Source organism: Salmo trutta, chromosome 29, assembly GCF_901001165.1.
Source record: "Salmo trutta chromosome 29, fSalTru1.1, whole genome shotgun sequence".
NCBI lineage: Eukaryota > Metazoa > Chordata > Actinopteri > Salmoniformes > Salmonidae > Salmo > Salmo trutta.
The window spans coordinates 45,717,469-45,861,647 of NC_042985.1; the positions used below are offsets into that span (position 1 = coordinate 45,717,469).

Sequence of the window (144,179 nt, forward strand, 5' to 3'; positions counted from 1 at the left end):
TAACTATATACATTAGCTTAAATAGCACAATATAACCCTCCAACAGTAACTTTCGAACTGTTCAAGCTACTTGCAACAAACAAACTCACATTTTCAGGCAATCCTAACTTCAAATTATTTAAAACTTTTATCAAATATAACTATATAAATGTGCAGAAAATAGCTCACCAAAATTAATTATTGAACAGTTCAAGCTAAAGACACCAAACCAACATGCTCATGTATCCTAACTTCAAATTATTATGTAAAAAAAATCAACTAGAAATGTATGAATTAGCATCCGAACGGTTTGGCCTACAAACTATTATGAACAAACCCTATATGGAAAGATGAGACGAACACGATGGTGTTCTCCGTTTTGCTCTACAGCCCCCACAAGCGTCTTGGGACTTGTATGAGGTTGGTACAGCCGATCTGCCAACTTCTGTCTTTAGCGTTCGAACAGTTTGTGCTACACACAGTTTGTCATGTGCCTTTTACTGAGGAGTGGCTTGGCCACTCAACCATAAAAGCCTGATTGGTGGAGTGCTGAAGAGATGGTTGTCCTTCTGGAAGGTTCTGCCATCTCTACAGAGGAACTCTGGAGCTCTGTCAGTGACCATTGGGTTCTTGGTCACCCGATTGCTCAGTCTTGGTGGTTCCAAACTTCTTCCATTTAAGAATGCTGGAGGCCACTGTGTTCTTGGGGACGTTCAATGTTGCAGACAATTTTTGGTATCCTTCCCCAGATCTGTGCTTCAACACAATCCTGTCTCGGAGCTCTACGGAGAATTTCTTTGACCTCATGGCTTGTTTTTGCTCTGGCATGCACTGTCAACAGTGGGACTTTATATAGACAGGTGTGTGCCTTTCCAAATGATGTCCAATCAATTGAATTTACCACAGGTGTACTCCAATAAAGTTGTAGAAACATCTCAAGGATGTTTGGGGTGGCAGGTATTCTAGTGGTTAGATGGTTGGGCCAATAACCAAAAGTTTGCTGGATCGAATCCCCGAGCTGACAATGTAAAACTCTGTTGTTCTGCCCCTGAACAAGGCAGTGTTCCCCGGTAGGCCATCATTGTAAATAAGAATTTGTTCTTTACTGACTTGACTAGTTAAATTCTAAATGATCAATGGAAACAGGATTCCCCTGAACTCAAGTTTGAGTCTCATAGTAAAGTGTCTGAATACTTATGTAAATAAGGTATTTCAAAAAACCAGTTTTCGCTTTGTCATTATAGGATATTGTGAGTAGATTGATGAGGGTAAAATATACATTTAATACTTTTTAGAATAAGGCTGAAATGTAACAAACTGTGTAAAAAGAGAATGGGTCCGAATACTTTCCGAATGCACTGTGTATGGAGACTGTTTAGTGATAAAAAAAAAATACTTCTCTCAGATATAGGACAAACGCTTCAGAACAAACTTCCTTTAGATTTTTGGGGGGACTACCTATTGTTCGATGCAGTGAATCCGTTATTCAATGCGTTTGTATGGGCTTATAGCAGTAAGGCCAAATAGAAATGTTCATCAAATAATTTTAGATATATTTTTTTGATACTTCAAGGGGTCTTAAAATTCTAAATCAAATAGCAAAAGGATCCTTGGTATTACCTTAAAATAATTCCATATAGCTTAGTAGAACCTCTCCCCCCTTCACCGCCTTAGACAGGGCTTAGACTCTTATGGACACACGAATTAGAGGAAACGGGCACAGTGGGCTAAGTTACATAATCATGTTTTGTACGAAAAAAAAAAAATTATGAAATGAAATGTATGAAATGTAAGTCGCTCTGGATAAGAGCGTCTGCTAAATGACTAAAATGTAAATGTAAATGTAAAATGTTTTGTCTCTCATTCCCGTCCTATGTTTCATCCTGTTTTATGTTCCCTTTCTTTTGCTCAGTAACGTAAGGTAAATTATTAAACTGATAATAGTGTTGACTAAACACCAACAGGTTGGGCAAGTTTTGACATTAACTTTTAATTTGTACTTTTTTGTATAAATAATTGTCCTATTATTAAGATAAATGGCTAATATAGTGTTATAAATATGCTTTCATCAGGTGCTTCCGATCTGTCCATGCATCATAAGAGAATATTATTTTGTTCGCTCTGAAGTGGAGGGAAGGATCAGGATCATGTGAGTTTTTCCTCTCTACATTTCTGCTTCATATCAAGAAGTCTATGTATTTTCTACCATAGTTTTTCATTCCCTATCAACACTTACTTTGCAGCAATACATTGTAAGTTAAAGCCTAAACCAAGGTCCTCCAACACTGGTCCTGGAGAGTTACTGTGTGCAGGCTTTTGCTCCAGCTCATCACTAATACACATTCAAAGAATAACGGTCTTAAGTCTTGTCTATGTTCAGCTGAATCAAGTGCACTGCAGGGCTGGGGGGAAAAAAACCTACACATCGAGTTTGTATTTGTATTAATTATGGATCCCCATTAGTTACTCTTCCTGGGGTCTGGCAAAATTAAGGCAGTTATACAATTTTAAAAACATTATAATACATTTGTAACAGAATTCACAAAACACTAAGTAGGTTCCCTCAGGCCCATACTCCACTACCACATATCTACAACGCAAAATCCATGTGTACGTGAGTGTATATTACGTATGTTATCATGTGTGTGTGTATGTACAGTGCCTTGCAAAAGTATTCATCCCCTTGGCGTTTTTCCTATTTTGTTGCATTACAACCTGTAATTTGAATGGATTTTTATTTGGATTTCATGTAATGGACATACACAAAATAGTCCGAATTGGTGAAGTGAAAAAAATAACTTGTTTCAATAAATAAAAAATAAAAATTAACGGAAAAGTGGCGCATGCATATGTATTCACCCCCTTTGCAATGATGCCCCTAATGTCACGTCCTGACCAGTATAAGGGGTTATTGTAGTTTGGTCAGGACGTGGCAGGGGGTATTTGTTTTATGTGGTTCGGGGTTTAATAGGATACGTATTTATGTAAGAGGGGTGTTTGATTTATGTGTTCCGGGGTTTTTGGGTAAAGTTCTTGTTTTGTATTTCTATGGTTTTCTATGTTGTGTATTTCTTTGTTGGCCTGGTATGGCTCTCAATCAGGAACAGCTGTACATCGTTGTTTCTGATTTGGAGTCATACTTAGGTAGCCCTTTTTTTCACCTGTGGTTTGTGGGAAGTTGTGGTTGCATAGTTGTGTGTTTTAGCCTGCAATCCTGTTCTTTCGATAATTTTCTTGTTTTGTTTGTGTTCAATAAAAGTTATTATGAGCACTCAACCAGCTGCGCCTTCGTCCACTACGTACGACGACCGTTACACCTAAATAAGATCTGGTGCAACCAATCACCTTCAGAAGTCAAAAAATGTGTTAGATTGCACACAGGTGGACATTATTTAAGTGTCACATAATCTGTCACATGAGCTCAGTATATATACACCTGTTCTGAAAGTCCCCGGATTCTGCAACACCACTAAGCAAGGGGCACCACCAAGCAAGCGGCACCATAAAGACCAAGGAGCTCTCCAAACAGGTCAGGGACAAAGTTGTGGAGAAACACAGATCAGGGTTGGGTTATAAAAAAATATCCATAACTTTGAACATCCCACGGAGCACCATTAAATCCATTATTAAAAAATGGTGTCACCCGTTTTCCTCATTAGTCTCTGGGTATTTATTCAGGTGTTCCCTGTTTGTCTGTTGCCAGTTTGTCTTGTCAAGTCAACCAGCGTGTTTTTCCATGCTCCTGATTTTTGTTATCTCTCTTTTAATGGTCCTCCCGGTTTTGACCCTTGCCTGTCTTGACTCTGAACCCACCTGCCTGACCATACTGCCTGCCACTCTGCACCTCCTGGACTCTGACCTTGTTTATGACCATTCTCTTGCCTGCCCCTTGGATTATAATAAATATCAGAAACTCTTCTTTGTGGGGAAGAAGGACAAGACCCTGAGTCCATGCATTGATTACCAGGGCCTCAATGACATTACGATCAAAATCGGTACCCTCTACCACTCCTCCCCTCGGCTTTCAAACCTCTCCAGGGGGCTACCATCTTTTCCAAACTGGACCTTCGGAATGCCTACCACCTTGTGTGAATACACGAAGGAGATGAGTGGAAGGCAGGTTTCCACACTGCCAGTGGACACTATGAGTACCTGGTCATGCCGTTTGGACTCACCAACGCGCCCACTGTCTTCCAGGCCCTGGTCAACGATGTGCTCCAGGACATGCTGAATCATTTTGTTTTTGTCTACCACGACGACATCCTGGATTTACATTTAAGTCATTTAGCAGACGCTCTTATCCAGAGCGACTTACAAATTGGTGCATTCACCTTATGATATCCAGTGGAACAACCACTTTACAATAGTGCATCTAAATCTTTTAACCTGTTAGGGTATAGGGGGCAGTATTTTCACGGCTGGATAAAAAAATTTACCCGATTTAATCTGGTTACTAATCCTACCCAGTAACTACAATATGCATATACTTATTATATATGGATAGAAAACACCCTAAAGTTTCAAAAACTGTTTGAATGGTGTCTGAGTATAACAGAACTCATTTGGCAGGCAAAACCCTGAGACAGATTCTGACAGGAAGTGGATACCTGATGTGTTGAATTGACTTTAAGCCTATACCATTGAAAAACAAAGGGGGTGAGGAATGTTTTGGCACTTCCTATTGCTTCCACAAGATGTCCCCAGCCTTTACAAAGTGTTTTGAGTCTTCTACAGTGAGATCTGACTGAAGAAGAGCTTTGGAACGGCGATGCCCCTTAGACACCTGGCGCGCGAGTTGATGGTGGGTACTCTCATTCCGAAACGTTTTAAAAGAGAACCCAATGGTCCGCCTTGAATTTTACTCATGTTCTGGTTAAAAAAGGCCCTAATGATTTATGCGATACAACGTTTGACATGTTTGAACGAACGTAAATATATTGTTTCCGGTCGTGAAGTGAAGTGAAGTCCGGCTGGCTTAGATCATGTGCTAACAACACGGAGCTTTTTGGACATAAATGATGAGCTTTTTTGAACAAAACTACATTCGTTATGGACCTGGGATTCTTTGGAAGTGACATCTGATGAAGAGAATCAAAGGTAATGGATTATTTACATAGAATTTTCGATTTTAGATCTCTCCAACATGGCGGTTAGTCTGTATCGCAATGCGTATTTTTCTGGCGCAGTGCTCAGATTATTGCAAAGTGTGATTTCCCAGTAAGGTTAATTTTAAATCTGGCAAGTCCATTGCGTTCAAGAGATGTAAATCTATAATTCTTTGAATGACAATATAATATTTTACCAATGTTTTCTAATATTAATTAATTATTTTGTTGTCATGACTTGACTGCCGGTATTGGAGGGAAACGATTTCCTGAACATCAACGCCATAGTAAAACGCTGTTTTTATATATAAATATGAACTTGATAGAACTAAAAATGCATGCATTGTCTAACATAATGTCCTAGGAGTGTCATCTGATTGAGATTGTAAAAGGTTAGTGCATAATTTTAGCTGATTTTATGGTTTTGGTGACGCCTGTCTTTGAATCGACAATGCATTACACACAGCTATTATCAATGTACTCTCCTAACATAACCTAACTTTATGCTTTCCCCGTAAAACCTTTTTGAAATCGGACAACGTGGTTAGATTAAGGAGATGTTTATCTTTCAAAGGCTGTAAGTTAGTTGTATGTTTGAGAAATTTGAATTTTGACATTTATTTGGTTTCAAATTTGCCGCTCTTGAAATGGACCTGCTGTTGATAGGGTGCGCCACGGGTGGCACGCTAACGTCCCACATAGCCCCAAGAAGTTAAGGGGGGGGGTTAGAAGGATTACTTTATCCTATCCAAGGTATTCCTTAAAGAGGTGGGGTTTCAGGTGTCTCCGGAAGGTGGTGATTGACTCCGCTGTCCTGGCGTCGTGAGGGAGCTTGTTCCACCATTGGGGTGCCAGAGCAGCGAACAGTTTGGACTGGGCTGAGCGGGAACCGTGCTTCCTCAGAGGTAGGGGGGCCAGCAGGCCAGAGGTGGATGAACGCAGTGCCCTTGTTTGGGTGTAGGGCCTGATCAGAGCCTGAAGGTATGGAGGTGCCGTTCCCCTCACAGCTCCGTAGGCAAGCACCATGGTCTTGTAGCGGATGCGAGCTTCAACTGGAAGCCAGTGGAGAGAGCGGAGGAGCGGGGTGACGTGCAGTAATCCAGACGGGAGATGACAAGTGCCTGGATTAGGACCTGTGTCGCTTCCTGTGTGAGGCAGGGTCGTACTCTGCGAATGTTGTAGAGCATGAACCTACAGGATCGGGTCACCGCCTTGATGTTAGTGGAGAACGACAGGGTGTTGTCCAGGATCACGCCAAGGTTCTTAGCACTCTGGGAGGAGGACACAAGTGAGTTGTCAACCGTGATGGCGAGATCATGGACCGGGCAGTCCTTCCCCTGGAGGAAGAGCAGCTCCGTCTTGCCGAGGTTCAGCTTGAGGTGGTGATCCGTCATCCACACTGATATGTCTGCCAGACATGCAGAGATGCGATTCGCCGCCTGGTTATCAGAAGGGGGAAAGGAGAAGATTAATTGTGTGTCGTCTGCATAGCAATGATAGGAGAGACCATGTGAGGATATGACAGAGCCAAGTGACTTGGTGTATAGCGAGAATAGGAGAGGGCCTAGAACAGAGCCCTGGGGGACACCAGTGGTGAGAGCGCGTGGTGCGGAGACAGATTCTCGCCACGCCACCTGGTAGGAGCGACCTGTCAGGTAGGACGCAATCCAAGCGTGGGCCGCGCCGGAGATGCCCAACTCGGAGAGGGTGGAGAGGAGGATCTGATGGTTCACAGTATCAAAGGCAGCAGATAGGTCTAGAAGGATGAGAGCAGAGGAGAGAGAGTTAGCTTTAGCAGTGCGGAAAGCCTCCGTGACACAGAGAAGAGTAGTCTCAGTTGAATGCCCAGTCTTGAAACCTGACTGATTAGGATCAAGAAGGTCATTCTGAGAGAGATAGCAGGAGAGCTGGCCAAGGACGGCACGTTCAAGAGTTTTGGAGAGAAAAGAAAGAGGGATACTGGTCTGTAGTTGTTGACATGGGAGGGATCGAGTGTAGGTTTTTTCAGAAGGGGTGCAACTCTCGCTCTCTTGAAGACGGAAGGGACGTAGCCAGCGGTCAAGGATGAGTTGATGAGCGAGGTGAGGTAGGGGAGAAGGTCTCCGGAAATGGTCTGGAGAAGAGAGGAGGGGAGGGGATAGGGTCAAGTGGGCAGGTTGTTGGGCGGCCGGCCGTCACAAGACGCGAGATTTCATCTGGAGAGAGAGGGGAGAAAGAGGTCAAAGCACAGGGTAGGGCAGTGTGAGCAGGACCAGCGGTGTCGTTTGACTTAGCAAACGAGGATCGGATATCGTCAACCTTCTTTTCAAAATGGTTGACGAAGTCATCCACAGAGAGGGAGGGGGGAGGGGGAGGAGGATTCAGGAGGGAGGAGAAGGAAGCAAAGAGCTTCCTAGGGTTAGAGGCAGATGCTTGGAATTTAGAGTGGTAGAAAGTGGCTTTAGCAGCAGAGACAGAAGAGGAGAATGTAGAGAGGATGGAGTGAAAGGATGCCAGGTCCGCAGGGAGGCGAGTTTTCCTCCATTTCCGCTCGGCTGCCCGGAGCCCTGTTCTGTGAGCTCGCAGTGAGTCGTCGAGCCACGGAGCAGGAGGGCAGGACCGAGCCGGCCTGGAGGATAGGGGACAGAGAAAATCAAAGGATGCAGAAAGGGAGGAGAGGAGGGTTGAGGAGGCAGAATCAGGAGATAGGTTGGAGAAGGTTTGAGCAGAGGGAAGAGATGATAGGATGGAAGAAGAGAGAGTAGCGGGAGAGAGAGAGCGAAGGTTGGGACGGCGCAATACCATCCGAGTAGGGGCAGAGTGAGAAGTGTTGGATGAGAGCGAGAGGGAAAAGGATACAAGGTAGTGGTCGGAGATTTGGAGGGGAGTTGCAATGAGATTAGTGGAAGAACAGCATCTAGTAAAGATGAGGTCAAGCGTATTACCTGCCTTGTGAGTAGGGGGGGAAGGTGAGAGGGTGAGGTCAAAAGAGGAGAGGAGTGGAAAGAAGGAGGCAGAGAGGAATTAGTCAAAGGTAGACGTGGGGAGGTTAAAGTCACCCAGAACTGTGAGAGGTGAGCCATCCTCAGGAAAGGAACATATCAAGGCGTCAAGCTTATTGATGAACTCTCCAAGGGAACCTGGAGGGCGATAAATGATAAGGATGTTAAGCTTGAAAGGGCTGGTAACTGTGACAGCATGGAATTCAAATGAGGAGATAGACAGATGGGTCAGGGGAGAAAGAGAGAATGTCCACTTGGGAGAGATGAGGATTCCAGTGCCACCACCCCGCTGGCTCGATGCTCTAGGGGTATGCGAGAATACGTGGGCAGACGAGGAGAGAGCAGTAGGAGTAGCAGTGTTATCTGTGGTAATCCATGTTTCCGTCAGCGCCAGGAAGTCTAGGGACTGGAGGGTAGCATAGGCTGAGATGAACTCAGCCTTGTTGGCCGCTGCCGGAGACCTGGAACTCCACTTGGGTCGTGCGCGCTGGGACCACCAGGTTAGAGTGGCAGTGGCCACGCGGTGTGAAGCGTTTGTATGGCCTGTGCAGAGGGGAGAGAACAGGGATAGACAGACACATAGTTGACAAGCTACAGAAGTGTTGTTTCTTGTATTATTGTCTCTTGTGTCTTTAGAGAACTGTTTCACTTTGATATCCTTTTTCTTCTGTCCTGATTTTCTCTTTCTTTTCTTCTGTTAACTAGATATTCTTTGTTATTCTTCGTTAGCTAGCTAGCTTCTTCCAAAAGAGTCCCTAGCAACTGCTTAGCAACCCCTCTACGCACTCACCTCTCCCAAGGTACCATTCACATGGTCTCCAGCAGCGGACAAGGCTTTTGGGGATCTAAAGCAGCGATTCACTACTGCCCTCATCCATCCGGACCCGACTTGTCAGTTTGTGGTTGAGGTTGACGCTTCCGACGTGGGAGTAGGGGCCATCCTTTTCCCAGCGATCTGTCCAGGACAAAAAGCTTAATTCCTGTGCCTTCATGTCCCATCGTCTCAACCCTGCAGAGAGGAACTATGACGTTGGGAACTGGGAACTCCTAGTGGTTAAGATGGCTCTGGAGGAGTGTAGGCACTGGCTGGAAGGGGCCGAACATCCATTTTTTGTATGGACAGACCATAAGAATTTAGAATACCTCCTCACTGCCAAGCGCCTCTACCCAAGGCAAGCTCGTTGGGCCCTGTTGTTTACCAGGTTCAATTTCACCATCTCCTACCGCCCAAGGTCCCAAAACGTAAAGCCGGACGCTCTCTCCCGTCTGTACAGTTCCACTGCCACTCCCTCTGAATCTGATACCATCCTCCCTGCCTCAAGTTTGGTGGCTTCGGTTGTTTGGGGTATTGAGGCTCTGGTCCGCAAGGCACATAGTTTCCACCCTGAGGGGGGCCCGGCAAACCGAATGTTTGCTCCTGATTCGCCCCGGCCTCATGTCCTGGAATGGGCTCACTCCTCCAGGCTTACCTGTCATCCTGGGGCTCGTCGTACCCTGGCTTTCCTCCAACAACGCTTCTGGTGGCCCACCATGGCTCCTGATGTCTCGACCTTCGTCGCCGCATGTAAGTTATTTTTTTCATTTCACTTCACCAATTCGGACTATTTTGTGTATGTCCATTACATGAAATCCAAATAATAATCCATTCAAATATAGAGTTGAAATGTATTGAATTTTGAGTTTGCATCCCAATATTACACATCACAGAAGACTGAAATATAACAAAACCTTTTGCCATAGAAACAGAGGTCTTTTAAAAAAAAGAAAACGTTTATAAAATTATGAAAAATATTAATAACATTCCACCAATGTCTAACCTTTATATAACTAGGCAAGTCAGTTAATTAAGAACAAAATCTTATTTACAATGACAGCCTACTCCGGGCCAAACCCCGATGACGCTGGGCCAATTGTGCGCTGCCTTATGGGACTCATTAATTAGCATAACAACCCACCAACAGTAACTCTTAAACCGCTACAACTGCATACACCAAACCAACTTTCAAATGTTCAGGCTATGCTAACTTTAAATTATTAAAACATGTATCAACTGTAACTATATAAATGTGCACATATTGCCATAAAATAACCCACCAACAGTAACTCTTGAACCATTCAAGCGAGAGACACCAAACCAACTCAAACCAATAAACCAAATTCAAATTCTTAAAAAATGTATTGACTATAACTATTTACATTTGCATAATACAACTCACTTGAACCGCTCAAGGTAGAGACAAGAAATTTTAAAAAATCCAACATTTGTAAAGTTGCATTTTTTAAAATATAATAATATACATAATCTTGATTACATACGTATTCAACCCCCTGACTCAATATATGTTAAAATCAACTTTGTCAGTGATTACAGCTGTGAGTCTTTTTGGGTAAGTCTCTAAGAGCTTTCTACACCTGGATTGTGTGACATTTGTCCATTATTCTTTTCAAAATTCTTCCAGATCTGTCAAATTGTTTGTTGATCATTTCTAGACCACTATTTTCAAGTCTTGCCATAGATTTTCAAGCAGATTTAAGTCAAAACTGTAATTTGGCCACTCAGGAATGTTCCTTGTTTTATTGGTAAGTAACTCCTGTCACGCCCTAATCTGTTTCACCTGTTCTTGTGCTTGTCTCCACTCCCCCTCCAGGTGTCGCCCATCTTCCCCATTATCCCCTGTGTATTTATACCTGTGTTTTCTGTCTGCCTGTTTCTAGTTCATCTTGTTTGTTCAAGCCTACCAGTTGTTTGTCTCAGCTCCTGGTTTTCCCTAGTCTCGCTTTTTCTCGTCCTCCTGGTTTTTGACCTTTGCCTGTCAGGATCAGGATCAGGATCCTACCTGCCTGCCTGACCTCTCCCTGTCTTTGACCCTGATCCTGCCTACCGTCCTGTACCTTTGCTCCACCTCTGAATTACTGACCTATGCCTGCCTGCCGTCCTGTACCTTGGCCTCTGCTCTGGATTATCGACCCCTGCCTGCATTGACCTGTCGTTTGCCTGCCCCTATGGTTACAATAAACATTGTTACTTCACACAGTCTACACTTACCTTTATTCCTGATAACTCCAGTGTAGATTTGGCCTTGTGTTTATGGTTATTGTCCTGCTGAAAGGTTAAATAATCTCCCAGTATCTGGTGGAAAGCAGACTGAACCACATATCCCTCTAGAATTTTGCCTGTGCTCAGCTCCATTCTCTTAATTGTTTTAACCTGAAAAACTCCCGAGTCCTTAACTATTGCAACCATGCCCATAACTTGATGCAGCCACTACTATGCTTGAAAATATGAAGAGTAGTACTCCGTAATGTGTGGTATTGGATTTGCCCCAAATATAACACTTTGTAATCAGGACAAAAAGTTAAACAAATTTGGGAGTATTACTTTAGTGCCTTGTAAACCGGATGCATGTTTTGGAATATTTGTAATATCTATAGACTTACTTATTTCACTATGTCAATTAGATTAGTATTGTGGAGTAACTACAAGGTTGTTGATCCATCCTCAGTTTTCTCCTATCACAACCATTAAACGGTGTAACTGTTTTCAAGTCACTATTGGCCTCATGGTGAAATCCCTGAGCTGTCAACTTCCTCTCCGGCAACTGAGTTAGGAAGAACACCAATATCTTTGTAGTGACTGGGTGCATTGATACACCATTCAAAGTGTAATTAATTACGTCACCATGCTGAAACGGATATTCAATGTTTCCTTTTCTTTTTTCTTTTATTTACCCATCTACCAATAGGTGCCCTTCTAAGAGAGGCATTGGAAAACCTATTTTTGGTTGAATGTCTGAAATTCATTGCAAGAATGAGGACCTTGCAGGTAATTGTAGGTGTGGGGTACAGGGATGAGGTAGTAATTCAAAAATCATGTGAAACAATATCAATGCCCACAGAGTGAGTCCATACAACATTTTGTGTATCTTGTTAAGCAAATGTTTACTCCTGAACTTATTTAGGCATGCCATAACAAAGGGGTTGAATACTTATTGACTCAAGACATTTCAGCTTTTCATTTTGTATTAATTTGTACAAATCTATAAAAACATAATTCCACTTAGATATTATGGGGTTTTGTGTGTAGGCCATTGACACAAGATCCCAAGTGAATCCATTTTAACTTCAGGCTGTAACACAACAAAATGTGGAAAAAGTCAAGGATGTAAATACTTTCTGAAGGCAACTTTGACATGTTCAGGCTATCCTAGCTTTAAATTCTTGAGAACTATAACTATACTGAACCAAAATATAAACGCAAATTGTAAAGTGTTGGTCCCATATTTCATGAGCTGAAATAAAAGACCCCAGAAATGTTCCATACGCACAAAAAGAGCATATCAAGAGCTGATTAAACAGCATGATCATTACACAGGTGCACCTTGTGCTGGGAACAATAAAACACCACTCTAAAATGTGCAGTTTTGTCACACAACACAATAAAGATGTCTCAAGTTTTGAGGGAGCGTGCAATTGACATTCTAACTGCAGGAATGGCCCCCAGGGCAGTTGCCAGAGAACTGAATGTTCATTTCTTTACCATAAGCAACCTCCAACGTCATTGTAGAGAATTTGGCAGTATGTCTAACCGGCCTCATAACTGAAGACCATGTGCAACCATACAAGTCCAGGACCATCACATCCACAATCTTCACCTGTGGGATCGTCTGAGACCAGCTATCCAGACAGCTGATGAAACTGAAGGTTTGCCCAATCAAAGAATTTCTATCAGATACCGTCTCAGGGAAGCTCATCTGCATGCTCCTCATCCTCACCAAGGTCTTGACCTGACTGCAGTTCGGCGTCGTAACCAACTTCCGTGGGAAAATGCTCACCTTCGATGGCCACTAGCACACTGGAAAAGTGTGCTCTCCATGGATGAATCCCGGTTTCAACTGTACTTGGCAGATGCGGTTTTCTGATATCAACGTTGTGAACAGAGTGCCCTATGGTGGTGGTGGAGTTATGGGATGGACAGGCATAAGCTATGGACAACAATGTTGTTGTCCATGGCTTATGCCATCACCTAACGTTTCAGCATGAAACTCCCCCAATGAGCAATGCTCCCCCATTGAGCAAGTTTGGGATGCTCTAGATTGACGTTTATGACAGAGTGTTCCTCCCAATATCCAGCAACTTCGCACAGCCATTGAAGAGGAGTGGGATAACATTCCACAGGTCACAATCAACAGCCTGATCAGCTGTATGTGAAATCCATAGATTATGTAAAATGGAGCCAGAGAAGAAGGCAGACGTTTTACGGAGAAAGAAGGGCCTAAGGTCAGGCTACCTGAGAATTTGTAGGCGATCAAATAAACCCCCACTTCCCTCCATTCTGCAAGCAAACGTTCAATCTTTGTAGACTAAAATCGACGAGTTAAGCAGAAGATTAAACTACCAATGGGACATTAAAAACTGTAACATTTTATGCTTCACGGAGTCATGGCTGAACGACGACAATATCAACATACAGCTGGCTGGTTATACAATGTACCGGAAGAATAGAACAGTGGCGTCTGGTAAGACAAGGGACACGGTCTATGTATTTTTGTAAACAACAGCTGGTGCACGATATCTAAGGCAGTCTCGAGCTATTGCTCGCCTGAGGTAGAGTATCTCATGATAAGCTGTAGACCACACTACCTACCGAGATAGTTTTCATCTGTATTTGTAGATGTTTACATACCACCACAGTCAGAGGCTGGCACTAAGACAGCATTGAATGAGCTGTATTCCTCCATAAGCAAGCAAGAAAACACTCACCCAGAGCCGGCGCTCCTAGTAGCTGGGGACTTTAACCTGTCTGGGAACCTAGTCAACAGCCAGTGGAATCGCATCGCGCGAAATACAAATACCTCATAAATGCTATACCTTCAATTTCTCAAACATATGACTATTTTACACCATTTTATAGATACACCTCTCCTGAATCGAACCACGTTGTCCGATTTCAAAAAGGATTTATAGCAAAAGCAAAACATTACATTATGTTAGGAGAGTACCCAGCCCAAAATAATCACACTGCCATTTTCAAAGCAACTAGCATGCATCACAAATACCCAAAACACAGCTAAATGCAGCACTAACCTTTGACAATCTTCATCAGATGACACTCCTAGGACATCATGTTACACAATACATGCATTTTTTGTTCGATAAAGTTCATATTTATATATAAAAACAGCATTTTACATCGGCGCGTGACGTTCAGAAAATATTTTCCCTCAAATGTTTCCGGGGATCAGCGCTACAATTTACAAAATTACTATTCGAAAACATTGTTAAAATGTAATATTGTCATTCAAAGAACTTTAAATTAATGCAGGGAAACTTAAATCCGTTTTACAAAATTTCTATCAGCAAGTTAAATGTGCAACCAGAGGAAAAATAACTCTGGACCACCTATACTCCACAAACAGAGATTCATACAAAGCTCTCCCTCGCCCTCCATTTGGCAATTCTGACCATAATTCTATCCTCTTGATTCCTGCTTACAAGCAAAAATTAAAGCATGAAGCACCAGTGACTATATCAATAAAAACGTGGTCAGAGGAAGCCGATGCTAAGCTACAGGACTATTTTTCTAGCACAGACCGGAATATGTATTCCTCTGATGGCATTGAGGAGTACACCACATCAGTCATTGGCTTCATCAATAAGTGCATCAATGACGTCGTCCCCACAGTGACCGTACGTACCCCAACCAGCAGCCAGGGATTACAGGCAGCGTCCGCACTGAGCTAAAGGCTAGAGCTTCCGCTTTCAAGGTTCGGGACTCTAACCTGGAAGCTTATAAGACATCCCGCTATGCCCTCCGACGAACCATCAAACAGTCAAAGCGTCAATACAGGACTAACATCGAGTCGTACTACACCGGCGCTGATGCTCGTCGGATGTGGCAGGGCTTGCACACCATTACAGACTACAAAGGGATGCACAGCCAAGAGCTGCCCAGTGACATGAGCCTAAAGGACGAGCTAAATAACTTCTATGCTCGCTTCAAGGCAAATAACACTGAAACATGCGTGAGAGCACCAGCTGTTCCAGAAGACTGTGTGATCACGCTCTCCGCAGCCAATGCGAGTAAGACCTTTAAACAGGTCAGCATTCACAAGGCCACAGGGCTAGACGGATTACCAGGATGTATCCTGCAAGCATGCGTTGACCAACTGGAAAGTGTCTTCACTGACATTTTCAACCTCTCCCTGTCCGAATCTGTAATACCAACATGTTTTAAGCAGACCACCATAGTCCCTGTGCCCAAGAACACTAAGGTAACCTGCCTAAATGACTACCGACCCGTAGCACTCACGTCTGTAGCCATGAAGTGCTTTGAAAGGCTGGTCATAGTTCACATCAACACCATCATCCCAGAAACCCTAGACCCACTCCAATTTGCATACCGCCCCAACAGATCCACAGATGATGCAATCTCTATTGCACTCCATACTGCCCTTTCCCACCTGGACAAAAGGAACACCTATGTGAGAATGCTATTCATTGACTACAGTTCAGCGTTCAACACCACAGTGCCCTCAAAGCTCATCAATTAGCTAAGGACCCTGGGACTAAACACCCCCCTCTGCAACTGGGTCCTGGACTTCCTGACGGGCCACCTACAGGTGGTAAGGTTAGGTAACAACACATCCGCCACACTGATCCTCAACACAGGGGCCCCTCCGGGATGCGTGCTCAGTCCCCTCCTGTACTCCCTGTTCACTCATGACTGCACAGCCAGGCACGCATCCTGACTGGTTGCATCACTGCCTGGTATGGCAACTGCTCGCCCTCTGACCGAAAAGCACTACAGAGGGTCGTGCAAACGGCCCAGTACATCACTGGGGCCAAGCTTCCTGCCGTCCAGGAACTCTATGCCAGGCGGTGTCAGAGGAAGGCCCCAAAAAATTGTCAAAGACTCCAGCCACCCTAGTCATAGACTGTTCTCTCTGCTACCTCATGGCTAGCGGTACCGGAGTGCCAAGTCTAGGTCCAAGAGGCTTCCAAACAGCTTCTACCCCCAAGCCAGGAGACTCCTGAACATCTAGTCAAATGGCTACCCAGATTATTTGCAGTGCCCCCCATCCCCTCAGCGATTCTGTATCGGCACCCCCCTGTATATAGTCTCGCTATTGTTATTTTACTGCTGCTCTGTAATTACAGTTACTTTTATCTCTTATACTAATCCGTATTTTTTTTAACTGCATTGTTGGTTAGGGGCTCATAAGTAAGCATTTCACTGTAAGGTCCACACCTGTTGTATTTGGCGCATGTGACTGATAACATTTGATTTGATATGATTTAATGAATTTATTTCAATTGACTTATATGAACTGTAAGTCAGAATTTGTTTGGAAAGTTTTGCATTTTGCCAACAGTTTTAGACAGAAAGTTAGAGTGTATGTGTCAACGAATATGTAGGGCAGGAGGAAGGAGCAGAGTCAAAAGCAGGATACGATTGTTCGGTAGGCCGAAGTTTATTGATACCCAACACACTAGGTGTATCAAAAGCACATGGATCGCACAAAACCCCAAAAGGGAAAACAGGTAATACAATGAAGAGGGAAAAAATCCGCACGGGGCGCAGCCCGGCTAGAATCAATACTCCGAATATAAAAACGCTGGAGCAAAAACACAACGTACAACCCCACTGCCCGCTGACAAACAAACAATCCCGCACAATACACAACCCCAAAGGAACAAACTAAATACCCCCCCACTAATGACAGGAACGAAAACAGGTGCGGACCTAGACAGACAAAACACAATGAACACAGAAACACAGATCGGCGGCAGCTAGTAGACCGGCGACGACGACCGGCGACGACGACCGCCGAGCGCCGCCCGGCTGAGGAGGGGCACCATTTTCTGTGGATACTGTAACAGTATGACATCTTCCTCTATTTCACTGTTATTCAATCTGAAATGGTGATCACTGTTAGCCTAAATAATGTATTTATTAGACATAACTAAAGCTAGCTATCAGTAGGTCTACATACAAACCTATTCAATCAATCAAGCAAATTCCTTTATAAAGCTCTTTTTACATCAGCAGATGTCACAAAGTGCTATACAGAAACCCAGCCTAAAGCCCCAAACAGCAAGCAATGCAGATGTAGAAAGGCATGAACCTGGGAAGAAACCTAGAGAGGAACCAGGTTGTGAAGGATGGCCAGTCCACTTCTGGCTGTGCCCGGTTGGAGATTATAAGAGTACATGGCCATTAATACGTTTTTACATATTTTGCATTACTCATCTCATATTATATTCTACTGTATCTTATTCTATGCCGCACTGACATTGCTCATCCATCTATTTATATATCCTTCCATTCCTTTACTTAGATTTGTATGTATTGGATATATGTTGTGAAATTGTTAGATATTACGTGTTAGATATTACTGCACTGTCGGAGCTAGAAAAACAAGCATTTCGCTACACCCACAATAACCTCTGCTAAAAAACGGGTGTGTGACCAATAAAATTTGACTTGATAAGATTGATTTGATTTTACATACAGTTTGTGAAAACTGTGCGTTTCTATGACCTGTGGTATAAAAAAATAATAATTAAAGCTTCTCTGACAGAGGGTAGGATTTAAAGTAAGAAAAAAAGTTATTTTCTAACACTGCAACAAGTTTCTATCAGAGGGAGGGTATTTTTTTGTTCCTCACGTCAACCAAGAATCTCATAGTGTTTGAAAATCACTGTTTTTAATGTGAGATTATTTTCTACAAAATGGAGAAATGCACAATTCTCACATACAGTACCAGTCAAAAGTTTGGACTCACCTCCTTATTCCAGGGTTTTTCATTATTTTTACTATTTTCTACGTTGTAGAATAATAGTGAAGATCTCAAAACTATGAAATAACACATATGGAATCATGTAGTAACCAAAAAGGTGTTAACAGTCTTATGGCCTTGAGATAGAAGCTATGTAAGGGAAAGGAAAGGGTCAGTTGTCCAACTGAATGTGTCTTACGCATTTAACCCAACCCCCCTGAATCAGAGAGGTGCGGGGTTATTGAGAATTTTCAAGACCATGTGTGTTAATTATTAATTACAGAAGCGCTAGTAAGATGGGTGCACTCTATATGTGCTCTGGGTCATTAGACACCATTAGCTATGCACCTGTCTGGGGGTTGGACACGACTGGTTATTCCTTTAACTGTGTTATGGCCTACTATGTACTGTTGCTATGGTTAAACCTCTTGGGTCTTTTCCAGAACATGGGTGTCCCTTTCAGAGGAGTTAGCAGGATGACATGTCTGGTTATTTCTATAAAGTGCCAAGGACTGTTGCTAGGGTCTGTGCCAGTCTTAGTCGAGAACAGGTCTGTCTTGTTGAACTTTTGCTGTGGCTCTACGTGTTCCATGCCTTAACCTCTCTGGCGCATGTGGGACGATTTCGTCCCACCTACGTAACAGCCACTTCAATCCAGTGGCGCGATTTTTGAATTGTTTGAAATACTATTACTTCAATTTCTCAAACATATGAATATTTTACAGCTATTTAAAGACAAGAATCTCGTTAATCTAACCACACTATCCGATTTCAAAAAGGCTTTACAACGAAAGCAAAACATTAGATTATGTCAGGAGAGTGCCCAGCCAGAAATAATCAGACACCCATTTTTCAAGCTAGCATATCATGTCACATAAACCCAAACCACAGCTAAATGCAGCACTAACCTTTTATGATCTTCATCAGATGACACACCTAGGACATTATGTTATACAATACATGCATGTCTGTTCAATCAAGTTCATATTTATATCAAAAACCAGCTTTTTACATTAGCATGTGACGTTCAGAAAAAGCATTCCCACCGAAAACTTCCGGGGAATTTACTAACAGTTTGCTAAATTACTCACGATAAACGTTCACAAAAAGCATAACAATTATTTTAAGAATTATAGATACAGAACTCCTCTATGCACTCGATATGTCCGATTTTAAAATAGCTTTTCGGATGAAGCACATTTTGCAATATTCTAAGTACATAGCCCGGCATCACGGGCTAGCTATTTAGACACCCACCCAGTTCAGCCTTCACCAAAATCACATTTCCTATAAGAAAAATGTTCTTACCTTTCTTGTTCTTCGTCAGAATGCACTGCCAGGACTTCTACTTCAATAACAAATGTAGGTTTGGTCCCAAATAATCCATCGTTATATCCAAACAGCGACGTTTTGTTCGTGAGTTCTAGACACTATCAGAATGCTACATCACGGTCACGAGCATGGCGCATGGCGTGACAAAAAATGTCTAAATATTCCATTACCGTACTTCGAAGCATGTCAACCGCTGTTTAAAACCAATTTTTATGCCATTTATCTCGTAGAACAGCGATAATATTCTGATCGGGAATCTGCAATGAGCCTAAACAGCCGAATAAAATTTCTCCACGGGGGCGAATCGTGCACAAGCCTCATTCAATGGTCCTCTGATCGGCCACTTACCAAAGGCGATAATCTGTTTCAGCCAGAGGCCGCCTCGTCAACCTTCAGGTATTTCCCGGGTTCTGAGAGCCTATTGGAGCCCTGGGAATTGTCACGTTACAGCTAAGATCCTTACTTTTCAATAAACAGATGCAAGATGCACGACTCCTTGTCAGACAGGCCACTTCCTGCATGAAACCTTGTCAGGTTTTTGCCTGCCATAGGAGTTCTGTTATACTCACAGACACCATTCAAACAGTTTTAGAAACTTTAGGGTGTTTTCTATCCAAACCTGAACAATAATATGCATATTCTAGCTTCTGAGTTGGTGTAGGACGCAGTTAAAAATGGGCACATATTTTTTCCAAAATTCTCAATACTGCCCCCTAGCCCAAACAGGTTAATATTAAACAAAACTAAACTTACTACAAGGCAATAAGATAACAGTAGCTAAATGCCAGAAGGGATGAGTCATTAAGAGGAGTTACTATTGGGTGTGACGTAAAAGTAGGAAAAACGTATAAGAATTCTGTGCCAAGATTGGAAAGTTAGTTGTACTCATGAACCAGCTCGACTTGTATTATGTTGTAATAAAAGTCTATTTGAACTCACAGGCTCCGGTTTTTGTGAAATATGATTGACTGAATATTTCCACGACATAAATGGCGAGCTTGCCAGGAATGGCGAAAAGGGACCAGAGATGGTGAAAATCGGCAGCTATGGATGGGCTTCCTGGACGGACTGCACAAAACACAAGTGGCCACTTGTAAGAGGGTAAGTCGAGTGCTTACCTATAGTACTAGAGTTCTTGTGTGGTCCACTCTAGGAACCTGTTTCAGCAGTAGGTCACTGAGTGGATCTCTCCAAATTTGATGAACCAAAGAAATATTGGGAGCTTTTGAGTTAAATGAAATGCATGCAAAATATTAGGGGAATACTAAAGCTTTTGAGGGTTGCATTTGTGAATATATAGTATAGTAATTGGTGTGTGACCAATTGCAGAGGGAGAGGTATGTGCTTCATCTGTCTTGGATGACTCAGTTGAGTGAGGTTAATCATTTGATTTGTTCGGGCGGTTCATCTGACCAGTTTGTTCAGTCTGTCTGAGTTGTGACTGTGTCGTCTGATTTTGTTTGGCCGGATATGTTTGATTAGATTTGTGTGAGTTGCGTGCGAACGCAGCCCATTTGTCTGTTTCAATCAGTCCGTGTCGGCGGGTCATTCAATTTGTCCGGTTCACTCAGTCGCTCAGCCGGGGTTGGTGGCCTCATTCACGTTATCTGTCTGCCCTGTTGACTGTTCTGTTTAATCTAGTTTGAGGTGGTAACTGTCCATCTGCATGGTCAAATAAAATTAAATAGAAATCCTGAAATCGATAAGGCCCGCTTGGATGGGTAAACATCCTGTGTAATATTGCCTTTTCTGTGTCAAGTAGGAGAATCAGGAAAGTGCTGTATAATCAGGTGTTTGATAAAGGGACTGCTTAGACGGATAGTCCTATCCATGAAAACCACCATATAAATTGATTGATAGAGGTCTACTCGGACAGGAAATTAAATCTGTAGTTACCGCTCTATAAATAGATGAATAGAGGACTGTTCAGACAGGAAAAGAAATCTGTGGATAGTGCTCTGAAATAAATGTACCCATTGAAGGAATATGACACGAGAAGTTTGAACAGTTAAGATAAATTGCTAAATACATGAACATTATAGTAACTTAGTAATAAATGCCAAGACGACATCAGCGATTGCCCGGTAAGGCCATTGAAAATTGCATACTGTATTGAAAGGTGGAAGAATATACAGTATATTGAAATTGGAACAATTGAAGTAAGAATATACTCAAAAATAGAGAACAATTAGAAAAACATAGAAACAGGGGCAATAACCAATAGACCGAGTACAATAATCAGAGAAAGAAAAATAATGTGGATAGAAATAGGAGAGAATAGGGTGTGGTCAAAATCTTTAGGGCTTGAACAGACCATTAAAGATTTTTAGCCGTGGACCTGTAGGGAGTAATATAAGAATAAGATAAAGTGGTTTAAATAAAGGGAATCACACAATAAAACAAAAATAGGGAGCAAAGAATAAATACAAATATTACAGGAAAATAGGGAGAGGCTTAAAATAGTTATTTTAATAAAACCATGGAGTCGCTGAAAGAAGTGCACGAAATTCTACCAATTCGGCTCGAATATGAAAGAGTAAACTGGATAATGTTGGGCAACATTACCCTGTTAACGGAGAATTCAAATCAAATAAATAATTCAGGGAGGCAATTATGAATTGCCACAATCACATAAAACCAGAATCAGAAGCTTAATATACTAGCGTATTGAAGTTAGCGTTCTATCAACGTAATTGCACTAACCGGACTATTTTGAGAATGGATAGTGTAAAATGGGGTACTTGGTAAAGTTGTTCAGGCTATTTTGTTTGGATGTCAAATCACTAGTTTAGATATACCGGAGTGCAGAATAACTGATGAGTTAATAAATGCTCAAAGTTGGGAACAAATATTAGTTATTATGATTCAGGAAGTTTGGATCAACCCTGTTCATTAGCGGATTTTGAGGTTGAGTAATCCTTGTGAGAATCAAGGACAGTGGATATTAGATAACATATTAAAATGGGCAGAATATATGGGCAAGAGCACGAATAATGTTTACGAATAGTCTAACTTTGTTTCATGCCACATTCAAACAATCGCTAAAGGGTTTAGATTTGGGGGTTCTACGTTGATACAATATGTCAACTATGTGGTAGATCAGGGACACAAGGATTTGTAGCTATGGTAAGGTACTACTGGCGAAACGAGAACATATTTGAGGATTTTGAGAACCATGCGACTCAAGAAGGAAATCCTAGTAGTTTGAAACTCGTGAGTCTTTGTTACGTTTTATTGTAAAATAGATTTATTGAATTGACATAAGGGAGGAAGAGATAATAGTAATTAAAGTGGCCTCCCTGTAAAAGTAGAATTAGGTTTGTTTTGACTGTAATTGAAATACAAATTCACCTGGTGACATAAACGTTAGCGAAAAGAGAGGTGTTATGGTTGAAATTGTAGAGAGCTTTCTGAGTTTAAGCGAAGAGATGTGGACTAAGGAAGGTAACAAAAATTAGTTAATCAATTGGAAAGTATGAATTTCGAATTTGAATTGTTTGGATTGATTAAAAATTGGCTGATGTATTTTCTACATTTGGCGCATTACAGGTTAACCTCTCTAGGGTCGGCGGGACGAAATCGTCCCACCTACGTAACAGCCAGTGGAATCCTGTGGCACGTTATTCAAATACCTTAGAAATGCTATTACTTCAATTTCTCAAACATATGACTATTTTACAGCATTTTAAAGACAAGACTCTCGTTAATCTAACCACACTGTCTGATTTCAAAAAGGCTTTACAACGAAAGCAAAACATTATATTATGTCAGCAGAGTACCCAGCCAGAAATAATCAGACACCCATTTTTCAAGCTAGCATATAATGTCACAAAAACCCAGAAGACAGCTAAATGCAGCACTAACCTTTGATGATCTTCATCAGATGACACACCTAGGACATTATGTTATACAATACATGCATGTTTTGTTCAATCAAGTTCATATTTATATCAAAAACCAGCCTTTTACATTAGCATGTGACGTTCAGAACTAGCATACCCCCCGCAAACTTCCGGTGAATTTACAAAAAATTTACTAAATTACTCACGATAAACGTTCACAAAAAGCATAACAATTATTTTAAGAATTATAGATACAGAACTCCTTTATGCACTCGATATGTCCGATTTTAAAATAGCTTTTTGGTGAAAGCACATTTTGCAATAATCTAAGTAGATATCCCGGCATCACAGGGCTAGCTATTTAGACACCCAGCAAGTTTAGCCTTCACCAAACTCCGATTTACTATTAGAAAAGTTTGATTACCTTTGGTGTTCTTCGTCAGAATGCACTCCCAGGACTTCTACTTCAATAACAAATGTTGGTTTGGTCCCAAATAATCCATAGTTATATCCAAACAGCGGCGTTTTGTTCGTGCGTTCAAGACACTATCCAAAAGGGATAGGGTGACGAGCACGACGCATTTCGTGACAAAACAATTCTAAATATTCCATTACCGTACTTCGAAGCATGTCAACCGCTGTTTAAAATCAATTTTTATGCCATTTTTCTCGTAAAAAAGCGATAATATTCCGACCGGGAATCTGCGATTAGGTAAAAAGACGAAAGAAAATAAAGCATGGGGTCGTCTCGTGCACGCGCCTAAGCCCATTGTCCTCTGATCGGCCACTTGCCAAAAGCGCAAATGTGTTTCAGCCTGGGGCTGGAATGACATCATTCAGCTTTTTCCCGCCTTCTGAGAGCCTATGGGAGCCGTAGGAAGTGTCACGTTACAGCAAAGATCCTCAGTCTTCAATAAACAGAGGCAAGAAGCTCAAGGAATGGTCAGACAGGCCACTTCCTGTAAGGAATCTTCTCAGGTTTTTGCCTGCCATATGAGTTCTGTTATACTCACAGACACCATTCAAACAGTTTTAAAAACTTTAGGGTGTTTTCTATCCAAAGCCAATAATGATATGCATATTCTAGTTTCTGGGCAGTAGTAATAACCAGATTAAATCGGGTACGTTTTTTATCCGTCGGTGTAAATACTGCCCCCTACCCCCAACAGGTTAATAAACTATAGTTTTGGCAAGTCGGTTAGGACATCTACTTTGTGCATGACAAGACATTTTTCCAACAATTGTTTACAGACAGATTATTTCACTTATAATTCACTGTATCACAATTCCAGTGGGTCAGAAGTTTACATACACTAAGTTGACTGTGCCTTTAAACAGCTTGGAAAATTCCAGAAAATGATGTCATGGCTTTAGAAGCTTCTGATAGGCTAATTGACATCATTTGAGTCAATTGGAGGTGTACCTGTGGATGTATTGCAAGGCCTACCTTCAAACTCAGTGCCTCTTTGCTTGACATCATGGGAAAATCAAAAGAAATCAGCCAACACCTCAGAAAAAGAATTGGAGACCTTCACAAGTCTGGTTCATCCTTGGGAGCAATTTCCAAAAACCTGACGGTACCACGTTCATCTGTACAAACACCATGGGACCACGCAGCCATCATACCGCTCAGGAGGGAGACGTTCTGTCTACTAGAGATGAACGTAGTTTGGTGAGGAAATTGTAAATCAATCCCAGAACAACAGCAAAGGACCTTGTGATGATGCTGGAGGAAACAGGTACAAAAGTATCTATATCCACATTAAAAAGAGTCCTATATTGATATAACCTGAAAGGAAGGAAGAAGCCACTGCTCCAAAACCTCCATAAAAAAGCCAGACTATGGTCTGCAACAGCACATGGGGACAAAGATCGTACTTTTTGGCGAAATGTCCTCTGGTCTGATGAAACAAAAACAGAACTGTTTGGCCATAATGACCATCAATATGTTTGGAGGAAAAAGGGGGAGGCTTGCAAGCCGAAGAACACCATCCCAACCGTGAAGCATGGGGGTGGCAGCATCATGTTGTGGGGGTGCTTTGCTGCAGGAGGGACTGGTGCACTTCACAAAATAGATGGCTTCATGAGGAAGAAAAATTTTGTGGATATATTGAAGCAACATCTCAAGACATCAGTCAGGAAGTTAAAGCTTGGTCACAAATGAGTCTTCCAAATGGACAATGACCCCAAACATACTTCCAAAGTTGTGGCAAAATGGCTTAAGGACAACAAAGTCAAGGTATTGGAATGGCCATCACAAAGCCCTGACCTCAATCCTATAGAACATTTGTGAGCACAACTGTAAAAGCATGTGCAAGCAAGGAGGCCTACAAACCTGATTCAGTTACACCAGCTCTGTCAGGAGGAATGGGCCAAAATTCACCCAACTTACTGTGGGAAACTTGTGGAAGGCTACTCGAAATGTTTGACCCAAGTGAAACAATTTAAAGGCAATGCTACCAAATACTAATAGAGTGTATGTAAACTTCTGACCCACTGGGAATGTGATGAAAGAAATAAAAGCTGAAATAAATCATTCTCTCTACTATTATTCTGACAATTCACATTCTTAAAATAAAGCTATGATCCTAAATGAACCTAAGACAGGGAATCTTTACTAGGATTAAATGTCAGTAATTGTGAAAAACTGAGTTAAATGTATTTGGCTAAGGTGAATGTAAACTTCCGACTTCAACTGTAGGTGACCATGTCTCAAACAACTTCTTATTAGATTCCTGGGATCAAATATCACTGATTTCTTCAGCTGAGAAATTGACTACATTTGCGACAGGAAAAAGTATTACATTTAGAATGGTTAACTTCTTTGGGATAGGGGGCAGTATTTTCACGGCCGGATGAAAAAAGGTATCCGATTTAATCTGGTTACTACTCCTGCCCAGAAACTAGAATATGCATATAATTAGTAGATTTGGATAGAAAACACTCTAAAGTTTCTAACACTGTTTGAATGGTGTCTGTGAGTATAACAGAACTCATATGGCAGGCCAAAGCCTGAGAAGATTCCATACAGGAAGTGCCCTGTCTGACAATTTGTTGTCCTTCTGTTGCATCTCTTTCGACATTACAGCATCTGTGCTGTAACGTGACACTTTCTAAGGCTCCCATTGGCTCTCTAAAGCCGCCAGAAAGTGGAATGGGGTGTCTGCTGTCTCTGGGCAAAGTACAACAGCTCTGTTTGTGAGTGGTCAGCCTGGGGACAGTGAGACTGGAGATGCGCAGTCACGAGACTTCTCAATTTTTTTCTTTCAGCCTTTGAATGAATACAAAGTTGCACGGTTGGAATATTATCGCTATTTTACAAGAAAAATTGCATAAAAATTGATTTTAAACAGCGTTTCACATGCTTCTAAGTACGGTAATGGAATATTTTGACATTTTTTGTCACGAAATGTGCTCGCGCGTCACCCTTCGGATAGTGACCTGAACGCATGAACAAAACGGCGGTATTTGGATATAACTATGGATTATTTGGAACCAAAACAACATTTGTTGTTGAAGTAGAAGTCCTGGGAGTGCATTCTGACGAAGAACAGCAAAGGTAATCCAATTTTTCTAATAGTAATTCTCAGTTTAGTAAGCCCCAAACTTGGTGGGTGTCAAATTAGCTAGCCTGTGATGGCCGAGCTATGTACTCAGAATATTGCAAAATGTGCTTTCGCCGAAAAGCTATTTTAACATCGGACATAGCGATTGCATAAAGGAGTTCTGTATCTATAATTATTAAAATAATTGTTATGTATTTCGTGAACGTTTATCATGAGTAATGTAGTAAATTCACCGGAAGTTTTCGGTGGGTATGCTAGTTCTGAACATCACATGCTAATGTAAAAAGCAGTTTTTTGATATAAATATGAACTTGATTGAACAAAACATGCATGTATTGTATAACATAATGTCCTAGGAGGGTCATCTGATGAAGATCATCAAAGGTTAGTGCTGCATTTAGCTGTGGTTTTGTTTTTTGTGACATTATATGCTAGCTTGAAAAATGTGTGTCTGATTATTTCTGGCTGGGTACTCTGCTGACATAATCTAATGTTTTGCTTTCGTTGTAAGGCCTTTTTGAAATCGGACAGTGTGGTTAGATTGCGTCCCACCTACTCAACAGCCAGTGTAATCCCGTGGCGCGATATTCAAATACCTTAGAAATGCTATTCAATTTCTCAAACATATGACTATTTTACACCATTTTAAAGACAAGACTCTCGTTAATCTAACCACACTGTCCGATTTCAAAAAAGCTTTACAACGAAAGCAAAACATTAGATTATGTCAGCAGAGATCCTCAGTTTTCAATAAAGAGAGTGTAAATACTGCCCCCTAGCCCCAACAGGTTAAAAAAAATAATTAGAAAGGCTTGCTCGCTGAAGTGTTTCAGGGAGCGTTTGACAATGATGAGTGGAGGTCGTTTGACTGCTGACCCATTACGGATGCAGGCAATGAGGCAGTGATCGCTGAGATCTTGATTGAAAACAGCAGAGGTGTATTTAGAGGGCAAGTTGGTTAGGATGATATCTATGAGGGTGCCCGTGTTTACGGCTTTGGGGTGGTACCTGATAGGTTCATTGATAATTTGTGTGAGATTGAGGGCATCAAGCTTAGATTGTAGGATGGCTGGGGTGTTAAGCATGTCCTAGTTTAGGTCACCTAGCAGCACGAGCTCTGAAGATAGATGGGGGCAATCAGTTCACATATGGTGTCCAGAGCACAGCTGGGGGCAGAGGGTGGTCTATAGCAGGCGACAATGGTCAGAGACTTGTTTTTAGAGAGATGGATTTTTAAAAGTAGAAGTTCAAATTGTTTGGGTACAGACCTGGATAATAGGACAGAACTCTGTAGACTATCTCTGCAGTAGGTTGCAACACCGCCCCCTTTGGCCATTCTATCTTGTCTGAAAATGTTGTAGATAGGGATGAAGATTTCAGAGTTTTTGTTGGACTTCCTAAGCCAGGATTCAGACACGGCTAGGACATCCGGGTTGGCAGGGTGTGCTAAAGCAGTGAATAAAACAAACTTAGGGAGGAGGCTTCTAATGTTAACATGTATGAAACCAAGGCTGTTACGGTTACAGAAGTCATCAAAAGAGAGCACCTTGGGGAATAGGAGTGGAGCTAGGCACTGCAGGGCCTGGATTCACCTCTACATCACCAGAGGCACAGAGGAGGAGTAGGATAAGGGTACAGCTAAAAGCTATGAGAATTGGTCGTCTATGACTTCCGGAATAGAGAGTAAAAGGAGCAGGTTTCTGGGGGCGATAAATTAGCTTCAAGGTATAATGTACAGACAAAGGTATGGTAGGATGTGAATACAGTGGAGGTAAACCTAGGCATTGAGTGATGATGAGAGAGATATTGTCTCTAGAAACATCATTGAAACCAGGTGATGTCATAGCATGTGTGGGTGGAGGAACTGAAAGGTTAGATAAGGTATAATGAGCAGGGCTGCAGTGAAATAAGCCAATAAACACTAGCCAGAACAGCAATGGACAAGGCATATTGACATTAAGGAGAGGCATGCTTAGCCGAGTGATCATAAGCGTCCAGTGAGATTCAGACAGGTAGCAAGCTGGCAGAAGATGGAGGGAGGTCTGTTTTTAGCCACCTTGTGCATTTCCGTCTGTAGATTAGTGGGGTTCCGTGTGGTAGGGGGGACCAATCCAATTTGCAAAATAGTTATAGTTATAGTGGACCAAGAAAATTGTCCGATAGACCTATTCAGATAGCAGCCAATAAGACAGCTAACGATTAGTAGGCCGCAGATGGGCGTTCAGGTTACGTTGCGATGGAGGGGCCAGTTGGATAACTCCCTCGGGCAGATAACGTTGGTAGTCCAGTCGTGAAGGCCCGATGGGGCTCCGCATCGGCAGTAAAACGGGTCCGGATAGGTGATTGTAGCCCAGGAGTGGCTCATGGAACTCTTCAGCTGGCTAGCTCTGGAATAATTGATGTTAACTCCGGGACCGACGTTAGCCAATAGTCACTCGGATAGCAGCTAGCTAGCTGCAAGATCCAGGTGTAAATGTCCAGAACTTGCTGTAGAAATCCGGGGATATGGAGAGAAAATAGGTCCGGTATGCTCTGGTCTGAGTCGCAATAGCTTTTCGAGCTAAGGGATAGCTGATGACCGCCAACCGTGGTTAGCTGAATTCTAACGTTAGCTAGTGAACTGGCTAACTTCTGGCTAGCTTCTGTTGTGGATTTCAGATGATTTCAGATGAGGTAAATAATACTATTTTAGCTCACAGGCTCCGGTATTTGTGAAATATGATTGACCGAAAATTTCCATCAACATCCACGTCTTAGTCGTGCAGGGAACAGTGGGTTAATTGCCTTGCTCAGGGGCAGAACAACATATTTTTACCTTGTCAGCTCGGGGATTCGATCCAGCATCCTTCCGGTTACTGGCCCAATGCTCGAACCACAAGTAGACACTGGTTTGGTGCTGGAGATAATGAATATGAGGTTGAAAAGTGGTGGAGTTGCCCTTCAAGTAAAACATTTTAATCTTCTTCCATTGCCACAAAAATACTTTTAAAGAGTCAAAGCAAGTCGCACAATTTCATGGACAATTACCATCTAGTTTATTTATTTGTATTTATCCTTTATTTACCCAGGTAAATCAGATTGGTATTAACATCTCTTACTCAAGTGAGTCCTGGACACCTGAAGCAAACAATAACGTGCCTTTTCAATTGAGTGAAATAAACACTGTGTCCCAAATGGCACCCTATCCCCTATATAGTGCATTAGGTCCTGGTCAAAAGTAGTGCACTATATAGAGAATAGGGTGGTATTTGTGTAAGTCTACCAGCTGAAACACTTCTGTAGCCAGCATCCAAATAGGTTAATGATGATAACCACAACAATTACTGAGATGGATGACGAACTATAGCCTCCACTGTCTTTCACTAAGAGCAGAATGTCTTCTTTGCAATTTCATTTAGTGTGTGTGTTTGAGAGAGAGAGAAAGAGAGAGAGTGAGAGAGAGAGAGAGCGTGCATGTCATACAGTACCTTTTGGTAAATTAGCTGGCATTAGCATCCTCTGAAAGACACAGATAGCTTGGGAGAAGAAGGAGAGCAGGTGAAAAAGCTCCCTTTAAATCATTTTGCCTCCATTGTTGCCATTTTCACCCCCGGCGGCAGAGAGAGAGAAAAGATCCCATTATCCCAGCCCAAGCCTGTTCTCTCCATTTAGCGTTTAAAGAAGGGGGAAACGAAGGGGTAATATTCTGATGGAAAGCAGGGCCTCTCTGTGGCAGCCTAGCGGTTTTGTGCCCACTGAAAGGAGTCTGCAGGCTAAAGATTCGTGGCGGTGCCCACCACCTGCTGAGCCTTTTCTCTCCCTCCTCTCTTTCTCTCCCTTTCACCGTCAAGCGCCGTGAGTCAGCAGACTCTGGGTTCAATTCAGCCAGAGGCCTCAGGCAACAACAGAAAACAAGTGTATGACAAAAGAAGAAAGAGGAGAGAGGGAGAGAGAGAGAGATGGAGACATAGGTACTGTATTTTATTTTGCATTGAATGAAAGGGGCTACGAGGGGGGGGGTTAAGCTGCACCTGGTTGTGTCTTAGAGGGGGTGCTTTGGGGGTTCAGTAAACATATACCCCGTTGAAAGTGTTGTGTAAAGTGTCACATTTCATCTAACTTCTATGTGTAACACAAGGCCTTATTTGTGTGTTGTGTAAAGCCAGAAGAGGCATGTTGGTAATTAATGTGTGTGCCTGTGTGTGTAAAATAAGTGTATTTAAATATGTTTTGTGTAGAGGGAGTATGTTTCGACCTTGTTTGTGGTGTGTAGAGAGAAAAGTGACGTTGGCCAAGATGGGTATGTGTGTGTCGGCCTTGTAGCCCCCTCTGCCTGAAGAAAGACCTTGAGCCATCATCCGCCCTCAGCTCCGGACTGAGAACCCAGTGAATGTTTGTGACCGCCCATCCATGCCTCTGGTTTATTGATGAGGGACTCAACTTTTATATAATAATCTCACAAGATCAGGCCTGTATGAGGAGACTCAACTGCTACATAATTAACACTGTGCAATGCCACAACAGACACACACACACAATCAATGAAATATCATCCAGCTGGAGATAAACACACCGCCTGCAGTGCTTCATCTTTGTGCCGCAATCAATAATTGATGAAGAGTACAACATAAAAGATGTACTCGAGCAGAATATCAAACATCTACTTGCAAATGACTGGTGCTGTCGAGCAGTTTTCCTTCAGTTATAAAGGCAACTGGCTCTAACTGACTCAGCCTTAGTTAACCAATAGTGAACCATCTTACTGACAGCTCAGTCTGTTAACCAATAGTGAACCATCTTACTGACCACTCAGCCTGTGTTGACCATAGAGATGTACAGAGGACTCTAGTGCCCGAAAGCCCGTTTTAGCATGGGCAGCGCCATTGAGCACCTTCACCATTTTGAAGTAGTCATCCGGGTGGGACTTCCAATGGTTTAAGGAATGATCACATAATTCCATCCGCGTCATCAGGAGGAATAAGCCAATGAATGGTAGTCTACTCGTGAGCAAACATTCCATAACGGCAAGTGGCAGAAAACAACCTTGGCTTTTTACCTGTTCAAACAACATACTACAGGTGGCAGTATGCACCCTTTCAGTTTGTTTACAAACTCGTAGTAGAAGAACTACTTCAAAATGGAAATGTCCTCAATGGCGCAGTCAATGTGGTCACAGACGCCATAATGGGATAGATAAAACCTTGCGATCTCTATACACTGAGTGTACAAAACATTATATGCTCTTTGCATGACTTAGATTAATCCAGGTGAAAGCCATGATCCCTTATTGATGGCACTTGTTAAATCTACTTCCATCAGTGAAGATGAAGGGGAGGAGACAGGTTAAAGAAGGATTTTTAAGCCTTGAGACAATTGAGACATGGATTGTGTATGTAAGCCATTCAGTGGGTGAATGGGCAAGACATAAGATTTAAGTGCCCTTGAACAGCGTATGGTAGTAGGTGCCAGGTGCACCGGTTTGTGTCAAGAACTGCAACCCTGCTGGGTTTTTCACGCTCAATAGTTTCCTGTGTGTATCAAGAATGGTTCACCACTCAAAGGACATCCAGCCAACTTGACACAACTGTGGGAAGCATTGGAGTCAACATGGGCCAGCATCCTGTGGAACGCTTTCGCCACCTTGTAGAGTCCATGCCCCAACGAATTGAGGCTGTTCTTGTCCACAAAAACAAACTGTACTTGGGAAAATGTAAGGGATTTAAATATTATCAGACACTTCTATACAAAGCCTACAGTTACACTACCCTACATACGTATATATAGTACCAGTCAAAAGTTTGGACACACCTACTCACTCGAGTGTTTCTTTACTTTTACTATTTTATACATTGTAGAATAATAGTGAAGACATCAAAACTATAAAATAACACCTAAGGAATTACGTAGTAACCAAAAAAGTGCTTAACAAATCAAAATCTATTTTATATTTGAGGTTCTTCAAAGTAGCCACCCTTTGCCTTGATGACAGCTTTGCACATTCTTGGCACCAGATGGGATGGCGTATCGCTGCAGAATGCCGTGGTAGCCATGCTGGTTAAGTGCGGCTTGAATTTTAAATAAATCACAGACAGTGTCACCAGCAAAGCACACCATCACAAATCATCCTCCTGGGAACCACACATGCGGAGATTATCCATTCACCTACTCTGCATCTCACAAAGACACGAGGGATGGAACCAGAAATCTCAAATTTGGACTCATCAGGCCAAAGGACAGATTTTCACCGGTCTAATATCCATTGCTCGTGTTTCTGTGCCAAGCAAGTGTCTTTTTCTTATTGGTGTTCTTTAGTAGTGGTTTCTTTGCAACAATTTGACCATGAAGGCCTTATTAATGTAGTCTCCTCTGAACAGTTGATGTTGAAATGTGTCTGTTACTTGAACTCTGTGAAGCATTTATTTGGGCTGCAATTTCTAAGGCAGGTAACTCTAATGAACAGTAGAAGAAGGAAAGTCTGGGTCTTCCTTTCCTGTGGCGGTTTCATCATAGCGTTTGGTGGTTTTTGCAACTGCACTTGAAAAAACTATCAAAGTTCTTGAAATTTTCCGGATTGACTGACCTTCATGTCTTAAAGTAATGATAATGTCATTTCTCTTTGCTTATTTGAGCTGTTCTTGCCATAATATGGACTTGGACTTTTACCAAATAGGGCTATATTCTGTATACCACCCCTACCTTGTCACAACACAACTGATTGGCTCAAACGCATTAAGAAGGAAATTAACTTTTAATGCATTCTAGGTGGCTACCTCATGAAGCTGGTTGAGAGAATGCCAAGAAGGTGATATCGCCCCACAGGATGCTCTCAACGGTGCATCTCTAAAAATGTGTGAGGGTCTTAGGTGCCAAGCCAAATTTCTTCAGCCTCTTGAGGTTGAAGAGGCATTGTTGCACCTTCTTCACCACACTGTGGATATGGGGTGTGCTCCCTCTGCTGTCTCCTGAAGTCCACAATCAGCTCCTTCATTTTGTTGATGCTCAGGGAGAGGTTATTTTCCTGGCACCACTCTGCCAGAGCCCTCACCTCCTCCCTATAGGCTGTCTCGTCATTGTTGATAGTCAGGCCTACCACTGTTGTGCCATCTGCTAACTTGATGATTGAGTTGGAGGGGTGTGTGGCCATGTAGTCATGGGTGAGCAGCGAGTACAGGAGGGGGCTGAGTAAACACTCCAGTCAGCTGGTTTGCGCATGCTCTGAGGGTGAGGCTAAGGATGCCATATGGGCTGGCAGCCTTGAGAGGGTTAACACTCTTAAATGTCTCACTCACGTCGGCCACAGAGAACAAGAGTAGTCCTCGGGAGCGGCCCACGTCGGCGGCACTGTGTCATCCTCAAAGCGGGTGAAGAAGGTGTTTAGCTTGTCCGGGAACAAGATATTGGTGTGGCTGGTTTTCCCTTTGAAATCCGTTATTGTCTGGAGTCCCTGCCACATACGTCTCGCATCTGAGCCATTGAATTGTGACTCCACTTCTTCTCTGTACTGATGATTTGCCTGTTTGATTGCCTTACAGAGGGCATAAATGGACTGTTTGTATTCAACCATATTCTCAGTCACCTTACCGTGGTTAAATGCCGTGGCTGAATTGAGGCTGTTCTGAGGCAGGGACGCCACCAGAGTTTCATAACATTTGAGTCTCAGCCCTGAAGACCAGAAATGCCTTTTCTAACATAATTTCCTGCAATTCTAAGTCATTTTACATGGCTGGAGACATTACAAGAATATTTTTCAATACCACACAAATTCCCCAAATGTAGGAGGCAGTTAAAAATGGGCACATATTTATTTCAAAATTCTCAATACTGCCCCCTAGCCCCAACAGGTTAAGCCATGAATCAACCTAGATGGTCTATTTGTCATGTATGATGAGGGAGAAGTGGGACTCTTGTTTTTTAACGATTTCTTGAAAAACATCCAAAATGACCATTACATCACAAATTTGACATGCTCAAAAATACTGCAGAAATGCAAAATTGACTGGCCCGATGAACTCGAGATGCTAATGCTGTGGTTCCTCTCCATCGCTCGATGGTTGCATGAGAGAAGTGGGACTCCATCAGTCAATTTGATATCACTCTGACACCAAACTGATACCATCTGACACCAAACCCACTTTTTCCAACTCGTTTAGAAGCCAACTATCACATATATCAGAGCAGGCCCATAATTCACAGCGCCTTCAGATTAAACCATAATAAAAATGTAAAACATGTAGTTACGTTCTAGCTGCGGGTCCAGCTCTGACTTTATGTGTAGGCCTAGCTTAGGCGACCCCGAATCCCAAGTTTCAGCTCGATAGGTCATTTGGAGCCCGAGCAGCAACCTTAATTGGTGCTGAAAATCCTCTTTTTCAGGGCGTTGCTACGGGGTCCTTGAATGAGCTATTGGACAGAAACATTGGAGTCCGTCTCTACGGGCCGAGGTGGTTTCAATGTACCTAGCCTTGCGACTCTGGGACATTTCTAAATGTCGTCATTTTCGTGATGGTCAAAATGAATTGAAAATATTGCAAATGTATGAGGCTGTTTCTCGGTCTGAGAACCTTCTAGAGCCACATAACTCACCGTGCACTATCGACTTGAGCTCTAGAATAGGTTTCTAAAGAATCAGAGCTGACGGTTCTTTGATAGTTTGAACAAAGGTAACTATTGCGCACTCTGTGTGTCTATAAGCCCCACACTGTGTCACTCCGTCCTAGCTGTGTGTGTGTGTGTGAGTTTTTCTTGGAAATCTGATGGGATAAATGACTGATTTACAGTTCATGAGGGTTACCTAGTCACACATATGAAGTTTTGGAAAGATGTGACTTTTTTAACCCTTCAAAACAGCCGCTGTGACCCCAATTTAAGGCACTTCCGGTTGGCATAGGAAGCTTAGAATCAACACATGTTGTCATTGGGGTAGGCTTTTACAGAATCCTAAGTTTTATCCTCCCTGGTCAACAGCCAGTGGAATCGCGTGGCGCAAAATACAAATACCTCAAAAATTCTATAACTTCAATTTCTCAAACATATGACTATTTTACACCATTTTAAAGACATGACTCTCGTTAATGTAACCACATTGTCTGATTTCAAAAAGGCTTTACAGCGAAAGCAAAACATTAGATTATGTCAGGAGAGTACCCTGCAAAAAATAATCACACAGCCATTTTTAAAGCAAGCATATATGTCACAAAAACCAAAGACACAGCTAAATGCAGCAGTAACCTTTGATGATCTTCATCAGATGACACTCCTAGGACATTATGTTATACAATACATGTATGTTTTGTTCAATGAAGTTCATATTTATATCAAAAATCAGCTTTTTACATTAGCATGTGATGTTCAGAACTAGCATACACACCGCAAACTTCCGGTGAATTTACTAAATTACTCACGATTAACGTTCACAAAATACATAACAATTATTTTAAGAATTATAGATACAGAACTCATTTATGCAATCGCGGTGTCAGATTTTAAAATAGCTTTTCGGTGAAAGCACATTTTGCAATATTCTGAGTACATAGCTCGGCCATCACGGCTAGCTAATTTGACACCCATCAAGTTTTGGACAACCTAAACTCAGAATTACTATTAGAAAAATTTGATTATCTTTGCTGTTTTTCATCAGAATGTACTCCCAGGACTTCTACTTCAACAAAAAATGTTGTTTTGGTTCCAAATAATCCATAGTTATATTCAAATACCTCCGTTTTGTTCGTGCGTTCAGGTCAGTATCTGAAGGGTGACGCGTGAGCGCATTTCGTGGCAAAAATATTTCATTACCGTACTTCGAAGCATGTCAAACGCTGTTTAAAATCAATTTTTATGCTATTTTTCTCGTAAAATAGCGATAATATTCCAACCGGGCGACGTTGTATTCATTCAAAGGCTGAAAAAAAAATGTATTCTCATGAATGTGCATCTCCAGTGTCACTGTTCTCAGCCTGACCACTCACAAAATCTCCTGCTGTTTTTCGCCCAGAGACTGGAGAGACGTCATTCCACTTTCTGGCGCCTTCTGCGAGCCAATGGAAGCCTTAGAAAATTTGATGTTACAGCACAGATGCTGTATTTTCGATAGAGATGCAACAGAAGGACAGCAAATTGTCAGACAGGGTACTTCCTGTATGGAATGTTCTCAGGTTTTGGCCTTCCATATGAGTTCTGTTATACTCACAGACACCATTCAAACAGTTTTAGAAACTTTAGAGTGTTTCCATCCAAATATACTAATTATATGCATATTATACACAGGGTTGAATTGAGGGATTTTCACAATCTGCAGGTTGGTTATATCAAAACACCTTCCGGTTGCTCCAGGAAGCTTAGAATCGACACAGGTAGACCTCACAGTAACCTGATGGATTGTCATTGAAGACAGGTTCATAAGGCATTCATAACCCACATAGGCTTCAGGTTGAATTAACCTGTTAGGGTATAGGGGCAGTATTTTCATGGCTGGATAAAAAAATGTACCCGATTTAATCTGGTTACTAATCCTACCCAGTAACTACAATATGCATATACTTATTATATATGGATAGAAAACACCCTAAAGTTTCAAAAACTGTTTGAATGGTGTCTGTGAGTATAACAGAACTCATTTGGCAGGCAAAACCCTGAGACAGATTCTGACAGGAAGTGGATACCTGATGTGTTGAATTGACTTTAAGCCTATACCATTGAAAAACAAAGGGGGTGAGGAATGTTTTGGCACTTCCTATTGCTTCCACAAGATGTCCCCAGCCTGTACAGAGTGTTTTGAGTCTTCTACAGTGAGATCTGACCGAATAACAGCCTTGGAACTGTGATGGCCCATTAGACACCTTGCGCGCGAGTTGATGGTGGGTACTCTCATTCCGAAACGTTTTAAAAGAGAACCCAATGGTCCGCCTTGAATTTTATTCATGTTCTGGTTAAAAAAGGCCCTAATGATTTATGCGATACAACGTTTGACATGTTTGAACGAACGTAAATATATTTTTTCTGTTCGTGAAGTGAAGTCCGGCTGGCTTAGATCATGTGCTAACAACACGGAGGTTTTTGGACATAAATGATGAGCTTTTTTGAACAAAACTACATTCGTTATGGACCTGGGATTCTTTGGAAGTGACATCTGATGAAGAGAATCAAAGGTAATGGATTATTTACATAGTATTTTCGATTTTAGATCTGTCCAACATGGCGGTTAGTCTGTATCGCAATGCGTATTTTTCTGGCGCAGTGCTCAGATTATTGCAAAGTGTGATTTCCCAGTAAGGTTAATTTTAAATCTGGCAAGTCCATTGCGTTCAAGAGATGTAAATCTATAATTCTTTGAATGACAATATAATATTTTACCAATGTTTTCTAATATTAATTAATTATTTTGTTGTCATGACTTGACTGCCGGTATTGGAGGGAAACGATTTCCTGAACATCAACGCCATAGTAAAACGCTGTTTTTAGATATAAATATGAACTTGATAGAACTAAAAATGCATGCATTGTCTAACATAATGTCCTAGGAGTGTCATCTGATGGAGATTGTAAAAGGTTAGTGCATAATTTTAGCTGATTTTATGGTTTTGGTGACGCCTGTCTTTGAATCGACAATGCATTACACACAGCTATTATCAATGTACTCTCCTAACATAACCTAACTTTATGCTTTCCCCGTAAAACCTTTTTGAAATCGGACAACGTGGTTAGATTAAGGAGATGTTTATCTTTCAAAGGCTGTAAGTTAGTTGTATGTTTGAGAAATTTGAATTTTGACATTTATTTGGTTTCAAATTTGCCGCTCTTGAAATGCACCTGCTGTTAATAGGGTGCGCCACGGCTGGCACGCTAACGTCCCACATAGCCCCAAGAAGTTAAGGGGAATAGGCAATGTATTCCTATGGGGAACTGTTTGCAAACTGTTTGATGTAAACACCTTATTTTCACTGTTAAGGGTTAATGCCACATGGTCAATGTTAGGCTTGCACAGATCGGGAGGACCTCAGGAACGTTCCTGAGGTCGAATTGTGCTTCTAACGGTTCTCTCGCTGTCACCCAAAAGCACTTGAAATTTAGGTCCAGGCTTCATTTTGGGCCTACTTTTTATCAAGGTCGCTGCGCTCAGACCGAGTGAGCTACGGTCAAGCGGGGCATCTCGTTGAACTCAGCACAGCCTAGAGATAATGGTAATGCCATTGCAGGCTCTGTGTGTCTTTAAGCACTGCACTGTTTCACTCCATCCTTGCTGTGTGTGTGTGTGTGTGTGTGTGTGTGTGTGTGTGAGAGAGAGAGCTTTTCTTTGACATCTGATGGGATAAATGACTGATTTACAGTTCATGAGGGTTGCCTAGTCACACATATGAAGATGTGAAAAGATCTGACCTTTTTAACCCTTCAAAACAGCCCCTGACACCATTTTAACTTCTTGGGGCTATGTGGGACGTTAGCGTGCCACCCGTGGCGCACCCTATCAACAGCAGGTGCATTTCAAGAGCGGCAAATTTGAAACCAAATAAATGTCAAAATTCAAATTTCTCAAACATACAACTAACTTACAGCCTTTGAAAGATAAACATCTTCTTAATCTACCCACGTTTACCGATTTCAAAAAGGTTTTACGGGGAAAGCATGAAGTTAGGTTATGTTAGGAGAGTACATTGACAATAGCTGTGTGTAGTGTATTGTCGATTCAAAGACAGGCATCACCAAAACCATAAAATCAGCTAAAATTATGCACTAACCTTTTACAATCTCCATCAGATGACACTCCTAGGACATTATGTTAGACAATACATGCATTTTTAGTTCTATCAAGTTCATATTTATATCTAAAAACAGCGTTTTACTATGGCGTTGATGTTCAGGAAATCGTTTCCCTCCAATACCGGCAGTCAAGTCATGACAACAAAATAATTAATTAATATTAGAAAACATTGGTAAAATATTATATTGTCATTCAAAGAATTATAGATTTACATCTCTTGAACGCAATGGACTTGCCAGATTTAAAATTAACCTTACTGGGAAATCACACTTTGCAATAATCTGAGCACTGCGCCAGAAAAATACGCATTGCGATACAGACTAACCGCCATGTTGGAGAGATCTAAAATCGAAAATACTATGTAAATAATCCATTACCTTTGATTCTCTTCATCAGATGTCACTTCCAAAGAATCCCAGGTCCATAACGAATGTAGTTTTGTTCAAAAAAGCTCATCATTTATGTCCAAAAACCTCCGTGTTGTAGCACATGATCTAAGCCAGCCGGACTTCACTTCACTTCAAGAACGGAAAAAATATATTTTCGTTCGTTCAAACATGTCAAACGTTGTATCGCATAAATCATTAGGGCCTTTTTTAACCAGAACATGAATAAAATTCAAGGCGGACCATTGGGTTCTCTTTTAAAACGTTTCGGAATGAGAATACCCACCATCAAATCGCACGCCAGGTGTCTAATGGGCCATCGCCGTTCCAAGGGTCTTCTTCAGTCAGATCTCACTGTAGAAGACTCAAAACACTTTGTAAAGGCTGGGGACATCTTGTGGAAGCAATAGGAAGTGCCAAAATATTCCTCACTCCCTTTGTTTTTCAATGGTATAGGCTTAAAGTCAATTCAACACATCAGGTATCCACTTCCTGTCAGAATCTGTCTCAGGGTTTTGCCTGCCAAATGAGTTCTGTTATACTCACAGACACCATTCAAACAGTTTTTGAAACTTTAGGGTGTTTTCTATCCAAACCTGAACAATAATATGCATATTCTAGCTTCTGAGTTGGTGTAATAGGCAGTGAAAAATGGGCACATATTTTTTCAAAAAATTCTCGATACTGCCCCTTAGCCCAAACAGGTTAAGGCACTTTTGGTTGACACAGGAAGCTGAAAGTGAACACATATCCTCCTTAGGTTAGGCTCTTATAGAATATTGAGGTTTAAGTTTTTACGTTAAGAACTGACTTATTTACAGAGGGTTGAATGAGTTTGTGTTATTTCAGAAAATCACAGAAAATCACAGAAATCTCGCAGGGCTCCAAATCCCGCCTTAACGGATTCATCTGAACACGCTGCAACTGGATCTGTAACTTTTCTGAAAAAAAAACTCATTTTGTTGAACATCACCAAATGTACATTGTACGATTTCTCTTAAATGACGATAGATAAATCTATTTTAGTTTTACCCTACTGATGATGTGTTGTTGCAATAGTAATTACTATTGAATTACTATTAATATTGAACAGAATTACTATTGCAACAACACATCATCAGTAGAGTAAAACTAACCTGTCTCACGACGGTCTAAACCCAGCTCACGTTCCCTATTAGTGGGTGAACAATCCAACGCAAAACATCACGATTCACGACGTGGCCTTTTTTCCTGACACCGTAGGCTCATGTACTTTGACGTGAAGCGGTCAAATTAGTGCTTTATTTTCATCTTTGACCTTTAATTCCAGAAAAATGGTCTTAACTCAAAAAGTGTTGAGGCCTCAACTCCATCTTGTTCGGGGCCAACTGCCCATTATGCAAAACCTATGCTCGCCAAGTTTCGTCATCGAAGTCTTTTCTGTTTAGTAGAAAAGGCCACGTCGTGAATCGTGATGTTTTGTACATTTGCAATATGATCCATTTGCCCTCCATTCGCCCTCTGCTGTTATTTTCCGGGACAGGTGAAAAATGACCAAAATGTGAACATTTTATTAAACGGAAACCGAACGTTCGAGAGACTTTGTTAGATTACTTCCCGGAAGATCCGGCCCCGGTGCATGGCCCGCCACCATCCGCCGATTTTACAAACGTTCGCGGACGTCTAGTAAGGGACCGTACATTTGCAATATGGACTTCCTCACCAGTAATACAGCCAGTGCCGTAATGTGCGCTTCATGTATGGAAAGCTGCCGCGGTCATCCCCCTCTTCAAAGGGGGAGACACTCTAGACCCAAACTGTTACAGACCTATATCTATCCTATTCTGCCTTTCTAAGGTCTTCGAAAGCCAAGTTAACAAACAGATCACGGACCATTATGAATCCCACTGTACCTTATCCGCTATGCAATCTGGTTTCTGAGCTGGTCATGGGTGCACCTCAGCCACGCTCAAGGTCCTATACGATATCATAACCGCCATAAATTAACCTGTTGGGGCTAGGGGGCAGTATTTGCACGGCCGGATAAAAAACGTACCCGATTTAAACTGGTTACTACTCTTGCCCAGAAACGAGAATATGCATATAATTAGTAGATTTGGATAGAAAACACTCTAAAGTTTCTAAAACTGTTTGCATGGTGTCTGTGAGTATAACAGAACTCATATGGCAGGCCAAAACCTGAGATGATTCCATACAGGAAGTGCCCTGTCTGACAATTTGTTGTCCTTCAGTTGCATCTCTATCAAAAATACAGCATCTCTGCTGTAACGTGACATTTTCTAAGGCTTCCATTGGCTCTCAGAAGGCGCCAGAAAGTGTAATGGGGTGTCTGCTGTCTCTGGGCGAAGAACAGCAGGAGAATTTGTGAGTGGTCAGCCTGGGGACAGTGACACTGGAGATGCGAGTTGATGAGAATTCTCAATTTTGTTCTTCCAGCCTATGAATGAATACAACATCGCCTGGTTGGAATATTATCGCTATTTTACGAGAAAAATCGCATAAAAATTGATTTTAAACAGCGTTTGACATGCTTCATAGTACGGTAATGGAATATTTTGAATTTTTTTGTCACGAAATGCGCTCGTGTGTCACCCTTCGGATAGTGACCTGAACGCACGAACAAAACGGAGGTATTTGGATATAACTATGGATTATTTGGAACCAAAGCAACATTTGTTGTTGAAGTAGAAGTCCTGGGAGTGCATTCTGACGAAGAACAGCAAAGGTAATCCAATTTTTCTAATAGTAATTCTGAGTTTGGTGAGGGCCAAACTTGGTGGGTGTCAAAATAGCTAGCCGTGATGGCCGGGCTATGTACTCAGAATATTGCAAAATGTGCTTTCGCCAAAAAGCTATTTTAAAATCTGACACCGCGATTGCATAAAGGAGGTCTGTATCTATAATTCTTAAAATAATTGTTATGTATTTTGTGAACGTTAATCATGACTAATTTAGTAAATTCACCGGAAGTTTGTGGTGGGTATGCTAGTTCTGAACATCACATGCTAATTTAAAAAGCTGTTTTTTGATATAAATATGAACTTGATTGAACAAAACATGCATGTATTGTATAACATAATGTCCTAGGAGTGTCATCTGATGAAGATCATCAAAGGTTAGTGCTGCATTCAGCTGTGGCTTTGGTTTTTGTGACATATTTGCTTGCTTTGAAAATGGCTGTGTGATTATTTTTGGCAGGGTACTCTCCTGACATAATCTAATGTTTTGCTTTCGCTGTAATGCCTTTTTGAAATCGGACAGTGTGGTTAGATTAACCCCTGTGCGGTCTCCGTCCCGTATGCGGACGGACATCCTGCGAAAAATCCTATCGCCATCAGCATAACAAAATTTAATAAAAAAAAATTTTAAATTTTTTTTTCTAATTATATCGTTTTATAGATACACCTCTCCTGAATCGAACCACGTGGTCCGATTTCAAAAAGGCTTTACAGCAAAAGCAAAACATTAGATTATGTTAGAGGAGTATATCGTAAAAGTAGCCACATAGCCATTTTCCGACCAACCACATGCATCACAAATAACCAAAAAACAGCTAAATGCAGCACTAACCTTTTACAAAATTCATCAGATGACATCATGTTACACAATGCATGCATTCTTTTGTAAGATAAAGTTCATATTTATATATAAAAACAGCATTTTACATCGGCACGTAACGTTGACTAACTATTTTCCCTCAAATGCATCCGGTGAAACAGTGCTACAATTTACTCAATTACTATTCGAAAACATTTTTAAAATGTAATATTGTCATTCTAAGATTTATAGATGAATATCTCTTGAAAGCACCTGTAATGCCAGATTTAAAAATAACTTTACTGGGTAATCACACTTTGCGATAAAAGGGGATGCGATACTCAGAACAATAGGCTAGCAATAGCAATAGGCTAGCCATCTTGGAACAATCGCATATCAAATCTAGTCTTGTATACTATTGTCAATAATCCCTTACCTTTGATTATCTTCATCCTTAGGCACTTCCAGGAATCCCAGGTCCACAACAAATGTATTTTCGTTCGAAAAAGTTCATCCTTTATGTTCCATTAGCTTGTTGTTGTTAGCGCGTTCTGAAGGCTGAATCAAAAGTTCCGACGTGCGCAGGGCAGTGGTGGTTTTCGTTCAAAGAGAGAGAAAGTAAACATGGAGTCGACTCGGGCACGCGCACCCCGACCCATTGTCCTCAGATCGACCACTTACAAAATGCGCTACTGTTTTTCAGCCATGGGCTGCAAAGCCACAATTCAGCTTTCTGGCGCCTTATGGGAGCGTTAGAAAATGACACGTCATGCCAGAGATCCCCTGTTTTTGTTAGAGATGATCAATAAGGCCATGAAATGGTCAGAGAGAGCGCTTCCTGTTTGGAATCTTCTCAGGTTTTGGCCTGCCAAATGAGTTCTGTTATACTCACAGACACCATTCAAACAGTTTTAGACACTTTAGGGTGTTTTCTATCCAAATCAAATAATTATATGCATATTCTAGTTACTGGGCAGGAGTAGTAACCAGATTAAATCGGGTACGGTTTTTATCCGGCCGTGCAAATACTGCCCCCTAGCCCCAACAGGTTAAAGACAATACTGTGCAGCCGTCTTCATCGACCTGGCCAAGGCTTTCAACTCTGTCAATCACCGCATTCTTATCGGCAGACTCAACAGCCTTGGTTTCTCAAATGACTGCCTCGCCTGGTTCACCAACTACTTTTCAGATAGAGTTCAGTGTGTCAAATCGGAGGGCCTGTTGTGCGGATCTCTGGCAGTCTCTATAGGGGTGCCACAGGGTTCATTTCTCGGGCCGCCTTTTTTCTCTGTATACATCAATGATGTCGCTCTTGCTGCTGTTGATTCTCTGATCCACCTCTATGCAGACGACACCATTCTGTATAATTCTGGACCTTCTAAGGACACTGTGTTAACAAACCTCCAGACGAGCTTCAATGCCATACAACACTTCTTCCGTGGCCTCTTACAGTGGGGGAAAAAAGTATTTGATCCCCTGCTGATTTTGTGCGTTTGCCCACTGACAAAGAAAGGATCAGTCTATCATTTTAGTGGTAGGTTTATTTGAACAGTGAGAGACAGAATAACAACAAAAATATCCAGAAAAACGCATGTCAAAAATGTTATAAAATGATTTGCATTTTAATGAGGGAAATAAGTATTTGACCCCCTCTCAATCAGAAAGATTTCTGGCTCCCAAGGGGGCTTTTATACAAAGCGAGTGCTCCTAACCGCAGCTTGTTACCTCAAAAAAGACACCTGTCCACAGAAGCAATCAATCAATCAATCAGATTCCACCATGGCCAAGACCAAAGAGCTCTCCAAGGATGTCAGGGACAAGATTGTAGACCTACACAAGGCTGGAATGGGCTACAAGACCATTGCCAAGCACCATGGTGAGAAGGTGACAACAGTTGGTGCGATTATTCAAGAAACACAAAAGAACTGTCAATCTCCCTCGGCCTGGGGCTCCATGCAAGATCTCACCTCGTGGAGTTGCAATGATCATGAGAACTGTGAGGAATCAGCCCAGAACTGCACGGGAGGATCTTGTCAATGATCTCAAGGCAGCTGGGACCATAGTCACCAAGAAAACAATTGGTAACACACTACGCCGTGATGGACTGAAATCCTGCAGCGCCCGCAAGGTCCCCCTGCTCAAGAATACATATACAGGCCCGTCTGAAGTCTGCCAATGAACATCTGAATGACTCAGAGGACAACTGGGTGAAAGTGTTGTGGTCAGATGAGACCAAAATGGAGCTCTTTGACATCAACTCAACTCGCCGTGTTTGGAGGAGGAGGAATGCTGCCTATGACCCCAAGAACACCATCAAATATGGAGGTGGAAACATTATGCTTTGGGGGTGTTTTTCTGCTAAGGGGACAGGACAACTTCACCGCATCAACGGGACGATGGACGGGGCCATGTACTGTCAAATCTTGTGTGAAAACCTCCTTCCCTCAGCCAGGGCATTGAAATTGGGTCGTGGGTGGGTATTCCAGCATGACAATGACCCAAAACACACGGCCAAGGCAACAAAGGAGTGGCTCAAGAAGAAGCACATTAAGGTCCCGGAGTGGCCTAGCCAGTCTCCAGACCTTAATCCCAAAGAAAATCTGTGGAGGGAGTTGAAGGTTCTAGTTGCCAATCGTCAGCCTCGAAACCTTAATGACTTGGAGAAGATCTGCAAAGAGGAGTGGGACAAAATCCCTCCTGAGATGTGTGCAAACCTGGTGGCCAACTACAAGAAACGTCTGACCTCTGTGATTGCCAACAAGGGTTTTGCCACCAAGTACTAAGTCATGTTTTGCAGAGGGGTCAAATACTTATTTCCCTCATTAAAATGCAAATCATTTTATAACATTTTTGACATGTGTTTTCTGGATGTTTTTGTTGTTATTCTATCTCTCACTGTTCAAATAAACCTACTGTTAAAATTATAGACTGATCATTTCTTTGAAAGTGGGCAAATGTACAAAATCAGCAGGGGATCAAATACTTTTTCCCCCCACTGTAAATGCAAGTAAAACTAAATGCATGCTCTTCAACCGATCGTTGCCCGCACCCCGCCCGCCCGTCCAGCATCACTACTCTGGATGGTTCTGACTTAGTATATGTGGACAACTACAAATACCTAGGTGTCTGGTTAGACTGTAAACCCTCCTTTCAGACTCACATTAAGCATATCCAATCCAAAATTAAATCTAGAATTGGCTTCCTATTTCGAAACAAAACATCCTTCACTCATCCTGCCAAACATACCCTAAAACTGACTATCCAACCGATCCTTGACTTCGGCAATGTCATTTACAAAATAGCCTCAAACACTCTACTCAGCAAATTGGATGTAGTCTATCACAGTGCCATCCGTTTTGTCACTAAGCCCATATACTACCCACCACTGCGACCTGTATGCTCTCGTTGCATGGCCCTAGCTTCATATTCATCGCCAAACCCACTGGCTCCAGGTCATCTATAAGTTTTGCTAGGTAAAGCCCTGCCTTATGTAAGCTCACTGGTCACCATAGAAGCACCCACCCATAGCACCCGCTCCAGCAGGTATATTTCACTGGTCATCCCCAAAGCCAACTCCTCGTTTGGCCGCCTTTCCTTCCAGTTCGCTACTGCCAGTGGCTGGAACGAATTAAACAAATTACTGAAGCTAGAGTCTTATATCTCCCTCACTAAACTTAAGCATCAGCTGTCATAGCAGCTTACCGATCAATGCATCTGTACACAGCCCATCTGTAAATAGCCCACCCAACTACCTCCTCCCCATATTGTTATTTATTTTTTGCTCCTTTGCACCCCAGTATCTCTACTTGCACATTCATCTTCTGGACATCTATCACTCCAGTGTTAATTGCTAAATTGTAATTTTTCGCCACTATGGCCTATTTATTACCTTACCTCCCTAATCTTACTACATTTGCACACACTGTATATAGTCTTTTCCAATGTGTTATTTACTGTATGTTTGTTTATCCCATGTGTAACTCTGTGTTGTTTGTGTCGCACTGCTTTGCTTTATCTTGACCAGGTCGCAGTTGTAAATGAGAACTTGTTCTCAACTGGCCTACCTGGTTAAATAAAGGTGAATTTTTTTTTATCTATCAATTTCACATGACTGGCCAGGGGTGCAGCCAATTTCCTGCTCCTGAGACGATCCCGCAGGTGAAGAAGCCGGATGTGGACTGGGCTGGCGTGGCTACACGTGGTCTGCAGTTGTGAGGCCCGTTGGATGTACTGTCAAATTCTCTAAAACGACGTTGGAGGTGGCTTATGGTAGGGAAATTAACATTCAATTATCTGGCAACAGCTCTGTTGGTCATTCCTGCAGTCAGCATGCCAACTGCATGCTCCCTCAAAACTTCAGACATCTGTGGCATTGCGTTGTGTGACAAAACAGCACATTTTAGAGTGGCCTTTTGTAGTCCCCAGCACAAGGTGCTGTTTAATCAGCGTATTGATATGTCACACCTGTCAGGTGGATGGATTATCTTGGCAAAGGAGAAATGCTCACTAACAGGGATGTAAACAAATTTGTGCCCCAAAAAATTTAGAAATACGCATTTTGTGCATATGGAACATTTCTGGGATCTTTTATTTCAGGAAGTCAGCAGATGCAGGTTGCATACAAAAGACACCTATTGACTAACTTTAATGTTATCCCAGCCTGAATTATGCTTGGGATGCTCCAGTAGTGGAATGGTTGTTTGTCTGGTCGTGAAGGAGAGTCTGTGAAAGGGCTATCACAAACAGACCTGCCTTTAGATCCTTCCAGACTGCATTTTGGATGTTAATTGGCCTCCTGACATGTGGCAGTCCAGTTCCATGGTGTCTCTGTCTCTAGTAACTGCCTGAGGGGAGGACTGACAGCTGAGTGGGCTTATCAAGGACAGTTCTGGGATATTCAGGGTGGCATTGACATTGGAGAGGTACAATTCCTCTGACATGTGAAGGCCCACTAAGTTGATGGCACATGAAGGCCCACTAAGTTATGCACATGACAAGTGCATAAGGCAGGTGTTCACTACAATGATCCAACACAACTTGTCAATGAGTGTCAAGTTGTGTTGGATCATTGTAGTGAACACCTGCCTTATGCACTTGTCATGTGTGGTTGCATCCTACCCATACACCATAACTGTCACCAAGTCAATATATACAGCAACTTCAGGGCAGACAGCCAGGATAGTGGACATTGTCTGGAAGAAGCAATGTGCCAGCTCAACCCGAACAGGATAAGAATGTTCATCACAAATGAAGGTCATGTTGGATTCAGGCAGACATATTGTACTAGCAATGAATCAAAGCTCACTTCTAAATGATAAGGAGGTTACTTAAGAGCTCAACCCTAGAGAAGCAAGTTGTAGAGCTATGGAGAAGGTGTCAGAGCCCAGGATTGGATTCTTTTTCCTTTCTTTGGAGCCTCCCAGTTGCCTCATTGAGACTCAAAAAGGCTTGTGACTTGGAATACTTGGTGTTTCCATGCCAAGCAGTCTGTTGAGTTTTTATACGGGCTATACAAAGGTGTTTCAGTGTATATGGTCGGCATATTGGATTCCAGAAATCTGAAAAAAATGTCTAATTTAAAACCTGTACATATACAGGTGAATAAACCACCATGTAATGGTAATGTGGCAGCCATATTAGATGCCATATTGGATTTGGAGTCAAACCTGAGGGAGGGTCAAACATAATTGCAAAGGGGGCTAAACATATAAAATCCACTGGAGAAAATAAGTTTTAGTGCCGATTACAATAGCCACAACATCATCAACAACAAAACATGTGTAACTGTATGCAGGACCAATGAGAGCTTATTTGACTTGGGAAGTTGTCTATTGAACAGCTACCAAAAAGTGAAGTTTACTTAACAGTGAACTTTAACACTTTTTCTCAAAGCAACTGTTTTGAGTATGCAAAGGTTGTTGATTCTGCTCTTCACAGGTCCTCACTATCAGCCCTAGCTATGGAAACACAATTTCCCTAGTATAACACAAGGGTGTATACACTAGTGTAGCACTGGTGTTATAGTCAAAAAGCAGCATAAGTGTAGTGTTGAACAGCCATCCATCTCCTTACCCACCCAGGCCAGCCATCTCTCTCACATTCCCCAGTCTGGCAGCTCCTCTGTAGGCCTTCCCAGACGAGCACAGGCAAGCCCTGACCCACCTGGGCAGGGCATGGAAATTCCACTAATTCCCACAGCTTCCTCCTAATGGGAACATTGGTGAGACACGTTGAAGATTAGGTTGCCCCTGTTGCCCCCAAACACTGATACTGAGTCAGTTGTTTTTAGATGCCTCTATTGGTCATGTTCGGAATTGTAGGTAGGGCAATCTGATCCTAGACCTGCACTTCAGCCAAACTCAATGAAAAACATTTAGAGTTTGGTCCTTTTCGCGGTTTTCGGAAATCGTCTTGAAAATTGGGAACATGACTCAAAATGAAAAGCCTGGAATCCAAACGTGCGCACACTTGCCATGCAGAGGATAATTTGTGTATAAGCCTTGAGTGCCCGACCACCCCCTCCCCACACCCATTCCACTTCACACACATTGTGTTAGCTTGGCGCTGGTGCTGGGGGGGGGGTCAAAATAGAGGGCTGGAGGCTGGGAGGACAGTGCAGGGGTATTGACAGAGTCATTGTTCCTCCCTGACCCCATTCAGGGTTATTTAGCATATGACACCTCCAGGGGCACCACATTACAAATGGCACATATACAACAGCCGTAAAAGTGCCAGCTCCCTCCTCTCCTCTTTTATTAAAAGAGGGAAGAAAAAAAATAAAGAGGATGAAGGAGAGATGAAAAAAGAAAGAGCTGAAAAAATTAAGGTAGGAGAACAAGGGGGAGGAAGAAGGGAAAGTGGGATCGAGAGAGTGAAACAGAAGACATGAGAGCCAAAGCCAGAAAGGAAGACATGAAAGTCAGGAAGGGACAGAAAGAGTAGAAGAGAAGAGAGTATTTGACTTCAGTGAATGGCCTGAGATACATACGCGTACACATATATACACATTATTTTTCACCATGCAGGCAGTCAAGAGCATGTGCCACACCTTTTCCATCAACCTACCACTGGCTTTATCTGATAGACCAGCCAATAGCCCTCAGCTATGACAGCCACACCCTGCCTGGGAAGTATAATGTGTGTGTGTGTACGGAGATAGGCCAGGTATACATACTGCAGCAGCTTCCATTGCAAACTAGGTCTTTATGTGCCACATATTCTTAACTGACATGGAGAGGTCATAACTGTCATAGATGTAGGTCATTTCAACATTCTCTCCATGTCAGATAGACAAAAGCAATAATGGGGCTTTCAGAAATGGCTCCTAGTGAACACACACATACACACAGGTTCTTCGACTGCACACAAACCTCAAACCCTGAGGCAACGATCATTTTCAAGGTAAACAGAAAGATTTACATATACTGTATAGGACATATCCATCACTTGTTTAGTCCATACTTCACAGACATGTGCGTGCATACACGTGCACAAAAATACATACACACACTTTTAAATAGACAAGCCCACAGACAACAACAGTTAAAGACAGACGACAACAACAGGGTTGGCTTTTCGATCAAGCTTTTAATGAAAAGATCATAAAATAACAGTTTATTTTTCTCACCACTGTATATTAAGACTGCAAGGTTGTGAGTGCTGAGGTCAGCTGTATTACACTTTTATGACACTGAGTTAGCGAGCCCCATCGCCGTAGCGACAGCTCTGACCTGAATACGAGCTCTCAGAGGAGTGGAGAGAAGGGCTCAGCCTGGGTGCTGCCGCTAGCAAGAGGAGGTCATGGCATTAGGCCGTGTGTGTGTGTGTGTGTGTGTGTGTGTGTGTGTGTGTGTGTGTGTGTGTGTGTGTGTGTGTGTGTGTGTGTGTGTGTGTGTGTGTGTGTGTGTGTGTGTGTGTAAACAAGTGTAGAAGAGTGTGTGTAAGGGGGGAGGGAATGTTAGCCCTCAATTATTCATAGTCAAAGACCCTACATGTCCATTCCAGAACCTGTGAGCCCCTGGATCCTGATACATTATTGAACAGCGGCTGTTCATGGATCCGAGAGAAGCTTGATATACCTGCTTCACAGACAACTTCTTTAATCAAGTTTTCAAGTACTAGTTTAGCAGCTAATAATGTCTTTCCATCAACATGGAGTCATTTGACAAGACTAACAAACACTATTTCAAAAATAAGTGATATTTTGGTTACAACTGGACGGTAAAAAAAAAAAAAAACGAGTAAAAAATACATTTGCATCAGCAGAAATGCTGAGATGTAAATGGCAAGTAAACACAGAGTTGAGGTAATACTTTTTTTGTCCCTGGAGGTAAATACTGATGTCGAATATGTGGAACACACTGGAGTCACAGATATATGGGGAGAAATCACGATCACTAGCTTCGTTAGCCGCAGAGTCATGGAAGCTAAGGATGGGGTCAAAGGGTGGTTGGTGTAGGGTGAGCTACATTGTGGGTTTAGCGAGTGGTAGTAAAGCTTAGCGGTTAAAGATACACCTTGGCTTTAGAACACACTGTGGTGTGCCAGACGCCATTTCAAAACTAGCTTTGGTTGAGTTTGATTAGGTAAATTGGAGCTACTCCGTAGACACAGCACAGACCAGACCTGGTGAATAGACAGGGGACAACAACAACAGGGAGAAAAAAGGTGAAACTAGACAATCGCATGGGTGTAACTACAGTAATACAAAGAGAGGTAACTCGGACAAGCTTTGAGTAGGGAAAACATCATGGTTTGAATTCCCAGAACTTTGTATAATTTTTCTTAAAGCTTTGTAACACTGCATAATGATATAATATTTTTGAAACGCACAGAAACACTACAATGATGAGGTAAGAGAAAGAGTAAACTGCAATTAATGTGAACCGATATGAGCGCGCCTGGACCTTCCGAGAGGCTTTAAAAAAGCAGCCCTAATACCCCCTCACTCTACAGAATTGTCAGAGACACAAACAAATAAAAAAGTCCAAGAGAAATGAGTGGCGAGTGGTTTAAGACAAAAAAATGTACATCATTGAGACGACTCTATCGTTTGGAGAAAGAAAGGGGTGAGGTTGATGAGGAGGAATAGGTTTTCTAAATGGCAGTGGCTTGGCAACACCCAGGCAGAGGATGTTTGTGAAGAGATACAATATATGGCCCACAGATGAGCCATGATGCCCGACAGACATCGACAGAGGTACACAGAGGGTTAAAGTTAATCGTTTAGACCCCTATGTCCAGACAAACAGTGAGTAACTCCTCTTGACACCCAAAACATGTTGTTTGTTTTAGCTGAGAGAGAAGATACAAAAATGCCATAGAACGTCGTCGTCATTTTGACATAAAAATGAATCTGTTCACCCCAAAAAAGTCTACAACTTCACAGATTGTGGTTGATGGCTATGTTTTGTGTCTCATTTTTGTTTCTCCTCTTGAAATCCTCAAAATAAAATACAACCAAAAAGGGTCCTGCCTGAACCCCAGTCTCACACACACTGAGAAAAGTCTTAGTGGAGGCAAATGCAGGACCAGAGAAATAAATACATTCATCACTGACAACAATAGACATTTGATTAAAAAAAGAACACTGTCAATAAGTGTTTGCACCAACTTTGTATGAGGCAAGGCCAGCCACAGGATTGTGTTGCTTTTACAAATAGGCAGAACACAGGCAGCTAAGAAATCATCATCATCCTTTCCAAACATCAAATAAGCAGAAGCATCAAGAACATTCACAGTTAAAGGAAAGATTCACTCATTTTGAATGTTATATCATATTTGTGCATCTCTGAGAAATGTTCTATGTATTTACAGGGTCATTTCATGTGTATCGGACCTATTCGCCGTTCAAGTTTTGCATCATATGATGAAAAACGATTCATACCGGCAGTATTTCTACCTGCTTGAACAGTGAATAGCTCAGATACACATTAAACATGAAATGACCTCGGGAATCCATAGAATATCGGTCAGAGGTACACAAATACAATATAACATTGAAAATGGATTCATCTTTCCTTTAAGACCCGAGCAAATAGACCTGCTCACATGCAATTAACAAATCCCAGTCACTATCGTTTTCAATAATGTTTTTAAAGTCCCGAGGTACAGTAAAGCTGCATTTACACAGGCACCCCAATTCTAATAATTTTCCCACTAATTTGTCTTTTGACCAATCAGATCAGCTCTTTTGCCAATAATTGGGCCAAATAAACTGAATTGGGCTCCCTGTGTAAACGCAGCCTAAGAGAGTTGTAACGTCATCCCAGCCCTTCGCGCAACAGCAACACCCCCGTCCCATCCCATCACCCCAGTCCCATCTTCTGAAGATGGTTCATAGGGCAGGGGGACAAGGTCACCCCAAAGCCAGATGGCAGAGGGGGGCGATGCACCCCTAAAACTGCAACCCCCTCCCCAATTTAAATATGAAGTAGTCTGCCGCAGGGTTGACGCTGATGCTGAAGCTTTTGTTTTGGCAGCAAAACCTCTGTGGAAAAAGCAAAAAACACATACAACCACACCTCTGACTGGCCGAGCCTCAACTGAGGTCTGTAAAACTGTAAAAGTTTATGTAAACAATGAGATAAATACATATGTATCATTTTTTTGCCACACACTGTTCCATAATCATTCAAATGTGCTTTGGTTTAAAAAATAGTTTGTGGATTTGGGTATGAGCTTTTTTTAGGTCTTAGTTCTTTGTACAACTTTGCGACTATTTCGAAACATATTATGATACTAACTAAAAAGTCGACTTTTGTATTGAGCTGCCCTGCCTTTTGTTAAGGCTCTTTGTGTTAGTTGAAAAAGTACCCCCCATTTTTTTAAATCTTTTAAATATGAAACTAGTGTTTTGGTTTTCCCATGAGTAAAATACAGAGAAATTGATACAATACTATGTCTTACAAATGTAGCTGAGAGTCCTACATTCATAGATGCAGAACAATCCCTGAAGTATTTGAGTAGTAGTAGTAATAGTAGTAGTAGTATCGCAGTTTAAGTTAATACTTTTTTGTTTTCGCCAAACTAATAAACGCTAGTTCGGCTGCAGCTGCAAAGAATTTGCAGAGATGGCTAGAGATCTTGCTGTACAAAAAGACCTTTTCAGCGTCACAAACATTATGCTGTACTGCTTAAGTGCTGACAAGAACAATAGCGTCTGAAGGCAATGCATCGTGGACTCCCGAAAAGTAAGAAGAGGTCACAGGAAAAAAATTAATTACATGATGGATTTCAGGTCGGAGGGTGGGTGGTGGTGGTGGTGGGGGGGGGGGGGGTTAAAAATACACACGTACCATGCAATCACTCAGCAGTAACTGCTTTTACCTCGGCTTGAACAGCAAAACATTTTTTTTAAAGTAACATCTCAGAGTCCAAGACGCAGTTACCTTGAAACGCTAACGATGCTTGTATGACTGCAGCAGCATCCCTGTATGATGACAAAACATTTCACAGACCAACCATGAGGATGAAGGAGGAATATAAATAAAAAAGATAGGTAAAACCAAAATAATAGAGGAATGCCTATACCAAAAACTTGCACTGAAGGTTTCTCTCCCCCATAATTTACCATAAGAGTCGGGACACACCGGACAAGCTAAGACAGACAGCTTGGGTTTCAGTGGAGAATGATTACAGTAGAGGGACATGCATCCCTCTTGTAGAGTGTTTGTAATTTGTAGTACTATGCTAATAAATAAATATTCAATAAGAATGGGCCATATGGGAGGCAACTGGGAGTACAAAAAAAAGTACTAAAATGTATGCACTCACTACTGTAATTCGCTCTGGATAAGAGCACTGCTAAATGACTAAAATGTACATTTCCATAACCATGCGGTATGAGTGAATACAATTGAGAGAAGAATTGAGCTGTCCAGTGCATCCTTGCCTCTCCCTTCCAATACAAGCTTTCACAAGTCTGGCTCAATAAACTAAAAAGCAAACTTAGAACTTCACATAAAAAATGTCATTATTATAATTTCTATCATTTTTTTCTTCTTTTTTTGGTCTGAAAAGAACACATAAAATGTAATCAAGTCCTGCTTTTAGGTCAGGGAATATAAAGTGATGAGAAGGACCCTTGTTACAAATAATAATAAAGTTCAGGGAACATTGTAAACTCTACAGTTACTTTACATGTAAAGTTTATGTTAACACCAGCCCACCAATCAGCACAAGCTTTCCTTGCAAACCACACAGAAACTCAAGGGTCTCAAGAGTCATTGGTCAATAGTCCAACACAACTGTGGGTTTCAATTGTCTGGACCTAGAATACAATTCTTAAATTGTTTTTTCATAGAGTAAAAAGACAAATCAAAAGTGAAATAATTAAATAATTAAGTATGCTATACTTCCCTGTAGCTCAGTTGGTAGAGCATGGTGTTTGCAACGCCAGGGTTGTGGGTTCGATTCCCACAGAAAAAAAAAATGTATGAAATGTACGCATTCACTACTGTAATTTGCTCTGGATAAGAGCGTCTGCTAAATGACTAAAATGTAAATGTAAATATATCTTAAGTACATCTTTTTTTTAAACTTTGGTTATGAACTTGTCTAGCAAAATGTGTTAGTAAGCTCCGTTCGCCTTAACATTCATTAGATCTTTGGAACACTGTGCATCTAAACTCACTAATCACTATTTGCAAGAAAATACAGTACATTGTGAGGTGGGGGCCTGTTCATTGAGAAGAGCACCCGGAAAGCTATCTTTATGACAAGAAGTAAAAAAAAAAGACAGTTAAAATAATGTTAACGTAAAAATCTAAAATGCATGAAAAACCTGTGTTGAGAGATGGGCAGCTTAAAGCAGGTTAAAGCATTAGGGGAAAAGTTACTATCTACACACTTTATACAATTAATTACATTTAGTAACTTTCAACTAATCAATGTAGAGTTCGTAAGAGTAATCAGAGGTAGCGAGTTCACAAGCCTATCAAAATAAGCTTTTCTTTTTTGTAAGGGGAGGAAAGCTATACTGACAAAAAATAAACGTACCCACCAAACGAGAAGTTCAGCCTACACCGACCCCCCTCCCTCCCGTCTCTTCCCTGTTCAACTAACTTCCCCACCCTCACCCCATATCCCCCTTCCCCAAGAAGAAACATCCGAAGACCTTCCAGTTTAAACATTCACAGAAACATTACAAGTTCTTTGAGTAAAACAAGTACCTCCATTTAGTTTTTTTGTATCCCAGGATGAGCTTTCGTGGGCAAAATGACTAACCCCACCTCCCCTCTTTCTCTTTCTCAGAGACCAGCTGTAGAGTGGAGACCATAAGGTGAGTGTGTATCTGGAGTAAATTAAATTGAGCCCCTCATCTGGAAACTCAGACATCAAACTTTTAGGTAAAGCATGGATATGACCAACAACATCCCTCCACCCTAATGCAGACATCCCCATTATCTCCAGGTTCACTCACATTAGCATTGGACATATACAGTAGCTGCTGTTTGGTTACAACAAAAACACATTCTTTGAAATTATTGCCTGTAGTGTACATCATTGACAGAGTGAATAATATTAGACCTGTCTAAATTAAAAGGAGGAATGGCGTAGTTGTTTGACCAATGAGGTTGGAGTATAGAGGAAACCCTGAATACCCCCAGAAGGGATCAGTTTGAAAAAGTCAAAGGCCTAAATACTACCAAGTAAAGGTGTTGAGGGTGTATTAGGACTGAGAGGCATGAGGTGGGCCTGAGGTTACAGCAGTACCCCATTCACATTTACAAGATATAAGAGAGACAACCACCGGTCCATGCCCTCACACCCACCATAGGTGACTCCAGAGAGAGGGGAGGAAGGGGAGGTACACTGCCCGTCTAGACTTCTAGAGGTGGTGGACAAGCTGGGGTTGTTTTCCATGACCATCCTGCCACATGCTGACTCTGGACAACCACTACACACATTAAGCCAGGTGGTTTTGTATAGAAATCTATGTTTACGAGAGAGAGAGAAAGAAAGAAAGAAAGAAGAAAGAAAGAAAGAAAGAAAGAAGAGAGAGAGAGAGAGAGAGAGAGAGAGAGAGAGAGAGAGAGAGAGAGAGAGAGAGAGAGAGAGAGAGAGAGAGAGTGTTTCTGCATGAGTGTTTCTGCATGAGTGTTTCTGCATGAGTGTACATGTGCATTTGTTTGGTTGTGAGGTGGAGAAAAAATGAAAAAGTATTCTTTGGCTTGATGTGTTTTAGGAGGGTGAGGTGTGCATTCTCAGGTGGCTGATGAGGTTGCGTTGCTGGGTGAACTTTCCACCGCACAGCTGGCATTCGTACGGCTTCTCTCCCGAGTGGACACGCATGTGCTCCGTCAGCCGGTACTGGCGTGTGAAGCGCATACCACACTCATCGCATGCAAACGGTTTCAGGCCCAGGTGGCTCCGCATGTGGCGCGTCATAGTGCCTCTCTGGGTGAACATCTTCCCGCAGATGTTACATGGGAAGGGTCGGGTCAGCCAGTGGCTCTTCTCGTGCTGTCTCAGGGTCGCCGGGTCTTTGTAGCTCTTACTGCATACGGTGCATTTGAAGGGCCGTGGCTCGGAGATGCCGAATGTGGTGGGAGCCACGGGGGCCGAGAGGTCCTCAGCCTCTTCCTCTTTCACAAAGGCCCCTACCTCCTCTTTGATGTAGAGCTCGTCCTCTGTGTGCGTCTCCACATGGGCATTGAGCTGCTCCGAGCTGGGAAAGCCCTTCCCACAGGGGATGCACACATACAAGTTGTCCCCAAACGCTGGCTCAAACCCTTCCTGCCGGTACACATAGTTGGCGCTGTGGTGCCCTCCTCCTCCACTCTCTCCATCACTATGCCCGCTCTGGTCACTGTGCTCCTGCCCATTCTGCCCTACTTCCTCCTCCTCTTTACACTGGAAGGACTGGTCTGAGGGAAAGCTGCACCTGCTGTCCCCGCCTACGCCACTGGATGAGCGGCCCTCTTTAGGTCCCATGATCACACCATTGACCAGGGGTGGGTCACGATTCTCAGCCTTCAGGCCAGAGGCCTCTCTCTTGGGCCACTCCTTCTTGCGGGCTACCTGGCGGGAGCTCTTGCGGGGCGGGGGAGCGTCTGGATGGGCCTGACTGTCTTCAGGGGCTTTGGGGGTGGGTATGAGCTCCATGGGCTCTGGGCCGGTGGTGTCCAGACCGGGCAGAGTGGTGGTGGAATCATCCAGTGAGGCACTGTTGGTTGTGGATACTGAGGCAGATTGAGGGGAGCCCTGGGAGTTGCTGTGAGGGCTGAGTGCGTCTGTTGTGGTGCCCGCCGATGGAGGGTTCTTCTTGGACAGGTCCAGCCCGAGATCTGTCTCCCTGCCGCTCAAACCATTACTGAGGTTTCCATTACTACCACTCCCGCAGGTCCCATTCTTCCCAGCGGTGCTCCCGATGAACATCTCATCATCCGAGAGCTTGTCCCGGAGGCCGTCATCGGGTTGTGGCTGGTTTGCGTCGGAGGGGGCGAGGATGTAGTGGTTGTGGGAGGCGGTGAGGGTGGAGGATGAGAGGCGCTCGTTGTTGTGGCGCAGTCGGCTGAGGGGACCCGAGGTGGAGAGTTTAACCGGCAGAGGCTTGCCGCCGCTTCGCTTGAGCTTCTTCCTGCACAGCGCGGCGAGGTCATGGAGCTGGAGGTAGCTGGCTGCGGTCAAGAGGGCACTGTAGTTCTGCTCACTACTCTGGTCCAATGAGGACAGGAGCTTCCCCGTGTAGATGAAGTCCAGGACTTGTCGGAAAACAGAGGGATTCACCATCTCTGTGTCCAGGTTGATGAGGTTGTCGTGGAGAACCAGGGACTTGAAGTAGATACTGCTGGCTGCTAGGATGTTCTTGTGGGCTCGGAACAGAGCGTTCTCCACCACGATGATGACGTCACACAGGAAGCCCTTAGCCCTCTGCTGGTTGAGTTGCAGTAGTATTTGTTTGGCATGATTTGGCAGTTCCATTTCCACCTTCCTTTTCTCTCTCTTCCTACACAAGCAACACCTGAAGGAGAGAGAGAGAGAGAGAGAGAGAGAGAGAGAGAGAGAGAGAGATAGAGGAGAGAGAGAGAGAGAGAGCAGGAGAGAGAGAAGGAGAGATGAGATGAGAGGAGAAGAGAAGATAGGAGAGAGAGAGAAGAGGAGAGAAAGGAAGGAGATAGAGAGAGAGAGGAAGGAGAGAGAGAGAAGAAGGAGAGAGGAGGGAGAGAGAGAGAGAAGAGAAGAGAGAAAGAGAGAGAAGAGAGAGACGGAGAAAGAGAAAGTGAGAGAAGAGGAGAAGAGAGAAGAGAGAGAAGATGAAGAGAGAGAGAGGGAGGAGGAGGAGAGAGGAGAGGAGAGAGGAGGACATAGGAGGGCCGTGTTTTAGTGGGTGTTTCAAATAAATAGGCCCTAGACCAGGGGAGGTTTCTTTGTTTTTTTTTTGTCCAATGCCAAAAGAAACAGAAAACAAAAAAAAAGCACACATGGAATATCCCTTTGAGCATGGTAAAGTTATCAATTACACTTTGGATGGTGTATAAATAGACCCAGTCGCTACAAAGATACAGGCGTCCTTCATAACTCAGTTGCCGGAGAGGAATGGTCACTTTAAAATAGTTACAGAGTTTAATGGCGGTAATAGGAGAAAACTGAGGATGGATCAACAACATTGTAGTTACTCAACAATAATAGCCTAAATGACAGAGTGAAAAGAAGGAAGCCTGTACAGAATAAAACAATTCCAAAACGCATCCTGTTTGCAACAAGGCACATACTGAAAAAAATGTGGCAAAGGAATTAACTTTTTATCCTGAATACAAAGTGTTATGTTTAGGGCAAATCTAATACAACACATTACTGAGTACCACTCTCCATATTTTCATAGTGGTGACTGCATCATGTTATGGGTGTTGCTTGTAATCTTTAAGGACTGGGGAGTTTTTCATGATAAAAAATTAAAGGAATGAAGCTAAGCACAGGCAAAATCCTAGAGGAAAACCTGGTTGAGTTTGCTTTCCACCAGACACTGGGAGATTAATTCACCTTTCAGCAGGACAATAACCTTAAAGACAAGGCCAAATCTACACTGGAGTCACTTACCAAGAATACAGTGAATATCCCTGAGTAGCCAAGTTACAGTTTTGACTTAAATCTACTTGAAAACGGCAAGACATGAAAATGATTGTCAAGCAATGATCAAAAACCAATTTGACAGAGCTGGAAGAATGTTTTAAAGAATATCGGGTAAATGTTGCACAATCCAGGCGTGGAAAGCTCTTAGAAACTTAACCAGAAAAGGCTAAAGGTGCTTCTACGCATGTTCTGATTTAACCCTTTGACGCGTACAAGAACATGGGTGTGATCATTCTACAGTGGTCCCTGCAGCGTCTACTCAAACGGCTGTGATTAGATTACTTTATTACACCAATAGAAAATACACTTAGCAACAGAATTTGGAGGATGAGCAGAATACATCTTCTGGACCCGAAATGTATTAAATACGTAAATGAAAAAATAAAAACCTTTACCATTACAAATGTAGACAGAGGACAGAAAAAAAAGCCGACACCTGATATAATTTCGGATGCCATTAAGGCGTACATTATAAAAACATACTACATTATAAAATCCATGTACACTAACAACAAAATGGCAGTGCAGAATGCCTCGTGAAAAAGGGTAGACATTTATGTCCCCAAAACATGTCCAAATAATAGCACATTTACGCTGATCTGCTCACTCGTGGGCAACAACATTCAAACTGGATAATAACTCAAAACAACTTGTAAGGCTAGAGATTTTTATACATGACCACTACCAATGCAGTAAAAAAAAATATGGCAGAGAATAAACACAGAAAGAAGGAAGAACCGAACTCTAAAAGAAAACAAAGACTTTTCGACTGACACGGATTACCTATTTTCTCCACCCTGTACAGTAAGCGTGGAAACCGAACTGCTAAAATCTATAAATTATAATTTAGGCATGCTTGAGTTAGACCTTAAAGATAAGATGAAGGCAAGCCTTGAAATGAGTGATGAGAAAGCCGCGACACAGGAAAAATAAACAATAAAGCTGAAGGGTACAGTCAATGTAATCGACACTGACGTTAATGGGCTACGTGGGACGCTAGCTGCGGGACACAGCCAGTGAAATATCAGGGCGGCAAATTCAAAAACAACAAAATGTCATAATTCTAATTTCTCAAACATACAACTGTTTTACACCATTTTAAAGATACACCTCTCCTTATCCAACCACATTGTCCGATTTCAAAAAGGCTTTACGGCGAAAGCATAAAGTTAGATTATGTTAGGACAGTGCCAACACAAGAAAAACTACACAGCCATTTTCCAAGCAGGAGAGGGGTCACAAAAACCAGAAATACTGCTAAAATAGAGCACTAACCTTTGACGATCTTCATCAGATGACACCCCTAGGACTCAATGTTACACAATACATGTATGTTTTGTTCGATAAAGTTCATATTTATATCCAAAAACCCCATTTTACATTGGCGGGTGATGTTCAGAAAATATTTTGCCTCCAATACTGCCGGTGAATCAGCACAGCAATTTACAAAAATACTCATCATAAACGTTGATAAAATATTAAACTGTTATTCAAAGAATTATAGATGAACATCTCCTTTATGCAACCGCTGTGACAGATTTAAAAAAAAAAGCTTCACGGGGAAAGCACACTTTGCAATAATCTGAGTACGGCGCTCAGAAAAAGACATCAAGCAATACAGATACCCGCCTTTTTGGAGTCATCTAAAATCATAAATAGCATTAGAAATATTCACTTACCTTTGATGATCTTCATCAGAAGGCACTTCCAGGAATCCCAGGTCCAAAATAAATGTTGTTTTGTTCGAAAACGTCCATAATTTATGTCCAAATACCTCCTTGTTGTTTGCGCGTTCAGTAAGCTACTCCAAATGTAGGAAGCGCGCCAAAAATTTCAAGACAAAAAGTTATATTTATGTTCGTTGAAACATGTCAAACATTGTAAAGCATCAATCTTTAGGGCCTTTTTAACGTAAAACTTCCGTAATATTCCAACCGGACGATTCCAATGTCTTGAAAAACGTTATGGAACACAGCTACCCCTCACGTGAACGCCTGAAACACGTTCTAAAGACTGTTGACATCTAGTGGAAGCCTTAGGAAGTGCAAATTGAACCCTAAGTCACTGTATAGTGTATAGTGCCCAGTCTTGAAAAACTACAATCCACTTCCTGGTAGGATTCTTTTCTCAGGTTTTTGCCTGCCATATGAGTTCTGTTATACTCACAGACATCATTCAAACAGTTTTAGAAACTTCAGAGTGTTTTCTATCAAATCTACTAATAATATGCATATCCTACGTTCTGAGCCCGAGTAATAGGCAATTTAATTTGGGCACCTCATTCATCCAAACTACTCAATACTGCCCCCGGGCCCAGAAAGGTTAAAGGAGAGAACAAGTTGTTAAGAGAATACCTACTTGAAATACAGACTAGATCAATGCAAAAAAAATCTGGTGCTTTCCAGAATTAAAGAGGATGAAGATCCAGGGAGAGTGGTGAAAGTATTAATGGTTAAAGCACTACAGATTCCAGGCGACACTGTTGACCAAATTAAACTCGAATGCATACATTGTTTTGGACAGAGAGGACAGCAATACGAGTGCCCAATCATTGCCACATTTGCATCCTTTAACCTGTTTAGGATAGGGGGCAGTATTTTCACTGCCGGATAAAAAACGTACCCGATTTAATCTGGTTATTACTCCTGCCCAAAAACTAGAACATGCATATAATTATTTGATTTGGATAGAAAACACCCGAAAGTTTCTAAAACTGCTTGAATGGTGTCTGTGAGTATAACAGAACTCATAGCAGGCCAAAACCTGAGAAGATTCTATATGGGAAGTGCCCTGTCTGACCATTTCTTGTCCTTCTATTGCCTCTTTATCGAAAATACAAGATCTCTGCTGTAACGTGACATTTTCTAAGGCTCCCATAGGCTCTCAGAAGGCGCCACAACGTGGAATGATAACTCTGCAGTCCCTGGGCGAAAAACAGTAGGGGTTTTGGAAAGTGGTCGTTCTGAGAACAAGGACACTGGTGCGCGCATGCATGTGACGACTCCATTTTACTTCTTTCAATGTTAAAACGGATACAACGTCTCCCGGTTGGAATATTATCACTATTTTATGAGAAAAATCGCATAAAAATTGATTTTAAACAGCGTTTGACATGCTTCGAAGTACGGAAATGGAATATTTTGAATTTTTTTGTCACGATATGCGCCGGCGCGACATACATTTTCAAATTAAAATACAAATATATAGTTTGTTTATTTTTGTCCTATCATGATGGAACGGTGCCAACCCCATATCCTAGACACCGATCTGAGCGACCTACCTATTAAGGAGAAGTCCTTATCCGTTTTATAGGTCTACTGCAAGTAGTCTACGCATCCATGACAGAAAGGTGAACGTGGTCAGGTCCCACAAAGCAGCACCGCCTGCCTGGCAAGGTTGGTCCAAAAGCCAAAGCCCCCGGATGGGTGAGCATAATATACAAGGATTTTCTCAAAGCTGCTTATGAGAACCTTGATGACCTCGTACCTAGCCGGTAGGAATTCCGGTGGAGTATCCCACCCAGGTAGCGGCAGTGCTGGTAACACTGGCTGCAGTAACCCATGGGGAGGGAGTCACACTCTGACAATCAGAGAGGGGGCATATCATATTATTGTGGCCCTGGCGGCACAGAATAATCAAACGGTCTGACTGCACAGAGGTGCTTGGGAAGATGGGTCTCAATGGGGGACCAGCGTGTGTGGGTGTTGGGGTGAAGAGGCTTATCGGAGCTCCATCAGCTAGTACTAGATATTGGTTAATCAAATCTTCACATTCCTGCTCAATTTGGTAATTTGGCATGCCTTCTTAAACAGCCAAAATATACGCATTCACACAACAAGTCTTCTCTTGAGTTGGGCTCGGGGACGGAACAACTGTTGAACATTTAAGCTTGTGCGTGCATGTGTGTGTGTCAGGGGTGGGGTGAGTGAGCGTATGCATCCCACATATGTTGACAAAATGTAGAATTCCCACTACCGGACATTGTTATGGGTAACAATCCCTTGTAGAAGTGCTTATATTAATACGCATATTATCTGTCAATTCTGGGAATAAATGAAGATATGCAAGAGTTTTTATGTATATACAGTGTCTTTGTTACTTTACAGCCTTATTATAAAATTGATTTTAAAAAATCCTCATCAATCTACACACAATAACCCATAATGACAAAGCAAAAACAGCTTTTTAGATATTTTTGCTAATTTATTAAAACTTAAACTGAAATATCACATTTACATACAGTACCAGTCAAAAGTTTGGACATACCAACTCATTCAAGGGATTTACTTTATTTTTACTATTTTCTACAATAATAGTGATGACATCAAAACTATGAAATAACACACATGGAATCATGTAGTAATAAAAATATACACTGCTCAAAAAAATAAAGGGAACACTTAAACAACACAATGTAACTCCAAGTCAATCACACTTCTGTGAAATCAAACTGTCCACTTAGGAAGAAACACTGATTGACAATACATTTCACATGCTGTTGTGCAAATGGAATAGACAACAGGTGGAAATTATAGGCAATTAGCAAGACACCCCCAATAAAGGAGTGGTTCTGCAGGTGGTGACCACAGACCACTTCTCAGTTCCTATGCTTCCTGGCTGATGTTTTGGTCACTTTTGAATGCTGGCGGTGCTTTCACTATAGTGGTAGCATGAGACGGAGTCTACAACCCACACAAGTGGCTCAGGTAGTGCAGCTCATCCAGGAGCTGTGGCAAGAAGGTTTGCTGTGTCTGTCAGCGTAGTGTCCAGAGCATGGAGGCGCTACCAGGAGACAGGCCAGTACATCAGGAGACGTGGAGGAGGCCGTAGGAGGGCAACAACCCAGCAGCAGGACTGCTACCTCCGCCTTTGTGCAAGGAGGAGCAGGCGGAGCACTGCCAGAGCTCTGCAAAATGACCTCCAGCAGGCCACAAATGTGCATGTGTCTGCTCAAACGGTCAGAAACAGACTCCATGAGGGTGGTATGAGGGCCCGACGTCCACAGGTGGGGGTTGTGCTTACAGCCCAACACCGTGCAGGAAGTTTGGCATTTGCCAGAGAACACCAAGATGGGCAAATTCGCCACTCGTGCACTGGTGCCCTTCACAGATGAAAGCAGGTTCACACTGAGCACCTGTGACAGATGTGACAGAGTCTGGAGACGCCGTGGAGAACGTTCTGCTGCCTGCAACATCCTCCAGCATGACCGGTTTGGCGGTGGGTTAGTCATGGTGTGGGATGGCATTTTTTGGGGGGGCCGCACAGCCCTCCATGTGCTCGCCAGAGGTAGCCTGACTGCCATTAGGTACCGAGATGAGATCCTCAGACCCCTTGTGAGACCATATGCTGGTGCGGTTGGCCCTGGGTTCCTCCTAATGCAAGACAATGCTAGACCTCATGTGGCTGGAGTGTGTCAGCAGTTCCTGCAAGAGGAAGGCATTGATGCTATGGACTGGCCTGCCCGTTCCCCAGACCTGAATCCAATTGAGCACATCTGGGACATCATGTCTCGCTCCATCCACCAACGTCACATTGCACCACAGACTGTCCAGGAGTTGGCGGATGCTTTAGTCCAGGTCTGGGAGGAGATCCCTCAGGAGACCATCCGCCACCTCATCAGGAGCATGCCCAGGCATTGTAGGGAGGTCATACAGGCATGTGGAGTCCATACACACTACTGAGCCTCATTTTGACTTGTTTTAAGGACATTACATCAAAGTTGGATCAGCCTGTAGTGTGGGTTTCCACTTTAATTTTGAGTGTGACTCCAAATCCAGACCTCCATGGGTTGATAAATTGGATTTCCATTGATTATTTTTGTGTGATTTTGTTGTCAGCACATTCAACTATGTAAAGAAAAAAGTATTTAATAAGATTATTTCATTCATTCAGATCTAGGATGTGTTATTTTAGTGTTCCCTTTATTTTTTTGAGCAGTGTATTTTACATTTGAGATTCTTCAAATTAGCCACCCTTTGCCTTGATGACAGCTTTGCACACTCGGGGCATTCTCTCAACCAGGTTCATGAGGTAGTCACCTGGAATGCATTGTTAAAAGTTAATTTGTGGAATTTCCTTCCTTCTTAATGCGTTTGAGCCAATCAGTTGTGTTTGACAAGGAAGGGGTGGTATACAGAAGATAGCCCTATTTAGTAAAAGACCAAGTCCATATTATGGCAAGAACAGCTCAAATAAGCAAAGAGAAACGACAGTCCATCATTACTTTAAGACATGAAGGTCAGTCAATCCGCAAAATTTCAAGAACTTAGAAAGTTTCTTCAAGTGCAGTCGCAAAAACCATCAAGTGCTATGATGAAACTTCCTCTCACAAGGACCGTCACAGGAAAGGAAGACCCAGAGTTATCTCTGCTGCAGAGGATAAGCTCATTAGAATTAACTGCACCTCAGATTGCAGCCCAAATAAATGCTTCACAGAGTTCAAGTAACAGACACATCTCAACATAAACTGTTCAGAGGAGACTGCGTGAATCAGGCCTTCATGGTCGAATTGCTGAAAACAAACCACTACTAAAGGACACCAATAAGAAGAAGAGACTTGCTAGGGCCAAGAAACACGAGCAATGGACATTATTTTAAATGTAACCTTTATTTATTTTTGTATTACAAATTCTAAGAAAAAAAAACATTTAAATTAACATTAGACCAGTGGAAATCTGCCCTTTCGGTCTGATGAGTTGAAATTTGCGATTTTTGGTTCCAACCGCTGTGTCTTTGTGAGATGGATGATCTGGATGATCTCTGCATGTGTGGTTCCCATTGTAAAGCATGGAGGTGGAGATGTGATGGCATGAGGGTGCTGTCCTGGTGACACTGTCTGTGATGTATTTAGAATTGAAGGCACACTTAACCAGCATGGCTACCACAGCATTCTGCAGCGATACGCCATCCCATCTGGTTTGCGCTTTGTGGGACAATCATTAGTTTTAACAGGACAATGACCCAACACACATCCAGGCTGTGTAAGGGCTATTTGACCAAGAAGGAGAGTGATGGAGTGCTGCATCAGATGACCTGGCCTCCACAATCACCAGACCTCAACCCAATATAAATGGATTGGGATGAGTTGGACCGCAGAGGGAAGGAAAAGCAGCCAACAAGTGCTCAGCATATGTGGGTACTCCTTCAAGACTGCTGGAAAAGCATTCATCATGAAGCTGGTTGAGAGAATACCAAGATTGTGCAAAGCTGTCATCAAGGCAAAGGGTGGATGCTTTGAAGAATCCAAAATATAAAATATATTTTGATTTGATTAACACTTTTTTGGTTACTACATGATTCCATGTGTGTTATTTCATAGTTTATGTCTTCACTATTAATCTACAATGCGGAAAATAGTAAAATTAAAGAAAAACCCAGGTATGAATATGTGTCCCCAAACTTTTGACTGGTACTGCATATTTTTTTATAACTAGATGCAGTACAACTGAGGCGAAAGCGCTCTAAATTATGTTGGATGCGGATCTGGTTCTGTACTGTAGGTGGCACCATGGACTCTTTTTAAAGGGGCTACTATCTCTTAAAGGCCCTAGGATCCATGTGTACAAGGATGGTTATCCAGTAACTAGAATGACAAACCAACTTGGGATGGGGGGGTGGTTTTAGCGGGTGGAATATTGGAGGACAATTAGAGGTTTCCTTAGTCGCAGGTAGGGCTGTGGCGGTCACGAAATTTAGTCAGCCGGTGATTGTCAAGCAAATAACTGTCGGTCTCACGGTAATTGACCAGAAATTAAAATAAACACATTTGGCTTCTCCTGGCTTCCACACATAGACTACAATCCACTGATGCAGACCTTTGGAACATTTACATTTTAAAAAGTCAAATAAATCCATGTAATATGTGACCGACCGGCTCAAATCGGTCTTATGTAGAACATTTTAAAATGTGTTTTTTACATTGGATAAAAGTAGAGACTGAGATAGAAAATGGTATATCCTACACTACAGTTGAGGAACAATGGGAAAGTAATTCTGCTTTGAATGTTGATAAACTTGTAAACTCACTTTTGAGAAAATAGCTTTTGAATGTTTTAGTACTACTACTGGAGCGCCCATTCAGCATCGTTCACACCCTCTTAAGCTTTAGCCCCACCCATCTCATTAAGGGGGGATACGAGCGTTCTGTACTAAGGAGAGTAGCCAAGCACCCAAACTAACTTGCTAGCTACTTCCAGACACAAATGAGAGAACCGCTCACTGAACATTACTCGCCCTAGCAGAGCTGGTTAGGCTGTTATGTTATCCAGAGCGTTGGTGACTGCAACTGTGCTGTCAGATTGTCATTTCGTAAATTCAGAGCATTTCACAAATGCGATTATGCATGTGATGCTTTTATTATAAAGGTGCATTTTAATGGCGAAAAATATCTTCCCCAAACTTGAAACTCATGTGCTGCTTATGTATGCCATTTAGGCTCTACACCCCTTGTAAAGTGGATTAATGTGCTTAATTTTAAGAAATTATTTGGGAACTTTAGTGGTGATCCAAATCTTATCAAAACATATAGACCTATGGGCTAATTTACATGAGGTGCACGACTATGATTCGAAAAAGTAAAACAAAACAGGCATTGTTTCTTGCCTTACCCTGAGCATCATTCACAAGTGAAAATATATAATTCACAAGTGATAGGCTAATATTGTCACCCATCAGACTATTCTTAATTGAATCTTGTCTTTACATAAACGAAATAATATATGTGTGAAATTTGTTTTGATTTAGAATGGACCATTATCATGCACCTGTCTGGAAACAGGGGCAACGGGACAAAATAGATGTTATCTATGCACTTAAACAGCGAATGGACGGCACTTTTCCCATGGTTCATTTTCATGCCGGACAGGTAGGCTATACTCCTGTTGTAAAGATAAGCAATGTGCTTAATATTAGGAAAATTGAGAAATAAATATAGTAGGCCAGGCCTACAGAAAGCTGATGGGATCCTCCTCTTTTTAATAGAGGATGTCACTCTGTTTTCTCACGCAATTGCATAGCTTATAGAAATGTTGCTCAACATGAGCTCATGGGCTCTCATGAAGTGTTTGATTAGATTTTCGATTACACATGCATTGATGCCAGAGTGATTAGCGTGACAACAAGGTGCAGAGTACTGTGCAGTTAGCAAGTTTGGTAGGCTACTAATGACCATCAGCAGCATCGGAGCTTGGAGAAGCCTAATTACCATGACTAAACGGTCAGGTGGAATTTGACTGACAGCATGACTTGTGACCGCCGGTATGGCGAAATAAGTATAGTGGTAGTGGTGAAATAAGTATAGTTAGTTATAATTGTAATGGCTTAGGGGATCATTAGAAAAGATGATCAGTCTTTACCTGGCTAAAAGAGAAGGAATATAACATAGCAATTAATTATACACCTTTAGACAAAGTTGTATGGAAAAAGGACCCAGGGGGGCAAAATGTATTTCTCTCATGGGCAAAGAAACTCAAAAGGAATGATGAAATTAATACTAATTTTCATCCGAATGTGCAAACTGTTCAAACAGATCCGCAAGAAAGGTGGATCCTTTTAAATATGCTATTGAACCATAAACAGAATTGGCTCATTAACATATACGGTCCAAATAATGATGATCCATGCTTCTTTGAAAAGTTTTTAGGCAATACATGACTCAATTATTATGGTGATAGATTATAATACAGTGTTAATTAAAGGAAATTGCGCTACAAATGATCACCCTCATGCACTAAAGGAAATTCCGAATATTATGGATATATGGAGACTTAAATTTCCTGGCCTAGTAAAATATACATGGCGGAGGCTCAGTCAAGCTAGTTGTTTTGACTACTTTCTTATGTCATTTTTTGCTGGCAGCAAAAGTTAAGAGTGTTGATAGCGGACAGAATGCAGTCGGACCATCAAACACATTACTCTTCCAGAATTTCCGCGAGGGAGAGGATATTGGAAAGGTAATCAATGCCTACTAGAATAAATCCTGTTGGGGCTAGGGGGCAGTATTTGCATGACCGGATAAAAAACGAACCCGATTTAAACTGGTTACTACTCTTGCCCAGAAATGAGAATATGCATATAATTAGTAGATTTGGATAGAAAACACTCTAAAGTTTCTAAAACTGTTTGAATGGTGTCTGTGAGTATAACAGAACTCATATGGAAGGCCAAAACCTGAGAACATTCCATACAGGAAGTACCCTGTCTGACAATTTGTTGTCCTTTTGTTGCATCTCTATCGAAAATACAGCATCTGTGCTGTAACGTGACACTTTCTAAGGCTTCCATTGGCTCTCTAACGCTGCCAGAAAGTGGAATGGGGTGTCTGCTGTCTCTTGGCAAAGTACAATAGCTCTGTTTGTGAGTGGTCAGCCTGGGGACAGTGAGACTGAGATGCGTGTTCACGAGAATTCTCCATTTTTTTCTTTCAGCCTTTGAATGAATACAACGTTGCCAGGTTTTATGAGAAAAATAGCATAAAAACTGATTTTAAAAAGCGTTTGACATGCTTCTAAGTACGGTAATCGAATATTTTGAATTTATTTGACACGAAATGCGCTCGCGCGTTACCCTTCGGATAGTGAACTGAACGCACGAACAAAACGGAGCTATTTGAATATACAGTGGGGGAAAAAAGTATTTGATCCCCTGCTGATTTTGTACGTTTGCCCACTGACAAAGAAAGGATCAGTCTATAATTTTAATGCAAATCATTTTATAAAATTTTTGACATGCGTTTTTCTGGATTCTTTTGTTGTTATTCTGTCTCTCACTGTTCAAACAAACCTACTATTAAAATTATAGACTGATCATTTCTTTGTAAGTGTGCAAACGTACAAAATCAGCAGGGGATCAACTACTTTTTTCCCACACTGTAACTATGGATTATTTGGAACCAAAACAACATTTGTTGTTGAAGTAGAAGTCCTGGGAGTGCATTCTGACGAAGAACAGCAAAGGTAATCCAATTTTTCTTATAGTAAATCTGAGTTTGGTGAGTGCCAAACTTGGTGGGTGTCAAAATAGCTGGCCCGTGATGGCGGGCTATCTACTCAGAATATTGCAAAATGTGCTTTTGCCGAAAAGCTATTTTAAAATCGGACACTGCGATTGCATAAAGGAGTTCTGTATCTATAATTCTTAAAATAATTGTTATGTTTTTTGTGAACGTTTATCGTGAGTTATTTAGTAAATTCACCGGAAGTTTGCGGTGGGAATGCTAGTCACATGCTAGTCACATGCTAATGTAAAAAGCTGGTTTTTGATATAAATATGAACTTGATTGAACAAACCATGCATGTATTGTATAACATAATGTCCTAGGAGTGTCATCTGATGAAGATCATCAAAGGTTAGTGCTGCATTTAGCTGTGGTTTTGGTTTTTGTGACATTATATGCTAGCTTGAAAAATGGGTGTCTGATTATTTCTGGCTGGGTACTCTGCTGACATAATCTAATGTTTTGCTTTCGTTGTAAAGCCTTTTTGAAATCGGACAGTGTGGTTAGATTAACGAGAGTCTTGTCTTTAAAATGGTGTAAAATAGTCATATGTTTGAGAAATTGAAGTAATAGCATTTCTAAGGTATTTGAATATCGCGCCACGGGATTCCACTGGCTGTTGAGTAGGTGGGATGCATTTTTCTGTCTGGGAGTGATCTGAGCCAGGGGCCTAATTGGACGAACCTAATGGGAGGAATATGTAACCTCAAAATTAGCTGTTATTGGCAGATACATTTGAAACGTTCAAACTCAGCTTGCAAGCTTATCATGATGTTGGCTCTTACTCAGTTACTTGTCCTAAGCCAAATAGGTTTACTCTAATATCTGCATTGTTTAAAACATATACGCTCCAAACCGTCTTCTTCTGGTTTGGAGCGAGCAGTCGCACTACGCTTCACTCCACAGGTAATATTACACTTCACTACATTACAACGGTTTGATTTGTTTGATCTGAGCAATTTTTTCTAACATAGCCGTCTTTGACATAGCCGTCTTTGTATCAAAGATAATCGTGTAGCTTAGAGTAATTATCGAAGTTAGCTATCTTCGTCCTCCTAACGTAGTCATCACTGCTAGCTAGCTAGTCAACACTGCTAGCTAGCCAACCAGCCAACTTCCACCGACTAGCACCACTGTAGAATCTATTACATTACAACGGAACGACTTGACTAGTGTAGTGTTAGTGAGCCAGCTACATAGTTGTCTTTGCATCTAAGATAATTGTGTAGTTTAGAGTAATTATTAGTAACTAGCCAGCCGCGACGCGACGCCAGACTTAGTCAACACACCTAGTCTTCATTAACCCACTGCTAGCTAGCTAGCCAACCGTTACCGACTAGCAGCGCTGTAGACACTAATACTTTACAACGGAACGACTTGATTAGTGTAGTGTTAGTGAGCCAGCTACATAGTTGTCTTTGCTGTCTTTGCATCTAAGATAATTGTGTAGTCTAGAGTAATTATTAGTAACTAGCCAGCCGCGACGCCAGACGTAGTCAACACACCTAGTCATCATTAACCCACTGCTAGCTAGCTAGCCAACAGCTAGCCAACCGTTACCGACTAGCAGCGCTGTTGATACTAATACTTTACAACGGAACGATTTGACTAGTGCAGTGTTGGCTAGCTAGCTACATAGTTGTCTTTGTCATAGCTTGATAATTGTGTAGTTTAGTAATTACCGAGGTTAGCTAGCCAGCTATTGCCGTCCCCCGCGACGCCATTTTTCCAAACCCAGCCAACTATTACCGACGAGTAACACTGTAGAAACTAAATACATTACAAAGGAACGTCTTGATTAGTGTTATGTTATGTTAGCTCGCTACAAAGTTGCTTTTGTATCATGACAAGGTGTAGTACTGAAACTATCGAGGTCACCTAGCCAGCTACACCTAGCCAGCTACACGTTCAAACAAAGTCAACAACGCAGCCACTGCTAGCTAGCCTACTCCACCAGCCAGCAGTACTGTATCATTTTCGTCATTTTAGTCAATAAGATTTTTTGCAACGTAAGCTTAACTTTCTGAACATTCGAGACGTGTAGTCCACTTGTCATTCCAATCTCCTTTGCATTAGCGTAGCCTCTTCTGTAGCTTGTCAACTATGTGCCTGTCTATCCCTGTTCTCTCCCCTCTGCACAGGCCATACAAACGCTCCACACCGCGTGGCCGCTGCCACTCTAACCTGGTGGTCCCAGCGCGCACGACCCACGTGGAGTTCCAGGTCTCCGGCAGCCTCTGGAACTGCCGGTCTGCGGCCAACAAGGCTGAGTTCATCTCAGCCTATGCTACCCTCCAGTCCCTAGACTTCCTGGCGCTGACGGAAACATGGATCACCACAGATAACACTGCTACTCCTACTGCTCTCTCCTCGTCTGCCCACGTGTTCTCGCATACCCCTAGAGCATCGAGCCAGCGGGGTGGTGGCACTGGAATCCTCATCTCTCCCAAGTGGACATTCTCTCTTTCTCCCCTGACCCATCTGTCTATCTCCTCATTTGAATTCTATGCTGTCACAGTTACCAGCCCTTTCAAGCTTAACATCCTCATCATTTATCGCCCTCCAGGTTCCCTTGGAGAGTTCATCAATGAGCTTGACGCCTTGATAAGTTCCTTTCCTGAGGATGGCTCACCTCTCACAGTTCTGGGTGACTTTAACCTCCCCACGTCTACCTTCGACTCATTCCTCTCTGCCTCCTTCTTTCCACTCCTCTCCTCTTTTGACCTCACCCTCTCACCTTCCCCCCCTACTCACAAGGCAGGCAATACGCTTGACCTCATCTTTACTAGATGCTGTTCTTCCACTAATCTCATTGCAACTCCCCTCCAAGTCTCCGACCACTACCTTGTATCCTTTTCCCTCTCGCTCTCATCAAAAACTTCTCACTCTGCCCCTACTCGGATGGTATTGCGCCGTCCCAACCTTCGCTCTCTCTCTCCCGCTACTCTCTCCTCTTCCATCCTATCATCTCTTCCCTCTGCTCAAACCTTCTCCAACCTATCTCCTGATTCTGCCTCCTCAACCCTCCTCTCCTCCCTCTCTGCATCCTTTGATTTTCTCTGTCCCCTATCCTCCAGGCCGGCTCGGTCCTCCCCTCCTGCTCCGTGGCTCGACGACTCACTGCGAGCTCACAGAACAGGGCTCCGGGCAGCCGAGCGGAAATGGAGGAAAACTCGCCTCCCTGCGGACCTGGCATCCTTTCACTCCCTCCTCTCTACATTTTCCTCTTCTGTCTCTGCTGCTAAAGCCACTTTCTACCACTCTAAATTCCAAGCATCTGCCTCTAACCCTAGGAAGCTTTTTGCTACCTTCTCCTCCCTCCTGAATCCTCCTCCCCCTCCTCCTCCCTCACTGCGGATGACTTCGTCAACCATTTTGAAAAGAAGGTTGACGACATCCGATCCTCGTTTGCTAAGTCAAGCGACACCGCCGGTCCTGCTCACACTGCCCTACCCTGTGCTTTGACCTCTTTCTCCCCTCTCTCTCCAGATGAAATCTCGCGTCTTGTGACGGCCGGCCGCCCAACAACCTGCCCACTTGACCCTATCCCCTCCTCTCTTCTCCAGACCATTTCCGGAGACCTTCTCCCCTACCTCACCTCGCTCATCAACTCATCCTTGACCGCTGGCTACGTCCCTTCCGTCTTCAAGAGAGCGAGAGTTGCACCCCTTCTGAAAAAACCTACACTCGATCCCTCCGATGTCAACAACTACAGACCAGTATCCCTTCTTTCTTTTCTCTCCAAAACTCTTGAACGTGCCGTCCTTGGCCAGCTCTCCTGCTATCTCTCTCAGAACGACCTTCTTGATCCTAATCAGTCAGGTTTCAAGACTGGGCATTCAATTGAGACTGCTCTTCTCTGTGTCACGGAGGCTCTCCACACTGCTAAAGCTAACTCTCTCTCCTCTGCTCTCATCCTTCTAGACCTATCTGCTGCCTTTGATACTGTGAACCATCAGATCCTCCTCTCCACCCTCTCCGAGCTGGGCATCTCCGGCGCGGCCCACGCTTGGATTGCGTCCTACCTGACAGGTCGCTCCTACCAGGTGGCGTGGCGAGAATCTGTCTCCGCACCACGTGCTCTCACCACTGGTGTCCCCCAGGGCTCTGTTCTAGGCCCTCTCCTATTCTCGCTATACACCAAGTCACTTGGCTCTGACATATCCTCACACGGTCTCTCCTATCATTGCTATGCAGACGACACACAATTAATCTTCTCCTTTCCCCCTTCTGATAACCAGGTGGCGAATCGCATCTCTGCATGTCTGGCAGACATATCAGTGTGGATGACGGATCACCACCTCAAGCTGAACCTCGGCAAGACGGAGCTGCTCTTCCTCCCGGGGAAGGACTGCCCGTTCCATGATCTCGCCATCACGGTTGACAACTCCCTTGTGTCCTCCTCCCAGAGTGCTAAGAACCTTGGCGTGATCCTGGACAACACCCTGTCGTTCTCCACTAACATCAAGGCGGTGACCCGATCCTGTAGGTTCATGCTCTACAACATTCGCAGAGTACGACCCTGCCTCACACAGGAAGCGGCGCAGGTCCTAATCCAGGCACTTGTTATCTCCCGTCTGGATTACTGCAACTCGCTGTTGGCTGGGCTCCCTGCCTGTGCCATCAAACCCCTACAACTCATCCAGAACGCCGCAGCCCGTCTGGTGTTCAACCTTCCCAAGTTCTCTCACGTCACCCCGCTCCTCCGCTCTCTCCACTGGCTTCCAGTTGAAGCTCGCATCTGTTACAAGACCATGGTGCTTGCCTACGGAGCTGTGAGGGGAACGGCACCTCCGTACCTTCAGGCTCTGATCAGGCCCTACACCCAAACAAGGGCACTGCGTTCATCCACCTCTGGCCTGCTCGCCTCCCTACCTCTGAGGAAGCACAGTTCCCGCTCAGCCCAGTCAAAACTGTTCGCTGCTCTGGCACCCCAATGGTGGAACAAGCTCCCTCACGATGCCAGGACAGTGGAGTCAATCACCACCTTCCGGAGACACCTGAAACCCCACCTCTTTAAGGAATACCTGGGATAGGATAAAGTAATCCTTCTAACCCCCCCCCCCTTTAAAAGATTTAGATGCACTATTGTAAAGTGGTTGTTCTACTGGATATTATAGGTGAATGCACCCATTTGTAAGTCGCTCTGGATAAGAGCGTCTGCTAAATGACTTAAATGTAAATGTAAATGTAAACTCTATTTGTTATTGTTCTATTAATTTAGGGCTCTATTCAATCAGATTCGCTTGACATCCGTATAGTGTTTGTTTTGGTGGTGTCGGAGGTGGTCCCACCTAGCCCATAGAGGTTAAAGCAGTATCCAAATTCATAGGATGTAGTGATCACAATATAATAGCCATATCTAGGAAAACCAAAGTTCCAAAGGCTGGTCCTAATATAGTGTATAAGAGGTCATACAAGTGTTTTGTAGTGATTCACATGTTGATGATGTAAAGAATATTTGCTGGTCTGTGGTGTGTAAGGACGAGCAACCAGACGCTGCACTTGACACATTTATGAAACTACTTATTCCGGTTACTAATAAGAACTGTAAAAACAGCTGTAAAATGACTGTAAAAAAGGTTAAATCCCCTTGGATTGATGAGGAATTGAAAAATGTTATGTTTGAGAGGGATGAGGCAAAGGGTATGGCGATTAAGTCTGGCAGCCCAACTGATTGGCAAACGTACTGCAAATTAAGAAATCATGTGACTTAACTAAATAAAAATAAACTACACTATGAAACAAAGATAAATGATATAAAGAATGATAGTAAAAAGCTTTGGGGCACCTTAAATGAAATTTTGGGAAAAAAAGCCAACTCGGTTCCTTCATTCATTGAATCAGATGGCTCATTCATCACAAAGCCCACTGATATTGCAAACTACTTTAATGACTTTTTCATTGGCAAGATAAGCAAACTTAGGGTTGACATGCCAACAACAAACGCTGACACTACACATCCAAGTATATCGGACCAAATTAATTATGAAAGACAAGAATTGTACTTTTGAATTCCGCAAAGTCAGTGTGGAAGAGGTGAAAAAATGATCTATCAACAATGACAAGCCACCGGCGTCTGACAATCTAGATGTAAAATTACTGAGGATAATAGCATAAGATATTGCCACTCCTATTTGCCACATCTTCAATTGAAGCCTACTAGAGAGTGTGTGCCCTTTAGCTCCCTTTACTGGCTCAAATAGCCGACCAATCAGCCTGTTACCAACGCTTAGTAAACTTCTGGAAAAAACTGTGTTTGACCAGATACAATGCTACTTCACAGTAAACAAATTGAGAACAGAATTTCAGCATGCTTATAGGGAAGGACACTCAACAAGCACAGCACTTACACAAATGACTGATGATTAGCTAAGAGAAAATTGATGATAAAATGATTGTGGGGGCTGTCTTGTTAGATTTCAGTGCATCTTTTGACATTATCGATCATACTGCCGGAAAAACTTGTGTTATGGCTTTACACCCCCTGCTATAATGTGGATAAAGAGTTACTTGTCTAACAGAACACAGAGGGTGATCTTTACTGGAAGCCTTTCAAATATAATACAGTTAGAATCAGGAATTCCCCAGGGTAGCTGTTTAGGCCCCTTGCTTTTTCAATTTCTACTAACGACACGCCACTGACTTTGAGTAAAGCCAGAGTTTCTATATACGCGGATGACTCAACACTATACACGTCAGCTACTACATCGACTGAAATGACTGCAACACTCAACAAAGAGCTGCACTTAGTTTCAGAGTGGGTGGCAAGGAATAAGTTTGCCCTAAATATTTCTAAAACTAAAAACATTGTATATGGAACAAAACACTCACTAAACACTAAACCTCAACTAAATCTTGTAATAAATAATGTGGAAATTGTTCAAGTTGAGATGACTAAACTGCTTGGAGTAACACTAGATTGTAAACTGTCATGGTCAAAACATATTGATGCAGCAGTAGCTAAGATGGGGAGAAGTCTGTCTATAATAAAGTGATTCTCTGCCTTCTTATCAACACTATCAACAAGGCAGGTCCTACAGGCCCTAGTTTTGTCGCACATTGACTACTGCTCAGTTGTGTGGTCAGGTGCGACAAAAACTTACTTAGGAAAATTGCAATTGACTCAGAACAAGGCAGCACAGCTGGCCCTTGGATGTACACAGAGAGCTAATATTAATAATATGCATGTCAATCTCTCCTGGCTGAAAGTGGAGGAGAGATTGACTTCATCACTACTTTTATTTCTGAGAGGTATTGACATATTGGATGTCTGTCTAAACTACTGGCACACAGCTCAGACACCCATGCATACTCCACAAGACATGCCACAAGAGGTCTCTTCACAGTCCCCAAGTCCAGAACAGACTATGGGAGGCACACAGTACTACATAGAGCCATGACTACATGGAACTCTATTCCACATCAAGTAACTGACATAAGCAGTCAAATTAGATTTAAAAAACACCTTATGGAACAGCGGGGACTGTGAAGCAACACAAACATCGGCACAGACACGCACACACACACACACACACACACACGGATTTAGTAATGTAGATAGGTGGTAGTTGTGGAGTAGGGGCCTGAGGGCACACAGTGTGTTGTGAAATCTGTGAATGTATTGTAATGTTTTAAAGTTGTATAAACTGCCTTAATTTTGCTGGACCCCCAGATGAGTAGCTGCTGCTTTGGCAACAGCTAATGATGGGGGGGGGGTGGTCCATAATAAATACAAACACTACAGACCCTGGTTTGATTCCAGGCTGTATCACAACCGGCCATGATAAGGAGTCCCATATGGTGGCGCACAATTGGCCCAGTGATTGTGCGCCGTCATTGTAAATAATAATTTGTTCTTAACTGACTTGCCTAGTTAAATAAAATGTTAAATAAAATGTAAGAAATGTCCACAATTACTTTTTCTCTGCCAACAAAATGAGTAGCCTAACAAACAGCAAAATCACTAGCTTATGTCAATCTACTACCCACCAAAGTAGAAACGTTTAGCTATTCTATTGGTCAGTTTGTTGTTTTGTGCAAAAATAAATATTCCAAAACATACTGGGATGATAGATCCCAAATTCATGCAAACACTGTAGCTTACTTTAAAAAGCAATGAAGCTGATGCAACAGATAAGAATGTTTAGCTTAGAATGTTAATAAAATATTATGCTATTTCTTGCATTATACGCGAAGCAATGAACACACGACAATAGGCAATACGTGTTAATGTTCCAAAATGCAATTAGAGGGAAAACACCATTCTCAAAGTGTACCACACATGCAAGTGGTTTAATGTGGCAGAGATGAAAATATCCATTAGAAATATAGAAAGAGGGGAGATCTAAAGATGCAACAACTAGCATGGGTTGCTAATATGACTATTGTGCCTTTGGCTACTGGACAATGATAGAAAGCTGGTTTGAAACCCAATAGAACATGAGAGAAATGATGGTTTCAATGACATAATGTCACGCTCGTCGTAAAGATGGGTCCAAGGTGCAGCGGGAATGTGTATGCTCATCTTCTTTATTGTGAAGAAAACCAAAATAAATACTTGAACAAAAACAACGAGGCACACAGCTACACATATGGAACAACTTCCCACAAAAACCCATGAAAAAACACCCCTACTAAATAGGACCTTCAATTAAAGGCAATGAGGAACAGCTGCCTCCAATTGAAGGTCAACCCAACAAACTAAGCATAGAAATAGAAAACCTAGACACATACATAGAAATAGACTAACATAGAACATACCCCCCAAAAAACGAAACACATAAAACAAACACCCCCAGCCACGCCCTGACCAAACTACAATAACAAACAACCCCTTATACTGGTCAGGACGTGACACATAAGGAAGTGTTCATAAAATAATTCCCTCAACATATAGGCTTTGGTCGGATTTTGGCTATACTTTGAAAGAAGGTAGACATGCCTCATAAAATGACAAAACAAATCCAGGTTTTCAACAATTCTATTTATGGCTAAATAGTTAAAAAATGCTGACTGCCTCCACTCAGATTTCAAGGTGGGTGATGTTGCGGTGCCTCGAGTAAGTCGACAGAATCAAGCATCGGTGTGGACGAGAGGCTGTAGCCAATACGCATATTCTATCACCTACACTTTGACATGAAGGCAAATTATTTATGCATATTTACATACACGTATGTTTCTCTTAACAGAACACCTAGTGTTTTTCAGCTTTATTATCAATTAAATTCCCTATTTTGGTTAATGGCCTTGTTGCAATGGCAGATTGGGCACCTCTTGAAGGCCAAATGGCTTGCCCCTAAAATCCCGAAATTCCAGGCCTGGTAACTACAACGAAGCTTATGCAGAATCATGATTATTTGCATCAATCCAGTGGCCATTTGTTTTGAAAACTCCACCACAAATGCACTACAGAAACACTGAATTAAAGGGTAACTACACTAAAAAATCTACAGTTCTCCAATTTTTCCAAGACCTCAAAAATGGTTAAGCGATAAATATAAGTGTTGATATTATTTGGCAGAGGTCTTTACTTCAACATGATTTTGTTTCCCACATCAAAAAAATACAACAGTTTACTATAGAATACTACAGTACTTACTATAGAATTATTTAGTGAACTGTAGCACACTGTCGAATACTATACACACACTGTAATATCCCTCGATCATGTGTAGTACTTACTATATAATGTTGTAGTATACTGTAGACAGTATTATCCACAAAAAAACACTGTAGTAAATACTACTGTAATGTCCACAAAACACTACCATTTTTAAACTATAGCACATACTACAGTATTTCATTTGCCCATCTCCCTCGCCCATGTCCCAAGTTGTGCCAATCATAAGTGAGAAACCTCCATGCCAAGTATAAACCATATATTGTGTTCCCTACAGGTTATTGAAAAGAGCAGACGCTCTGAACTATCTGTTCAGCCCCCAGTTCTACTTCCCCACAGGTTATGGAAAAATTGCTCTTGTAGTATTTCTCCAGTAGAGTTACTCAAACCTCCACTACTAAGTCAAAGAGAATAAAACCAAAACACCATAGTAAATACTACAGTAATTTCTGCAAAAACACTACAGTAAATACTACCATATACTACAGCCCGCAAAAACACTACGGTAAATACTACATTCTGCAAAACACTAGATTAATTACTATAGTATATACTAGTTATTTTACTACAGTATTTATACTATAGTTACCTGTAAATAATACACTATATTACAGTAAATACTACAGTATTCACTGTAGTTTTTTGCTGACTTTAGTCCGCAAAAACACTATTGTGAATACTACAGTAAAGTGTGCAAAAACTAGAGGTCGGCCGATTATGATTTTTCACCGCCGATACTGATACCGATTATTGGGGGACCAAAAAAGCCACTGCCGATTAATCGGCCACATTTGTCTATTTATTTTTAATAATGACAATTACAACAATACTGAATGAACACTTATTTTAACTTAATATAATACATCAATAAAATCAATTTAGCCTCAAATAAATAATGAAACATGTTCAATTTGGTTTAAATAATGCAAAAACAAAGTGTTGGAGAAGAAAGTAAAAGTGCAATATGTGCCATGTAAAAAAGCTAACGTTTAAGTTCCTTGCTCAGAACATGAGAACATATGAAAGTTGGTGGTTCCTTTTAACACGAGTCTTCAATATTCACAGGTAAGATGTTTTAGGTTGTAGTTATTATAGGAATTATAGGACTATTTCTCTCTATACGATTTGTATTTCATATACCTTCGACTATTGGATGTTCTTATAGGCACTTTAGTATTGCCAGTGTAACAGTATAGCTTCCGTCCCTCTCCTCGCTCCTACCTGGGCTCGAACCAGGAACACATCGACAACAGCCACCCTCGAAGCAGCGTTACCCATGTAGAGGAAGGGGAACAACTACTCCAAGTCTCAGAGCGAGTGACGTTTGAAACGCTATTAGCGCGCACCCGCTAACTAGCTAGCCATTTCACATCAGTTACACCAGCCTAATCTTGGTAGTTGACAGGCTTGAAGTCAAAAACAGCGCAATGAATTGCGAAGGGCTGCTGGCAAAACGCACTAAAGTGCTGTTTGAATGAATGCTTACAAGCCTGCTGCTGCCTACCATCGCTCAGTCAGACTGCTCTATCAAATCATAGACTTAATTATAACATAATAACACACAGAAATACGAGCCTTAGGTCATTAATATGGTCGAATCCGGAAACTATCATCTCGAAAACAAAACGTTATTCCTGTTACATTGCACAACCTTCAATGTTATGTCATAATTACGTAAAATTCTGGCAAACTAGTTCGCAACGAGCCTGGCGGCCCAAACTGTTGCACATACCCTGACTGCGTGCAATGAATGCAAAATGACATAATTTCACCTGGTTAATATTGCCTGCTAATCTGGATTTCTTTTAGCTAAATATGCAGGTTTAAAAATATATACTTCTGTGTATTAATTTTAAGAAAGGCATTGATGTTTATGGTTAGGTACAGTCGTGCAATGATTGTGCTTTTTTCGCAAATGAGCTTTTGTTAAATCATCCCCCGTTTGGCGAAGTCGGCTGTCTTTGTTCGCAACGAGCCAGGCTGCCCAAACTGCTGGATATACCCTGACTTTGTTTGCAAGAGAAGTGACACATTTTCCCTAGTTAAAAGAAATTCATGTTAGCAAGCAATATTAACTAAATATGCAGTTTTAAAAATATATACTTGTGTATTGATTTTAAGAAAAGCATTGATGTTTATGGTTGGAGCAACGTGTACCTAACCGATTATATGCAACGCAGGACAGGCTAGATAAACTAGTAATATCATCAACCATGTGTAGTTAACTAGTGATTATGATTGATTGATTGTTTTTATAAGATAAGTTTAATGCTAGCTAGCAACTTACCTTGGCTTCTTACTGCATTCGCGTAACAGGCTCCTCGTGGAGTGCAATGTAAAGCAGGTGGTTAGAGCGTTGGACTAATTAACCGTAAGTTTGCAAGATTGAATCCCTGAGCTGACAAGGTAAACATCTCTCGTTCTGCCCCTGAAAAAGGCAGTTAACCTCTTACATCTAGATGTTCCGCTAGCGGAACGTCTGCTCCAATATCCAATGATGGGCGGGGCGCGAAATACAAACTCCTCTAAAATCCGAAAACTTCCGCTTTTCAAACATATGACTATTTCACAGCTATTTAAAGACAAGACTCTCGTTAATCTAACCACACTGTCCGATTTCAAAAAGGCTTTACAGCGAAAGCAAAACATTAGATTATGTCAGCAGAGTACCCAGCCAGAAATAATCAGACACCCATTTTTCAAGCTAGCATATAATGTCACAAAAAACAAAACCACAGCTAAATGCAGCACTAACCTTTTATGATCTTCATCAGATGACACACCTAGGACATTATGTTATACAATACATGCATGTCTGTTCAATCAAGTTCATATTTATATCAAAAACCAGCTTTTTACATTAGCATGTGACGTTCAGAACTAGCATTCCCACCGAACACTTCCGGTGAATTTACTAAATTACTCACGATAAACGTTCACAAAAAGCATAACAATTATTTTAAGAATTATAGATACAGAACTCCTCTATGCACTCGATATGTCCGATTTTAAAATAGCTTTTCGGATGAAGCACATTTTGCAATATTCTAAGTACATAGCCCGGCATCACAGCGCTAGCTATTTAGACACCCAACCAGTTTAGCCTTCACCAAAATCACATTTCCTATAAGAAAAATGTTATTACCTTTCCTGTTCTTCGTCAGAATGCACTCCCAGGACTTCTACTTCAATAACAAATGTTGGTTTGGTCCCAAATAATCCATCGTTATGTTCCATCAATGACGTTTTGTTCGTGCGTTCTAGACACTATCCCTATGGTAAATCACGGTCACGAGCATGGCGCAGAAAGTGACAAAAAATGTCTAAATATTCCATTACCGTACTTCGAAGCATGTCAACCGCTGTTTAAAACCAATTTTTATGCAATTTATCTCGTAGAAAAGCGATAATATTCCGACCGGGAATCTGCCTGTCTGTAAACTGAGGGAAAAACCGAAAGCCGGGGGCGGGGCAGGTCGCAAGCGTAAGGCTTACTCCACTGATTGACCACTTAGCTTTTGCTCTCCTTTGTTTCAGCCAGGGCTTTGAATTACGTCATTCCTGTTTTTCCCGGGCTCTGAGAGCCCATTGGAGACGTGGGTATTGTCACGTAACAGCAGAGATCCTTAGTTTTTGGAAGAGATGTCAAAGAAAGCAAATACATGGTCAGACAGGGTACTTCCTGAACAGAACCTTCTCAGGTTTTTGCCTGCCATAGGAGTTCTGTTATACTCACAGACACCATTCAAACAGTTTTAGAAACTTTGGAGTGTTTTCTCTCCAAAGCTAATAATTATATGCATATTCTAGTTTCTGGGCAGGACTAATAATCAGATTAAATCGGGTACGTTTTTTATCCAGCCGTGAAAATACTGCCCCCTAGCCATAAGAGGTTAACCCACCGTTCCTAGGCCGTCATTGAAAATAAGAATGTGTTCTTCACTGACTAGCCTAGGTAAATAAAGGTAAAAAAAAAATACAGATTTCCGATTGTGATGAAAACTTGAAATTCGCCCTAATTAATCGGCCCTAATTAATCGGCCATTCCGATTAATCGGTCGACCTCTATCAAAAACACTGCAGTGAATACTATAGTATTTATTTATGTGGGTTGATGTATTACTAATACCTGGGTTAATGTATTCTTCAGACTTTTTCTGGTAGATGTTGTCTAAGACCCCTTTTCCATTAGTTTCACCACAAATCAAAGCCTTGAAAACATATACATGCCTTAATAAAAAATTTGGCACCAATTTGACATGCTCTTATGAACTTTGCATGTTGGTGTTCATGGGTCCTTTTACATGAAAATGCCCATCTGCTTTCACACTGCTTTCTCTGGATCCCCTCCTTCTCTCACTCTCTGGATCCCTATGATTGCCCCTTCGGAGTTGGCCAATGCGTCAGTTACCCTCTGCCCCTAATGACTGAGCTAGGATCAGTTAACCCCAACCTACCCTAACATTAGGTATAATTTCACTATTCGAATAGTATCATGATTTTTTGTTGGTTATCCGGATATTTGAAATACAACCTGAGCACTGCTGCGTGAGGGAAAGAGGCTGGAACTCTATTGCTGTGTGTGCAGTGAGCAGATGGAGAGAGAGAGACGCCAAGCCAACTTGGCTTCAGTCAAGACTAACTAACTTGTTGCAGCCACCATGCTATTTATCATCCCATATAACAGTGCCTGTCTTGACTGGAATAGCCTAGAGAAGCTAGCTAGCTAAGCTTACCAGCTAACAAGGCTAACTGAGGCCACATACTGCGCTTTCTCCCCAACGCCATTCAGATAAAACAACAATCTACCTGTTGGTTGCTCGTTGTATCCTACTTCCTTCTCATTTGCCAACTTTTAATTCCATAATTTTACTCAATCTTGCATTGCATCAGTGAACTTTCACAACACTTGTTACACATTGACACACTCTTTGCCACTTTGATTGGCCAAATTAAACAACAAGCTACACATGTGAATGGGGAGCACCGGACATGACATAAAAACTACATTGAAAAGTTTAGTTGTTTTATTAAATTAATAATGGCATGGTATATCCTTGTATGTAATCCTTGTATTTTAATTTAATTTAGAAAAAGCCTTTTCAGTGTTAAAATCAGCCTATAATAGTATTTTCGCACAAAAATGAACACTCACAAATATTTGAATACTAACTTCCATTCAGATATTCTAACATAAAATATTATAAGCTACTCAATAACACGGGGCCCTGGATCAGCGGTTAAAAGTGATGTGATAAAATTATGTCCAGTACTCAACTCACTGACAGGGTGAAGCAAAGAAAGAAAGAGGGCTCTGCTTTGATGCCAGCCAGGTCTCATGCACACACATCTCTGCAGGTTTTATGGGGGAATTCAAGAGGATATACTATGCAAAAGGGGCTGGGCTCATAGTGCAGAACCCAGCTCAGGAGAAAAAGAGCCCTCCGCCACCCCCCTTTCATTATTTTCCCCTCCCTGCTGGCTCTCCCCCTTGCTGGATTCCAGGGAGCTGGTAATGGATTACGGCTGATCTATATGCAGCCAGGGTGGGACATGTGTAGACCCAGCTCCCCACCACTGGGGACTGAGGGGAGCGGTAGACCAGCCCCAGAGCAGCTACCATCTGTGTACACAATGCATATACACTACTGTTCAAAGGTTTGGGGTCTCAACGTACACAGTGAAGAGGCGACTCCGAGATGCTGGCCTTCTAGGCAGAGTTGCAAAGAAAAAGCCATACCTCAGACTGGCCAATAAAAATAAAAGATTAAAATGGGCAAAAGAACACAGACACTGGACAGAGGAACTCTGCCTAGAAGGCCAGCATCCCAGAGTTGCCTCTTCACTGTTGACGTTGAGACTGGTGTTTTTTCGGGTACTATTTAATGAAGCTGCCAGTTGGGGACTTGTGAGGCATCTGTTTCTCAAACTAGACACTTAATGTACTTGTCCTCTTGCTCAGTTGTGCACCCGGGCCTCCCACTCCTCTTTCTATTCTGGTTAGGGCCAATTTGCTCTGTTCTGTAAAGGGAGTAGTACACAGCGTTGTACGAGATCTTCAGTTTCTTGGTAATTTCTCGCATGGAAATAGCCTTCATTTCTCAGAACAAGAATAGACTGACGAGTTTCAGAAGAAAGTCCTTTGTTTCTGGCAATTTTGAGCCTGTAATCGAGCCCACAAAAGCTGATGCTCCAGATACTCAACTAGTCTAAAGGCCAGTTTTATTGCTTCTTTAATCAGCAACAAAAGTTTTCAGCTGTGCTAACATAATTGCAAAAGGGTTATCTAATGATCAATTAGCCTTTTAAAATGATAAACTTCGATTGGCTAACACAAAATGCCATTTCATCACAGGAGTGATGGTTGCTGATAAATGGCCTCTACGCCTATGTAGATATTCCATTAAAAATCAGCCAGTTCCAGCTACAATAGTCATTTACAACATTAACTATGTCTACACTGTATTTCTGATCAATTTGATGTTATTTTAATGGACAAAAAAAATTGCCTTTCTTTCAGAAACAAGGACATTTCTAAGTGACCCCAAACTTTGAACGGTAATTTATATACAGTTCAAGTCGGAAGTTTACATACACTTAGGTTGGAGTCATTAACCTCTCTAGGGTAGGTGGCACCAAATTGTCCCACCTACGTAACAGCCAGTGGAATCCTGTGACGCGTTATTCAAATACCTTAGAAATGCTATTACTTCAATTTCTCAAACATATGACTATTTTACAGCATTTTAAAGACAAGACTCTTGTTAATCTAACCACACTGTCCGATTTCAAAAAGGCTTTACAACGAAAGCAAAACATTAGATTATGTCAGCAGAGTACCCAGCCAGAAATAATCAGACACCCATTTTTCAAGCTAGCATATAATGTCACAAAAACCCAGAAGACAGCTTAATGCAGCACTAACCTTTGATGATCTTCATCAGATGACACACCTAGGACATTATGTTATACAATACATGCATGTTTTGTTCAATCAAGTTCATATTTATATCAAAAACCAGCTTTTTACATTAGCATGTGACGTTCAGAACTAGCATACCCCCCGCAAACTTCCGGCGAATTTACTAACAATTTACTAAATTACTCACGATAAATGTTCACAAAAAGCATAACAATTATTTTAAGAATTATAGATACAGAACTCCTCTATGCACTCGATATGTCCGATTTTAAAATAGCTTTTCGGTGAAAACACATTTTGCAATATTCTAAGTAGATAGCCAGGCATCACAGGGCTAGCTATTTAAACACCCAGCAAGTTTAGCCTTCACCAAACTCCGATTTACTATTAGAAAAGTTTGATTACCTTTGGTGTTCTTCGTCAGAATGCACTCCCAGGACTTCTACTTCAATAACAAATGTTGGTTTGGTCCCAAATAATCCATAGTTATGTTCAAACAGCAGCGTTTTGTTCGTGCGTTCAAGACACAATCCGAATGGTAAATAAGGGTTACGAGCACGGCGCATTTCGTGACAAAAAAATTCGAAATATTCCATTACCGTACTTCGAAGCATGTCAACCGCTGTTTAAAATCAATTTTTATGCCATTTTTCTCGTAAAAAAGCGATAATATTCTGACCGGGAATCTGCGTTTAGGTAAACAGACGACAGAAATAAAGCACGGGATCGACTCGTGCACACACCTAAGCCCATTATCCTCTTATCGGCCACTTGCCAAAAGCGCAAATGTGTTTCAAGCTGGGGCTGGAATGACATCATTCAGCTTTTTCCTGGGCTCTGAGAGCCTATGGGAGCCGTAGGAAGTGTCACGTTACAGCAAAGATCCTCAGTCTTCAATAAACAAACAGAGACAAGAAGAACAAGATCTTGTCAGACAGGCCACTTCCTGTTCAGAATCTTCTCAGGTTTTTGCCTGCCATATGAGTTCTGTTATACTCACAGACACCATTCAAACGGTTTTATAAACTTTAGGGTGTTTTCTATCCAAAGCCAATAATTATATACATATTCTAGTTACTAGGTAGGAGTAGTAACCAGATTAAATCGGGTACGTTTTTTATCCGGCCGTGTAAATACTGCCCCCTAGCCCTAACAGGTTAAAACTCGTTTTTCAACCACTCCACAAATTTCTTGTTAATTAACAAACTATAGTTTTTGCAAGTCTGTTGGGATATCTAAAGTTTTTAAAGTGCAGTCGCAAAAACCATCAAGTGCTATGATGAAACTGGCTCTCATGCCACGGGAATGGAAGACCCAGAGTTACCTCTAACAGACATATCTCAACATTAACTGTTCAGAGGAGACTGCATGAATCAGGCTTTCATAGTGAAATTGCTGCAAAGAAACCACTACTAAAAGACACCAATAAGAAGAAGAGACTTACTTGGACCAAGAAACATGAGCAAATTACATTAGACCGGTGGAAATCTGTCCTTTGGTCTGATGAGTACGTTTGAGATTTTTGGTTCAAACTGCGGTGTCTTTGTGAGACGCAGAGTAGGTGAATGGATGATCTCCGCATGTGTAGTTCCCACCGAGAAGCATGGAGGAGGAGGTGTGATGGTGCTTTCCTGGTGACACTGTCTGTGATTTATTTAGAATTCAAGGCACACTTAACCAGTGATGGGAGTGCTGCATCAGATGACCTGGCCTCCACAATCACCCGACCACAATCACCCGACCAATTGAGATGGTTGGACTGCAAAGGGAAGGAAAAGCAGCCAAAAAGTGTTCAGCATATGTGGGAAATTATTCAAAACTATTGGAAAAGCATTCCAGGTTGAGAGAATGCCAAGGGTGTGCAAAGCTGTCATCAAGGCAAAGGGTGGCTCCTTTGAAGAATTTAAAATAAAAAAAATATTATGATTTGTTCAACACTTTTTTGTTACTAAATGATTCCATATGTGTTATTTCATAGTTTTAAAGTCATCACTTTTATTCTACAATGTAGAAAATAAAGAAAAACCCTTGAATCAGTAGGTACAGTGGGGGGAAAAAGTATTAAATCCCCTGCTGATTTCGTACGTTTGCCCACTTACAAAGAAATGATCAGTCTATAATTTTAATGGTAGGTTTATTTGAACAGTGAGAGACAGAATAACAACAAAAATATCCAGAAAAACGCATGTCAAAAATGTTGCAAAACATGCAAAACGTGACTTAGCAAAACCCTTGTTGGCAATCACAGAGGTCAGACGTTTCTTGTAGTTGGCCATCAGGTTTGCACACATCTCAGGATGGATTTTGTCCCACTCCTCTTTGCAGATCTTCTCCAAGTCATTAAGGTTTCGAGGCTGACATTTGGCCACTCGAACCTTCAGCTCCCTCCACAGATATTCAATGGGATTAAGTTCTGGAGACTGGCTAGGCCACTCCAGGACCTTAATGTGCTTCTTCTTGAGCCACTCCTTTGATGCCTTGGCCGTGGGTCATTGTCATGCTGGAATACCCATCCACGACCCATTTTCAATGCCCTGGCTGAGGGAAAGATGTTCTCACCCAAGATTTGATGGTACATCCATTGTCCCTTTGATGCGGTGAAGTTGTCCTGTCCCCTTAGCAGAAAAACACCCCCAAAGCATAATGTTTCCACCTCCATGTTTGACGGTGGAGATGGTGTTCTTGGGGTCATAGGCAGCATTCCTCCTCCTCCAAACACGGCGAGTTGAGTTGATGCCAAAGATCTCAATTTTGGTCTCATCTGACCACAACACTTTCACCAGTTGTCCTCTGAATCATTCAGATGTTCATTGGCAAACTTCAGACAGGCATGTATATGTATTCTTGTGCAGGGGGACCTTGCGGGCACTGCAGGATTTCAGTCCTTCACGGCGTAGTGTGTTACCAATTGTTTTCTTGGTGACTATGGTCCCAGCTGCCTTGAGATCATTGACAAGATCCTCCCGTGTAGTTCTGGGCTGATTCCTCACCGTTCTCATGATCATTGCAACCCCACGAGGTGAGATCTTGCATGGAGCCCCAGGCTGAGGGATATTAACAGTTCTTTTGTGTTTCTTCCATTTGCGAATAATCGCACCATATGTTGTCACCTTCTCACCAAGCTGCTTGGTGATGGTCTTGTAGCCCATTCCAGCCTTGTGTAGGTCTACAATCTTGTCCCTGACATCCTTGGAGAGCTCTTTGGTCTTGGCCATGGTGGAGAGTTTGGAATCTGATTGATTGATTGCTTCTGTGGACAGGTGTCTTGTTTAGAGGCAACAAGCTGCGGTTAGGAGCACTCCCTTTAAGAGTGTGCTCCTAATCTCAGCTCGTTACCTGTATAAAAGACACCTGGGAGACAGAAATCTTTCTGACTGAGAGGGGGTCAAATACTTATTTCCCTCATTAAAATGCAAATCAATTTATAACATTTTTGACATGCGTTTTTCTGGATATTTTTGTTATTATTCTGTCTCTCACTGTTCAAATAAAACTACCATTAAAATTATAGGCTGATCCTTTCTTTATCAGTGGGCAAACGTACAAAATCGGCAGGGGATCAAATACTTTCCCCCCCCACTGTAAATGTATGACATTTTCATTTATGTTGGTTAGGAACTAAACCCTTCAAATATTCACAGAACAAAAATATACACACAACATGCAACAATTTCAAATATTTTACTGAGTTACAGTTCATATAAGGAAATCTGTAAATTGAAATAAATAAATGAGGTCATAATCTGTAGATTTCACGACTGGGAAAACAGATATGCATCTGTTGGTCACATATACCTTAAAAAAAAAGGTAGGGGTGTGGATCAGAAAACCTAGTCAGTGTGACCACCATTTGCCTCATGCAGTGCTACACATTTCCTTCGCATAGAGTTGATCAGGCTGTTAATTGTGGCCTATGGAATGCTGTTCCACTCCTCTTCAATGGCTGTGTGAAGTTGCTGGATATTTGTGGGAACTGGAAAACTCTTTTGTACATGTCCGTCCTGAGCATCCCAAACTTGCTCAAAGGGTGACATGTCTGGTGAGTATGCAGGCCATGGAAGAACTGGGACATTTTCAGTTTCCAGGAATTGTGTACAGATCCTTGCGACATGGGCCCATGCATTATCATGCTGAAACATGAGGTGACAAGGGCGAATTAATGACACGACATTGAGCCTCAGGACCTCGTCATGGTATCTCTGTGCATTCAAATTACCATCGATAAAATGCAATTGTGTTCGCTGTCCATAGCTTATGCTTGCTTGACCATACCATAACCCCACCGCCACCATGGGGCACTCTGTTCACAATGTTGACATCAGCAAACCGCTCGCCCACACAACGCCATACACCTGGGTCTGCGGTTGTGAGCACGGTTGGACGTACTGACAAATCCTCTAAAAAGACATTGGAGATGGCTTATGGTAGAGAAATTAACAGTTATCTGGAAACATGTCTGGTGGACATTCATGCAGTCAGCATGCCAATTGCACGCTCTCTCAAAACTTAAGACAATTGGTGGCATTGTGTTGTGTGTGACAAAACTGCATATTTTAGAGTGGCCTTTTATTGTCCCCAGCACAAGGTGCACCTGTGTAATGATCATGCTGTTTAATCAGCTTCTTGATATCCCACACCTGTCAGGTGGATGGATTATCTTGGCAAAGAAGAAATGCTCACTAACAGGGATGTAAACAAATTTGTGCACAACATTTGAGAGAAAATAAGCTTTTTGTGGATATGGAACATTTCTGGGATCTTTTATTTCAGCTCATGAAACATGAAACACTTTACATGTTGCGTTTATATTTTTGTTCAGTGTATATATGGAGGCTGTTTATAGTAAAAATTAAAGGGTTAAATGCATGTAAAATATATACACAGCTCAAAAAAATAAAGGGAACACTTAAACAACACAATGTAACTCCAAGTCAATCACACTTCTGTGACATCAAACTGTCCACTTAGGAAGCAACACTGATTGACAATACATTTCACATGCTGTTGTGCAAATGGAATAGACAACAGGTGGAAATTATAGGCAATTAGCAAGACACCCCCAATAAAGGAGTGGTTCTGCAGATGGGGACCACAGACCACTTCTCAGTTCCTATGCTTCCTGGCTGATGTTTTGGTCACTTTTGAATGCTGGCGGTGCTTTCACTCTAGTGGTAGCATGAGACGGAGTCTACAACCCACACAAGTGGCTCAGGTAGTGCAGCTCATCCAGGATGGCACATCAATGCGAGCTGTGGCAAGAAGGTTTGCTGTGTCTGTCAGCGTAGAGTCCAGAGCATGGAGGCGCTACCAGGAGACAGGCCAATACATCAGGAGACGTGGAGGAGGCCGTAGGAGGGCAACAACCCAGCAGCAGGACCGCTACCTCCGCCTTTGTGCAAGGAGGAGCAGGAGAAGCACTGCCAGAGCCCTGCAAAATGACCTCCAGCAGGCCACAAATGTGCATGTGTCTGCTCAAACGGTCAGAAACAGACTCCATGAGGGTGGTATGAGGGCCCGACGTCCACAGGTGGGGGTTGTGCTTACAGCCCAACACCGTGCAGGACGTTTGGCATTTGCCAGAGAACACCAAGATTGGCAAATTCGCCACTGGCGCCCTGTGCTCTTCACAGATGAAAGCAGGTTCACACTGAGCACGTGACAGACGTGACAGAGTCTGGAGACGCCGTGGAGAATCTTCTGCTGCCTGCAACATCCTCCAGCATGACCGGTTTGGCGGTGGGTCAGTCATGGTGTGGGGTGGCATTTCTTTGGGGGGCCGCACAGCCCTCCATGTGCTCGCCAGAGGTAGCCTGACTGCCATTAGGTACCGAGATGAGATCCTCAGACCCCTTGTGAGACCATATGCTGGTGCGGTTGGCCCTGGGTTCCTCCTAATGCAAGACAATGCTAGACCTCATGTGGCTGGAGTGTGTCAGCAGTTCCTGCAAGAGGAAGGCATTGATGCTATGGACTGGCCCGCCCGTTCCCCAGACCTGAATCCAATTGAGCACATCTGGGACATCATGTCTCGCTCCATCCACCAACGCCACGTTGCACCACAGACTGCCCAGGAGTTGGCGGATGCTTTAGTCCAGGTCTGGGAGGAGATCCCTCAGGAGACCATCCGTCACCTCATCAGGAGCATGCCCAGGCGTTGTAGGGAGGTCATACAGGCACGTGGAGGCCACACACACTACTGAGCCTCATTTTGACTTGTTTTAAGGACATTACATCAAAGTTGGATCAGCCTGTAGTGTGGTTTTCCACTTTAATTTTGAGTGTGACTCCAAATCCAGACCTCAATGGGTTGATAAATTGGATTCCCATTGATTATTTGTGTGTTTTTGTTGTCAGCACATTCATCTATGTAAAGAAAAAATAACTTAGATTATTTCTTTCATTCAGATCTAGGCTGTGTTGTTTAAGTGTTCCCTTTATTTTTTTGAGCAGTATATATATATATATATATATTCTAAATTAAATAACAAAATTATCCTTGGTATGACCTTATAAAAACAATTCCATATAGCTTAGTAGAACGCCCCTCCCCCATTTTAGACAAGGCTTAGAGTCTTATGGGTTAAACACTATTATTGCACACAGAGTGAGTCCATGTAACTTGTTAAGCACATTTTTACTCCTGAACTTATTTAGGCATGCCATAAATACTTATTGACTCAAGACATTTCAGCTTTTAATTTAAATAATTTGAAAAACTGTCCAAAAACTTAATTACACTTTGACATTATTGTGAGTGGGCCAGTGACACACAATCTCAATTTAATCAATTTTAATTTCAGTCTGTAACTCAACAAAATGTGGAAAACGTCAAGGGGTGTGGATACTTTTTGAAGGCATTTGACACGGGTATTTAATTTGCAACAGACTGTCATTGACTAGAACAAAATATAATTGTATGAGCTATAAATCTGTGTACCAGCATTTTTGTAGCCCTCTACTAGCTAGCTAGATAGGGCAGTCCAGTCCCAGAGAGGCAGTCCATTCTGCATGTCCTCCTGACTGATACAATGTGTCGTCATGTATTTGTGCATGCACGCTGGTAACTGTCACAGCTATCTTGCTAGCTAACTTAGCTAGCTTATCAATCAGTATTTGATTTGCTATTTATGCACAAAGGCACTTATTAAAGCCTTGAATCTCATAGGGACAGGACTGTCACCACTGGTCACCTAGGTAGCTGTTAGACCACAGGGTTGCATCAGTTTCTTAGAATAGAGCTTGCTAGGCTGGCTAGCTAGGTAGCAGCCTATATTGACTAGCATTGCAAGCGTTAGCTAGCTATTGTTGATACATCATAGTCGTGGGTCCTGAAAAAAATCAAGCAAATGGTACTGAAATCATGTTTTGACATTGTAATGGCTATTGATGTTTGGTTGTTGGTTTTTTGCTTAGTGACTTTGATTTAACTACCAATATGTATGTCATCCAGTTCTGGCATAAGAACATGAGTGAAGTCCCAAATTCCCGCAAGATAGAGAGAATTTGCACACTCATGAATAGCATCAGAAATAAAAGATCCGATCATGGATTACGAGCCACTCCCCTATCCAAAAGTTATGTCCGGCTCTAGATAATAATACAAAGAAACGTTCTGGGCAAATAACGTAAGAAATAACACCCCAGAAATACTACTGAGTTGGCAAGGAGCTAGACAGGGTGACCGTACAACAGTAATTTACAACATTAATAATGTCTACACTGTATTACTGTATTTCTGATCAATTTCATGTTATTTTAATGGACAAAAAAGGTGCTTTTCTTTCAAAAACAAGGACATTTTTAAGTGACCCCAAACCTTTGAACGGTAGTGTACTATTTTGCATACAAATTTTACATACATGGTACTTTTATAGAAAGCAGTCAAATAACAATAATACATTACCAAACAAACTCTTTAATCCCAACCCTCAACCACTCTCATGCCCATCCCACCTATCACCATAGACCACCCTCGTTTGGTTTCCATGTGCCATAAATATTTCAATTGTGCTGTGATGTTTTACATACTTTTTTAACCTTTCTAATCATATAGCATCCACAGATTGTGAGCTAAAGATGAAAACCTTTCCTACAAGTATTATTATGTTATTTATTGACTGACTATGGCTTTCCAAATCGCCCAACACTTCCTATTATTAAGATTAATTTCAAGTACATGTTGTGACTTTTTAACCTTTCCTGAACCTGTGACCAGAAACAAGCTACATAGGGGCAATACCAGAATAAATTATCTATTGATTCTGTCTCTTCGCAGAAAAATCTACAGAGCTGAGACTGTTGTATGCCCCAAATATATAACGTTCTGTTAGTGACAAGAATTGTATATAATAATTGAAAAACTATAAGTGTTGAATAAAGTGTCATTTTTTGTACCGTCTTCATAAATCTTGTGCCATGGAATTGGTACTTTGAAAATCTTTTCCCATTTATTTTCCAACCTGTATGGCGCAGCTATCAACATTTTTGTCCTCAAATGAAACTGGTATATTTTTCTATTCATGACAGTTTTTTTCAGCCAATTTGTGTCTTTGATATATGGCAGGCAAACTAGTTCCCTACCTTCTCCCTTTTCCACTTTCCTCTGCCATTTTTGTGGTAATTCTGCAATCAATTGGTTGTAAGTTTGGATTGAGCACACATGCCGTGTGGAAGGAAATTTGCAACACAAAGAAACATGGAGGAGAGTGAACATGACAAAGAGCACGGAGATACAGAGCTCATACCTAAAAGAGGGGCTACTTAGGTCACATGGACGTGGTTTGGTTATGAAAAGTCTGACACGGAGCAGAAAACCGTCCTCTGCAAAATATGCCGCCACCTGTCCTGACAACAGGCTCAAACACCACTAACCTCTTTCACCACCTACGGAAGAACCATGTGAAACAGTACGGAGAGAGTCTACGGATGAGACCCAAAAAAGTACAGTCGAGTGCTCAAAACAAACCCCCGACTCAGACGTTGCAAGAGGCTTTTGCCCGCGGCACACCATATAGCAAAGAATCACAAAGATGGAAGGAGATAACAGCTGCCGTTACAACTTACATCTGCAACAACATGGCCCCAATTTACATGGTCGAGAAATGGGGGTTTCGTGAGTTGGTGCTAACACTCAACCCAAGGTACCAAATGCAAATTGATATGTGACACGTATTAATGTCAAAATAACATGCAAAACAGGCAAGCCCCCATATATATATGACAGCGTAGTATGTTACTAATGGTTTTCTTTGAGACTGTGGTCCCAGCTCTCTTCAGGTCATTGACCAGGTCCTGCCGTGTAGTTCTGGGCTGATCCCTCACCTTACTCATGATCATTGATGCCCCACGAGGTGAGATCTTGCATGGAGCCCCAGACCGAGGGTGATTGACCATCATCTTGAACTTCTTCCATTTTCTAATAATTGCGCCAACAGTTGTTGCCTTCTCACCAAGCTGCTTGCCTATTGTCCTGTAGCCCATCCCAGCCTTGTGCAGGTCTACAATTTTATCCCTGATGTCCTTACACAGCTCTCTGGTCTTGGCCATTGTGGAGAGGTTGGAGTCTGTTTGATTGAGTGTGTGGACAGGTGTCTTTTATACAGGTAACGAGTTCAAACAGGTGCAGTTAATACAGGTAATGAGTGGAGAACAGGAGGGCTTCTTAAAGAAAAACTAACAGGTCTGTGAGAGCCGGAATTCTTACTGGTTGGTAGGTGATCAAATACTTATGTCATGCAATAAAATGCAAATGAATTACTTAAAAATCATACAATGGGATTTTCTGGATTTTTGTTTTAGATTCCATCTCTCACAGTTGAAGTTGAAAATTACAGACCTCTACATGCTTTGTAAGTAAGAAAACTGCAAAATCGGCAGTGTATCAAATACTTGTTCTCCCCACTGTATATATATATATATATATATATATATTAGGCCTATATTTATTTTGTTTTCCATTATAGTTGAGATGTTTTCTATTTACCTTTTTAGATTTTATACATTAATATTTTATATTTTGTTACATGCTTAATATTGTGATATGTATCGTTATTGGGATATGAAATCACCTATATTGGGATATGAGATTTTGGCCATATCACCCAGCTCTAGCTGCGTATGTGACATAACTCCTCCGTTTCTATTCATAATTTCATTCATAAATATAGTTTAAAAAATTTAAAAAATCCATAAAGAAAGTTTTTTTTTAAATCATAATATTTGAGTTTAACCATACATTTTTTTAAATTATTTGTTCTATCTTTTCTGGAGGATAAAACTAAAAATGTAACCAGCTTTGTATGGCTTGTTTAAGAAAGGGCGATACTTTAAACAACATTTCATTTTCAATTAGTCGGAAATTAGAAGTTGTAATCTGTATAAAGGCAAAAATGCCATTTTTGAACAAAGGATGAGGCTTTCTTAAAAATCTACTGGAGAAATATTTTGAGTTTAAGTATGAGTGAAGCTTTTAGTGAGAGGTTTAAAGCTTTAATATTTAATAATTTTAGCCCCCCAAACTCATATTCATTATATAAATAGGCCCGTTTAATTTTGTCTGGCTTAGCATTCCAAATAAAATGAAATCTTTTTTGCTCATATGATAAAAAAAATTAGTCGTCTGGAGTAGGCAGTGCCATTAGAAAGTAAACTGTGATAGGACCAAAGAGTTAATCAATGTGATTTTTACATAAATAGACAAGTATTTACCACTCCATGGTTGCAGAAACTTGTCTATTTTTGGTAACTTTCTAATGAAATTGATTGTGGTAAGTTTATATTTTTTGAGATGTGAATACCAAGTATGTCTACTTCACCAAATTGTGTTTTTTACATTGGATAAAAGTAGGGACTCAGAGCTACATTATGGTATATCATACACTGCATTTGAGGAACAATGGGAAAGTAATTTGTAAACTCAAAAAATTGCCTTTGAATGTTTTGGTACTACTACTGCAGAGCCCTTCTTTGTCTACACCCATTCAGCATCATTCATACCCTCTTAAGCTTTAGCCCCACCCATCTCTTTAAGGGTTGATCTGAGCGTTCTGTCCTAACAACAACAGTCAAGCACCCCTTTATTATACACAGATTCAAAATAGCTTTTGATAACAAATGTGTATTTTGTGGTTGTGACCCAGGGACTCTTGACCATTTATTTTGGGACTGTTCTTATGTTAATTTGAAAGACTCTGATATTATGTTTTATTTTGATCCAAATTATATGGACCCTGATTTAACTTTCATTGTTAATTGTTTATTTTCATGGCAGATTCTTTTTCCATAAAATTAAGTGGGTGGAGAACAAACCCCTCTTCACATTGTTTAAGATAGAATTGAAATATTATTTTGAAATTATCATTAATTGTAAAAACAAAAAAGAAATACGTACCATAAAACTTTGACAACTTGAAAATGTATCTTGATATGTAATACCCCTGTCTATTAGGTTTATGTACTCTTGTTTGTATATTTCTGTTTTTGTATTTGATTTGTTCATTTAATAATAATAATCATTAAAAAAGCAGTCAAGCACCCAATCTAACTTGCTAGCTACTACTTCCAGACACAAATGAGAGAACAGCTCACGGAACATTACTCGCCCTAACAGACCTGGTTAGGCTGTTATGCTATCCAGAGCGTTGGTGACTGCAACTGTGCTGTCAGATTGTCCGTTCGTAAATTAAGAGCGTTTCGCTCTCGGAGCGTTCACTGGTTGATCCGAAAGTTCTGACCTCACAACGGCAGTCAAGCACCCAAGCTAACTGGCTAACATTGGCTAGCTTAGGGCTAGGCGGTATACCATATTTTATGATATACCGGTATTAATGCAGGGACTGGTTTGGGTTTTTACTTTACCTTCTATACCGGTATTTGAATGTTTGGTTTGTTAAATGTGATACGCCATGTGTAATGTCAATTTTTATAGTTTACTTCACTACTTGAGTCATCTCTCTCCACTCTTTCTCTCCGTGCCACTTTCCACACAGACCTAGCCACGCCCCCTTTCACTCAAGGAGTGCATTTGATGTTCTTCAACCATGAGACACTTGCGTTCAGTCTGCATGGTCAATGCAGCACATGCGACAATGTTGATGACAACAATGCTGTTATCTTTGCTTCTTAATATAAATCCACTAGCGTTCAATAATGACACTATTAGTTTGTGTTTCTTACATCAGCAAACAGCTAGTTTGTCTTTTCTTAGCAAGTTGCCCTAAATCTTGTGAGACGCTAATTGTTAGCCGTTCATGCAAATAGCTAGCTAGCTAATAAATGTACTGAGTAAGAGCAAACGTAGCAAGCTAATACAGCCTGATAATACCAGTGTTGGTGTAGACCTAAATCAGCATGTTGTTTGTGCAACAGTATCTTCAGTATCAAAGAGGAATATGGAAAGCAAGAATATGTTAGCTACATGAAGTAGATTAGAGAGAACATGCAATGTAGTCATAGCTTATAGGTTCTCCTAGGAAACACTTATCAGCAATTTAGTTCCTACCATGTGAGAATTACTCCTCCCTGGCATTTTAATTCGTTGTCATCTCAAACAACACTGTATTCAAAGTGCCCACTATTATTTAACTATAGAATTATAATATTCATTCTATTTCCATGATTCCAACAGTTTTGCTCTAATTTGCAAGTTAATCGCAATTGCAACATTTGGTCAAAAATAAGTCCCAGATTATTTGCTCATATCATGCAGCCCTACGTGGCAGTGTGGAAATTATCTAAATTGAGCAGTGGTGTAAAGTACTTAAGTAAAAATACTTTCAAGTACTACTCGTTTTTTTGGTATCTGTACTTTACTATTTGTATTTTTGACAACTTTTACTTTTACTACACTAAATTCCTAAAGAAAATACTGTACTTTTCCCTGACACCTAAAAGTACTCGTTACATTTTGAATGCTTAGCAGGACAGGAAAATGGTCCAAGTCACGCACTTGTCAAGAGAACATCCCTGGTCATCTACTGCCTCTGATCTGGTGGACTCACTAAACACAAGTGCTTTGTTTGTAAATTATGGCTGCGTGTTGGAGTGTGCCCCTGGCTAGTTGTAAATAAAAAAACAAGAAAATGGTGCCATCTGATTTGCTTAATATAAGGAATTTGAAATGATTTATACTTTTACTATTGATACTTAAGTACATTTGATCATTTACATTTACTTTTGATACGTAAGGATATTTAAAACCAAATACTTTTAGAATTTTCCTGAAGTATTATTTTACTGGGCGACTTTCACATTTACTTGAGTCATTTTCAATTAACTTATCTTTACTTTTACCCAAGTATAACAATTGGGTACTTTTTCCACCACTGCAATTAAGTGCAGGAAATGCAGAAATTATAAAAGTGCTGAAATTTGATTTGGTTGAAGTTGAATTGAACAATCAGAACAGAGAAAGACTCATTGAAATCACTTAGTATGTATGTGTATGTGTTGCCACCCTAGGATCACTCACTACTCATAAAGCAAATGTAGAACTTGTATTATTCAAAAACTAAAAATACTGTCAAATACCTTCATACCGCAATTTTTTTTTAAATACCGTAATGTTATATTTTGGCCATATCGCCCAGCCCTAGGCTAGCTTGCTAGCTACTTCCAGACACATAATGAGAGAACACCCCACTCTGACCATTTTACTCGCCCTAGCAGAGCTGTTTAGGATGTTTTCATGTTATCCAGAGCATTGGTGACTGTAACTGTGCTAATGGCAACAATTTCATTATGCTTTTTTGCCGACGTTTACTGACACCGGCCATATTCAACTGGTGTTGAGCTGACACCAGCCATATTCAACTGGTGTTGAGTGTTTGTAAATTCATCAGTTATTCTGCGCTCTGAAATCGGTGTAGATGGCCAGACTGAATTTACGAACGCACCCGAAACGGTTACTTGCATAGTGTAGTCTTTTGTTAAGACATGTAGCTAGCTAGCTAGCTAAACAACAAACCATAATCACAACTCATGACATTACTACCCTGCAGATCAACAGTTGTCAAAGTGACATTCTATTTAAATGGATACTTGCAAAGTGGAGTCTTTTGTTAAGACATGTAACTAGCTAGCTAAACAATTAACCATAATCACAACTCATGAATCTGCAGGTAGCTCACCAAGCAGGTTCAATGTAAGATAGGCAAGCAAATGGCTCTGAGATATGAATAATGAGATCATACACGTAACGTTAGCTAGCAAGCCAGCTAGCTAATTTTAGCTAGCTAACAGTACACTTTAACTTGAAATTAAACCACTTTCTTACCCATGTACATCATAGATCGATGCGTCTCCTGTCATGGATGCCATGGTTGCCCTTAGTTTGAAGATGTAATCTGGAGACAGGTGTTTTTTTCCATTTCCTTAGCTATCATACTCGAATTCCACTGAACTCTGGCCTCCAGAAAGTGGAGAGCAACACATATGCAGTTGTACTACGCGATACATAAAAAAGCAGCGTTAGACAGGATTACCAACACATACTGACCAGCTGAAATAGACAGAAGCGTGCTATATGGCAGACCAATCCAAACTCATCTCTCGGCACGTCCAGCCGACTCATTATCTCAGCCAATCATGGCTAGCCAAAAAAATCATTCTGCCAAAAAAAACGCATTTTGATAAAAAATACAAGTTTAGGTTCAAACGGCTCTCTTGTGAAGTAGTGATCAGCGACAAACGCCTAGTTTCCTGAAACGGGTCACATATGATACCTTATACATTTTTATTTAACTAGGCAAGTAAGTTAAGAACAAATTCTTATTTACAATGACAGCCTAGGAACAGTGAGTTAAATGTCTTGTTCACAGGTAGAGCAACAGATTTTTACCTTGTCAGCTGGGGGATTTGATTCACCAACCTATCAGTTGCTGAGTCAACACTCTACCAACTAGGCTATCAGACTTACTTAGATAGCAAGTTAACCTCTCTGGGCTAGGTGGGACGTTAACGTCCCACTCTATTCAACAGTCAGTGGAATCACGTGGTGTGAAATACAAATACCTCAAAAATGCTATAACTTCAATTTCTCAAACATATGACTATTTTACACCATTTGAAAGATAAGACTCTCGGTAATCCAACCACGTTGTCCGATTTCAAAAAGGCTTTACAAAGAAAGCAAAACATTTGATTATGTTAGGAGAGGATCCTGGTAAAAATAATCACACAGGCATTTTCAAAGCAAGCATATGTCACAAAAACCCAAACCACAGCTAAATGCAGCACTAACCTTTGATGATCTTCATCAGATGACACTCCTAGGATATTATGTTATACAATACATGCATGTTTTGTTCAATCAAGTTCATATTTATATCAAAAACCAGCTTTTTACATTAGCATGTGATGTTCAGAACTAGCATACCCACCGAAAACTTCCGGTGAATTTACTAAATTACTCATGATAAACGTTGACAAAACACATAACAATTACTTTAAGAATTATAGATACAGAACTCCTTTATGCTAACGCTATGTCAGATTTTAAAAAAGCTTTTTGGCGAAAGCACATTTTGCAATATTCTGAGTACATAGCTCAGCCATCACGGCTAGCTAATTTGACACCCACCAAGTTTGGGGCAACCTAAACTCAGAATTGCTATTAGAAATATTGGATTACCTTTGCTGTTCTTCGTCAGAATGCCCTCCCAGGACTTCTACTTCAACAACAAATGTTGTTTTGGTTCCAAATAATCCATAGTTATATCCAAATACCTCCGTTTTGTTTGTGCGTTCAGGTCACTATCCGAAGGGTAACGCGTGAGCGCATTTCGTGTCAAAAAAATTCAAAATATTCCTTTACCGTACTTAGAAGCATGTCAAACGCTGTTTAAAATCAATTTTTATGCTATTTTTCTCGTAAAATAGCGCTAATATTACAACCGGACAATGTTGTATTCATTCAAAGAGTGAAAAAAAAAATTGGAGGTCTCGTGAACACGCATCTCCAGTCTCACTGTCCCCAGGCAGACCACCTACAAACTCTGCTGCTGTACTTTGCCCAGAGACAGGAGACGCGTCATTCCGCTTTCTGAACGCTTCAGAGAGCCAATGGAAGCCTTAGAAAGTGTCACGTAACAGCACAGATGCTGTAATTTCGATAGAGATGCAACAGAAGGACTACAAATTGTCAGACAGGCCACTTCCTGCATGGAATCTTCTCAGGTTTTGGCCTGCCATATGAGTTCTGTTATACTCACAGACACCATTCAAACAGTTTTAGAAACTTTAGTGTTTTCTATCCAAATCTACTAATTCTATGTATATTCTCGTTTCTGGGCAAGAGTAGTAACCAGTTTAAATTGGGTACGTTTTTTATCTGGCAACAAAGGGATTGGATATGCTCGATCCCGCGAACACGCCGTTCCCTCTTTTTCTTCTTCAATGAATATGCTATTGTCCGGTTGGAATATTATCGCAATTTTACGTAAAAAATACCATAAAGATTGAACTTGGCACGTGTCTGTATAGCTTGCTGTGATGGCTGAACTATGTACTCAGAATTTCGAAAAATGTGCTTTCTCCTTTTAGCTATTTTAAAATCTGACACAGCGGTTGCATCCAGGAGTAGTCTATCTATAATTCTTTAAATAATTGTTATATATTTTGTCAACGTTTGTGATGAGAATTTTTGTAAATTGATGTGCACATTCACCGGACGTTTTGGTGGGAATACATTTTCTGAACATCACGCGCCAATGTAAAATGCTGTTTTTGGATATAAATATGAACTTTATCGAACAAAACATACATGTATTGTGTAACATAATGTCCTAGGAGTGTCATCTGATGAAGATCGTCAAAGGTCAGGCCTTCCCTGTAGCTCAGTTGGTAGAGCATGGTGTTTGCAACACCAGGATTGTGGGTTCGATTCCCATGGGGGGCCAGCACAGAAAAAAATTTATGAAATGAAATGTATGCATTCACTACTGTAAGTCGCTCTGGATAAGAGTGTCTGCTAAATGACTAAAATGTAAAAAAAATGCTTCATTTAGCTGTGTTTTGGGTTTTATTGACACATGTCCTTGCTTGGAAAATGGCTGTGTGATTATTTTTGTCTATGTACTCTCCTAACATAATCTAATGTTTTGCTTTCGCTGTAAAGCCTTTTTGAAATCGGACAATGTGGTTACATCAAGAAGAAGTGTATGTTTGAGAAAGTTGAATTATGATATTTTGTTGTTTTTGAATTTGCCGCCCTGATATTTCAATGGCTGTGTCCCGCAGCACTATGTGGGACACGTAGCTCATAGAAGTTAACGGTTTCACGATAAACCACAGTAAAATTCCCGAAGGTTGGTATTACTGTTTCAAATTTTAACTTTCATTAAAACCATGTTTGATTACTCACGGTAAATACTGTCCAGCATCAACCAAAGTTAGCAACAGTCTGACGCAGGTTGATGCTGGACAGTATTTACCGTGGGTTTTGTATTGTGTGAAAACATGGCGGAAGGCAGCGAAAGCACTCTGGAGATTTTTCAGCCTTCTAAGAGGATCAAATCTGAAGTGTGGTTGTATTTTGGGTTTTATAAGAGTTTTGAGGGAAACTTAATCGAAGATGGTCACCCTGTGTGCAGAACATGCAAAAAAATTGCTACGAAAGGGCCCAACACTACAAATCTCTTGAGTCATCTTCGTGACTACCACCAACTACTTTATAGTGAATGCAAGGTAAGTTAACTTTTAGCTCAATGCATGATGTGGTGAAATCGGAATGGGGGAAATGTAATTGTTTGTCTGTCTAACTTGCTAATAGCTTGTCAATAAAATCACTACACGTTGTTCTGCTGCTGTATGCGTTGTGTGTCTGCAGTAGAGGTCGACCGATTAATCGGAATGGCCGATTAATTAGGGCCGATTTCAAGTTTCCATAACAATCGGTAATCGGTATTTTTGGCCACCGATTTGCCGATTAAAAAAAAAAAATGTTATTTTTAGATTTTTTTTTAAATAAATATTTTTTAACCAGGCAAGTCAGTTAAGAACACATTCTTATTTTCAATGATGGCCGAGGAACGGTGGGTTAACTGCCTTGTTCAGGGGCAGAACGACAGATTTTTACCTTGTCAGCTTGGGGATTCAATCTTCAAACCTTACGGTTAACTAGTCCAATGCTCTAACCACCTGCTTTACATTGCACTCCACGAGGAGCCTGCCTGTTACGCGAATGCAGTAAGAAGCCAAGGTAAGTTGCTAGCTAGCATTAAACTTATCTTATAAAAAACAATCAATCAATCATTCATAATCACTAGTTAACTACACATGGTTGATGATATTACTAGTTTATCTAGCCTGTCCTGCGTTGCATATAATCGATGCGGTGCGCAATCGCGGAAAAGGACACTCGTTGCTCCAACTTGTACCTAAACATAAACATCAATGTCTTTCTTAAAATCAATACACATGTATATATTTTTAAACCTGCATATTTAGTTAAAATTGCTTGCTAACATGAATTTCTTTTCTAACTAGGGAAAATGTGTCACCTCTGCAACAGAGTCAGGCTGTATGCAGCAGTTTGGGCCACCTGGCTCGTTGCGAACTGTGAAGACTATTTCTTCCTAACAAAGACAGCCAACTTCGCCAAACGGGGGATGATTTAACCTCTTGGCGTTCCCCTAGGATCGGAGGCGCTACAGCGATTTTTGAAAAAAATGTGTGCCCATTTTAAACGGCCTACTACTCAAACTCAGAAGCTAGGATATGCAAATAATTAATACTTGTGGATAGAAAACACCCTAAAGTTTCTAAAACTGTTTGAATGGTGTCTGTGAGTATAACAGAACTCATATGGCAGTCAAAACCCCGAGACAGATCGAAACAGGAAGTGGAATTCTGAATTGCGGACTCAACTTCATCACGTTGCCTATTAATCACACCGTGAGCTATGGTTCATTGAGCACTTCCTATTGCTTCCACTAGATGTCCCCAGTCTTTACAAAGTGATTTGAGCCTTCTACTGTGGAAACTGAATGAATGAGACGCTGTTGAAATTGGTCACATGAGGAGGGCCATCACCATTATGACGCCGGCGGCCCTGTCTACCCTCCCCTTTCGAAACTTTTTGAAACACAATACAATCGTCCCCCTCGAATCTTATTGGCTCTCTTGTTGAAACAGGCCCTGAAGATTTATGTTATACAACGTTTGACATGTTTGAATGAACCTAAATGGGAAAAAAATGCTTTTTGTCGAAATAGCTGTCCCGCGCCCGACGGACATTTGGATCAGCCTTCAGACGCGCTAACAACAACAAGCTAATGGAACATAAAGGATGAACTTTTTCGAACGAAAATACATTTGTCGTGGACCTGGGATTCCTGGAAGTGCTTTCTGATGAAGACAACCAAAGGTAAGGGATTATTGACAATAGTATACAAGACTAGATGTGATATGCGATTGTTCCAAGATGGCGCAGACCTGTATTTACTAGGTAATTTTCTGAGTATCGCATCCCCTTTTATCGCAAAGTGTGATTACCCAGTAGAGTTATTTTTAAATCTGGTATTACAGGTGCTTTCAAGAGATATTCATCTATAAATCTTAGAATGACAATATTACATTTTAAAAATGTTTTCGAATAGTAATTGAGTAAATTGTAGCACTGTTTCACCGGATGCATTTGAGGGAAAATAGTTATTCAACGTTATGTGCCGATGTAAAATGCTGTTTTTATATATAAATATGAACTTTATCGAACAAAAGAATGCATGCATTGTGTTACATGATGTCCTAGGTGTGTCATCTGATGAAGTTTGTAAAAGGTTAGTGCTGCATTTAGCTGTTTTTTGGTTATTTGTGATGCATGTGGTTGGTCGGAAAATGGCTATGTGGCTACTTTTACGATATACTCCTCTAACATAATCTAATGTTTTGCTTTTGCTGTAAAGCCTTTTTGAAATCGGACAACGTGGTTCGATTCAGGAGAGGTGTATCTATAAAACGATATAATTTGAAGAAAAAAATTGAAAAAAAAAAATTATTACATTTTGTTATGCTAATGGCGATAGGATTTTTCGCTGGATGTCACAGGGGTTAACACCCCGGCCATCCTTCAATCTAAGCTTGATGCTCTCAATCTCACACAAATTATCAATGAACCTACCAGGTACAACCCCAAATCTGTAAACACGGGCACCCTCATAGATGTCATTCTAACTAACTCGCCCTCCAAATACACCTCTGCTGTTTTCAATCAAGATCTCAGCGATCACTGCCTCATTGCCTGCGTCCGTAATGGGTCTGCAAACAAACGACCACCCCTCATCACTGTCAAACGCTCCCTAAAACACTTCTCCGAGCAGGCCTTTCTAATCGACCTGGCCGGGGTATCCTGGAATGACATTGACCTCATCCCGTCAGTAGATGATGCCTGGCTATTCTTTAAAAGTGCCTTCCTCCCCATCTTAAATAAGCATGCCCCACTCAAAAAATGTTGAACTACGAATAGATATAGTCCTTGGTTCACTCCAGACCTGTCTGCACTTGACCAGCACAAAAACATCCTGTGGCGTTCTGCATTAGCATCGAATAGCCCCTGTGATATGCAACTTTTCAGGGAAGTTAGGAACAAATATACACAGGCAGTTAGAAAAGCTAAGGCTAGCTTTGTCAAACAGAAGTTTGCATCCTGTAGTACTAACTCAAAAAAGTTCTGGGACACTGTAAAGTCCATGGAGAAAAAGAACACCTCCTCCCAGCTGCCCACTGCTCTGAGGCTAGGAAACACTGTTACGACCGATAAATCCACTATAATTGAGAATTTCAATAAGCATTTATCTACGGCTGGCCATGCTTTCCACCTGGCTACCCCTACCCCGGTCAACTGCACAGCACCCTCCACAGCAACCCGCCAATGCCCCCACCCTTTCTCCTTCACCCAAATCCAGATAGCTGATGTTCTGAAAGAGCTGCAAAATCTGGACCGTACAAATCAGCCAGGCTAGACAATCTGGACCCTCTCTTTCTAAAATGATCTGCCGAAATTGTTGCAACCCCTATTACTAGCCTGTTCAACCTCTCTTTCGTATCATCAGAGATTCCCAAAGATTGGAAAGCTGCTGCGGTCATCCCCCTCTTCAAAGGGGGTGACACTCTAGACCCAAACTGCTACAGACCTATATCTATCCTACCCTGTCTTTCTAAGGTTATCGAAATCCAAGTTAACAAACAGATTACGGACCATTTCGAATCCCACCGTACCTTCTCCGCTATGCAATCTGGTTTCAGAGCTGGTCATGGGTGCACCTCAGCCACGCTCAAGGTCCTAAACGACATCATAACCGCCATCGATAACAGACATTATTGTGCAGCCGTATTCATCGACCTGGCCAAGGCTTTCGACTCTGTCAATCACCACATTCTTATTGGCAGACCTGACAGCCTTGGTTTCTCAAATGATTGCCTCGTCTGGTTTACCAACTACTTCTCTGATAGAGTCCAGTGTGTCAAATCGGAGGGCCTGTTGTCCGGACCTCTGGCAGTCTCTATGGGTGTGCCACAGGGTTCAATTCTCGGACCGATTCTCTTCTCTGTATACATCAATGATGTTGCCCTTGGTGCTGGTGATTCTCTGATCCACCTCTATGCAGACGACACCATTCTGTATACTTCTGGCCCCTCTTTGGACACTGTGTTAACTAACCTCCAGACGAGCTTCAATGCCATACAACTCTACTTCCGTGGCCTCCAACTGCTCTTAAACGCAAGTAAAACTAAATGCATGCTATTCAATCGATCACTGCCCGCATCTGCTCGCCCGTCCAGCATCACTACTCTGGACGGCTCTGACTTAGAATACGTGGACAACTACAAATACCTGGGTGCCTGGTTATACTGTAAACTCTCCTTCCAGACTCACATTAAGCATCTCCAATCCAAAATTAAATCTAGAATCGGCTTCCTATATCGCAAAACAAAGCATCCTTCATTCATGCTGCAAAACATACCCTCGTAAAACTGACCATCCTACCAATCCTCGACTTCGGTGATGTCATCTATAAAATAGCCTCCAACACTCTACTCAACAAACCGCACGCAGTCTATCACAGTGCCATCCATTTTGTCACCAAAGCCCCATACACTACCCACCATTGCAACCTGTACGCTCTCGTTGGCTGGCCCTCACTTCATACTCGTCGCCAAACCCACTGGCTACAGGTTATCTACAAGTCTCTGCTAGGTAAAGCCCCTCCTTATCTCAGCTCACTTGTCACCATAGCAGCACCCACTCGTAGCACACGCTCCAGCAGGTATATCTCACTGGTCACCCCCAAAGCCAATTTCTCCTTTGGTCGTCTTTCCTTCCAGTTCTCTGCTGCCAATGACTGGAACGAACTGCAAAAATCACTGAAGCTGGAGACTCATATCTCCCTCACTAGCTTTAAGCACCAGCTGTCAGAGCAGCTCACAGATCACTGCACCTGTACATAGCCTATCTGTAAACAGCCCATCTATCTACCTACCTCATCCCCATACTGTATTTATTTATTTATGTTGCTCCTTTGCACCCCAGTATCTCTACTTGCACATTCATCTTCTGCACATCTACCATTCCAGTGTTTAATTGCTATATTGTAATTACTTCGCCACCATGGCCTATTTATTGCCTTAACTTACCTAATTTGCACTCACTGTATATAGACTTTTTCTTTTCTTTTCTTCTACTGTATTATTGACTGTATGTTTTGTTTATTCCATGTGTAACTCTGTGTTGTTGTATGTGTCGAATTGCTATGCTTTACCTTGGCCAGGTCGCAGTTGCAAATGAGAACTTGTTCTCAACTAGCCTACCTGGTTAAATAATGGTTAAAAAATAAAAATAAAAAAATCTTCAACAAGGTTGGAAAGTGACAGTGAAGATGAGGCCTCAGAGTCTGATGTTCAAGAGGTGGCCATTGAGGAGGTCCAGGGAGAAGACATGGAAGCCTGAGAGGAAGACAACCAAAGCTTTTGTTTCTGGACTATCATTTTACAGATGTATGTAGAAAAAGTTTTTGGGAGATGCGATGGATAATTGTGGATCATTTAATATTCCCTTTCTTTTGTTGTTCAGTGAAATCATCCCGTGTGAAGAGTCAACTCATTTAATTAAAGTTAAATGCGTTACTACATTTTTTTTCTATTTGAAGGATTTAATCATTTGCAATTATGTCTACTTATGATAAGGTAAAAGGTTTATGTTTCTGTCTCCATATGATATGGTAAATATATCCAATGCAAAAAACATCTGCATTTAAATGGTATTAATATTAATTAGCATATATTTCTGTTAATTCCCATATATTCCTGTTAATTCCCACGGAAAGTTTCCACCTCTGAATATTCCCCAAAATGTGCAACTCTGTGTGGGAACTCCTTCAAGATGGTTGGAAAGCATTCCAGGTGAAGCTGGTTGAGAGAAAGATGTCATCTGGGGAAAGGTTGGCTATTTGATGAATCTCAAATATAAAATAGATTTTGATTTGTTTTACACTTTTTTGGTTACTACATGATTCCATATGTGTTATTGCATAGTTTTGATGTCTTCACTATTATTATAGAATATGTAAAATTTGAAAGGGGGCAAATACTTTTTCACAGCACTGTACATACAGTGCTTTCAGAAAGCATTCATTCCCCTTGACTTATTCCAAATTGTGTTGTTCTTTTCATTTAGGTCATTATTGTGGAATCACTACAATGTTGTTGATCCATCCTCAGTTTTCTCCTATTATAGCCATTAAACTCTGTAGTTGTTTTAAAAATCACCAATGGCCACATGGTGACATCCCTGAGCAGTTTCCTTCTTGTCCTGAAGCTCATTTCAGAAGAACCCCTGGTCACTTTAATAATGGAATACTGGTCACTTTAATAATGTTTACATACTGTTTTACTCATTTCATATGTATATACTGTATTCAACTGTATTCTAGTCAATGCCACTCTGACATTGCTCATCCTAATATTTATATATTTCTTAATTCCATTCTTTTACTTTTAGATTTGTGTGTATTGTTGTGAATTGTTAGATACTACTGCACTGTTGGAGCTAGAAACACAAGCATTTTGCTACACCTACAATAACATCTGCTAAATATGTGTATGTGACCAATGAAATCTGATTTGATTTGAGGGCTATTGTAAACGGGCTACAAAATCCTTCATAAAATCCAAATCCTTAAGAAGAATTGTATAGAATTTGGGAGAATAAATATTAGTGAACAGGTGCAGTGACCTCAGTGTTTTACTCCTGGGAGGGATCACTTCATTTACAGTGCCCCTGCGCTGGTCTGGGTGACACCCCTCCAATTAAGCCCCCGTTTTCAATATGGTCAGCCACGATGAACACAAATAGAGAGAAGCCCACCACAAACAGAGCCTTGCCCGGGGTGGAGCAGGCAAAGAAAAGAGCCCCATCCATTTCATCACCGGTTATTCGTAACCCCAGACAGATGTGCCACGTGGTTCAGCGAGAAAATAAAGAATATGTGTGTCCCCTCCCATTTTTATCTCACACACACACACACAGAGGGCTGACCCAGATCTGAGATGTGGGGGTTTGTGACTGCTTGATTGACCCCAAAATCAGTTTGGAAGAAATGTTCATGCCTCAAACACTTATACATCTAACTCGGCCAATCAGGAACAGTTTACCAGTCTTCCTGGTAAACAACTCCAGTGCAGATTTTGCGTTGTGTTTTAGGCTATTGTCCTGTTGAAAGGTGAATTCATCTCCTATCTCCCAGCAGACTGAACCAGATTTTCCTCTAGGATTATGCCTGTGCTTAGCTCCATTCAGCTTGTTTTTTATCCTGAAAAACTCCCCAGTCCTCAACGATTACAAACATACCCATAACATGATGCAGCCACCACTATGCTTGAAAATATGGAGAGTGGTGCTCAGTAATGTGTTTTATTGGATTTGCTCCAAACATAACATGTATTCAGGACAAAAAGTGAATTGCTTTCCCACATTTTTTGCAGTATTACATTAGTGCAGTTTTTCCGAAACTCGGTCCCCGGGATCCCAAGGGGTTTTTGCCCTAGGACTCCACAGCTGATTCAAATAATCAAAGCTTGATGATTAGCTGATTATTTGAATTAGCTATGTAGTGCTAGGGCAAAAACCAAAATGTGCACCCCTTGGGGTCCCGAGGTCAGAGTTTGGGAAACCCTGCTTTAGTGCCTTGTTGCAGACAGGATGCATATTTTGGAATATTTTTATTCTGTACATTAGGTTAGTATTGTGGAGTAACTACAATGTTGTTGATCCATCCTCAGTTTTCTCCAATCACAGCCATTCAACTCTGTAACTGTTTTAAAGTCACCATTGGCCTCATGGTGAAATCCCTGAGCAGTTTCCTTCCTCTCCGGAAACTGAGTTAGGAACGACGCCTGTATCTTTGATGTGACTGGGTGTATTGATACACCATCCGAAGTGTAATGAATACATCATGCTCATCATGCTCAAAGGGATATTCAATGTCTGCTTTTTTTATTTTACCCATCTACTTTTTTACATTTTATTTATTTCACCTATATTTAACTTCTATGGGCTACGTGGGATGCTAGCGTCCCACCTGTGGGACACAGCCAGTGAAATATCAGGGCGGCAAATTCCAAAACAACAAAATGTCATAATTCAACTTTCTCAAACATACAACTATTTTACACCATTTTAAAGATACACTGCTCCTTGATGTAACCACATTGTCCGATTTCAAAAAGGCTTTACAGCGAAAGCAAAACATTAGATTATGTTAGGAGAGTACATAGACAAAAATAATCAAATAGCCATTTTCCAAGCAAGGACATGTGTCAATAAAACCCAAAACACAGCTAAATGAAGCACTAACCTTTGACGATCTTCATCAGATGACACTCCTAGGACATTATGTTACACAATACATGTATGTTTTGTTCGATAAAGTTCATATTTATATCCAAAAACAGCATTTTACATTGGCGCATGATGTTCAGAAAATGTATATCATAAACGTTGACAAAATATATAACAATTATTTAACCTCTCTAGGGTAGGTGGGACGAAATCGTCCCAACTACGTAACAGCCAGCGGAATCCTGTGGCGCGGTATTCAAATACCTTAGAAATGCTATTACTTCAATTTCTCAAACATATGACTTTTTTACACCATTTTAAAAACAAGACTCTCGTTAAAGAATTATAGATAGACTACTCCTGGATGCAACCGCTGTGTCAGATTTTAAAATAGCTTTACGGAGAAAGCACATTTTTCAATATTCTAAGTACATAGCTCAGCCATCATGGTGAGCTATTCAGACACCCCCCAAGTTCGGGGCAACCTAAATTCAGAATTAGTATTAGAAATATTCTCTTACCTTTGCTGATCTTCGTCAGAATGCACTCCCAGGACTGCTACTTCCACAAGAAATGTTGTTTTTGTTCGAAATAATCCATATTTATGTCCAAATACCTCCGTTTTGTTCGTGCGTACAGATCACTTATCCAAAGGCATACCGCGCGAGCGCGGAACCAGCCACGAAAAGTTACCGTACTTAGAAGCATGTCAAACGCTGTTTAAAATGAATCTTTATGGAATTTTTAACATAAATTTGCGATAATATTCCAACCGGACAATAGCATATTCATTCAAGAAGAAAAAGAAGGAACGGCGTGCTCGCATGACCACGTATATCCAATCCCTTTGTTGCCAGGCAGACCACTCAGTAACTGAGCTCCTATTATCTGCCCATTAACAGGAGAATGCTCAAACCACTTTCTGAAGGCTGTTGACAGCCAATGGAAGCCTTAGGAAGTGCAACGTCACCCCACAGACACTGTAGCTTCGATAGAGAATCAAAAGAAGAACTACAATTCTCAGACTTTCCACTTCCTGCTTGGATTTTTCTCAGGTTTTTGCTTGCCATATGACTTCTGTTATACTCACAGACACCATTCAAACAGTTTTGGAAACTTCAGAGTGTTTCCTATCCACATCTACTAATACTATGCATATTCTGGGCCAGAGTAGTAACCTGTTTAAATTTTCATCCGGCCATGAAAATACTGGCCCCTAGCCCAGACAGGTTAACCAGGTAGGCTAGTTGAGAACAAGTTCTCATTTGCAACTGCGACCTGGCCAAGATAAAGCATAGCAATTCGACACATACAACAACACAGAGTTACACATGGAATAAACAAAACATACAGTCAATAATAATAATACAGTAGAAAAGAAATAAAACAAAAACTCTATATACAGTGAGTGCAAATAAGGTAAGATAAGGGAGTTAAGGCAATAAATAGGCCATGGTGGCGAAGTAATTACAATATAGCAATTAAACACTGGAATGGTAGATGTGCAGAAGATGAATGTGCAAGTAGAGATACTGGGGTATCTACCAATAGGTTCCCTTCTTTGTGAGGCATTGGAAACCTCCCTGGTCTTCGTGGTTTGAAATTCACTACTCGACTGAGGGGCCTTACAGATAATTTTATAAGTGGGGCACAGAGATGAGGTAGTCATTAAAAAATCATGTTAAACACTATTAGTCAACACAGAGTGAGTCTATGCAACTTATTATGTGACATGTTAAGCTAATTTCTACGTCTGAATATATTTAGGCTTACCATAACAAATTGGTTGAATACTTATTGACTCAAGACATTTCATTTTTAATTAATTTGTAAAATATTTCTAAAAACATAATTCCACTTTGACATTGTGGGATATTGTGTGTAGCCCAGTGACACAACATCTCAATTTAATCAATTTTAAATTCAGGCTGTAACACAACAACATTTGGAAAAAGTCAATAGGACTTTCTGAAGGCACTAAGGAGTTTTGTTCATGAAGAAGGATTTTTTTGTTAGGTTCACTTTGATCATGTGCACCTACTCTTTAGTTTTCTAGCTAGTTAATGTTAACTTGCTAACTGAGCCAGATAGTCACACACACTTCATATGAAACGACTGGAGTGTTAAGTGCAGCACAATGCACACAACACTAATTGCTTTACCAAGCTAGCTATCTAGCAAGATGAAGAAATAATTGAATTAACTCTCCATTAGCCCATACTGCCAGTGCCAGTTAGTTAACCTCTTACATCTAGACGTTCCGCTAGCGGAACACCTGCTCCAATATCCAATGATGGGCATGGCGCGAAATACAAACTCCTCTAAAATCCGAAAACGTCCATTTTTAAAAAATAATTTTTTAGGAACTCAGTCTGGGTTCCAACTTTGTGCCAGTTGCACATCTCTGATTTAAATGAAGCAAATCGGATGTAAAACCATTGTGAACAACAACAATTAACTGCTGACACTGGGCAGAGGTGCTAAGTACTTGTCGGCAGTCAGATTTCTGTGTGTCTGAATCCTTAGTTAAAACATTGATGCTTCAGAATCCAGTCTTCAGCAGAATGCCATCCCTCAGACTGAAAACCATAATGCCAGATTCAGCCCTATAGCACTTATTACAAAGCACAGAACAGTAAATAGCACATGATGCAAAACACATAATTGAGGTGGTTTTCGCTCTATCTTGAAAACTTGACTGCTGACATACACAATTCTTAGGAATTGTATAACATATACTTTTTGTGTAGTATTCCTTTAAGTTTGTCAGAAATAATTCAGGTAGTAGAGATGCATTTAATGGACAGCTGATGCGTATCCATGCAGTGTTGCAATCAATTGACAAAGGATGATCACCTACTCACATACGTTATACCTACAGTGTATTCGCTACATATTAATGCCTGTGTGTGTGTGTGTGTGTGTGTGTGTGTGTGTGTGTGTGTGTGTGTGTGTGTGTGTGTGTGTGTGTGTGTGTGTGTGTGTATTGACCCGCATGACCAGCGCTGCGATATCCACAGTAAGGGACAGAGGGCATGTTAGGGTAAAGATTCTTATGGTCCCACTAACAGATTCCTCTCCCCTTCACCTGCATTCAAAGACTGCACACCCTGCAGGCTATCAGCACAACATTCCAAGGACTGTTTCCTCTCCTTAAACAACAACCCTTCCCTGAGGAGGTTTAGCCACTGAACAAACCACACGACCCAGCCAGGAACAAATACAGTGCTGCACGCACCAGCTAAGCACAATCCATAAGTCCCAGGCCAACATGTCAGCAGAACATATAGCCTAAGTCCCCTTCTTATAGCCCCCACACTGTAAACCATGACCACAATGTACACCGAACACACTGTCTGTCTGTCTGTCTGTCTGTCTGTCTGTCTGTCTGTCTGTCTGTCTGTCTGTCTGTCTGTCTGTCTGTCTGTCTGTGGTAAGGTAAGGTAAGGTAAGGTAAGGTAAGGTAAGGTAAGGTAAGGTAAGGTAATGTAAAACAGAAAGTACTAGCAGAGGTAGCCGGTCAAGAAGAGTTTGCACACGCAACACCCACCCACCAAAGCCACTTCATGGGCCTCTGTATAACTACACAGTAATAACCCTATGTTACTCAGGAGAGATGACCTAACTTCCTGTCCACTCACTATCAATGAAGAATCCGCATGTAAGCCTGTAGAATAGATGCATCATGTGCTACATTGTATTTTCTTGTTCAGAAAATGTAGCTTTAGATGATCACATCATGTATACCTCGTTGCAACTATACACCATGTATAGTCTACCTGGGACAGGCAAACTCTTAGTTTGCTTAAAATGAAAACAGCTACCAGAACTCAATAGCTGACATTCCAGCTATTGATTATCTCTGTGCCCCTTGGTACTTTAACAACACAAGTCACCTGAGCAGGCAGGGCTCACGGTGTACACGTATTAGCCTACACATCTCAAAAACAGCTCAGAAGAACTGGTAACATAGCCTAGATACATTGGCTATGATTAAACAACATTTAAAAAGTAAACAACCCGTTTTGTTTACTTATTTTTTACATTTTTTCAAATGACTTAATTGACTGAAAGGGTGGTTACACATTATGCAACATAAGCCTGGCTGCGGTAAAACAACCGAACCTGCTTGGCTACAATGTAACGATATACATTCGCGGACTGCCACAAAGCTAGTCGATGTATGCAGCTGTAGAGCCGTCACATCATCATAAAAGCTTCACTAGTGTAGCCTATTTATATAGACAACACTGCGAGTACTATGTGTTCTTGTTCATCAATTAAAGTGCAATGTTGTATCAATAAATGCGCTATAAGATAGATACGGTAAACAATGCTGTGTTTAGCATCATGTAAGGCATGCGCCTACATAAAATGTACAATGTAAACAGGAATGAGAAAAGCTCGTCAATCTGCCCCCAATTCGATGTTGGCCAAATTCGATATTGTAAGATTTAGGAAATTAACGTGACCATGAATGTATACTGAAGCCTACCTTAATCAAATAATTGCAACCATAAAATGTGTTGTGATCAACATAGACTCGAAGTCCAAATATGAAAAAGGCATTCCCATGAGAAACCCAATGCCTATTAAATGGCATGTACAATCGAAATCATTTAATTATTAAATAAAGACAAATGTTTTTAAAAATGAGGGAGAATCGTAGTGCGCAAGCTAAACTAATTGCATTGAGATCGCTCCTTTCTTTCAGGTTGCCAGCTAGTTTACCCAAGCATTAAACAGTGGCAGGCTATCATCGGGTGCAACCAACATTGCGAAATAACATAAATATAAACAATGTTATCGTATCTACAAAACCAAAAACGTTAGAAAATTCATGCTGTGATCGACAGCGGGTTTTCAAAGATGTTCATGCAGACAAAAAGGGAGCTGACATCTTGCCAAGCTGGTAGAGCCAGTATTGGCACCATAAGCGAAGCCCTTTTTGTTGGCACGCGATAGAAAGCCACCACCACAGCGAAGATCATTTGTGATTCATCCCCCTGTGCGCAATCAATCCGTTCACAACAGAAAATAAACCTGCACTAGCATGCTATCCCACGCATCGGAGAATAAGATAAATAACGCTTAGATACCTTTTTACATCGGTAGAATCGTTCTCAATTTTACCATCCTCTTGCTCATCTCACAGCCTTCGGGACGCCATGTTGCAAGCTTGTGACGTTGGGCTTTCTCACCCCTGACCCAAATTTGAATAGAAGCCAAATAAGAGCGGAGGAAAGGGAGACAACATCGGGCTCTTTCCTCTTCGGTGTTACATGGCGGTTTGCGGAGTGTCGGATTTTTCAACACGAAGCCCCTTCGCAGTGCAGCTCGGCGTAGCCTAATAATGTTTCCCATATGCATGCGATAAAATACTGTGAACCTGGTCTAGGCATATCACCCACCATGGTGCAGCGCTTATTTGTATCACATCTGTCGACTTGTAGTCACCTTGATTAGCAATACAAGTCTTCTATTTCTCACACTAAGGCCGTAGACAATTTACATTAAGCAATTTCATACTTTTGTGTTTTGCAATAGTGTGTAGGCCTAATTGCAAATTAACCCTACATGCTCCAAAACTCAATCGTAACGTACATGTGTAATAAGACGTTAATAGTGTTATATTGACAGGGCATGACTAGTGGCCTATAACGTCTCCAATAGATCAATGCATATTGTCATCATGGTTGGTTTAAATTAGGTTATTTTCAATTTCAGGGGAACCGTGGCAGGCTTTGTGGGCAATTTCACACAGCAAGACAAAAGCGAATGAATGCTTGGGATTAGGAGACCGCTCTGGTGAGTGTGTGGTTTAATTTCCTTGTCACTATTGAGATATTGTAGGCCTGCAGACAATAATAATATCAGCTCGTATAGTAGGCCAACATAACGATAGCCGACTAAACTCAACTCCACGATTTAAAATGGAGTTGAGCGTCACTAGTATGGGCGGACTGGAGCTTCAACGTCACATGAAATTATGTTTTGATCACAAACTGCTCACAAATTTCAGCACCCAGAGAATAGCCTGCAATTATACAAAACCAAGAATAACATAACTATGGCCGAAATAGGCCTTTAATCCAATATAATATTAATGGCCATTGCAATAGGCAAAGTTTACGCCTACTCTAACATTGTGACACTTTGCCTTGACTTTGCATGTTTTTTTTAATAGCGTGCGCATTGAGTATTTAGTCTGTAAAGGGTCCCTTACATAATATTTTAGCCAACAATGGAAATCCCTGATACCAGATGTTCTGAACGGAAGTGAGGTAATCTATTGGCCTCACCTCATAGCACACATCAAATGGCCATCAAATGACTGTGACTTAATCTTTTTTTTTCGTTAATAAGACCCATGTATATGTAATATGTTATTATTCAAATGAAAACAAAACTACTGAATTAGTCGTTAATTTCTCTCTGGTAAAGTTTACATACACAAAAACAAATATTTTTAATCTGTCCCCAAATGCAATATATGTAATATATATATATATAATCTCTAGAATTAGTCAATAACAAAAAAATAACTATGTAGTCTTACAACTCTTTCATAGTTTTATACAATTGCAACCCATGACCTGATTTTATATTATTTTAGGTACTTTAACTTTTGAAACTTTAAACATTTCTTGATTTTGTTTATTTTAATGTTATTTGATGTTTCTTTAGAGAAATATATATGTGTAGTGATGTCCTATGTTTTTTGTTTGTTATTGTATTGTAACTTTTTATTTATTTTTTTTAAATAAAGAAAAATAAAACATCAAATGGCCACTTCAAATTACTGAAGCACCCTGGAAAAACATGTCTTGCGCCACACTGAAACCAAAAGTGGCATTGCTGTTTGAAATAAATGATTGCTTAGAATAGCTGCAGACATTTCATCATTTTAGTCCTGGTTTATGACCTGTCAAGGTATTGTAGCCTAAAGAAAAAATGGGCTACTTTAAAGGACTTTAAGTTTGGAAGGTGTCGCAATAATGTCATTTTGGGAGTAGCCTAGTGAACAGGGCCTTTCATGCAGGCCTAGCCCATTTTATGGCTCGGAGGCAATAAGCTCTCCTGACACTCTACGGTTGCCATTAAAACTGCATCCAACTATATAGTCCCACGAACTAAGCACTGATGACAGGACACGACCTCCTGTCGGAGTAGTTTCCTAAAACACCTGAGGGAGATAATGATGATAAATACCGTGAATATGATTGCATTCACCGGGATACGGTGGATGGACTCCTCTGGTGCCAATATGATAGGCTACTGTTTTCTCAATTGGGAGTTGAGAATTCTGATAACTAGAAACAGTTTAGAGTGTTTTCTTTGTCTTCTCTTTTTATCAATAGCCATTTGCTTTCTAAACTGTTTTTCCTACGATTGTATTTTGAAATATTGCGATAGACCTAGACCTACAGTATTTAACTGCTTTTCACTGACCACTGCAATGCAATAATTAGCTACTTGGTGGGCTAATTATAATTAGTCGAAAAACTACCAAATTGTCATACTTGAGTAAAAGTAAAGATACCTTAATAGAAATGACTCAAGTAAAAGTGAAAGTCACTCAGTAAAATACTACTTGAGTATAAGTCTAAAGGTATTTGTTTTTAAATATACTTAAGTATCAAAAGTACATGTAATCGCTAAAATATAATTAAGTATCAAAAGTAAAATTATTATTCATTTCAAATTCCTTATATTAAGCATACCAGAAGGCACAATATATATATATTATTTACTTATGGTTAGCCAGGGGCAACACACAGACATCAGATCAGAGGCAGTAGGGATGACCAGGAATGTTCTCTTGATAAGTGTGTGAATTGGACCATTTTCCTGTCCTGCTAAGCATTCAAATCTAACGAGTACTTTTGGGTGACATGTATGGATTAAAAAGTACACTATTTTACTTAGGAATGTAGTGAAGTAAAAGTAAAAGTTGTCAAAAATATAAATAGTAAAGTAAAATACAGATACCCAAAAAAACCTATTTAAGTGGTACTTGAAACTATTTTTACTTAAGTACCTTACACCACTGGATAGGTTATTTGCCGCAAGCACGTCTCAAATTGCATGTTTAAAACAATCCACTGCTCATTTTTTTAAATAAGCTAATGTCCTCTGTGGCCAAATCATGTTCTCTGGTGTAGTATTGTGAATGATTGTATTTATTTATGCATAGGCACAAGTAATCAAATAGTTCATTTTGGCAAATTTAATTACATTTACTTTAGGGGAAGCTTATCTTCCTTTAGCCTATTGGACGCGCCGCCTATGCCGACATCAATGTGAAAGTAACCGGTGCATAAAACTGCTAGCTGTGAGGCTTACAAGGCCGAGTTCAAATCCAGACATCAAATTCAAAGCAATCGGCGCACTGCCTAAACGACTGACCTGCAAAGCAAACTGACTGGCACTGTCTCGGCTCTCTGCTTTCTTAAAGTGAGAGAAAGGCAGGCAGGCTGGCAGCTCCTCTCAGAGCGATGCTCCACATGGTCCTACAGCAAGCCATTCAACCAATACCCTAAATAGCTGTTGCATTTTAATCGGGATTGGAATGTTTTTAGTGTACTTTTTTATAGCCTACTTTTACATTTTTGGTCTTGAGCGCCATACTCAACTGAGGTCCCTAACTAAGAGTGCTGATCCACGATCAGTTTAGCCTTTTAGATTACAATTTAAAAAATTGTAAAGGGGAGATCAGCACTCCTACTCTGAGAAGCTGATAGGCCTAAAACATGCAGACACAAAGAGGATTGCAAAATCATAGTCTCAATATTATCAATTGGCCTATCTTCATTTTTAGATAGCCTATGCTAAACCCATTTCACTTATAGACTATGATAAGAGGAATTATGTTCAATAATTGCAATATTTCATCTTCAATCATGTAAAATAGATATGCACATGAAAATAGTTATATAAGTGGGCTGATTAAAATGATATACAATGTTATCCTTGTAGCCGTTGTCATTATGGGAACTATAAACCTGCCCAATTACAATGTAGTAAAAACAAATGTTGGGCCGTTTGAGGCCAATTATATTACTTTTAGTATTCTAGTAACAGACCAATCTGCTATGGCCCCATAGTAAGAATAGATCTTCATTTAGATTAACTAGGCCTTATCACACCCTGATCTGGTTCACCTGTCCTTGTGATTGTCTGCACCCCCTCCAGGTGTCAGTTATTATCCCCGGTGTATATATCCCTGTGTTTCCTGTCTCTCTGTGCCAGTTCGTCTTGTTTTCCAAGTCAACCAGCGTTTTTCCTTGCTCCTATTTTTCCCAGTCTCTGTTTGTTTCTAGTCCTCCTGTTTTCGACCCTGCCTGTCCTGACTCCGAATCCGCCTGCCTGACCACTCTGCCTGTTCTGACTACCAGCCTGCCTATCCCTTCTACTGTATTTGGACTCGGATCTGGTTTCTGACCCATGCCTGGCCTGACCTCGAGACTGCCTTTCGTCTGGTACTGTTTGGACTCTGGCCTGGTTTATGAACTCTCGCCTGTCACTGACCTGCCTTTGCCTACTCTCTTTGTTATAATAAATATTGGAGCGCTACCATCTGCCTCCTGTGTCTACATTTGGGTCTCGCCTTGTGTCCTTATAGGCCTATGTGTAATGGTTTGCTACTCTCATCATTAGGTCAAAACGTATTGCCATTCTAATGGAATTTTACATTGTAAGTTTCTAGTTCTCTGTTTTATACAGTGTTATCCTATTAACTGTTAATATCATGTTAAATCAGCTCACATCCATTGTACATGTTTGAAGATGAAATATAGCAATTATTGATCATATCAACTTCACAAATTAGTGATTCGGATAGCTTTTTGGGCACATTCGTACCACAATTCTGTGAATAATTTAACATCTCTATATATCTGGCACACCTGGCTCATTTGGTTGTGTATTCTACATCACTATTTTAAGATATTTTTGAGAATAATACAATTATTCTTCATACAGGTATGATCATGTGAAATTGTCCAATAAGACCCATTGAGTTGTTTGGCGGCCATATTGGATAAAGGCTTCTGTGGGGTTGATGCTTGAGTTCTGTGATGTCCCTGTATATACACATCCTTTTAAAATCCTGTTCTAGCTGTGTGTGTGAAATGTGGTGCCTCTATCTAACCAAATTCTGAATCCAAAAACATAGCTTCCCCATTGCATGGTAAGCTTCTAAAAATCTAATGGCAATGGCACAGTATGCATGATTTTTTTAACAGTAGTTGTGACTAATGCTTTCAAAGTTGGTTATATTATGAATATTTTTTTACTTTTCAGAACCACTGGTCAAACAAAGTCAAAAATGTATCAGGATTTCCTTTTTAAAACAACGTATATTCTGATATGTACTCTAGTAGTTCAAATCAAATCAAATGTTATTTTTCACATGCGCCGAATAGAACCTTACAGTGAAATGCTTACTTACAAGCCCTTAACCAACAATGCAGTTTTAAGAAAAAATAAGTGTTAAGAAAGTATTTACTAAATAAACTGAAGTAAATAATGAATAAATACAAATGAAAATTGAAAAAAAAAATAAGAAAATAGAAAAATAACAAATAATAACAATAAAATTACAGTAACGAGGCTACCGGTACAGAGTCAATGTGCTGGGGCACAGGTTAAGCAGAGATAATTGAGGTAATATGTACATGTAGGTAGAGGTAAAGTGACTATGTATAGATAATAAACAGAGAGAAGCAGCAGTGTAACAATGTGAGGGCGGTCAGGAGTCTTATGGTTTGGGGGTAGAAGCTGTGAAGAAGCCTTTTGGACCTAGACTTTACACTCTGGTACCGCTTGCCGTGTGGTAGCAGAAAGAAAAGTCTATTACTAGGGAGTCTTTGTCAATTGTTAGGGCCTTCCTCTGACACCACCTGGTTAGAGGTCCTTGCTGGCATGAAACTTGGCCCCAGTGTATCTCGGTTGTCTTGATCACGTTGAGGGAGAGGTTGTTAATCTATAATTCTTTGAATGACAACATTACATTTTAAAAATGTTTTCGAATAGTAATTTTATAAATTGTAGCGCTGATTCACCGGAAGCATTTGAGGGAAAATATTTTCTGAACGTCACGCGCCGATGTAAATTGCTGTTTTAATATATAAATATGAACTTTATCGAACAAAAAATGCATGTATTGTGTAACATGATGTCCTAGGAGTGTCATCTGATGAAGATTGTCAAAGGTTAGTGCTGCATTTAGCTGTGTTTTGGGTATTTGTGATGCATGCTAGTTGCTTTGAAAATGGCAGTGTGATTATTTTTGGCTGGGTACTCTCCTAACATAATGTAATGTTTTGCTTTTGCTGTAAAGCCTTTTTGAAATTGGACAACGTGGTTCGATTCAGGAGAGGTGTATCTATAAAATGGTGTAAAATAGTCATATGTTTGAGAAATTGAAGTTATAGCATTTATGAGGTATTTGTATTTCGCACGACGTGATTCCACTGGCTGTTGACTAGGTGGGATGCAAACGTCCCACTGGCCCAGAGAGGTTAACCCTTACAAGTGAAAAGAAGGTGTTTACATCAAACAGTTTGCAATGACTTCTCTCCCCATAGGAATACATTGCCTATTCCCCTTAATTCAACCTGAAGCCTATGTGGGTTATGAATGCCTTATGAACCTGTCTTCGATAACAATCCATCAAGCTACTGTGAGGTCTACCTGTGTCAATTCTAAGCTTCCTGGAGCAACCGGAAGTTGTTAAAAACACCCTAAAGGTGTTTTGATATAACCAGCCTGCAGATTGTAGATCAGTCAATTCTTAACGTAAAGACTTTAAACTCAGGATTCTGTAAGAGCATACCCCAATCAGGATATGTGTTTACTTATAGCTTCCTGTGCTAACCGGAAGTACCTTAAATATGGGTCACAGGGGCTGTTTCGAAGGGTTAAAAAAGTCAGATCATTTCAAAACTTCATATGTGTGACTAGATAACCCTCATGAACTGTAAATCAGTCATTTATCCCATCAGATTTGCAAAAAAACTCTCACACACACACAGCTAGGACATAGTTATACAGTGTGGGGCTTAGAGACATACAGTGCCTGCAATAGTTACCTTCGTTCGAACAATCAAAGAACCATCAGACCTAGAGCTCTGAAACTTTAGAAACCTGTTCTAGAGCTCAAGTCGATAGCGCATGGTGAGTTATGTGGCTCTAGAAGGTTCTCAGACTGAGAAACAGCCTCGTACATTTGCAATATGTTCAATTCATTTTGACCATCACGAAAATGACGACATTTAGAAATGTCCCAGAGTCGCAAGACTAGGTGCTTTGAAACCCAACGTTTCTGTCTGATAGCTCATTCAAGGACCCCGTAGCAATGCCCTGAAAAAGTGGATTGTCAGCACCAATTAAGGTCGTTGCTTGGGCACCGAATGACCTATCAAGCCGAAACTTGGGATTCGGGGTCGCCTCACATAGGCCTACACATAGTGTCAGATCTGGACCCGCAGCTAGAACATAACTACATGTTTTATGTTTTTTATGGTTTAAACTGAAGGCGCTGTGAATTATGGGCCTGCTCTGATATATGTGATTCTAAACGAGTTGAAAAATGTGGATTTGGTGTCAGATGGTATCAGTTTGGTGTCAGAATGACATCTAATTGACTGATGGACGCTGACTTGCTGGGTGACGAGCAATGGAGAGGAACCAGAGTCACTGCCCGGCCATCCCGTGTTCATCAAGCCAGTCAATTATGCATTTCTGCAGTATTTTTGAGCATGTCAAATTCGTGATGGTAATGGTCATTTTGGACATTTTTCAAAAAATCGTTAAAAAACAAGAAAAGTCCCACGTCTCCATCATCATACATGACAAATAGACCATCTAGGTTGATTCATGGCTTAATAAATATATATTTTGATACTCCTTGTCTCCACGTTGTCTCCCTTTTGTTGCAAACTCTGAGCCGGTTCGTAACACAAACAACAACAAAAAATTATGTCAATAAAATATGTCAAAAGTATGTTCATACAGCTCTTATAAATGTCTAATTGACAAAAAAATCTTTTTTTTCTTTGAAAAACGGTCCAGAAAGCAGTTTTTTAAGGAGGTGATAATTTTTCAATTTTTTTTTTTTTTTTTTTCAAAATGTAACTCTTGGGTGTTGACTTGTGTTACATTTGCAATAACAAAATCCATGGTGGAGCGCGCTCGCCATCTATTGGATTTTTGGGGTGTGACACTTGGCATTTGCCATATGAAATTTGCAATATGATTTGGATGAATGTGGACCAAATTGAGTGGTATTGTCATTAGGGTGTATGATTCGTGCGGTGCCAATATGTTCTCATTCATTTTTGTCCATTTCATGGGGGTCTTCCCTTAAATACTAAAAAGGAGCAAAAGGTCCTTGTTCTAATTCTGACTAAAACTACACACATCATCAGATTATAGTTTTAGGATTCTAATAAATTTCATACAATTATATGGTTTCAGGGTGGAATTCTTTAGTCATTATTTTAAACATATAAATTCCATTATCAGACCTTTAAACAGGTAAACATTCACAAGGCCGCAGGGCCAGACGGATTGTCAGGACGTGTACTCAGAGCATGCGCTGAACAACTGGCAAGTGTCTTTCACTGACATTTTCAACCTGTCCCTGACCGAGTCTCTAATACCAACATGTTTCAAGCAGACCACCATAGTCCCCGTGCCCAAGAACACAGTAGTCATTTAGGTAACCTGCCTAAATGACTACTGACCAGTAGCACTCCCATCTGTAGCCATGAAGCGCTTTAAAAGGCTGGTCATGGCTCACATCAACACCATTATACCAGAAATCCTAGACCCACACCAATTTGAATACCGCCCCAACAGATCCACAGATGACGCAATCTCTAATGCACTCCACACTACCCTTTCCCACCTGGACAAAAGGAATACCTACGTGAGAATGCTATTCATGGACTACAGCTAAGCGTTCAACACTATAGTACCCTCAAAGCTCATCTCTAAGCTAAGGACCCTGGGACTAAACACCTCCCTCTGCAACTGGATCCTGGACTTCCTGACGGGCCACCCCCAGATGGTAAGGGTATGTTACAACACATCTGCCATGCTGATCCTCAACATGGGGGCCCCTCAGGGGTGCGTGCTCAGTACCGCCAGTACTCCCTGTTCACTCATGACTGCATGGCCAAGCATGACTCCAACACCAACATTACATTTGGTGACGACACAACAGTGGTAGGCCTCATCACTGACAACGATGAGACAGCCTATAACGAGGAGGTCAGAGACCTAGCAGTGTGGTGCCAGTATAACCTGTTTAGGATAGGGGGCAGTATTTTCACGGCCGGATAAAAAAACGTACCGATTTAATCTGGTTATTACTCCTGCCCAGAAACTAGAATATGCATATAATTATTTGATTTGGATAGAAAACACCGTAAAGTTTCTAAAACTGTTTGAATTGTGTCTGTGAGTATAACAGAACTCATATGGCAGGCCAAAACCTGAGAAGATTCCATACAGGAAATGCCCTCTCTGACCATTTCTTGGCCTTCTATAGCCTCTTTATGGAAAACAGAGGATCTCTGCTGTAACGTGACATTTTCTAAGGCTCCCATAGGCACTCAGAAGGCGTCAGAACAGGGAATGATGACTCTGCAGTCCCTGGGCGGAAAACAGTAGGGGATTTGGATAGTGGTCGATCTGAGAACAATGACACGTGAGTGCGCGTGCATGTGAAGACACCATTTTCTTCTTTCAGTCTTTGAACGAAAACAACGTCTCCCGGTTGGAATATTATCGCTATTTTACGAGAAAAATTGCATAAAAATTGATTTTAAACAGGGTTTGACATGCTTCGAAGTACGGTAATGGAATATTTAGATTTTTTTTGTCACGACATGCACCGGCGCGTCACCCTTCGGATAGTGTCTTGAACGCAAGAACAAAACGCCACTATTTGGATATAACTATGGATTATTTGGAACCAAAACAACATTGGGTGTTGACGTAGAAGGCCTGGGAGTGCATTCTGAAGAAGAACAGCAAAGGTAATCCAATTTTTCTTATAGTAAATCTGAGTTTGGTGAGTGCCAAACTTGGTGGGTGTCTACTCAGAATATTGCAAAATGTGCTTTCACCGAAAGCTATTTTAAAATCGGACACCGCGATTGCATAAAGGAGTTCTGTATCTATAATTCTTAAAATAATTGTTATGTTTTTTGTGAACGTTTATCGTGAGTAGTTTAGTAAATTCACCGGAAGTTTCGGTGGGTATGCTAGTTCTGAACGTCACATGCTAATTTAAAAAGCTGGTTTTTGATATAAATATGAACTTGATTGAACAAAACATGCATGTATTGTATAACATAATGTCCTAGGAGTGTCATCTAATGAAGATCATCAAAGGTTAGTTCTGCATTTAGCTGTGGTTTTGGTTTTTGTGACATAATATGCTAGCTTGAAAAATGGGTGTCTGATTTTTTCTGGCTGGGTACTCTCCTGACATAATCTAATGTTTTGCTTTTGTTGTAAAGCCTTTTTGAAATCGGACAATGTGGTTAGATAAAGGAGAGTCTTGTCTTTAAAATGGTGTAAAATAGTCATATGTTTGAAAAATGGACGTTTTTGGATTTTTGAGGAGTTTGTAATTCGCGCCACGCTCTATCATTGGATATTGGCGAGGCGTTCCGCTAGCAGAACATCTAGATGTAAGAGGTTAATTAATGCCACATGGTCAAGGTTAGGCTTGCACAGATCGGGAGGACCTCAGGAACGTTCCTGAGGTCGAATTGTGCTTCTAACCCTAACCTCTTACATCTACACGTTCCGCTAGCGGAACGTCTGCTCCAATATCCAATGATGGGCGGGGCGCGAAATTCAAACTCCTCTAAATCCGAAAACTTACACTTTTCAAACATATGACTATGTTACAGCTATTTAAAGACAAGACTCTCCTTTATCTAACCAAACTGTCCGATTTCAAAAAGGCTTTACAGCGAAAGCAAAACATTAGATTATGTCAGCAGAGTACCCAGCCAGGAATAATCACACAGCCATTTTTCAAGCTAGCATATCATGTCACATAAACCCAAACCATATCTAAATGCAGCACTAACCTTTGATGATCTTCATCAGATGACACACCTAGGACATTGTGTTATACAATACATGCATGTCTGTTCAATCAAGTTCATATTTATATCAAAAACCAGCTTTTTACATTAGCATGTGACGTTCAGAACTAGCATTCCCACCGAACACTTCCGGTGATTTTACTAAATTACTCACGATAAACGTTCACAAAAAGCATAACAATTATTTTAAGAATTATAGATACAGAACTCCTCTATGCACTCGATATGTCCGATTTTAAAATAGCTTTTCGGATGAAGCACATTTTGCAATAATGTAAGTACATAGCCCGGCGTTACAGGGCTAGCTATTTAGACACCCACCCAGTGTAGCCTTCACCAAAATCACATTTCCTATAAGAAAAATGTTCTTACCTTGCTTGTTCTTCATCAGAATACACTGCCAGGACTTCTACTTCAATAACAAATGTAGGTTTGGTCCCAAATAATCCATCGTTATATCCAAACAGCGACGTTTTGTTCGTGCGTTCTAGACACTATCCCAACGCTAAATCTCGGCCACGAGCATGACGCAAAATATGACAAAAAATTTCGAAATATTCCATTACCGTACTTCGAAGCATGTCAACCGCTGTTTAAAACCAATATTTATGCAATTTATCTCGTAGAGAAGCGATAATATTCCGACCGGGAATCTGCCTGTCTGTAAACTGAGGAAAAAACCAAAAGCCGGGGGCGGGGCGTGTCACGCGCCTAAGGCTTAGTCCATTGACTGACCACTCAGCATTTGCTCTCGTGTGCTTCAGCCAGGGCTTTGAATGACATCATTCCTGTTTTTCCCGGGCTGTGAGACTCCATTGTTGACGTGAGAAGTGTCACGTAAGAGCAGAGATCCTTTGTAAACGATAGAGAGAATCAAGAAGGGCAAGAAATGTTCAGACAGGGTACTTCCTGAACAGAAGCATCTCAGGTTTTTGCCTGCCATAGGAGTTCTGTTATACTCACAGACACCATTCAAACAGTTTCAGAAACTTTGGAGTGTTTTCTCTCCAAAGCTAATAATTATATGCATATTCCAGTTTCTGGGCAGGACTAATAATCAGATTAAATCGGGTACGTTTTTTATCCAGCCGTGAAAATACTGCCCCCTAGATGTAACAGGCTAACAGTTCTCTCGCTGTCACCCAAAAGCACTTGAAATTTAAGGCCAGGCTTCATTTTGGGCCTACTTTTATTCAAGGTCACTGCGCTCAGACCGGTCAAGCGGGGCATCTCGTTGACCTCGGCACAGCCTAGAGATAATGGTAATGCCATTGCAGGCTCTGTGTGTCTTTAAGCACCGCACTCTGTCACTCCATCCTTGCTGTGTGTGTGTGTGTGTGTGTGTGTGTGTGTGTGTGTGTTTGTGTGAGAGCTTTTCTTTCACATCTGATGGGATAAATGACTGATTTACAGTTCATGAGGGTTGCCTAGTCACACATATGAAGTTTTGGAAAGATGTGACTTTTTTAACCCTTCAAAATTGCTACTTTGACCCCAATTTAAGGCACTTCCGGTTGGCACAAGAACCTTAGAATCGACACACGTTGTCATTTGGGGTAGGCTTTCACATAATCCTGAGTTTTAAGTCTTTACGTTAAGAATTGACTGATCTACACAGGGTTGAATTCAGTGATTTTCACGATCTGTAGGTTGGTTATATCAAAACACCTGTAGGGTGTTTTTAACAACTTCCGGTTGCTCCAAGAAGCTTAGAATCGACACAGGTAGACCTCACAGTAGCCTGATGGATTGTTATCGAAGACAGGTTCATAAGGCATTCATAACCCACATAGGCTTCAGGTTGAATTAAGGGGAATAGGCAATGTATTCCTATGGGGAGAGAATGGTAATGCCATTGCAGGCTCTGTGTCTTTAAGCACCGCACTCTGTCACTCCATCCTTGCTGTGTGTGTGTTTGTGTGTGTGTGTGTGTGTGTGTGTGAGAGAGAGCTTTTCTTTGCCATCTGTTTGGAGAAATGACTGATTTACAGTTCATGAGGGTTGCCTAATCACACATATGAAGTTGTGGAAAGATCTGACCTTTTTAACCCTTCGAAACAGTCCCTATGACACCATTTTAAGGCACTTCTGGATGACACAGGAAGCTGAAAGTGAACACATATCCTCCTTGGTTTAGGCTCTTATAGAATGTTGAGTTTTAAGTCTTTACGTTAAGAACTGACTTCTTTACAGAGGGTTGAACGAGTGTGTGTTATTTCAGAAAATCACAGAAAATCACAGAAATCTCACAGAGCTCCGAAACCCACCTTAACGGATTCATCTGAACACGCTGAAACTGGATCTGTATTTTTTTTGGGGAAAAAATATCATTTTTTGAATATCACCAATTTGACATTGTACGATTTCTCTTAAATGACGATAGATAAATGTCTGGTTCTTTTTTTCCTGACACCGTAGGCTCATGTACTTTGACGTGAAGCGGTCAAATTAGCGCTCTATTTTCATTTTTGACCTTTAATCCCAGAAAAATGGCCTTAACCTCTCTGGGGTATGTGGGACGATTTCGTCCCACCTACGTAACAGCTACTGAAATTCCAGTGGCGCGATTTTTGAATCGTTAGAAATACTATTACTTCAATTTCTCAAACATATGACTATTTTACAGCTATTTAAAGACAAGAATCTCGTTAATCTAACCCCACTGTCCGATTTCAAAAAGGCTTTACAACGAAAGCAAAACATTAGATTATGTCAGCAGAGTGCCCAGCCAGAAAAAATCAGACAGCCATTTTTCAAGCTAGCATATCATGTCACATAAACCCAAACCACAGCTAAATGCAGCACTAACCTTTGATGATCTTCATCAGATGACACACCTAGGACATTGTGTTATACAATACATGCATGTCTGTTCAATCAAGTTCATATTTATATCAAAAAACAGCTTTTTGCATTAGCATGTGACGTTCAGAAAAAGCATAACCCCCGCAAACTTCCGTTGAATTTACTAACAGTTTGCTAAATTACTCACGATAAACGTTCACAAAAAGCATAACAATTATTTTAAGAATTATAGATACATTACTCCTCTATGCACTCGATATGTCCGATTTTAAAATAGCTTTTCGGATGAAGCACATTTTGCAATAATCTAAGTACATAGCCCGGCATTACAGGGCTAGCTATTTAGATACCCACCCAGGTCAGCCTCCACCAAAATCACATTTCCTATAAGAAAAATGTTCTTACCTTGCTTGTTCTTCATCAGAATACACTGCCAGGACTTCTACTTCAATAACAAATGTTGGTTTGGTCCCAAATAATCCATCGTTATATCCAAACAGCGACGTTTTGTTCGTGAGTTCTAGAATGCTTCTTCACGGTCCCGCGCATGGCGCATTGGCGTGTCAAAAATGTCTAAATATTCCATTACCGTACTTCGAAGCATGTCAACCGCTGTTTAAAACCAATTTTTATGCCATTTAACTCGTAGATTAGTGATAATATTCCGACCGGGAGTATGCATTGAGCCTAAACAGCCGAATAAAATTTCTCCTCAGAAGCGACTCGTGCACGCGCCTCATTCAAAGGTCCTCGGAGCAGCCACTTACAAAAGGTGATAATGTGTTTCAGCCTGAGGCTCCCTCGTAAACCTTCAGGTTTTTCGCGGGTTCTGAGAGCCTATTGGAGCCCTGGGAATTGTCACGTTACAGCTAAGATCCTTACTTTTCAATAAAAAGATGCAAGACGCACGACTCCTTGTCAGACAGGGTACTTCCTGCTTGAAACCTTGTCAGGTTTTTGCCTGCCATAGGAGTTCTGTTATACTCACAGACACCATTCAAACAGTTTTAGAAAATTCAGAGTGTTTTCTATCCAAACCTGAACAATAATATGCATATTCTAGCTTCTGAGTTGGTGTAGGAGGCAGTTAAAAATGGGAACATATTTTTTCCAAAATTCTCAATACTGCCCCCTAGCCCAGACAGGTTAACTCAAAAAGCGTTGAGGACTCGACTCCATCTTGTTCGGGGCCAACTGCCCATTATGCCAAACCAATGCTCACCAAGTTTCGTCTTCGAAGTCTTTTCCGTTTAGGAGAAAAGGCCACGTTGTGATTGGTGATGTTTGTTACATTTGCAATATGATTCCATTCGCCCTCCTGTGGTATAATCCGGGACAGGTGAGAAAAAATTTGAAATTTTCATAAAACGGAAACCGAATGTCCGAGAGACTCCGTTCGATGACTTCCCGGAAGATCCGGCCCCGGTGCACGGCCCGACGCCGTCCGCGAATTTTACAAACGTTTGCGGACATCTAGTAAGGGACCGTACATTTGCAATATGGACTTTCTCATTAACCACACTGCTAACCTTATGCCTAACCCTAACCTTAAATAAAGACCAAAAAGCACATTTTTGTTCATTAAATAATAATTTGCTAGTAACAGATGACATTCATATTCTGACAATCTCAAACTCACTTTAATAATACCCTTAATACAGTGGTAGTAATACATGGTTATAACATCTACAGAAAAAACAGAAATGCCAAAGGTGGAGGTGTTGCAGTTTATATTCAGAACCACATTCCTGTGAAGCTTAGAGTGGACCTCATGTTAAATACTCAAATCAAATCAAATTTTATTTGTCACATGCCCCAAATACAACAGGTGTAGACCTTCAAAATGCTTACTTACAAGCACTTAACCAACAATGCAGTTTTAAGAAAAAAAGTCTTAAAGTATTTACTAAAATAAACTGAAGTAAAACATAACTGAAAAAATAAAAGAAATATGAAAAATACAAAAATAACAAATAATTAAGGTGTAAAAATAAAATACCAGTAGTGAGGCTATATACAGTCAATGCGCGGCGGCACCGGTTAGTCGACGTAATATGTAAATGTAGGTAGAGGTAAAGTAACTATGCATGGATAATGAACAGAGAGTAGCTGCAGCGTAAACATGTGGGTCGGGGGGGGGACAATGCAAACAGTCAGGGTAGCCATTTGATTAGCTGTTCAGGAGTTTTCTCACTTGGGGGTAAAAGCTGTTAAGAAGCCTTTTGGACCTAGACTTGGCGCTGTTGAAGTATTATAGCTACAGGTTCATCTGCCTCACCAAAAGCACATTCTGGTGGGAAGCTGCTATAGACCACCAAGTGCTAGAAGTCAGTATCTTGATAACATGTGTTAAATGCTTGATAATGTATGTGATACCAACAGAGAGGTTAATATTGACTGGCTTTCAACAGGTTGCCCACTCAAGAGAATGCTTCGAACTGTAACTATGAATTTTCCCTAACTGCTGTAACAAGTAAACTATAACTGGTAATTTGCTTTAACCTCTCTGGGGTATGTGGGACGATTTCGTCCCACCTACGTAACAGCTACTGAAATTCCAGTGGCGCGATTTTTGAATCGTTAGAAATACTATTACTTCAATTTCTCAAACATATGACTATTTTACGGCTATTTAAAGACAAGAATCTCGTTAATCTAACCCCACTGTCCGATTTCAAAAAGGCTTTACAACGAAAGCAAAACATTAGATTATGTCAGCAGAGTGCCCAGCCAGAAAAAATCAGACAGCCATTTTTCAAGCTAGCATATAATGTCACAAAAACCCAAACCACAGCTAAATGCAGCACTAACCTTTGATGATCTTCATCAGATGACACACCTAGGACATTGTGTTATACAATACATGCATGTCTGTTCAATCAAGTTCATATTTATATCAAAAAACAGCTTTTTGCATTAGCATGTGACGTTCAGAAAAAGCATAACCCCCGCAAACTTCCGTTGAATTTACTAACAGTTTGCTAAATTACTCACGATAAACGTTCACAAAAAGCATAACAATTATTTTAAGAATTATAGATACATTACTCCTCTATGCACTCGATATGTCCGATTTTAAAATAGCTTTTCGGATGAAGCACATTTTGCAATAATCTAAGTACATAGCCCGGCATTACAGGGCTAGCTATTTAGATACCCACCCAGGTCAGCCTCCACCAAAATCACATTTCCTATAAGAAAAATGTTCTTACCTTGCTTGTTCTTCATCAGAATACACTGCCAGGACTTCTACTTCAATAACAAATGTTGGTTTGGTCCCAAATAATCCATCGTTATATCCAAACAGCGACGTTTTGTTCGTGAGTTCTAGACACTATCAGAATGCTTCTTCACGGTCCCGCGCATGGCGCATTGGCGTGTCAAAAATGTCTAAATATTCCATTACCGTACTTCGAAGCATGTCAACCGCTGTTTAAAACCAATTTTTATGCCATTTAACTCGTAGATAAGTGATAATATTCCGACCGGGAGTATGCATTGAGCCTAAACAGCCGAATAAAATTTATCCTCAGAAGCGACTCGTGCACGCGCCTCATTCAAAGGTCCTCGGAGCAGCCACTTACAAAAGGTGATAATGTGTTTCAGCCTGAGGCTCCCTCGTAAACCTTCAGTTATTTCCCGGGCTCTGAGAGCCTATCGGAGCCCTGGGAATTGTCACGTTACAGCTAAGATCCTTACTTTTCAATAAAAAGATGCAAGACGCACGACTCCTTGTCAGACAGGGTACTTCCTGCTTGAAACCTTGTCAGGTTTTTGCCTGCCATAGGAGTTCTGTTATACTCACAGACACCATTCAAACAGTTTTAGAAAATTCAGAGTGTTTTCTATCCAAACCTGAACAATAATATGCATATTCTAGCTTCTGAGTTGGTGTAGGAGGCAGTTAAAAATGGGAACATATTTTTTCCAAAATTCTTAATACTGCCCCCTAGCCCAGACAGGTTAAAGCAATATCCAGATCCATTGGATGTAGTGATCACAAGATAGGAGCCATATCTAGGAAAACCAAAGTCCCAAAGGCTGGGCCTAATCTAGCGTATAAGAGGTCATTCAATACGTTTTGTAGTGATTCCTATCTTGTTGATGTAAAGAGTATGTGTTGGTCCGTGGTTAGTCCTAAATTAGTCCTGTAAAGCTAAAAGCATTGTATTTGGGACAAATCATTCACTTAACCTTAAACCTTAACTGAATCTTGTAATGAATAATGTGGAAAATTAGTAAATTGAGGTGACTAAACTGCTTGGAGTAACCCTGGATTATAAACTTTCATGGTCAAAACATGTTGATACAACAGAAGCTAAGATTGGGAAATGTCTGTCCATAATAAAGCACTGCTCTGCCTTAACAACACTATCATCAAGGCAGGTCCTACAGGCCCTAATTGTGTCGCACCTCGACTACTGTTCAACTGTGTGGTCAGGTGCCACAAAGAGGGACTTAGGAAAATTGCAATTGGCTCAGAACAGATCAACACGGCTGGCCCTTGGATGTAGACAGAGAACTAACCTTAATAATAATGGCTCAAAGTGGAGGACAGATTGACTTCATCCCTACTTGTATTTGTGAGAGGTACTGACTTGTTCAATGCACTGAACTGTCTGTTTTAACTACTGGCACACAGCTCAGACATCCATGCATACCCCACAAGACATGCCACTAGAGGTCTCTTCACAGTCCCCAAGTCCAGAACAGACGATGGGAGGCGTACAGTACTATTGTACATAGAGCCATTACTACATGGAACTCTGTTCCACATCAAGTAATTCATGCAAGCAGTAAAATTAGATTTAAAAAAAGATAAAATACACCTTATGGAACAGTGGGGACTGTGAAGAGACACAAACACAAACACATGCATACACACACATGATAACATAAGCATCATACACACACGTACACAATTGATTTTGTGTTGAAGATAAGTACCAGTCAAAAGTTTGGATACACCTACTCATTCCAGAGTTGTAATTTTTTTTACTATTTTCTATATTGCAGAATAATAGTGAAGACATCAAAACTATGAAAGATCACATATGGAATCATGTAGTAACAAAAAAAGTGTAAAACAAATTAAGATATATTTTATATTTGAGATTCTTAAAGTAGCCACCTTTTGCCTTGATGACAGCATTGCACACTCTTGGAGTTATCTCAACCAGCTTCACCTGGAATGCTTTCCAACAGTCTTGAAGGAGTTCCCACATATGCTGAGCACTTGTTGGAACCTTTCCTTCACTTTGCGGACCAACTCATCCCAAACCATCTCAATTGGATTGAGGTTGGGTGATTGTGGAGTCCAGGTCATCTGATGCAGCACTCCATCCCTCTCCTTCTTTGTCAAATAGCCCTTACACAGCCTGGAGATGTGTTGGGTCATTGTACTGTTGAAAAACAAATGACAGTCCCACTAAGCTCAAAATAGTAATAATAAAGTAAAACCCTTGAATGAGTAGGTGTGCCCAAACTTTTGACTTGTACTGTATGTAGTAGTAGCCTGTATGTACTAGTAGCCCGAGGGCACACACTGAATGTGTTGTGAATTCTGTTGTGAAATCTATTGTGTGTTATTTATTGTAATGTTTAAAACCTGTTGGGGATAGGGGGCAGTATTGAGAATATGTGCCCATTTTTAACTGCCTCCTACACCAACTCAGAAGCTAGGATATGCATAGTAATAGTATTAACTTCTTGGGGCTATGTGGGACGTTAGCGTGCCACCCGTGGGGCACCCTATCAACAGCAGGTGCATTTCAAGAGCGGCAAATTTGAAACCAAATAAATGTCAAAATTCAAGTTTTTCAAACATACAACTATCTGGCACCCTTTGAAAGATAAACATCTCCTTAATCTAACCACGTTTTCCGATTTCAAAAAGGTTTTACGGCGAAAGCATAAAGTTAGGTTATGTTAGGAGAGTACATTGACAATAGCTGTGTGTATTGTATTGTCAATTCAAAGACAGGCGTCACCAAAACCATAAAATCAGCTAAAATTATGCACTAACCTTTTACAATCTCCATCAGATGACACTCCTAGGACATTATGTTAGACAATGCATGCATTTTTAGTTCTATCAAGTTCATATTTATATCTAAAAACAGTGTTTTACTATGGCGTTGATGTTCAGGAAATCGTTTCCCTCCAATACTGGCAGTCAAGTCATCACAACAAAATAATTAATTAATATTAGAAAACATTGGTAAAACTACATTTGTTATGGAGCTGGTATTCCTGGAAGTGCCTTCTGATGAAGATAATCAAAGGTAAGGGATTATTTACATATTATTTTTGATTATAGATCTCTCCAACATGGCACTTAGTCTGTATCGCAAATCCTATTTTTCTGGGTGCAGTACTCAGATTATTGTAAAGTGTGATTTCCCAGTAAAGTTATTTTTAAATCTGGCAATGCGGTTGCGTTCAAGAGATGCTAATCTATAATTCTTTGAATGACAATATAATATTTTACCAATGTTTTCGAATAGTAATTATTTAATTTGTTGTGCTGATTGACTGGCGGTATTGGAGGGAAAATATTTCCTCAACATCAACGCCATAGTAAAACGCTGTTTTTGGATATAAATATGAACTTGATAGAACAAAAAATGCATGTATTGTCTAACATAATGTCCTAGGAGTGTCATCTGATGAAGATTGTCAAAGGTTAGTGCATCATTTTAGCTGGTTTTCTGCTTTTGGTGACGCCTGTCTTTGCATTGACAAAACATTACACACAGCTATTTTCAATGTACTGTCCTAACATAATCTATCTTTATGCTTTCGCCGTAAAGCCTTTTTGAAATCGGACAACGTGGTTAGATTAAGGAGATGTTTATCTTTAAAAGGATGTAAGATAGTTGTATGTTTGAGAAATTTGAATTATGACATTTAATTGTTTTCAAATTTGGCGCCCTTGATATTTCACCTGCTTTTGATAGGGTGTACCAGGGGTGGGACCCTTGCGTCCCACGTTCCCAGACAGGTTAAAAAATGTGTATAACTGCCTTACTTTTTCTGGACCCCAGGAAGAGTAGCTGCTGCCTTGGAAGCAGCTAATGGGGATCCATAATAAATACAAATACACTTGTATGAGCTACAAACTAATTTGCACATAGGTCATGCAAACATTGCTTTGATTGTTTGCCAGCTATTTGCTATGAGGGGGAACTGCCCCAATGAAATCATAGGACTTCATAGCATAAACTATAACAGCACAAAGTAGATGGACCATCCTGGGGCGCCCAAATATGTGTCAGTTCAGTGAAAAATTAGGAGGGAAATGTGAAAAGAAGGTGAGATCCGGTAGTTAGTGGGAAGCTGTAATCAGTATGTCCCCTCATTGACCCTCTGGAGGACTTTGAATGGCCCCACAATCTGGGGGCTCAATTTCCATCAGGGCAGGTGGAGAAGGAGGTTCTTGGTTGAGAGCCAGACGTGATCACCAGGATGGAACACGGGGGCCTCAATACGGTGGTGGTCCTCCTGCTCCTTCTGGCGGCGGATGGCGCGTTGGAGCCTCATGTGGGCAGCGTTCCAAACCTCCTCTGCACGCCTGAACCACTTGTCCACCGCAGTAACTTCGGTCTGGCTCGGGGTCCACCGAGCCAGGGCTGGATGGTACCTCAAGACGCACTGGAAGGGAGACAGCCCGGTGGAGGAGTGACGAAGTGATTTCTGGGCGTACTCCACCCAGGGAAGGAACCAGGCCTGTCATGCCAAATAGTGTCCCTCTGCCAAAAATCCCCCCCCCCCAAAAAAAAGACATGCTCTATTTTACCTCGTAGCGGTTGCGAAGTACAGAGGACGCGGGCAGTTCTAGTTCTATTTCTAGTCCGCACTAAATTATTACCTCAGAATAGCTTTCCAAGGAAAGGGTTTTTGACACTGACTACCTGCTTACTACCTACTGCTTCAGAGAACAGAAAAGAGGAGAAGAAAGGAGAACACTCTTTCTTTACCATATATTTGTCTTTATATAAGAACATATTTTTAAATAGGAATAAATAATTTAAGATGTTTAGATTGATGTTGCTAGCTACTGTATAGAGGACAAGAACCTCTCCCGAATCGTGGAGACGGGACAGTGCATCGGCTTTGATGTTATTTGATTCTGGGTGGTGTGACTGGGTGAAGTTGAATCTAGTGAAGAAAAAGGCACACCTTCCTTGACGTGGGTTTAGTCGTTTCGCTGCCCGTTTGTACTCCAGGTTCCGATGGTTGGTGAGGATGAGAAATGGGTCCTTGGTGCCCTCCAGCCAGTGTCTCCACTCCTCTAGTGCCAACTTCACTGCCAGGAGCTCCCGGTCGCCGACATCTTAGTTCCTCTCTGCAGGAGACAGTTTTTTTGAGTAGCATGCACATGGATACAATTTTTGTGAGTTACCTTGGCATTGTGACAGGATAGACCCCACGCCCACTTCTGAGGCATCCACCTCCACCATGAAGGGCTGATTAGGATCTGGGTGTTTCAGCAACATGGCGGAGGTGAAACGCCCCTTCAGTAGGCAGAAGGCCTCATCCGCTGCAGGACCCCAGGCCAATTAACAGGGGCCACCCTTGAGGAGCGAGGTGAGAGGAGAGGTGATGAAGCTGAAGTTTTTTTATGAAGTGGCAGTAGATGTTTGAAAACCCCAAAATCATTGTCATCCACTGGATGGAACTGGCCATGACCTGACTGCCTTGACCTTTCCTCCATAACCACTCCCTGCGGGCTGATTTGATATCCCAAGAAGGAGACAGCAGCCTGATGGAACTGTCACTTCTACGCTTTCACATACAAATGGTTATCCAGGAGGCGTCCCAGGACTACCCGGACGTGGGCGATGTGATCCTCAAAGGTGGCCGAGTAGATCAGGATGTTGTCAATATACACAACACCTGACGCCCGAGCATGTCCCAGGACACCTCGTTCACGAATGCCTAGAACACAGACGGAGCATTGCCTAAAGCATAAGGCATCAACAAGTACTCGTAGTGCCCAGTCATCGTGCTGAAGGCTGTTGTCTATTAATCCTCCTCCCTGATGAGGATCAAATTGCAGGCACTCCGCAGGTCAGTTTAGGCCCACGGAGCTGTTCAAAGGTGGCCGGCACCAACAGGAGGGGGTAACAGTACTTGGTGGTGATGGAATTGAGACCTCTGTAGTCTATGCACGGATGTAGACCCCCCTCCTTCTTGGCCACGAAGAAGAAACCTGCTAACACAGGGGAGGTGGATGGGCGGATGAAACCCTGCTGGAGAGCCTTCTGGATGTACTCCTTCATAGATTTCAGCCGCCAACAGGGGTTAGAGGCATCTGCACGGAGGCGCACAGTCAGTTAGCAGGTTGTGGCAATCAGGAGGGAGTCAGGTGGCACGGGCTTGGAGAAAACCTCCCGGAGATCCAAGTAAACCTCCGGGATGTTGGTCTGGAGGGCAACTACAGGACTCTCAACCCACGTGGAACCACAGGGTAAGGGAAAGCAGGTCTTCTGACATCCGGGTGCCCAGGCAGTAATCTCTATCCTCAACCAGGAGATTGTGGGGTCGTGGTGTTGGAGCCACAGGAGGCCGAGGATGACTTTGTGTGCGGGTGCCTCGATGATGAGGGAAGGTGTTCTTGGTGCAGGGGTTCCACAGTAATGGTGAGTGGTGCTGTGATGTGTGTGATTGTCCCAGATCCCAGTAATCGATTTTCCAGCGCTTGAACAGGAAACGGAGAGGAGAGCGGATATGAGGTTATGTTCAGGGAGGAGGAAAGGGCCTGGTCAGTGAAATTCCCCATGTCACCGGAGTCCACTAGAGCTGTAGGAACAACACATGAGGGACAGCCAGCTAGTGAAATCGATACTAAAAAGGCTTTGGCAGAAAGTGTTGAAGATGGAATTCTCACGCATACCGCAGGACACAGATGATCATGGGGCCATCCCTCTGCTCTAGTGGATCCCAGGTTGGGACGTAGTGGACACCGTTGAAGTCCCTCCTGACCACAATAGGGACAGATCCCCAGCTGTCTCCAACGGCGTCGCTCAGTCGCTGGGAGGTGTGTGGGACCTATCTCCATGAGTTCAGGTTCTGAATCAGAACAGTCAACGAAGGAGGGAGAGAGGCGATGGGGGTATTGACGCTCCCGAAGATGGCTATCACCATGAGTACGTCCAAGGAGAGGGTATCTTTCTCGGCATGTCAACTCCATCTGGACCTCTTCGCTGGAGGAGGAAGCCACGGCGTTTTGATGGAGTCCCGTCATATTTGTCCAGGAGGGACAAACAGGCATTGCTCACCTGGGCATACTGCTGAATGGGCTTAGGTGCTGGCTCGCTGGGTCGACTCATGGTAGAGGATCCTTTGCTCGTTGCGGTGTGATGCACCTTGAGGAAGATCTAGACATTGAAAAACCAGAGGACCTCATCTGTCGCTGTCCCCAGCTGGTCGTGGTGTTGGCGAAGTAGTTCTTCCTGTTCGTCGACCATCTGGGAGATGTCTCGGTTGGCTGCTGCTTCCATTTTTTGAGGCAGTATTCTTTGACAAAGACGCTGGGAGTTAGGATGCAGGTGCAGTCGGTGAGTTTAATCGGAACGAACACAAAAGCAGGAGTAGCGTCTGAAAATGAAAACAGAAACAATACTGCCTGATGGGCGATACAATGGAGTGCTAGATATAGAGGAAGTAATCAGGGTAGTGATGAAGTCCAGGTGTGTCTGATGATGGTGCGCAGATGTGTGTAATGATGGTTGCCAGGTGTGCGTAATGATGGGTTCCCAGGACGGGTGGTTAGTAGACCGGCGATGTTGAGCACCGGAGCGGGGGAGCGGGAGTAGACGTGACATTGAAAATATGAAGTTATTTCAGAATGAAAGTTAACTGGCTAGCGCATCATGCTTTGTGACATTATGTTGGCTATATATCTTGGTGCAATCTTTTGTGAGCTGGTTGCTCAGTCTACATATTATAATCTAATCTGTTCAAAACAGTGTGTCACAGTCGTAGAAAAGGTGGGACCAAGGTGCAGTGTGATTTGAGTTCCACATTTTTAATACAAAGTGAAACTACAAAAAAAAAAAACATACAACGAGCATGAAAGGCGTAGTGCTCAATACACTAACACAAACAATATCCCACAAAAGTAGGTGGGAACAGGGACACCTTAAGTATGATCCCCAATCAGATACAACAATAATCAGCTGCCTCTAATTGGGAACCATGCTCAAACTGGACGCCATGCCTGGACTGGGCACCGGCGCAGAGGAAGGCTCCTGCCATGGAGCGGGACTGGTCACCGTGCCTGGACTGGTCATCGGCGCAGGTTGCACCGGACTGACAACACGCTCCTCAGGTCGAGTGCGTGGAGCCGGCACAGGACGTACCGGACTTGGGAGGTGCACTGGAGGCCTGGTGCGTGGAGCCGGCACAGGTGGCACCGGACTGGTGACACACACTTCAGGGCGAGTGCGGGGAGCTTCACAGGACGTACCGGACTGGGGAGGCACACTGGAGGCCTGTTGCGTGGAGCCGGCACAGGTGGCCCCGGACTGGTGGCACGCACTTCAGGGAG

General features: G+C 41.5%; 1 protein-coding gene across 1 annotated transcript; it reads right to left on the reverse strand.

The window, feature by feature from the left end:
- Positions 1-57,371: 57,371 nt before the first annotated feature.
- Positions 57,372-118,913, reverse strand: LOC115167700 (hypermethylated in cancer 2 protein). Its single transcript, XM_029722353.1, has 2 exons — positions 118,784-118,913; positions 57,372-59,207 (listed from the first exon to the last, which is right to left on the reverse strand). Exon 2 carries the CDS (start codon positions 59,165-59,167, stop codon positions 57,425-57,427), a length of 1,743 nt encoding a protein of 580 aa, XP_029578213.1. The 5' UTR covers positions 59,168-59,207; positions 118,784-118,913; the 3' UTR covers positions 57,372-57,424.
- Positions 118,914-144,179: the final 25,266 nt, after the last annotated feature.

Bases quoted from the DNA above. Each gene is read 5' to 3' on its own strand.
- LOC115167700 (XM_029722353.1), bottom strand. From the start codon at position 59,167: ATGGAACTGCCAAATCATGCCAAACAAATACTACTGCAACTCAACCAG.